This window comes from Erpetoichthys calabaricus, chromosome 14 (genome assembly GCF_900747795.2).
Source record: "Erpetoichthys calabaricus chromosome 14, fErpCal1.3, whole genome shotgun sequence".
Classification (NCBI taxonomy): Eukaryota; Metazoa; Chordata; class Cladistia; order Polypteriformes; family Polypteridae; genus Erpetoichthys; species Erpetoichthys calabaricus.
The window spans coordinates 98318712-98447249 of NC_041407.2; the positions used below are offsets into that span (position 1 = coordinate 98318712).

The window sequence follows — 128538 nt, forward strand, 5'->3', positions numbered from 1 at the left end:
CTTACTTACAAAAGTTAGGCAGGTTTCATTTCGAAATTCAAAGCGTAATGGTCATAACTGGAACATATTTTTTGTCCATACACTGTAATGGAGGAGGCGGAGTCACGTATCGCGTCATCACGCCTCCTACGTAATCACGTGAACTAAAAACAAGGAAGAGATTTACAGCACGAGTCTCACGCGGGAACGAAGGTAAATGACGTTAATTTTTGACTTGTCTTTTAATACTGTGTAAGCATACATATTAACACATGTGCAATTAAACGTGTGCATTTACGGGGTGATTTCTCAGGCTTAAAAGCTCACCTTTTATCAAACGCGGGAACAAAGGTAACTGACGTTGTTCACTGTCTTTTAATACTGTGTAACCATACATATTAACACATGTCCAATTAAACGTGTGCATTTACGGGGTGATTTCTCAGGCTTAAAAGCTCGCCTTTTACTAAAAAGGTAAATGCAAAACTATTTTCAATCAGTTTATTGAAACGCTCCCGTTAAGGATTGCAATAACATATTCGCGAGATAAAAGAACGAAGTAGGGGGAAATGGAGGAACAGCCGCAAACAGCGAAGAGCAAAAAATTAATTAAACAATTGAGAACGGAGCGAGTTAAGCATACAAGCATGTTCATAAGGGAAACAAACCACGGTGTAAAACGTAAGTTTAAATAAAGTTTATAGAAACGCTCCCGCTGCGGATTGCAATAACATATTCGCGAGATAAAAGTTTAATGAGAAGACACGAGGTATAAACGAACCACACGCCGTGGCGCAACGTTAGGGGCAACAGTTTCAACCATTCTATGATCTGCTTCTCGCAACTGAAAGACAGCACATGGCGGATGTTAGCCGACTTGCTGACCGCAACGTTAGGGGCTTCAACTATGGCGCTGACGCCACATCTCAGTGCCAACACTTTGCACACTCTACTTAAAAGACACGCCCTCCTCACTGGACAGTTAAAAACACCAATCAAACTAACGATGACATCAAGTATTACCCAATCAAAAGTAGGAAAGGAGGCATCTTCATAAAATACGTGTGGGATGATTTGCATGAGATGCTGCTTTAAAAAAAAAATGATAAAAAAAATACGGGATAAATCCCGTCCAGTATTGATTCAAAACGGGACGCGCAATTTCATTCTCAAACGCGGCACAATTCCGTATTTTAAAGGACGGGTGGCAACCCTACAGTGGCAGGTAACCACCCATACAATCACATTGTGATTCAGACTAGGAATGCAATGAATGTAATTACCCCGATCTACATACAAGGCGAAAGTCTTGCAACATTCAAAGATGATGGTTTGGGATAAGTACACCATACAACATAAAAGAGCTTATGAAGCCTTGAACCGAAAAAAGCAAGATCTCAGAGATCGTAAAAAAAAAAATAGGAGGTAATGTCGTTTTACTCGCTATAAATTTTAGTCAAACATTACCAGTTATGCCACGAGGGAGACCAGCAGAGGAACTGAACGCGTGTTTAAAATCCATGCTTCTCCCACGCTCGGTTCTATGTCGCGTGTTCTCGGGTTGGTGCACCAAAAAATGTATACATTTAAGCATGTAATGGGCAAACAAAAAATGAGGTATACCCGAAGGCACTGCAGTAGTACTTAATGTAACTTTACTTCTTAAATGTTAATGTTTTACTGTTTAATTATTTATATGCTTCTTATATGTTGTTCAAATTCTTTTATCAAAATACCACTGACAGCGCAATGCACAATAACATGGAGTGAATACACCATACGCATCCGCCCACGGCTGCCCTGCTGTGCGCAGATACGAGTTGATTCTACAATAAAATAAAATAAAGATAAAAAGAGTAAAACAATCATCACCCATAAAGCGTGTGTGTGTGTATATATGTGTATATATATATGTTGATATGTGGATGTGTATATGTATATATATATATATATATATATATATATATATATATATATATATATATATATATATATATATATATATATATATGTAGATATGTATATATATGTGTATATGTATATGTATATATATGTTTATATGTGTGTGTGTGTATTTTATATATATAAAACACAGCAACACTCATAACAATGACAACACAATTACATTGACAATCATGTTACGTTATTTTTAAAATGTTTCCTTTTTTTTTCATAACCTCTTTAACACACTACTTCTCCGCTGCGAAGCGCGGGTATTTTGCTATATAATATATGTGTTTATGTATGTATATATATATATGACAGCAACACTCATAACAATGACAACACAATTACATTGACAATCATGTTACGTTATTTTTAAAATGTTTCCTTTACTTTTTCATAACCTCTTTAACACACTACTTCTCCGCTGCGAAGCGCGGGTATTTTACTAGTATATATATATATATATATATATATACACATATACATATAGATGGAGGTGAATGTCTGTGATACGATTTGCATATTTGTAGCAAATGAATCTCAAATCTTAAAATAGATTTTTATTCCTAAGCTTTCGATTCCTACCAGGAATCATCATTAGAGAAAAATGATTAGACATACAGGAACCCAAGGCAAAATATAGCAAATAAGGAGTGGAGGATAGGTGAATGTAGGGGTTGGAGGGGCTGGTGTTGATTAGGTGTACAGTAGTTTGGATTGTGTTGGTCAAATATAAAATATACTATAATGTAATATACTATATGCCCTACAACGCACCAGCACCCTGCACAGGTATTGTCCCTGTCTTGTGCCCAATGATTGCGGGAGTAAATTCCAGCTGCCCTGTGACCCTGCCCTGGGTGAGCGGGCTAGAAGATGTATGGATTGATGATAATCTACTGTACATTAAAATATATGTCTTACAGAATATTCTCACTAGCTTTCACAGTTTATTTAAAATATATTGTAATATATCTTCTAAACTGTATTTTACTGTGTATTATAACTAGTATTACAAAATATATTAAATTAATAAATATTAACTGCACTACCCATCTAACACAGGTTGAAATCAAAATAATCTATAATAATAATAATAATAATAATAATAATAATAATTCATTACATTTACATAGCACTTGTCTTACTCCTCAAAGCGCTCCCACACAGAAAGCACACAGGACGCAAACCCACGATCTCCTTACTGAGAGGCCTTGGTGTTACTGTTGCACCACCTGTGTAGACCTGTGTTAACATTTGCAGTGCACCATCTGTTGGAATGTATTTTTTAATGCATGTAGTAATAAAATGCATTGTATTTTAAAATTCAACAGATGGTGCATCACAAAACATTTGTAGTAGTAAAATTCATTACTACAAATGTTTGTGATGCACCATCTGTTAGGATGACAAATGCAATGCACATGTCTTTGTCATATGCCATTTGGCTTGGGATTCATAAAAGCAGCGTTAATTTTTGTGATGTACCATCTGTTGGAATGTAAATGGCAAAACATACGTCTGTGATGTGCCATCTGCTGGAATGACAGAGTCACAGCATCCGGACAGACACATAAATACACAGACACACAGGCACTTATCCTTTTATTAAGGTGAATATTATTACAAATATATTGCAATAAATTTACCCTTAAAGCATACTATAATTTTTTTGTTCTTTATTTCACATTATACAATTTCTTGTATTAGAAATTTGTTAGTTTTCGCATACCCCTTGGGGTCAGAGTGCAGGGTCAGCCATTGTACAGCACCCCTGGAGCAATTACAGGTTAAGGGTTTTGCTCAAGGGCCCAGCAGAGTAGGATCTCTTTTGGCAGTGACGGGAATTCAAACCGGCAACCTTCTGGATACCAGCACAGATCCTTAGCCTCAGAGCCACCACTCCGCCCCAATTGGCAGTGATAGATTAAAATATACATATATATATATCAGCAGTATTTAATTTTCAAAAGGGAACACTAATAATACAATATTTCTTTTGATCCCTGATTTCTGTGCCACCAATTTAACCATTATTTTTCATATTACCCTCTTTCTCACTATAGTTTCCTTTCCTTGGTACCTTTATAGATAGAACTTTATTTTTCCCCAGGAGGAAATTTGACTGTATGTTTGGAACTTCTTTTTCACGCATTATCATTTTTTATAATCAACTATTCATTATATTATGCACAAAAAAAAGACTCAACTGTTAAACACCCGTTGGCTCCCATCTTGCCACTGATGCCAGTAAATCAGGACCTGACCCTGAAAAAAGCACAATCAGAATATGTCTGGGTCTCTTTCTTCCTGGTGCAAGGTGGTGCAGTGGTTAGCATTACTGCTGTTCAGAGCTGGCATTTTCATTTTAAATCCCAGCTCCGGATGTAATCTGTGTGGCATCTGCACATACTCTGTGTGCCTGCATGGATTTACCACTGGATATTCTGGTTTTCCTCTGTCTGGCTGAACCACAAATGATTAAGCTTGTTTCAAACAGTTCTGACTGCTAAACATACTGAAGTTTTTCCTCTGTACCTTCCACAGACAGGCTGGTTGGTTTGCTTGGTCTAAATTGGCTTAGATATGGATGTGTGTGCCTTCAGATTGACTGGTGAATGTGGAGGGATACACACATGGTCCCAACAGCCCTGAATTGGATCATGTGGGTTTGAGAGTATCCTGTATACCTGTGTGTTTGTATCTGCTATTTATATTACACTGCATGCTTAAAGTCGTTCCTTGTTTTTGGACTTGTGTTCTCCACATCAAACTGATGCCACTCTCTAACATTTCAGCGCCTGGCTCTGGATACTTTGTGCACTGTGGCCTGAGTCTGGGGTGAGGCACTTTTCAATAACAGGCTTTGAAGGCTGTCTGAAACTGCTGCTACTGCTTTCAATGTGAATTTTATTATTGTTATTGCTGTTATTATTATTATGATCATTGAAAAGTCTGCCTTCTACAGCCTACATGCTCATTTCCAAAAGACCCCAGTGCTCAGGTGCAAATTATCACTCACAGAAAATTGCAGGTTGCCGACGTCTCTTCCACTGTATCAGATGAACAAGTCGAGTGCTCTAATGTCATGCAGCTTTGAATTGGCCTTTAATGAAGCCAGTAGGACCCTGTAGTGAGGTAAAGCACAACATCACCCATTTCATTTTCCACCATTTGACTATGAGGGAGTTACTACATCCATAAATCTAGAAATTTTATATTTAAGGAAATAATTATCACATGCAAGTATGTATTTCATTGTATTCTGTGTTGTCATTCATGTGCACCTGAGGATCCCCTTCTGTGTGTGGTACAAGTGGGGGTGCTGTCACTAACAGTCTCGACTTCCTTTTCCCTTGAGAAACTGTCCCATGAGGGCAATGGAGCCAAAGAAGCTCCACCTCTTCCGGTCTGGGAAGTATAAAGGAGAGACTCTCCTACAAAGTGGCATCTCAGATTGGTCAGTGAGGTGACAAAGGAGGTGACAGAATCTCAAAGAGATTTCAGCACTGTTCTCAAGAGTCACTGACTGTCTTGATGGAAGCAAGGAGCAAGGAGTCAACAACTGTGCCACCCCATGCTCCCATTTTGTAGTGACAGAGCCCTGATGATGCTGCCTTGGCACTCATTTCTGACGCGACACAGAAAGAACATACAAACCTGAGTGACCACACTGAGAATTTGAACACGGGTGCTTGGAGTTTTGAGGCAATGAGGCTATTCTCTGTGTGTCACCATGCTTCCAAAATCATATTTATCTGTCTGTTGTATGGCACCACAAGCCTCAGGTTCTTTATAGTAACCATCACCTGTCTGTTTACACGTATGACATGGTGCTTCATGTTCAATCCAACCAATAAAGCCAAAAAAGCAACTGCAGCCCAAAAAAATCCCACACAGACCATTTGCTGATTGAACTCGGGTTATGGGAATTATGGGACAGCAGTCATGAATAATGTGCCACTCATTAAAATGCCCATTCATTTATTCTTCATCTGGACTCTGTCATGGCAACAGCAGGTACAAAGCCAACTTTGAAGCAGAAGCCCTTCGTGTTAAGAACTAAAAGATGTCAAAATGTCCTTCCTTAGTGGGCTATTGCGGCATACACACCGTGAAGTTGACTGCACAGCCTCCCCAAGCCCACTATGTTGATGATGATCACGGTCAATGAACCGTTCATTGAAATGACCAATATGTCTCTGAGGGATTCCTGGTGTGCTGAAGTAATACGATTGTCACTGTGATCCATTCCTGTCCATTTATTGCCTGGTGGGCTTGTTGTGCAGCCCTATAGCCTTGGACATACGTGTAATAAATTTACAACTTGTTCTGCTTGCCCTGGACTGTATATCCAGTCAGCAAGCCCCTCCGATTTGGCCTTCTGATCAGTGTTAGAGTTTCTAAAGTCAGCCTTGGTCCTCCTAACATGCAGCTGCTTGGTGTGGGTCACTATACAGGTGAAGTGGCTTAGGGGATCTGAACTGTGATACATTTATTCATTAAATGATTTGGCCCAAAAGTGATTTACAAATCACATTATGGTTGCTTGAGTTTTTCCACAGTATGACCTGACACACCACAAGGAATGTCATACAGACACCTAAGGAACTTACTCGCGACACCAACTTGCCAATCTTTGCAGAACCTCTGAGCACATATTTTTGTTTTTTGTGGCAATAAATTGAATGTGGTTTTGTCCAGTTGGCATCCCAACTATTTTTGGTCTCGTCTTGAGTTATCCCTTTCTCCGCTACAGTGTCTGTTCCTACATGTAACCATTAAAAACCTTTGTATTCAACACTGAAAGAACTATATAACAATAGATTTTAATGTAGAACGCTGCTGCTTCATTCACTCAGTCTTTTTCCTTGAATGATTCACTTTGATTGTAAAAGTAAGGAAACAAATATACTTACGTGGTAAAGAGGCCTGTTGATGTATTCACCAAGGAGTGGCGCTGCATATAGTTGGACTGTAGAACACAGACTGACTATGAGTGAGTTATAGTACTCACTAGTCCTGAAACGTTATATGGTATATGGTGAAAGGGAATATTCACATATAATTAGTGAAGAGTCTCGTGATAGTATTCACTATGGAAAGGCACTAAATAATAGAATGATAAGTTTAGTGGTACAAGGCTATATTTTCAGATCCCATCACTAATTGTCTGACCACAGACGAGTCTCCTAGCACAGTAGTGCTCCAATTAGAAGACACACTGCTATGGTGTTGACCTTAGAAAAACCAATGAGATGTAACATTCTCAAACCGTCCTTCCATCCAACCATCCATCCATCCATCTTCTGAACCTGCTTTTCTAAGGCGGGGTCCCAGGGTTAGATGAAGCCTGTCCCAGCAGGTTAGAGGAACTTGCATTGCTAAATTGGCCGTAGCATGTGTGTATGGGTGTGTGTTCACCTTGCTGTGGACATTCTCATTCCGGCTTAATCCAGTGTCTGCAGTGCCTATAAAAGGCATTCACCTCCCTTGAGAGTTATCAGATTTTTTTGTTATACAACAGTTGATTTAATTTGGATTTTTGACACTAATCAAAAGAAAAAGACTCTTCACTGTCAAAGTGAAAACAGATCTTTGTAAAGAGGTCTAAATTAATTACAACTACAAAATAATCGATCTCACTGGATTGGGACCTGAGTGCAGCGGGTGACACCTCAGCACCATACTGGAGGTGATTTTTATGGTGGCTGGAGTGCCAATCCTACCACCAACCCAAGAGCGGACCTCAAATTGAAGACAAATCTGTGCTGATATACCGGATAGCAAGACCCAAAAGCTCTTCCAGCCTGGCTGCAACTGGTCCAACAGAAGTAGAATAGAGGTTAGCAAGAAGCTTCATCCATCCATCCATCCATTGTCTCCCGCTTATCCGAGGTCGGGTCGCGGGGGCAGCAGCTTGAGCAGAGATGCCCAGACTTCCCTCTCCCCGGCCACTTCTTCTAGCTCTTCCGGGAGAATCCCAAGGCGTTCCCAGGCCAGTCGAGAGACATAGTCCCTCCAGCGTGTCCTGGGTCTTCCCCGGGGCCTCCTCCCGGTTGGACGTGCCTGGAACACCTCACCAGGGAGGCGTCCAGGAGGCATCCTGATCAGATGCCCGAGCCACCTCATCTGACTCCTCTCGATGCGGAGGAGCAGCGGCTCTACTCTGAGCCCCTCCCGGATGACTGAGCTTCTCACCCTATCTTTAAGGGAAAGCCCAGACACCCTGCGGAGGAAACTCATTTCAGCCGCTTGTATTCGCGATCTCGTTCTTTCGGTCACTACCCATAGCTCATGACCATAGGTGAGGGTAGGAACATAGATCGACTGGTAAATTGAGAGCTTCGCCTTGCGGCTCAGCTCCTTTTTCACCACGACAGACCGATGCAACGCCCGCATTACTGCGGATGCCGCACCGATCCGCCTGTCGATCTCACGCTCCATTCTTCCCTCACTCGTGAACAAGACCCCGAGATACTTGAACTCCTCCACTTGGGGCAGGATCTCGCTACCAACCCTGAGAGGGCACTCCACCCTTTTCCGGTTGAGGACCATGGTCTCGGATTTGGAGGTGCTGATTCTCATCCCAGCCGCTTCACACTCGGCTGCGAACCGATCCAGAGAGAGCTGAAGATCACGGCCTGATGAAGCAAACAGGACAACATCATCTGCAAAAAGCAGTGACCCAATCCTGAGCCCACCAAACCGGACCCCCTCAACACCCTGGCTGCGCCTAGAAATTCTGTCCATAAAAGTTATGAACAGAATCGGTGACAAAGGGCAGCCCTGGTGGAGTCCAACTCTCACTGGAAACGGGTTCGACTTACTGCCGGCAATGCGGACCAAGCTCTGGCACTGATCGTACAGGGACTGAACAGCCCTTATCAGGGGGGCCGGGTACCCCATACTCTCGGAGTACCCCCCACAGGATTCCCCGAGGGACACGGTCGAATGCCTTTTCTAAGTCCACAAAACACATGTAGACTGGTTGGGCAAACTCCCATGCACCCTCCAAGACCCTGCTAAGGGTATAGAGCTGGTCCACTGTTCCGCGACCAGGACGAAAACCACACTGTTCCTCCTGAATCCGAGGCTCGACTATCCGACGGACCCTCCTCTCCAGGACCCCTGAATAGACTTTTCCAGGGAGGCTGAGGAGTGTGATCCCTCTGTAGTTGGAACACACCCTCCGATCCCCCTTCTTAAAGAGGGGGACCACCACCCCGGTCTGCCAATCCAGAGGCACTGTCCCTGATGTCCATGCGATGTTGCAGAGGCGTGTCAGCCAAGACAGTCCTACAACATCCAGAGCCTTGAGGAACTCCGGGCGTATCTCATCCACCCCCGGGGCCCTGCCACCAAGGAGTTTTTTGACCACCTCGGTGACCTCAGTCCCAGAGATGGGGGAGCCCACCTCTGAGTCCCCAGGCTCTGCTTCCTCATTGGAAGGCATGTTAATGGGATTGAGGAGGTCTTCGAAGTATTCCCCCCACCGACCCACAACGTCCCGAGTCGAGGTCAGCAGCGCACCATCCCCACCATATACAGTGTTGACACTGCACTGCTTCCCCTTCCTGAGACGCCGGATGGTGGACCAGAATCTCCTCGAAGCCGTCCGAAAGTCATTCTCCATGGCCTCCCCAAACTCCTCCCACGCCCGAGTTTTTGCCTCAGCAACCACCAAAGCCGCATTCCGCTTGGCCTGCCGGTACCTATCAGCTGCCTCCGGGGTCCCACAGGACAAAAGGGTCCTGTAGGACTCCTTCTTCAGCTTGACGGCATCCTTCACCGCCGGTGTCCACCAGCGGGTTCGGGGATTGCCGCCACGACAGGCACCGACCACCTTATGGCCACAGCTCCGGTCAGCTGCCTCAACAATAGAGGCACGGAACATGGCCCATTCGGACTCAATGTCCCCCACCTCCCTCGGGATGTGGTCGAAGTTCAGCCGGAGGTGGGAGTTGAAGCTACTTCTGACAGGGGGCTCTGCCAGACGTTCCCAGCAGACCCTCACAACAAGAAGCTTCATCAACATCCGAAAAGCCTGTTCCCAATGCGAAACCTGGAGCTACATGTTCATGCTGCCATTTTAGTGGACAAAATGCTTTAGCTGGGTGGGCTCCCTTAATTAGAATTTGTTAAGTGTGTGAAACAAAAGCCTTGTCAAGAGGAAAGTGACGGGTGAGTAAACATTTTAGAAAACAATACGTGGGAAGTGCAGTCATTGTTAACGAAAGTGGAACAGATAAGAAAGGAGGCTAAATAAAAACTCCAAGAATCAATTATGGCAGCAGGTTCAATGTCAAGCACCCCTTTACCGATTTTGATGTTAACATATTTCTGCTTAGACTGGAAATCCATCACTTCAACTGTCTTGTAAGCCGACACAAGCCCTGGCTAGGATTCCACTCCCAGCACAGGGCAAACTCAGGTACATGCCAGATCAGTTTAGAGCCACAAGTAGACCTCACCTGCGCCTCATTCGGTTGTATGAGGAAATAGGCCACAATCCATCCATCCATCCATTATCCAACCCGCTATATCCTAACTAGAGGATCACGGGGGTCTGCTGGAGCCAATCCCAGCCAACACAGGGCACAAGGCAGGAAACAAAACCCCGGGCAGGGCGCCGGCCCACCGAAGATAGGCCACAATAGCCCACCCATACATGGGGAGAAAATGCCAAGTTAACATAGGCAGTCACAGAACTAGGATTTGAACTCACATTGCAAGAGCTGTGAGGCCTTTACTTGAATTGTTATTTGGGTTGACTCTGAATCACACTTCAGCAGACCCATCACGTCAAGAGTATTTATCAAGGTTACGGTATGTCCAACATCTTGTTCTATAAATGTCGGGACTGTGGTTAGCTTCATTGTTTGGACATGTCACTCAGATCAGTATGTAGAGCAAAGTGATCACTGATATAGCAGCTTCCATGGTGCATTGATTCACAAAGAATTTTTGGAAATCAATCAAAGAGGTGTCTTGCAGTTACAGGCTTGGCCTCCACCTTAAATGTCGAAAATACATTTCAGGAGACATCAATAATGGGAAGGCCGGCAATAAATCAGTCATTTGATTGTTTCTTTCTGATGGTCAGGATGTTGCTCACTTGGCACTTTAAGGGCTTTCATGTTTTGTTATGCTTGTGACTTTTGCAGACATACAGGTGTTTGTCTGGTTGCCTTTGCCAAGCTAGCTGCATAAGTCTGTATGCAAAGCAAAGCAATCCTTGAAGGATAACAGGCGAGCAAAGGCACTCTGTGGAGACGCTGCGGTGGACGGCAGGCTCGGCCACCACAGGAGGAAATGAGTGCTTCAGCTGCCCATTGAATTGCATAGAGTGCTTAGGATACTCTAAACCTTTGAAGTGACGGGGCAGCAAGATTCTCGTTAACAGTTTCCTCTTCATTATGAGCCTGACTGCTGGGGATGGGGAGGGAGTGGCTGGGTGGGGGAGACTGCAGCCATCATTAGCAATCACTCATTAGCCATCTAAATTGTGGTGACTGACTTCCTACCTGAGTGCACTGAGGTGTCAGGAGGTCAGCTAATCTCTGTGCTATGCTGATTTCTGTTGTGTTGCCTGTTTATGGCGGGAGATTTGTAAACTGCCCTTGAGGAAGATACGTGGGGATCAGGAACAAGCAATCTAGTCATGTACTTCATGAAGAAATTGGCAGAGGAGGTGGGAGGAAAGCAATTAGATGAGAGAATAAGCTTAGTGGACTGAATATGAAATGTCTTCTGTAAACAAATAATATAATATAATATAATATAATATAATATAATATAATATAATATAATATAATATAATATAATATGGGCAGCACGGTGGCGCAGTGGGTAGCGCTGCTGCCTCGCAGTTGAGAGACCTGGGGACCCGGGTTCGCTTCCCGGGTCCTCCCTGTGTGGAGTTTGCATGTTCTCCCCGTGTCTGCGTGGGTTTCCTTCAGGCGCTCCGGTTTCCTCCCACAGTCCAAAGACATGTAGGTTAGGTGGATTGGTGATTCTAAATTGGCCCTAGTGTGTGCTTGGTGTGTGGGTGTGTTTGTGTGTGTCCTGCAGTGGGTTGGCACCCTGCCCAGGATTGGTTCCCTGCCTTGTGCCCTGTGTTGGCTGGGATTGGCTCCAGCAGACCCCCGTGACCCTGTGTTCGGATTCAGCGGGTTGGAAAATGGATGGATGGATGGATAATATAATATAATATAATATAATATAATATAATATAATATAATATAATATAATATAATATAATATAATATAATATAATATAATATAATATAATATAATATAATATACACTCTGCGAGTCTGGCACCCTGGTCTGGTGCTGTTTCTTCCTTGTATCCCATGACTGCTGGGAGAGGCTCCAGCTCACCTGTGGATAGGTAGTTTAGGAAAATTGAAAGATAATTCACAGTGAAGCAGTGTTACCTCTCCTACCTCACAACAAAAAGACAGGGGTTCACCTCCCAGGTGCTCCCTGCATGATATTTATGTGTTCTCCCCGTATCTGCCTGGGTTTTCTCTGTGTGGCCAGGTTTTCTCTTAGAGTCCAGGAGCAGTCCAAAGACATGCAGGTTAGATGGACTGGCAAAATTAAATTGCCCCCCTGATGAATGTGTGTGTGTGTTTAGACTAAAACAGGCTAGTATCCTGTCCAGGGACTGTTCCTGTCTTATGCCTTGCACCCGATGCTTGCTGGGATAGTCTTCACCTCTGGGAACCTGCTTGGATAGATGGGTTAAAAAAAGTGATAGGTCATATTACTAGTCACTGTACCTGTCAAAAAGAGGTAATAGATTCATCCATTCATTATCCATCCATTATCCAACCTGCTATATCTTAATTATATACTAACTACGGGGTCACGGGGGTCTGCTGGAGCCAATCCCAGCCAACAAAGGGCGCAGGAAACAAACGCCTGCCAGCCCACCGCGGGGCGCGCACACACACACCCACACACCAAGGACAATTTAGAATCGCCAATGCACTTAATCTGCATGTCTTTGGACAGAAACCGGAGTACCCAGAGGAAACCCATGCAGACACGGGGAGAACATGCAAACTCCATGCAAGGAGGACCTGGGAAGTGAATGCGGGTCTTCTAACTGCGAGGCAGCAGTGCTACCCACTGCGCCACCGTGCTGCCCAATGATTAAAAAATATTAGCTATCTCTTGCCCAATGTGTACCTTTAGCACCTTTCATCTGTATTCACATGTGTGAACATATCTTGCCTGGTGCTCCATCTCTTGAGCATGTAGCTGTAAAGCCTGTTTTTCTGTGTCTGTCATTATTTTTGAGATGCCTTTCTGGAATCCTGTCCACTTTTATACTTTCTGTCTTTGAAGAAGACTATCTCTGTAAGGCTCATATGCCTTTACTGCTCCTTGTGAGTCTCACACTCACATTTCCTTTTTTATGACATCACTAAAGCCAAACTACTGACCAATCACACCAAAGCCAAACTAACCCATCAGATTGCACCGTGGGACAGGACATAGACCTTATTGTTTTATTATATTTATTTATTGTATAATTATATTGTATTATATTGGCAAGTTTGGTACCATATTGGTTAGCACTGCTGCTTCATTGATCCATTTTCCTGGGTTCAAGTCTCACATCCCATCTTTGTCAGTATGAAGTTTGCAAGTTCTCCCTGTATCTGTGTTGGGTACAGCACTGTGCAAAAGTTTTAGGCAGGTGTGACAAAATTCTGTAAACAAAGAATGCTTTCAAAAATGGAAGTGTTAATTATTTATTTTCATCAATCAACAAAATGCAGTGAATGAACAAAAGAGAAATCTAAATCAAATCAATATTTGGTGTGACCACCCTTTGCCTTCAAAACAGCATCAATTCTTCTAGGTACACTTGCACACAGTTTTTGAAGGAACTCGGCTGGTAGGTTGTTCCAAATATCTTGGAGAACTAACCACAGATCTTCTGTGGATGTAGGCTTCCTCACATCCTTCTGTCTCTTCATGTAATCCCAGACACACTCGATGATGTTGAGATCAAGGCTCTGTGGGGGCCATACCATCACTTCCAGGACTTCTTGTTCTTCTTTACGCTGAAGATAGTTCTTAATGACTTTGGCTGTATGTTTGGGGTCGTTGTCCTGCTGCAGAATAAATTTGGGGCCAATCATACGCCTCCCTGATGGTATTGCATGATGGATAAGTATCTGCCTGTATTTCTCAGCATTGAGAACACCATTAATCCTGACCAAATCTCCAACTCCATTTGCAGAAATGCAGCCCCAAACTTTCAAGGAACCTCTACCATGCTTCACTGTTGCTTGCAGACACTCATTATTGTACCGCTCTCCAGCCCTTCGACGAACAAACTGCCTTCTGCTACAAACAAATATTTAAAATTTTGACTCATCAGTCCAGAGCACCTGCTGCCATTTTTCTGCACCCCAGTTCCTATGTTTTCGTTCATACTTGAGTCGCTTGGCCTTGTTTCCACGTCGGAGGTATGGCTTTTTGGCTGCAACTCTTCCATGAAGACCACTTCTGGCCAGACTTCTCCGGACAGTAGATGGGTGTACCTGGGTCCCACTGGTTTCTGCCAGTTCTGAGCTGATGGCACTGCTGGAAATCTTCCAATTTCAAAGGGTAATAAGCTTGATGTGTCTTTCATCTGCTGCACTAAGTTTCCTTGGCCGACCACTGCATCTACGATCCTCAACGTTGCCCGTTTCTTTGTGCTTCTTCAAAAGAACTTGAACAGCACATCTTGAAACCCCAGTCTGCTTTGAAATCTTTGTCTGGGAGAGACCTTGCTGATACAGTAGAACTACCTTGTGTCTTGTTGCTGTGCTCAATCTTGCCATGACATGAAACTATCTTCACAACCTCACCTTGGTAGCAGAGTTTGGCTGTTCCTCACCCAGTTTTAAGCCTCCTACACAGCTGTTTCTGTTTCAGTTAATGACTGTGTTTCAACCTACGTGTGACATTGATGATCATTAGCACCTGTTTGGTAGAATTGGTTGATCATACACCTAAATAGATAGATAGATAGATAGATAGATAGATAGATAGATAGATAGATAGATAGATAGATAGATAGATAGATAGATAGATAGATAGATAGATAGATAGATAGATAGATAGATAGATAGATAGGATACTTTATTAATCCCAAGGGAAAATTCACACTGACTATAATCCTACAAAATCCCTGACTTTGTGCAAGTGGACCTATAAGAATTGATGCTGGTTTGAAGGCAAAAGGTAGTAACACCAAATATTGATTTGATTTAGATTTTTCTTTTGTTCGCTCACTTAGCATTTTGTAAATTGATAACAATAAACAATCATTATTTATATTTCTGAAAGCATTCTTTGTTTACAGCATTTTTTCACACCTGCTTAAAACTTTTGCACAGTACTGTATATTATCCCACATCCTCAAATATATGCAAGTTGCATTTATTGCTGTTTCCAAAAACTGGTGATATTATGTTGTTGTACATGATGAATAGCTGACAGGAAGGCTCTGCAAGGGGTGTTGAAAACTGGCCAGCACATCACTGGCATCCGGCTGCCGACTATCCTGACACATATACGGTGTCTGTGACGGGCTTGCGGCATCATCAAGGATGCCTCACACCCCAACCATGGGCTCAGGAACAATTTCTTTCATAACACCATCGCAATTCTGAACTCTCAAACTTTACCACTCAATAGCTGACCTTTCTAAATATCAATAACTTCTGACTATACTCTATGTATATTTTCACCTGTTTACATATATCTAATACGTATATAAAATACTTCATATATCTATTCATACCATGTATCTGTACTGCTCATCAGTATTCAACCCAATATACTTTTCTTTTATATACTGCTACCTGCAAATTCAAATATCACAGATATATATTCTCATTTGCATGCCACCTTATTGCACCTTCCTGTCTATTACACTTTAATATACTATTTGCAGCCACTGTTGATTGCACCTTAGTCTACTATTTGAACTTTTTTTGTACAATGACAATAAATTTGAATCTAATCTAATCTAATCTAATCTAATCTAATCTAATCTAATCTAGTATGATGTATCATATTGTATCATTTTTATTGATATTTTATCTTCTTATATTATCTTTAATATTTTGTGTTGTCCGTGTATGTTGCACCAATACTATCAAGACAAATTCTTAGTACACATTAGTGTACCTGACCAATAAAGTGAATTCTGATTCTGACTCTGATTCTGATTCTGATTTCATAGATGGCTCTTCTTGGGACTTTAAGGAGTGGAGTCATGCTGTAAATCACTCAGGTAGGTTCCAGTTGTGATTTTTATTTTACTTTTTTTTTTTCTTTGTTCACTGCACCTGTGTGTCTCACCTTGGGAGAGGCCTGCAGGTATCTCAGACACATGCAAACAAGCTGCTCTTCTTCTCCTGGCTGTTTATTGGAGGAGACAGCACTAAGCGCCAGACAGGCCTCTTCAAAGGGGGCCAGGTCCCGGCGAGGTGCTGCCACAGTTCAAAGCTTGACACAAAACCCCTTTCATTAGCAAGCATTAGCACGCGTGTCATCATTAAAGGGGTATTTAGTAGGGAGGGTGGGAGCCAGGATCAAGACCAGTTCAGCTTCCGTCTGCAGCCACCTCTTTGATATCAAGCAGTTATTTCAGTTCCAAGCCAAAGTATTTCCATAAATACGCACAGGACGGACAATCCTTTGTTTGCTAGAAGCAAACACTAAGCGCCTTTTGCAATGTCAGAGGGTGGCTGTGGCTGCTGATTGGTAGACAAGGTCCCTGGACAAGTGAAGAGGAACCTGTGAATGCAGCCTGAAGCCTGAAGCCAAACTAACAAGGAGGGGTGTTGGTGGAGTTGGGTGGGGGGGGCGGGGGGGGGGGTTTGGCTAGGAGGGAGTGGGCCGTCTGCCAGGACAGCCTGGGAAGAAATGAGAGAGACCAGAGAACAACTGTCAGCTCTTAAGCCTGCTGTGCCTACTGCAGGGGCATTTATAGGCAAGAAATTTCATTTTGTGAAAGGCTTCACATTCTGCAGCTTGGCACTAAATCAGGTAGTAATGACAGCTTTAGGATTTGAAGTCGTTTTAGAGTCGGCAGGCCACAGCTACACTAAATCGACAAGGCTGTAAATTACACCCTAACAACCCATGCAAGTTATTATTTTTTCTTGCTCTTCTTTTTTCAGCCAGCTGTGTGTTTGGCACAGTGACTTCAGAAGGCTTTTTACCACCAAAGAGCTGGCCTGTGCTGAACCCAAACTGGTACAAGCAGTGCAGGCTTGTGCTTCCTGTTCGGTACTGAACTGGTGGGCTTGATACCATACGAATTAATGGAGTACAGCATGTTCAGCAGTACAGAGATAACAGCTTCCTGGCTTTCTTTCTTTCTGTCTTTCTATCTTTCTTTCTAGGTAGGCAGCCCAGTGCTGGAACCAGCCCTGACTCCATTCCAAAATATTAAGAGGGGTGTCTGAAATACTAGATGGGACATGGTATGATACAGTCCCAAAAATCCCACAAGTAACAGTAAACCTCACAGGGGTCTTTGCTCGGCTAAATGATTACCTGGAGCCAGACCTTGCTGAAACCCGAGTTCATATACTGTACATGATGTGTTGCATATTGTAACATATGCTGTGCTACTATGTAATAGGGACCGGCAAATGAACCTCTTGTTCTACAAAAGTGTACATTTTGTGAGGTAGGATACCTGGTGGAAAATGGGTCTGCATGCAGAACAGGGATAGGAAAGTAAATGAACTGAGGTTAAAATCGGGTTCCTTGCCTCATAATTATGTAATACTAGCTGTGTAAGCCTGTGCTATAAAAAGCCCAGGGTTCTAGAAACTATTGAAATCGTCAGAAAAAAAAGTGAAATATAGAGATGTCAGGTAATTGAAAGGAACTACTCTGGGCCTCTCTCTCCTAGGAGGTTTTGTTTTACCGACGTGCTCGCATCGCTTGAGTATTAGCGGCGGAAGGAAAGGTAAAAGGGATACTGTTTTGCCAATGTTAGCGGCTAAGCGACTTTGTCTTTCTTCTGAGGTTTTGTTTTGCAGATGTGCTGGCCTTGCTTGTGTTATTCGTGGCTAAGCGACTTTGTCTTTCTTCTGAGGTTTTGTTTTACAGATGTGCTGGCCTCGCTTGTGTTATTCGTGGCTAAGCGAGTTTTCTGTTTCCTCGGAGGCAGAGACCTTACCCTGACTCCACCTCTCACTTCCAAGCCGGACAAACACACACACTTCCACGTGTAGACGTTTATACACAAGATAATCTGGTAGGACGAATACTAAGGTAACCAACAAGGGTATGAAATGTTCGTCCAGGCGAGAAGAGTAGTATGTTCCACCAGGATGGCAGAAGTATGTGAAATGGAAATAGTTGACTATTGTGACAGATGTCTGGAGACACTGCCCCACCAGGACGCCGGGAGACAGGAAGGAACGGGAGAGGGACAGTATTTTCCCTGGAACGTGAGAGGGCAGCCTTCCTGGGTTGCATGGGGGCCACGGAGCCAGGACGCTCAACCCTGTGGGAGGACGTGGCCACCACCAGGGGGTGCCTGGACAGCTCCAGAACAGTGGTTGACAGCACTTCTGCCACAACAGGAAGTGCTGTCAGAAGAGGAGCTGAATCGGCATGCAGCACTTTCACCACACCCGGAACTGCTGCCGGATGCTAATCAAGAAGCACCTGGAGCACTTCCAGGTGCTGTATAAAGGAGGCCACCGGGGCTAGAGTCGGGAGGGAGAAGACAGGAGCCTGAGCTAGGAGGAGAAGGTGGCTGAAGAGTTAAGAGAAAGAGAAAGAGAGAGAAAAAGATAGGAAGAGACTGAGTTGGCCGGTTAAGGCACTGTGGTGCTGTTTGTCACATTTGAGAGAAATAAAAACGTGTGTATTCGGGACATTCGGTGTCTGCCTGTCTGTGGCCGGGTGGGTTTCTTACACTATATGTTTAAACAGGAGATTACTGCTATGGGGGATGTAGTGGAGCCTCAGTATTAAATGTTACCAATTCACAGACATAGAGGAAAGACCTGGGGGACCATTTTATGACAGAAGTCTCCTACTTAGGTGAAAAGAACACAGAATCCCTTTGTCTTAGGCTGCATCCACACTAAGGCAGTTTTTTTAAAACAGATATTAGTCTCCATTTTAATTCTTCATCCACACTAACCCAGCATGTTTAACTCCCAAAAACAAAAACTTTTGAAAATGTACTCTTCTGACAATACTGACAGCGTTGCAGTTTGAATGGGTGAAAACAGAGAGCTTTAGAAAACCCAAACTCTGATTGGTTTGTGCTTATTACCTGGCCCTTTCCTGATTTGATCCTGCTCATTACATTTTCTCACCTGCTTTGCCTGCCTTACACTTGCACTTGTCGGCCAAACACTCCTCTGCAGGGGTTCACCTCCCAACTGCCTGCCTTTGCTCCATCGAATCTGCTCTCTTTCGCTCACTCGCTTGCTCTCCTGCACCGGCTTTCCTCTACCTGCTTCCTTCTCCATTAACCTCCCGTTCTTTCCTGTTCTCCCCCTAGTCGCCTCACGCTTCTATATATCATGGGGATGCGAGTGCTGCAATTATTTATTTAAAAAGTGGCCTTTTTGACTTGAGCTGTCCAGTCGTTGTATGAGAAAAAAACCTGTGTGCGAAATCGTGGATGAAGCCTTGTGGATATGGTTTCTTCAGGAACGTCGAAGAGGTACACTACATATCAAAAGGTATGCGTTGGATTAACCAGCCAAAATGGTAACCGGGCTGGTGACTGCAGTCCCGGGGTGGCCAGTTAAGAGGGATTGTACTGTAATAGCAAAATGCAATATAAAAACAAAGTTATAAGTTTAATTTAATATTAAAGATGATAGAATTATAACTGTTAACTGCTTTCATTTTACTGAGACAAACCATACCCTGGTCTATGCTACTGACAGTTTTTGATGGTTAAATGATTGGCAGTCATCCCCACATCCCCAACTAATAACCCACAGGTCCCTGCGTCAAATCCAGTGAGTCCTGCCCACTCATCCTACACAAGCTAGGACAGCCCCCCCCCCATTAAATCACAGTGTTTTATCAAGTGCCCCAAAGCACATTGTGATGAGTTCGGCGAATTTTCAGTACTCAAACGTATATGTTTAGCAACGGGTAGTAAATTGTGAATAGGGTGTCTGCGTTGTCTATTTCTGCAGGGTTTTTTTAAGAGAATTGACACTATTTGAAGAATTAAAATAAGAAACTACAAAGTTTTAAACAGCACTGTCTAAGGAGTACACTTTATTTCACTAGGGATTCTAATATTCGTATAGCAACTGTAAACCCTTTGAACTTAAATGGAGGAATTGTGGTTTAATGAGTAAGAAGATAACAGTGTTTGACTGTGAAAATTGTGGTCTGGAAAAACATGCCTATGTTTTGAGCCACTTAGAAATTCAAAACTGCCTTGTTTATGCATTTTCTGAACACATTTTGACCATTATTAAGTCACTGTGAGCACAATTCTGCACTAGCAGCATTGAGCACACGGTAGGAATCCAGGGTGGATGGGACGTCAATTCTTTACAGGGTACCCTCATGTCCACTCACTGCATCAAAACAATCTGGAGTCTCCCACTGTCACTGCATGTCTGTCGATGAGAGAGAAGCTTGTGAAGTAAGCTGACATAGACATGAGGAGAACATGCGAATTCCACACGCACTCATACAGTACCCAAGTCATATGTCAAACTCCGTTATCTGCAGCTGTCAGGCAGTAGCGATAATGACTGTAATGCCTGTTGGAAAATATCTAATAAAAACTGTATCATAAAAAAACAGGGAAGTTGTAATACTCAGTGGTTTATTTCAGCTCAATTTTAGATTTAACAGGATACATTTCTATATATAAATATGTGTCCTTTGGTATTTACAAATAATTTCAACTAAAATCATATATTTTTTTATAAAATACTGGAAAGTCCTAATGATTTGCAATCAAAAGTATATTTGGAGCATCAGTGATACAAATAATATATATATAAAAAATTCAAGTCTTCATGGTCCAAACATATCTTCGGTTCTTCAGCTGTCAAATCCTCATGAGCTTGAAAACAAAACAAGAGAGGGACATCTGTAAGGCACAAAGTCAGGAGTGAACTGTAGGCAGAAAGCCTGGCAGCAGATTTGAGACACACACATTAAGTCTGTGTTAGACTGCCAGCAATCACCACAAATATTAACAAAACATTTGTGGGTGGACTTGAGAATTTTGGCAGATTTTCTTATGTTTTAGATTCTAACTGGTAAATTCCACATGCTAAACCAAGCTCATGATATTGGCTATCCAGAGGCATTTTACATATATGCAGGAGTATTTTTGTGGGGAAAACAATGCAAGCGTTCTTGATCAGATAGAACAGTAGAAGAATTTTGATGAGAATAGGCTAATCAGCCTTCAACCAGTTTCTTCAAAGTTACACCAGGTTGAATTCCTGAATGTCCGTAAAGTCCTGCTGTCTACCACACTACTTGGCTAGTTGTTTCACGTATCTATGATTCTACAGTATGTGTGAAGAAACAACCTTCTAACATTTGTGTGAAATTTCTCCTGGGAGTTTCCATCTGTGTACATGTTTAATGATTGATTTTAAAGTAACGGGTGGGACCCACTGTACTAACCATCGATCCATTTTCCAACCCGCTGAATCCAAACACAGGGTCACGGGGGTCTGCTGGAGCCAATCCCAGTCAACACAGGGCCACTGTACTAACATCCATCATATTTTAGGACAATTCAGTCGTGTCTCTTTCGAATTTCTGTTTGATTTAACTAAGAAGGTTCATCTCCTTCAATCATTCCTCATACTTCTCTTTGCTGGAATCAGCCTAGTCCTTCTTCTCTGGACTTGCACCAGAGCCACTTTGTCTTGTTTTGTTTCTAATTTCGAACAAAACAACTCACAGTAGTCCAGATGAAGCTTCACTAGTCAATTATAAAGCTTAACCATAACCTCTCTTGCCTAATATCCACACATTTGGCTGTAATCCCACATCCTACTAAGCCTTCTAAATCTCTTGTCAGCTTTCTTAATCACCTAATTGGTGTCATGATGATCTGGACTTGTGTAGTTTTTTATTTATATATATATATATATTTCCAACCTTTTTTGGCCTTTAAAAATAATGGAGGTAGCATTTGAGGGTTTTTGTTGCTTTGCTTGACATGCAAATACTTTCAAAGGTCTGTGACGTCTCAGCAGGTTTCTAACCTTACAATACCTTCAAGTGGTGACTCAATGTAGTGATTTTCCATCCAAAAACTATTTTATATTGATGACCATCTTGACTTGATCATTTGCTTTAAAAAGGATGACATTTCGGAGGTTTGTATGGACTGTAAAAAATAAAGTACCATAAACGCAGAATAAAATTCAGTAAAGTATATGGTGAGTCAAAACTGACCAGAATGAAACAGGAGTGTTCAAACTATGTAGCAAATGTGTGACATTTAAAAACTTATTTGCTTTTTGCAAAAGCCTTCACATTTCTAAGCTGAAAGGATGACGTTTAAGATGCTTTTGTTTTGTGAACAAAAAAGCTACCTAAAACACAATGCAATATCCATTAAAGTCAATGGAGGGCCAAAACGGACCTGAAAGTCATGATGTTGTAAAATATTTTATAAACTGTACAAATTATGGGATATTAAAATACTTGTGACTTGGGAGAAATGTAGGAAAAGCCACAAAGTTGCACCCTGAACAGATGAAATTAAGGGTGCTTGTACTGATATCAAACACAAAAGCGGGTCATATTTGACCTGAAGATGTTGTGAGGCTTAAGGAGAAAGGGAAAAGTTTATTGATCATCTGAAATTTGCTTCTAAGAGGGAAGGCTTATTAAATATATAAAATACTTGAGGAAAGCACAAGAATATCCTAAGGATTGCTTAAAGAGAGACAATCATGTTTTTCTGTCATTTCATAGAAAGAAGTATCTATTATGTGAGAGCTTTGAAAATAATCACAGCTTGAAGCAATGTAGCCATTTTCAGATAAATGACCAGAAAAGATTTGACAATTGATGGTCTTGAATTGAACTAGTGGAAGAACTCAATTTTCAAAGAATCAATCGATACACTCTTCTTTTATTCTTTTTTTTGCTAAGATTCTTTCCTTTGAACTCAACACCTCCCTCTAAATACGTAACATGGCATCTAATATATCATCGGATGATGGATACGCAATATCACAACAGTGATGGGAAAGCATCTGTAAATGCAAAACATGACAATACAGAATGACGTCGTCAATAGAGTTACAAAAAGACTGTAAACTACTGACATAATCCAAAGACCACAAAGGGTAAGGGATTTTCTTAAACAGTCACAAAATACTAGGGATCATGGTATCTGCTCATAAGTAACAGAGGAAAAAGATAGTAGAGACATTTATTAGTTATGTTACTGCCTGGGTCTGAAGATTATAAAATAAAATGATATGCCCTGCGAAGTTTGAGGCTCCTCTATTGATGGAAAAGACAATCTGCTACCTATACCCAGGACAATACCTACCATTCTCCTAATGAAACCCTTACTAGAGCAGCCTGCCGTTCATGGGCTTCCTTTGGCAGTTTTTATTTGGGAGTGTAAGGCATCATTAAAATGACATGGTGAGTGATTCTGTCTTTTTAGTGTCATAATTTATTTTAAGGTGAAGTGAAATTCTTACTTGGTTGTCAGACCAATATGCAGCATGTTTCACTCTTTGACGCCATGATACTTGGATACCTGCTAGTTTATGGTCCTCCTAGTTGAAGATCAAAGTCTTAGCGTTGCATTTAGATACTGTCATCCGCTCAACTACAATGCACTGTTGATTTCATTTTGAAATAAAGCTAGAAATGCACAAAAGAATTCAAACAAAAAGTAAGTGTTTAAAAATGGTTCAATGGTTCTAGCATCTCTGGTCATCGGCATGAAAATGCTGTCTGAAATCAATAAAGAATGACTGGACAGAAGAAGTGATCCAATCAAATAGAATTCTGCTGTGGAGAATGACAGACATCTAAATCCTCTTGTAGTTAGGTAGTAGAGACCAGTGGAGACCAACTTCAATATCACTGCAGTCAAGAGCGGCGTTTGGGGGTGGCAAAGCCCCATGCCTAAGGTCTGCATGTCCTGTTCGAGTGGATTTGTCAAGTTATATTCTCCAGTATACTGTATATATATATTTGAGATGCTTCTAAGAGGAACCCTTTTAAAATCCCTCTTCAAGGTCATATTCCGTACATGTACGTCTTAGAAAACATTCCATAGTCCACCCTCATCGCTTGAAAAGGGTTGCCCGTATAATCCCTTCCTAAAATAGCAATAGCCCATTAGTCGCTGGGTTGGCTTCTGTTTTGACTTGGGAACAACTGATGGCTTGTCATTTATGACTCATTCGTGTACGGAGAGCCTACCATCGTTTCTTAGTTGAGTCTTTGGATCAGTTTGCTACAGTAGGCCTAGTTGAAACAGTGCAGGAGGTGTTTGATAGTGGAATGTGCAGCAATGTTTTATTACTGGTTTAACCGTATCGCTGTCAACGCCATGAGTGGAAGAGATTGTGGTGCACATTTTTAATAGATTATATCATTACATTTTGATAAAGTCCGCGTGTTATCTTGCAAAAATTTAGCTGAATACTGTAATGAGAAAATCCGGTGTATGGTAGCATTATTTTTATTAAATTTGTGCACAAGTTTATACAGTCCACACATACTGGTAACAGCATTTGATGTAACCGGCCCCACGTGGGGTTGGTTAGCCCTAGACCTTGCACACTCCTAAGGCCGTCTCTGACTGTGGTCTTTCCTTAAAGACTAATTCTCTTTTTGAAATTTTCCTTTTTAAACAGCAAGACACTGTCTTTTTTCTGTCTTTTATAACTGCAGCATGTTGATGTTACATGGCATGCCAAGTGAGAGTTACATGATAGCAATTGATGCTGGTGATAAAAACAATATGGTAGCATGTATGAAAATCTGTCCACAAAATGTCAGTGCTCATGGAAAAACAAACAAAATGGCAATGTAATAAGATCACTGAAACAACGTGGCAGTAAATCAAAAGCAAAAAATATTTCAGAGGACTTGAAAATAGATTTGCCACAAATTTCTGATAAGGCCAATTTGAATGGAAAGGCCTGGCTGGGTCAGCCTAATGACTGACTTTCAGCTTTACATGATAATTGTCATTCTGGGGTAAGAACAGCCACAATGAACTTTCATATTTTGCACAGAAACCATCATGCATAGTACTTTGTTCCACAAACCAATATCTCATTCTTGGACTTTGAAATGTGAGACCAAAGAGAATGAAAGGAAGATTGTACTCACCCCAGCCTTGCATATATGGTCTACAGATGCTAGCAGGAGCACCCAGAGGAGATCAAAAGACATGGAAGATGAATCTCTAAAAACTATGTTAACATGACAGCCCAAACTACTTACCTCCCTATCTCTGCATGTGCATATCTCCGCCCAATGTCCTTCACAGGATGCATGAAACCTGGTCTTCTTAGAAGAGGCGCTGGCGAAGAGATTACAAATAGGCCTGGTGCTGAGCTGGTGGAAGGGTTCTTAAATGGGCTACTCGGCTTTGCAGTCTCTGTTGATTCCATGATCCTGTAGCCGAGGGATTGATCAGACTGAGCAGAAACCAAATTGAAAAACCTGCCACGACGTCCCACATTTGCACTGACTGTGAGAAGAATGAAAGAAGAGACAAAAGGCAGGAGTCTTGATTGCTGGAGATGATATTTTAACCTTTTTCCTTAAACTTTTTCCTGATCTGGCTCATGGCACCCCTGCAAGCTCACCCTGGGATTCCAGTGGATTGGTTTAAGCCCATACAACCTGCTCTTCAGGAGATAACTTAAATGGACAGCCACTCACCTCGAAATTAGTGCATGAGATGCTTGGATTATAAAACTGTCCAATTCATGTTCTTGTAACCTTACCCACCATTTATCCTGATTTCATTAGAGAATGCAAACAACTGTATTTCATTTGGAGAGAATCTTATGATATCTAATTCTGTCATACAGATACTGGAGAAAACCATAATGAACTCCTTTAACAAGGAAACTAATATCAACAGGCTTGAGATTTTCATCCTAGCTTATTTAAAGCAAACAACAATGAAAAGCAGTAGTTGTTATATCCGACTACAGTTTATTGCTCCTACTATGGATAACCCAAGCACTCTTTCACACCTGCTTCTGAAAAAAAAACATTTTTAATACTCTAAGGCAAGGTTTAGCCCCTAGATATACTGTCACCTGCTCTAGGAACACGCTGGCCAGTGTTTGTCCGTTTCAGCTCAGCAGTCCACAAATGAAGTGGGTCCTCGTCCATCTCCTCTGGTGCAATCTGGCTCTTCAAGGTCCCAGCAGACTCACTGTGCACTAGCAGTTTTGATGAACCCTCCAAACTGGCGAACACTGGCTCTTTGGGCAGCCCTCCTGTATAGCAGGCACGCTGCAAAACGTGGGAGCGGGCATAGTTTAGACAGAGGCCACTGTCTGGTCTTTGGTTCAGCACAGGCTTGGCTGCGGTTGTGTTGGCAGCTGAGATGACAAGTTGTTGTGGAAGGTATTCATTTGGGAATCCCAGCTTTCTGGGGAGGTCGCCCAGGGAGCCAAACTAATACAAATGATAATAACAAAAAAGAAAACATCAAGAGTTTTTTTTTTCTAAGATCTTGACAAAGTCAAGAAATTCTACAGGATAAAACCTTTTCTTCTCTTATTTAATGTGTTTTCATCCTTTCAAGTATTGCTTGCTGGAATCCTCTAGGCACCCCTTATCATATTACCCACAAGCTCAAATAACTGAGTTAGATATTTTTATTGATATTTCGAACATGAGTGGTTCAGTGTTAAGTTTTGCTACCTCACACCAACAATGCACCAGGTTCAAACTGTATTGTGGACACTGTGTATCGAGAGTCTATACATTCTTGTGTTATGTTGTGTGTGTTAGAGTCAAATTTCTCCTGTTACCCTGGCTTTTCTCATGCATCCCAAATGCTTTCACGCTAATAGCTGGCACCTCTTAAAGTGAGAAATTGTGGCCTGAGAGGGCCTAGTGCTGTGTCCAGGGTTGGTGCCTACTGGGACTGGCTCAGCAATCCTTAATTGGGTTAAGTGAATGCAAACATAGACATATAGACATGTTGATAACCTTTAATGATATTTTATAGCTGAAAAAATCGAAATCATCTTCATAGTTAGGTGTAAGATTCCCATGAACTATCAACTATCAGTTTGTTTCCAGATATTCTTATCATATTCAGGAATATGAGGAACAGCAATGGGTGTAAGGCAGAAGCTTGCAGTGGATGGAAAAGCAAATTATAACAGATATTATTTGATATGATTTGACAGTTGGTGCTCAAATGTATTATCAAAATGTAGACAGTTTATTTTCAAAGTTTGTAAGTGGGCCTAAAATAATTTTAATGTGGTCAAAGTAGATGAGAAAAAAATACTGATGATCTGTCTACTGTATGTTATGGTCATCCATATAAATATACTTACAGTACACATATTTATTTTTTAAATTAATATATATTTAACAATAATAAAAATAACATTAGGCCCACTCATTTATGAAATCCTGACACTGCTACCAATCCTTTAGAATGGCCATAAAACAAATATATACGGCAGGAAAAAAACATGTTGCTCTGCCACATTGATAATGAAAGTAGTATATATTTACATCAGTAAAGCATTTACTTAATTCTTTATTAGCCTACCTTAGTTAAATGTACAATAAGTATTATGAAACCCTGCATCTGTGGCCTTCAACCTGAATGTCAGCGCTTGTGTGACAGGAGCTTTTTGATGACTCCTCTTCAGTTGATGATGATCCAATTGAAATGTGTGACTTGGAGAGGTTCAATTCAATTCACTCCATAATCTCTGTGCACTCAAACCAAAAGCCTAAAAACCAGTGTGTTGGGCCAACAGAGATTATTTTCCATCCAATAATTACTTTGAAATGTCACATCTTTTGAAAATACAGATAAATAATTTAAAACTCCATCTGTGTGGCTTTTAGTTCACTTTGCTTGATGCTTAAGACATCTCAGATCCTGGCATGCACCATTTAAGTGAAGCCACTAGATAACCACGATCCAGTTAATGGAGACATACAACCCCTAAATAACTGCAAGACTGTCAACACTACCATGCCAACATTATCATGATTAATTTATTAACCACAGATTGCATATAGCATTTGTAAAAAGGTAATGAATTGACATTATTATTTGGCAAAATTAATTACACAGTAAAAAGATCATTATTCGCTATAAATCCATGAACTTGCTGAAATAGCCATTTACATTGTAAGATTGTAGGAAGTCATAAAGCTGTTCAGGTGGCAAAAACCAAAAGGGTGCACAACTTTTAGGCTAGTTTGCAGTCACAAGTTAAAATAATAATAATAATAATAATGATAAATTTGATGGGCAGGTGTACTTAGTCTAGGATTGGTTCCTTCCTTTTGTTCAATGCTATTGAAACAGGCTGCTCACCCCAGAAGTCAAAATTGGATCAAGCAGGTATGTTGAATGGATAAATGGATGAACAAATTTTATTATTATTATTATTATTATTGTTATTTTAAATACAAATCTGGCAAATATCCATCCATCCATTATCCAATCCACTATATCCTAACTACAGGGTCACGGGGGTCTGCTGGAGCCAATCCCAGCCAACACAGGAAACAAACCCCAGGCAGGGCGCCAGCCCACCGCAGGGTGCATGCACACACACACACACACACACACACACACACACACACACACACACACCAAGGACAATTTAGAATCGCCAATGCACCTAACCTGCATGTCTTTGGACTGTGGGAGGAAACCAGAGTACCTGCATGCAGACATGGGAAGAACATGCAACTCCACGCAGGGAGGACCCGAGAAGTGAACCCGGGTCACCTAACTGTGAGGCAGCAGCGCTACCCACTGCACCACCGTGCAGCCCAATCTGGCAAATAGTTTATTAATTATTAATTTTCACATATAATATTACTCTGCCAAATTCACAAGTACATTTTTAAGCTACTATAGATAAAAATACAAAATTTTAATTATAATGTTATTCTCAATAAAAATTACAGTTATCACTAATATTATTCTCCCAAATAAGTTAAAAATATGTGGGCAGCTTTGTAATTAATTAATTTTAATTTTTAAGTAATTCAGCTTATAAAACAGGAAAATATTAATACATTTAAATTTAAGATCCATCCATCCATCCATTATTCAACCTGCTATATCCTAACAACAGGGTCACAGGGGTCTGCTGGAGCCAATCCCAGCCAACACAGAGCGCAAGCCAGGAAACAAACCCTGGGCAGGGCGCCAGCCCACCGCAGTAAATTTAAGATGCAGAATGGAATATAAAAATATCAAAAAACATAGCTAAATTTATTAACGTAAAACAACATTATTCAATTGCCACATCTATATAAATTATACTACCTCGGCATTTTTATTTTCTATTGCCTTACCTTAAGTGGAATCCTGCCTTAGACTGTTTAATGGTGTCTCCTAATTCCATGTAAATTCTTGAAATGACAGTTCTTTTTATCAGACAACATTCACTTGCATTACATTTAATGGACATAGGTACTGTATATCGATAAACTGTTATATTTATATAGCGCTTTTCAAACCTTGCTTTAAATAGACAGTGATGAGCCACTTCAACCAGTGTGCAGCTTCAACCTGAGGGCCTCAGTTCTTGCATCAGTACACTCACCACACATTAGCTATTAAGAGGTGAGGGCTTAGAGAGATAGTTAGCCATTGAAGGGCTGGGGATAATTAAGGGGCCAGAGCAGACAAGGTCATAGTGGACAATATAGCCAGGACATCTGGGGACACTCTATTCTTTTCAAAAGATGACCAGGGATCTTTTATGACCAGAGATTCAAGACCTTAGTTTTATGTTTCGTGTGAAGGATGGTACTATTTTTACAGACCAGTGTCCAGTTATAGTTTATGATACAAATACAGTTTTTGTATCTAAGACCCATAAACTGATGCCAGGAATGATTTTGTGAATTATTCTCTACAGATTTGCTGTTTTTTTTGTGCAATATTAGATAACTACACCACAGTAATAAATGTATCACTATTAAAAGTGGGTGTAAAAATGGCACACACAAAATGGCCTCAATCTTGTGTGAACTAGTGATTTTTGCAACTCATTCTCAAGAATAATATGCAAAGTAATTAAAAAAAAGGCAGAACATACCAAAAAACTGATGAACAAAATCATCACAGTCCCCTTTCCTTCATAATTCAAGAAAATCGAGCAGTAACAGTAGTATTGTTGCATGTATAGAATAGTGAAACATTTGCAAACATGTCTGACCAGCACGCAAAATGTTACCACTCAAATGTGTACAAAATCCTACTGTTATGATATTATCTGTGCCTTTTTCCATGTATGTTTTTATTTGTGTTTATAACCTTCCTTTACTCTTACTTTTGTCTTCTAAACTTTTTATTTTGTGTTTATTTTCTACCCTGTCACTGACCACTTATGATGATATTTACTTGAAGAGGCTGGACTTGTTATTAAATTACAACTCTCAAGTGTATAATTGATCTGAGACGACTATTTAAGACACCTGCTGTCACAGCCACTTTGCCATGGCATTAGTTCACCACAGAAAATGTGTTCTTCGGCTTCCTTTTATGCTCACTTTCTGTATTAAACTTTAATAGCCTTTTCAGACTGCTTGTTTTGGAATTTCTGGGTATTGATCTAGATTTTGTCTTTATGGTTCAGAGAATAGGGACTTTGGAATTGGGACTTTCGTTTCCTTAATAATTTACTTTCAGGTTTGAATTTGTGTTCTGTTTAAATTCTGATTTTGTTGAATGATTGATTTCTTTATTTAACTTAACTACAGGTGTAAGAAAGTACATTCTATTGTCTTTTATTACAGTGTACCAAAGTACACATTTTTCAATACCATTTCATATGTTATTATGTACTTAGCTACTGTATATTGGTACGCAAGTTACACAGTAACTACATCGTAATAATGCCTGGCTACACTGTACATACTCTATTAATTTAGTATTTGTCTATTTTCCCTTGCCTTTACTCAGGTTAAACAATAACTACATGATGCTACAGTATCCACCTACATTATACTTATGCAGGTAATTACAGTGCAATTCTGATGCAAGTACAGGTGGTGGAAAATTAACAGAAACACTTAAAATATAATAATAATACATTTTATTTATATGGTGCTGAATATCCCATGCTGAATATCTTAACATCATGGGCTTAATAAGGAGTATGGCCACCCTATGCTACCAGAATTGCTTCAGTCTTTCATAAAATGCTATCATACAAGTCCTGGATTGGGTGTTCAGGGATAGTGCATCATTCCTCCAGAAGAAATACGCCCAGCTTTCACTATAGGATTCAACTGGTACTGTAAATGGCCTTAAATTTCTTGGTCATTATGCAATGATGTGGAGCAGTCATCAGATCTAATGAGTCCAATGAAAGGGTTGCCCATACCATTACAGGACCTTCATAATTAGCAACATACATTGTCATTAGAAACCTCCTCTGGCTCTACAAGCATTAAGCCATCTGGGTATATGAAATATGGCGTGAGACAGCTCATCAGACCAGAGTTCCTTCTTTCAATAGTTCATTGGGTGAAGGTTTTGTGCTCCTTACTGAGAGCTTTGTGTCTTTAAGTGTCTCTGAATGGCAGACATGACAAATTTTAACAATATGGGCCTCATGATGTCCACCTTTCCTTGAGACTGGGTCACAGAGGTACTTTTTGAGAATGTACTTTTGTGGCATTCAACAACTTTCTCATAAAGTATCTCTCTGTCCTTGTTGGTGAGCTTGAATTTGTGGCCACTGTTTCTCTATACCAGGGTTCTCAAACCTCGGTCCTGGAGGGCCGCAGAGGCTGCTGGTTTTCATCCTATCCCTTTTCTTTATTAGTAACCTGTTTTTGCTGCTAATTAACTTATTTTGTATTAATTTTAATTTACTTGTTTTTTAAGATATTCCCTAAAGTTCTTTATTGTTCCTCTGAGTTGCTTCATTTCCTTCATTAAATGGCACTCAAAGAGAAAGGAAATGTGAAGTGAGTGAGCCAACAGAAGACCAACTAAGTCAGGGCCTCAAACTCCAACCAATTTCACTCCAACCAGTTGCTTAATTAGGAGCTGATTCTTGTTGTTAATTAAACTTGTTCTTTAATTCCATGGCTTGTCGCTGCTCTCATTGCACAATAGCAGACATATCTGAAATTGTTGATTTTCTCTATTCTAAGAGCTCTGTTAGAATGTTTTGCGGACCTGAGCAGATTGGCGTTCCTGAGACCTTCATGTTTCTTTATTTTCAGATACTGTATGATGGACACAGTTTGCTGGTTATGGTTAGGCTCTTTTTGTATCTCATGATTGTTTGGCTGCTAATTAAGGAAAGAGAAACAGTTAAGGGATCTGAGTCTTCAAAAGCAAGTCAATTACAATTAATTCTGATTAAGAAAAGGGTTAGAATGAAAACCTGCAGCCACTGTGGCCCTCCAGGACCGGAGTTTGAGAACCTTTCTCTATACCAGGGGTCCTCAATCACGGTCCTGGAGAGGCCACAGTGGCTGCAGGTTTTTGCTCCAACCCAGTTGCTTAATAAGAAGCACTTACTGCTCAAGTAATACTTCTGTTTCACATTAGATGTCTCGTTTGTTTAGATTTTGAACCCTTATTGCTTATTTTAGTCTTAAACAGTTGTATTTTTGGTTTTAATGGCTCCTAATTAGCAATAACATACAAATGACAAAACAGCAGTTCTCCATTTAGCTTGTTACCATTTACACCTGTATGCATTTATCAGGCACTATTGGGTTTAATTAAATACTTGGAAGGAAAGTGAAGAGAAAAAAGTGAAGGACTGAGAATTACTCATCCATTTTAGCCATCAAATCATTTGGATGATAAACTTAGAAAGGGGAAGAAAATCTAGATTATGAGAATTACCTGACATAGTAGAGTTAAAGCACTAACAAGCCATGAAATTAAATTATTGGCAAGAATTGCTTTCTAATTAAGCGACTGGGTTAGAACAAAAACATACAGCCACTGCGGCCCTCCAGGACTGTGATTGAGGACCCCTACTCTATACTGATGTATTTTGTCCCAGTTTGGCTAATGCTGTCATTATTTCTGAGCCTGTCCTCTTGACCTGTACAGTAATTCAGTAGTTTTTGTGGCCAATGCCCCCCATCTGGGCTCGTATCAGTCGTCAGACACCTCTGGTAGCAGACACAGACTGCTGATTGGTCATTAGACTAACAGGACACACCTATGCAGCTAAATCAAGATTTCTTAGACTTCAAAATTAATTTTTAAGTGACATTTCCATTATTCTGTCCATCCTGTACATTGTAATAAGAGACACGTAATGTGAAATGTATCTTTGTTTCTGTATTTCAAGTTATACAATAACTACATGATATATATGCTTAGTTAAACTCTGTTTACCCAGATATAGGTTACTGAGTGATTACAGCATAAGTACATTGTAATAAAGTGCACTAACTATAAATGTGTTCTTTGTTAAAGTTACATTTTAATAATGTCTAGTTGTGCTGTAATTATGCATTTATGTACTAATTAACAGCAGTGTAAGTACACTGTAATAACAGACACTTAGTGTAAAGTGTTGATTAACCTTCTCTAGAATTTTAGTAGATTACGGATGTCATAACCTTGCTCAGGATAAAGCGGATTAGAAAGATGGATGGATGGATGGATCAATTAATTGGTGACGTTTCAAGAATAAGGATCAAAAGCCCCAGTTGTAGTTAATGAGGTTAAGGGGTGGAAGACTAGAAAGAAAGCAAAAAAGCATATTGTGATGCCAACACTTTGTCAAGCTCATACTGTACATGGCACAAATAATTCAAAATGCATTTTGTGACAAGGAATGACTGGTGATTACTAATGTTATTGTGTCACCTCCCTCTGAAGAATAACCACAAAAGGATAATTGTAAATTAATTTCAATCATCTGAAAAATGCTTTTTGAATTAAAAGATGTGGGCTGAACATTCATAGCAAACAAAATCTTTGGAGACGGACCTGCAAGGGGGTGCTGGTGACAGAGAGGCACACAGAACGAGGCTCAATGAGAATGAGTGCAGGGGAGAGCAGATTGGATGAGGATTTAGGTTGGGGGGGCACTCAATTCTGTATTATTTCTATTAATGAATGACAGGATGCCAGACCAGCCCATTTTAAGCATCATTGTAAGATGGCAGTACCAGCGCAAATCTGCCAGGGAGGCTTTGCAGACTCGCTCATATAGACATATCCCAAGGGGATTAAACGGAACTGGCCATCAGTGTTCTCATTGATGTCAACTGGTGTCCCCTAACAGGAAGCGGAGGCAGCAAATGCATTTTACAGACCATACTTTGCCTTCTTTTCCACACTTTGCGTTTCTTTGCATTCGATGTGTACATCACCCTGCAACGGACAGCTGACTCCTCCTGGGCTGGACCCCACCTTGCACCAGTTGCTGATGGGATTGGCCCCGGCTCCCTGAAACCCTGACCAGGAAAAGCAGGTTTAGCAAATGGATGGATGTTGCATTCATGACTCTCATAATGTCTTTCATGTTGATTTAAGCTTCCTACTTAGTCTTGTTGTAACTGTGTAAATAAATCAATGGTGAATGGAAAGCTATGTGTACCACCCACGGTAAACTATGTTTCACTCAAAACCTTTTGCCCATTTTTAATTTTTTTTTTCTAGTGCCATTCATACCAGTATATCCTTGTTGCGTTTCTGCATGAGGAGGTCTGCATGATGTCTGGTTGACTGTCCTGTCGCATTAGGGGTGCCCTGAAGCAACTGGTAGACCTTGTCAACTACACCCATGTCTTTCAGAAGTGTCTCTCTGCGGAGCAAACCATTCAGACGTTCCAACTCCTCTTCCTCTGTGAAGTCAGGAGCATCAGCAGGTGTAGATGAAATGGACGGCTGGCCAGCCGAGGTAGATGTCTGTCTCTGCAAGAACAAAATTCTTTGTATTACTTCATAAAAAAAATAGTATTTTTAGCTGGCTTTGTGTCACTGGCCCAAAAAGATGACGCTGGCAGGGTCAAGTCAACAAATCAAGGCAATGCCAAGACAAACGTAATCACAGAGCATGGAAAAAGGTGCACAAGGTGGAAAAAGTATGACTGACCAGTACTTAGTAACCTGGTAATCCCCACCAAATTGTTGATTGGTTTAAATGTTGCTTTAATAAGGTAGTCAGTCTAAAGACTATGCCACATTATGCAACTTTTCCAGTGATTAACAATTGTATCCTTTATTTATGTAGTTTAAGCAAGTCGGTGGCAGTAGGGGGTGCGCTCCCATTGAGCTGGTTGTGTAGTCTGATATACCCAGTGGCTCACACAACTAGTCCATGACTTGCCTCGACAAAATAAATTTTGTCTTTAGATGAAAGGGTGGGCTATGTGTGCATGAGAGCTGACAACCAATGAATGCCCCCCAGGAAGTGCATGAATATAATGCAGTGTCAAGGAATAAGAAAAGCAGGAGAAACAGAGGAGAAGCTCATCTGTTGTTGTGGCCAATATATAACCATATGCGCTGTCACGTGTGTGCACATAGGGCACAGTTTAAGGTCCCTGGTGATGGTAATTGTCCATCGCTCCACAGATTGACATTCACTCTACTCTTATCTTTCTCTCCCACTGTAGGCTGGAAGATTAATGGCTTTTCCATCACTGTCATCACTTCCGGTGGAAACGGTCTTAACTGGAAGAACAGCCAACTTTAGCAGTCATTATCCAGACACCCATTTGAAAAGACGCAACAGAATGCTTTAACCTGCTTTTTATTTCTCTTTTTTGAGACATCAATTATATGGGGCTTGCCTATGGGTGCCCCAAAATGTCTCACTGTCTTTCCATTTTTCATAGCACATACACAATACTGACACACATATAATAAATACTGAAACACATGCACTCCATACTGAAGCTTCTTTTCTATATACTGGCACATCACTTACTAAAATGCATGTTCTCTAGTGAAATATATAAACTGCTGCAGTAGAAGGGTCAAGTGTACAGAGTAAAGTTAAATTCTTGCTGTGTTATTGTATTCAGAAAGATTAATTTTAAAATCAGGAACCCACTGGCATCTAATAAATCTGTTACCATCTACTCATGGCTATTTTTGGCACCTGATGTGGGTCTAAATCAGTGGTCTCAAACTCCAGTCCTGGAGGGCCGCAGTGGCTGCAGGTTTTCATTCTAAACCTTTTCTTAATTAGTGACCTGTTTTTGCTGCTAATCAACTTCTTGTGAATTCATTTAAATTGACTTGCTCTTGAAGACTCAGACCCCATAATTGTTTCTTTTTCCTTAATTAGCAGCCAAACAACAATGAGACACAAAATGACCAGCAAACTGTGTCCATGATACAATATCTGAAAATAAAGGAACAATGAATGTCTCAGGAATGTTGATCTGCTCAGGTCCTCAAAACATTTGAGCGGTGCTCTTAAAAAAGAGAAAATCAACAATTTCGGAAATGTCTGCTATTGCACAATGAGAGCAGCAACAAGCCATGGAATTAAAGAACGAGTTTAATTAACAACAAGAATCAGCACCAAATTATTCAACTGTTTAGAGTGAAATTGGTTGGAGTCTGAGGCCCTGACTTAGTTGGCCTTCTGTTAGTTGACTCACTTCATATTTCATTTCTGTTTTGGTGCCATTTAAGGAAAGAAATGAAGCAATTCACAGGAATGATAAAGAAATTCAGGGGATCAAATCTTAAAAAACAAGTCCATTAAAATGAAATGAAAAGGAGTTAAGTAGCAGCAAAAACTGGACACCAATTAAGAAAAGGGTTAGAATGAAAACCTGCAGCCACTGCAGCCCTCTTGTACTGGAGTTTGAGACCACTGGTCTAAATACATAAAAGTTCTTTCTGGAACTTTCATGTGGATGGCTTTTTTGGGAACCAAAAATTGTTCCCCTATGGTATTGCATTGAAGGACCACTCTGAGACCTTTATTTTAAGAGTGTATAGTGGACGTGTTTCAGTGTACAGTGTAAGCAGCTCAACATCAAATGCACACATCTCAGTGTAAATGATTATAAAGTGTATACATTTCATCTTATCTGCAAAATACAGTACAGTGTATACATTTCAGTATAAAATGTATGCAATATGTCTGGTTTCCAGTCTGCCAAGGCTTCTGCCTTTGACCATCGCCAAGGTCACATTGCACCCCGCCCCTATTCCTCCTGTATGTGGTGGGTCCACAGGAGGACAGTCCTATGTTACATTTTTGAGCTTTGCCCAAATGGGTCCCATGGTAGGTCTGGCAGTCAGGCATGAACCAATTGAGGTGGTTCGGGCATCTGATGCAGATGCCTCCTGGACATTTCCCTGTAGAGCTTTTATGGAAGCAACCAGCTGGGAAGAGACCTCGGAGAAGATCCAGGGCTCGCTGAGAACAATGTGACTCACAGATGGCCTGGAAACACCTTGGGATCCCACAGTATGAATTGGCAAGTGTGGCTGGGGAAATGAACGTTTGGGTCTCAAAGCTAAGACTGTTGCCCTCGCGACCCAGCTTTGGATAAGCAGTGGAAAATGAATGAATGAATGAATGAAAGTATGCAATGTTAAAAATGATATATGTTCCAAATGGCAACTCAAACCAAAAAGTGCATCAAATTGATTCATTTTACAGAAATAAAGAGAAAGGGAAGAAAGCAATTATTGATGACACAGAATTACTCCACTTCCTCAGATGGCTTCAATACAGTTGTACAATAGTTGTGAATTTCCCATTGGGATTAATAAAGTATCTATCTATCTATCTATCTATCTATCTATCTATCTATCTATCTATCTATCTATCTATCTATCTATCTATCTATCTATCTATCTATCTATCTATCAATAATCTTCAGAACATAGATGCATTAGAGATGCCACATGTGCAAAGTAGCAGGATGGTATAAGCAATGACTAAAGAAAGCATCAAGAACTGGTATGGGGCAAATAATGCAGTTATGAGCCCTCTCTATTTTTGTGCAGGAGTCTCAGAGTGACAACAGTTGATCCACAAGACTTAGACTGACACTAATCCCACTATATGTTATCAGTACCTTGGGTTCTTTAACGTAATAGGAGCTGAACTACAGGGAGCTGCCATTCCAGAAGACCTACACCTGGCCATTAGATGGCAGCAGTGAACTCAATGGCTGTATCCCTTTAAAGACTGAATTCGTGATGCAGGGGACCAGGTATCACCATTGAGTACAGTGACACGGTGGCTGGAGTCTCACAGAAGTGAAGTCCCTGGTCCACAAAGTGATTATGAGCATTGGCTAGTGTGTTCTACATGCCTTCCTTGGTAGTGAACATGGAGGTGTGAAAACATGGTGCATGAGGACAACACAAGTCTGTTGTTCCCAGTCTGATTCTTCACATTTAAATGAATATGAAACATGACACAGGCGGCATGGTGGCGCAGTGGTAGCGCTGCTGCCTGGAAGTAAGGAGACCCAGATTTGCTTCCCGGGTTCTCCCCGCGTGGAGTTTGCATGTTCTCCCAGTGTCTGCGTGAGTTTCCTCCAGGTGCTCCAGTTTCCTCCCACGGTCCAAAGACATACAGGTTAGGTGTATTGGCGATTCTAAATTGTCCCTAGTGTGTGCTTGGTGTGTGGGTGTGTATGTGTGCCCTGCGGTGGGCTGGCGCCCTGTCCGGGATTTGTTTGAGTTTGAGATTGAGGGGGTATAGTATGGTGTCAGTAACACTTTAAATAAAATAATGAATTAATTCTCTGTTAAGTTCATTAGTCAGTTAGCCACCATGTCAGGGTTCTCCTCAGTGACAAGTTATTGGAAAAAAGCAATGGGCTGATAAAACTCCACTAACTCTGCCCTGCATCATCTATAGCAGCACCTCAAGTTGTCCGTGTTCTGACCCAAATTCCCCTTTGCTGCCCCTCTCTTTGGCACCCTTTGCCCACATCAATGTATCTTTTGCTCACTCACCGAAAGCTGCAGCCGAGTAGAACCTGAGGGATGGCTGTGGCTGCTCCTTGAGGACCTTTGGGACGTTTTGTGCAGTTTGACTTTCTCACCCGCCGATTCCCCCTGCAGCTCTGCCTTCTTTGTCTTCTGGATGACCTCCTTCTGCTCCTGCTTCAGGCGGAGCTCTTGCAGTTGCTGCCTGCAAAGTGTCATGCCATGTGTGATCAGAGAAGGGCAGTACAAGCTGGCTGGGTGGTGAGTTGCCACCAAATATGCATCAATATAGACTGGAACATCATTATTCTCCCCTTATGAATACATTTGTGTTTATTTAGATGACATGAAATACAGTAAATTGATACTATAAGCATATTCATATCGTGTCTTTTCTAGTAAACACCATGCTAAAGTTTTTTTTTTTCATCTATAGTGCATCACTGTCCATTTAACTATAACTGGAATACTAGCTATCACACATGTGCATCAGAGGATCATTATCTGGGTTCCTCCCTGGTATGTAATACCACTGCAGTCCGAGAAGGGGTGCTGCTGCCGTATCATTTTCATTTGCCCCCACAACACCGAAAAACCACCCAGTAAGGGCAACTGACTTTGCCCTTTCTAGCCCCCTGACCATCAAAGCCCAGCTGCCCGGAAGGAGACGTCACTTGACAAGAGAGCCGGAGAGGTGGAGTTCCTTCAAGCCATAACTAAAAGTCATACAACCGTTTGTTTTGTTAGAATGCCAGAGGGTGTTTGTAATCGTGCCATCGAACGCAGTTTTATTTTATTTTTGGAAGTAAATGGGGACAGCTGGGTTGGCTCCCCAACATTCATCTCAGTTATTGATCCGTTATTACCCTGGATGACCACATAGCACATTACATGATTTACTGCAGAAGCAGAAATGAGGAATGAATTTGCAATGTTGTGACTTCATATAGTGCCTTTCACAGTTAATACTAGCAATTTAAGGGTGAGGTACATCCATTTTCGTACTTCACAGATATAATATGTGCTAGTTAAGTAACTCAATTTGGGATCACACAATTAACTGGCCTTGCAACTTTTGATTTCATATAGTGCCTTTTATAATAAACGCCATCCAAATGCAATTTACAAGTGAAGTAAGTCCAATTTCATATTAAAACATTTGCAGCCCTGTGCCTTTAAATAAATCAAAGTTAGATTACATAATTAATTCATGGTGGATTGAACAGTCACTTTGTGATTTTTCTGTAATTCCTTTCAAAATATAAAGCCTCTCAATGTGCTTTATAGATGCGGTCTGTCTGTTTCCATATTACAACTAGCCGGAACTCTGAAATCAATTAATAAACACACTATAAGGTCATTTGTAGGACTGAATTTGTACATTTGTGATTTTATGTAGTACCTTTCATAAGAAAATCCATCTTAATGTGTTATGTAGAAATAGTGTGTCCATTTTCATATTTCCAAAACCAGAGCAAATTTGGTAGGCATTCACAGTCGATGGTGCAGCACCCTGGAGCTGTTTTAATAGTGCCATCCATCCATCCATTATCCAACCCGCTGAATCGGAACACAGGGTCACGGGGGTCTGCTGGAGCCAATCCCAGCCAACACAGGGAGCAAGGCAGGAACCAATCCCGGGCAGGGCGCCAACCCACCGCAGTTTAATAGTTCCTTTCATATGAAACAGAATCTGAATAAAACTTACAGGTAAAGTACACCTTTATGTATATAACCACAACTCAAATCCTGACATTTAGATAACCTGTTAAAGATGAGTGAGATGAAGTTAAGTGTGTGAAGTAGCAGCCTGGTGATTGTATATAATGCCTTTCATATTACAAGTAAAACAAATGGGATGTACATAAGTTAATACATTTTAGAATTACTGCAAATTGAGCTCCGGCAGTTTCAGTAAGTTGCAACGTGATTACACACCTAATCAACTGTAGAATGAAGGGACACTCTAGTGATTTTATATTGTTCTGTTTCATATTAAACACTTTGCTAAATTATTTTACAAATGTAAGGCATGCATGTCCATGTTGTTACATTTCGAGTCCTAGCAGTGTAAGTGACCTACAGTTAGAGATTGAATTGGCAACTATTGATTTCATGCAGTGCCTTTCACCATGAAGTCCACCTTATGATAAAGTACATTCATGTTCCTATTGCTCCTATTGGAGTCAAAACGTTAGTTAGACATGGGAAATGAGCTGGCAGCCAAGCTGCTCTCTATAGTGCCTTTCATATTAAAATCCATGCCAATGTAATTACCTTAGGTTACACATTCATATGTGTATTGCTTTTTGCAACCATATCTATAGAGCCTTTCAACGTGAATACTGTCACTTTGCAATCTACAAGTTAAGTACATCTGTGTCCATGTTGAATAAAATGCAATCCAGGCACTTTAACTGATATGCAATAAAGTCACACAGATGGTTAATGGTGGGGATTAAAATGACACTCTTGTGAAATTATATAGTGCCTTTCTTATTAAAGACCATCCCAATATAATTTACAGGTAAGGTACATCTCTTTCCTTAGTAGTGCATTTGTACATGACTCTCAGTGGGGTCATGCAGTGAACGGGTGGTAAGAACTGAACTTTCAAGTAGTGATTTTACGCCGTATACTGACATTCACAGAGAGAACCAGCCCATTGTGCTTTAGAGGTAAACTACATTCATTTCCATATTACTATAACTGGTGTTCGGGGGAGGGGGGTGGCGGTGGTGGGGGGTAAATAAGGAGCTAAAAATAAAGTTACAAAGAGAAGAAACAGCCGTTCAAGGCATATAAGACTTGTAATAACTCTAGTGATAACCGTAGGGCGTATGAATATGAGTGCATGAGGGCAACAGTCGAAAAGGATATTAGGAAGGCTAAAAGGCAGATGGAGAGAAATATTGCAGAAAAGGAAAAGATGACCCAAAGAGGATTCTTATATTATTATAGTAACTAAAGCACAGTCAAAGAGAAGGTGAAGAGTATTAGGAACAGTAAAGCTGTTCTAATATACAGACATAGCAGATATAGCAAAAGCTTTAAACTTGAACACATCATTAACAACATGCTGAAGCAATCAAGAAGTGCAATAAGAGGTTAGGTTATGTAGCACCCTGATGTGTGGAGTACAAGTCAAGGGAGGTCAGGCTATATAATACATTAGTGAGGCCTCACCTGGAGTGCTATGAGCAATTTTGGTCTCCATATTACAAAAAAGACATAATAGCGCTAGAGAAAGTCCAGACGAGAATGACTAGACTGATTCAGGACTATGAGGTATGAGCTGTGAGGAGAGATTGAAGGAATTGGACCTTCTCAGTTTGAGTAAACAGAGGTTAAGATGGGACATGATTGAAGTTTTTAAAATTATGAAAGGAACAAGGTGGCATCGCTCGACAAACCCCTTTTGCCTATGCGCCAGCAACTTCGCATCTCTGCCACTTGCAAACAACAAAACTTTTAATTCTCGTGGATAGGCCTCTTCATTGGGAAGAAACACTATTTTTCCCTGATAGCAAAACGAATTAAGATGATCTACAAGTCTCCGACTTAAAGTTTAAAGCCAAACAATATTTTCATACTTCTGTCATATTACCTATGTCCATATATTCAATCTCTTGTCGCTTTTATCTTTGACAATATCACATTGAATTTTGATTACGTGTTTGGAATTACATCGTGACAACGCAACGTATAACTGCCCGTGAGTGAATATCATTTCATTCTCTCTTCATGAACTGTGTCTGACAATAGCATTCACACAAATGAGAAATGATTGAACTGGGTGTATCGTTGTAAATGTTTTAGATGTGGGCAGGAGTTTTCTAAATCTCTTTGCATAAAGTCTTGTCTCGCGGGGCTTGAAATTTTCTCTCGCGGGATTTCACTTTTACCAAACAACCAATCTTTTAATTCTCATGGATATGCCTCTTCATTGGGTAGAAACACTACTTTTTCCTGATGGCAACACGAATTAGACAATCTACAAGTCTCCAACTTAAAGTTGAAATCCAAACAATATATTCGATCTCTTTTTGCTGTTCCATTATTTCACTGAGTAATAATTTCTGTTTGTTTCCGCTGATGCGATATTTACTATAATTTTTTTTGAGACATTCGAATTTTCGTACTTCCATTATCTCTAACCTTCTCTGCAAGTGTATCGTGCCAACGTTTTTGAATTCTTTACAACGTTCTACTTTGTCATCTACTCTTTGTCATTTATTTCCAGCCCCGTGTCTGGTTAAATCTCTTGGCACAAAGTCTTGTCTTGCGGGACGTGAAAGTGTCTCTCATCAAAAGATCATGTCTCTTCGCAGGATAAAAAGTCTCGTCTCCCAAGATTTTTTTATTATAAATAGAGAGATTAGTACAGTAGATTTCAGTTGTTTCTTTAAAATAATATCCACAACAATAATATGGGGACACAGTTGGAAACTTGTTAAGGCCAGATTTTGCACAAATGTTATAAAGTTTTTCTTCACACAAAGAACCTCAGACACATGGAGTAAATGACCAAGTAGTGTGATTGACAGTAGGACTTTAGGAATGTTCAGATCTTGACTTGCTCTTATATAGAATGGATGAACTTGTTGGACTGAATGGCTTGTTCTCACCACAATTTTTCCAATGCTCTAAAGTGCCCGAAGTAGCCCACTATAGGAAGTCACAATGTCACTGTCCCAGATAGAACTTACACCTCACCCATTTTATGTAGTGACCTTCATAGTAAATGTCATCTCAGCTCACTAAAGTGGCTGGGGTTGAAATTGTGACCTTGTGATTTCATACAGTATAGTGTCTTATATGATTGACATATTAGGAATGTGGGAACAATAATACTTTTCACATGTCTTGGTGTGATGTTCACTGAGAAAAGGCACTATATTAAATATAGTTGCTTTGTCTCTTTCTCTCTAATATTCTCTTCCTGACTATTGCTCATCAGTTGTAGACTCAACCCACATTCCTCACTACCCTTAACTCCAAACCCCAGGCTCACTCACAGCACAGCTCAGACGTGGGATCAAGAGGAAGTGAAGATTACTGGGATCCACACAAATGACCTGCAGATGAAGCGGAAGACCATGCATACAATGCACAGCAGATTTAGGATGTCTCTGGCGACTGGTAAGGTGTCACCTTTTCAGAGACCCTTCACCGCCACGGGCCACCAAGCCATGTATAATCTGTTCCTTTGAAGTACCTGGAGCACTCTTCTCTGGCTTTGGAAGCTGCTGTCTCCTGGAAAAGAGAGCTGCTGTGCTTGAAAAACTTGGTATACTTGTCAGAGTCATCTTGGGGGTAAATCCTGCGGAAGTCACCCAGATGCTTTGCTTCATATTTCAGCATCTGCTCCATCCAGGCAGCTTGTGAGAGCTTGAGCTCTTCATTCCTAAAAAAGAAAAAATAGATGTGGGAATTTCACATTGGTACAAGAAAAATTAATCTGATTGGCAAAGACCAGAAGGAAACATGAATTATTGACTACCACCCAGAAGCTGCTTTATTCATTTTTAGCAGGCACTGAATTATTCAGGTTTTGGCCAAAAATAGCATGACATTCTCAAATACACTTCATTATCGTCAAGATTGGGGGGGTATAGGATGGTTGGGGGTGTAGGACATGGGTGGAGTTTAAGGGGTACCTGCCCTCCTCAATAAATGTACTATGTTACTAAAATATATCTCCAAAAACGGTACTTTGCTGCTGCTTTTTTTCAGGCTACAGCTAATATAAATATTTTAACAATGAATGAGTCTGATAATTACATCAAACCTGCTGTAAGGAACTCTTTATTGCATGTCGCCTGTCCCTCAAACAAAGAAACATTCTGTACTACTTCAGTTATGGATTTGTTTACTGTTTCAAATTTAGCTTGAGAGAGTTCACTTCAAATTGCATACTTTATGTATGGTATTTTCCTCTTTTACGCGTCGAATAGCTCCTCCTGTCAGCAAACAGATCCTCAGTAGTCAGTATGAGCAACTAAAATGGCCACAATAGTCACATGCATGTGTCCACAGCTTAAGCCAAAATGTGCGACACACAGAGCAAACCTCAATCTCGCCATACACACAAATATCTAATATACAAAAAATGCCTTTTTGACAAATTAAATAAAAAATGAAAAAGACTCCAGCTATCAAAACAGTTATTTCAATGCCAGAACAAACCTGAATGATACCCCATGCCTAAATGTCAAACCCCACCTATGGTTGCTAACTGGCGACTGACTTCACAGACATCAGATTCAAAGACAAATGATATAAGACTGGCATTGATTAACATATTCTTATTACTTGTTGGATACAGGAAAATTGTAATTTGTTTCCTGGAACAAAAAAAAATTCAAAAAGATTTGTTCAATGGAAAATTCAAATGTTTGTTGTAAACTGCCAGTGACAAACAGCTGAGGTGACAGTGGCTTGCCGACTGCAAGTGCAACTCTGCAGACAGGAACTGGGGATTTGTTTGGTCATCATGAACAGCTCTCTGACATGGAAAAGATGAAGACATACAAGTTGAAATACCTCCTCTCAAGGTAAAATTAAGGTTGCACATAATGTTAATTTGTTTTAACACTGGGGTTTGAAGGGGGTTGGCACTTCCCCATTTTTCGCACCTGCATACTGGCAGTGCATAGTGCATACTGGCATGCAGTCTTACATCAATCCCTGACACACACAAACACTTTATTTGCTCCCTCCTCACCAATCAAATGTAAGTAAATAAATAGCAGTGCTAGAAACTCCAAAGGGGTTCAACCCCCCATGCCCGGCTCTATTAAGAGATGAAAACATTAGAGCAATCTAGACGAGAAAAGGCCTTTTAGCCCAACAAAGCTATTTAGTCATATCTACTAAATTCTTCTAAAATAACATCAAGTCTAGTTGAAAGTCTCTTAAGTTAGCTCATTTCATGTGCCTATGGTTCTCTGTGCGGAGAAATGTTTGTGTGAAGTTTAACCTTAACAAGTTTCCAATGAATTCATTTTAAAATAACAGTCTCCATCCACTGGACTAACTCACTTTATAATTTTAAACAACTCAGTCAGGTCTCCTCTTAATCTCCATTTGCTTAAACTGTAAAGGCTCAGCTCTTTTAATCTTTCCTCATAACTCATCCCCTGTAGTCCCTTAATCAGCCCAGTCGCTCTTCTCTGGACTTTTTCCAGTGCTGCTATGTCCTTTGTGTAGCTTGGAGACCAAAACTGCACACAGTACTCCAGATGAGACCTCACCAGTGCATTATAAAGCTTGAGCAGAACCTCCTTCAATTTTCAGACCTCCTATTGTGTATTCAAACCTAACATTTTTACTTCTAAATTGTAATCATTTACATTTATTACATTAAATTTGATCTGTCACAAATCTTCCCAAGCCTGTATGCTGTGCAAGCCCCTCTTTGATGATTCAACAGATTCTTAATTATCTGCCAATCCACTTAGTTTGATATCATCTGCAAATCAATCATTAACAGAGTGTAGTGGCACTTATGTGGCACCACTTCCAACACTGTCTAACAATGACAATTTCAGAAATTTGTCAATGGTTCTTAAAAGAGAGTTTTTGAAAGTTACCAATAATTACACCATAAGCTTGCCGGTATAAATGTGTAGAATGGGCTGTTTCCCAGTTAAGAGTTTTTCCTGCTAAACATCCAGTGCCACATAACCTTGAATTGGATTAAGTGACCTACACAATGGATGGATTAATGGGTTCTTTCTTAGTTTGAGTGACTTTCAATAAGCAGAACCTTAATACGTTAGTAGAATGCCAAGTAGGAAAGATGGTATCTAAATAAAAGATTGGTTTGTTTTCAATAGTAAAGATTAGGTAAAAACAGGTACTGGGGCATTAGCTCTCTTTGCTGGTGTGCCACTTTGTCCTTAGCCTTTTTAAATCCTTTCCATTGTGTGTTTTTTAACCTTCTTTTATTCCTCCCTCGTCTTTTATGCCTGTTTCTGTACTCCAATACACAAGGTTAATTCAGCTGATCCCCAAAAACTGCCCCTCAGCCCTTAATCCCCAAGCTCCATTTCAGGTCCCTTCATGCCCCTTTAGCTCTGTGATGCTCTACCGTGCTTCACGGGACCGGTTCTGTTGCAGCAGCCTCTCCTTCGCTTTACGCTTATCCTCTTCAATGATTTTCTTGCGGTCACAAGCCCCAAGGTTGATCAGGACCAAAGTGTCATACAAGAGATTGTCCTTCACTTCTCTGTCCAGTTTGGAATCAGTTGTAAAGCTGGGCGAATGGTTCACCTGCACATGACAAGCAGTACAGTGGTAGTCTTCACATTCACTACTCATGATTATGTCTGTAGATCAACTCTCCCCACCAAAATAATGAATCAAAGCCTCTTAATGCCAGCGACTTACCTCCTAGTTCCTCCAATGAGGTCTGCAAATAGTTCACCACACTGCTGTTCTTTAATAAGATTGAGGGCCAAGAACATCAAACATTAAGTGGGAATAGACTGATGACTCAACTGAATCAATGGAACCATGGGACTTGACGAAGGCACAAGGAATGGTCTCAGAGAGACAACAGGTCTCAGGGGTACACTAGGACATCTCATAGTCCATCTCTACTTTACTCTTAGCTCCTTGTGTTTTCAGATATTATGGCTAACACACTTCCACCAGACATGGTCCTAAGGTCAACAACAGCCAAGTTGGCATATGTTGTGGAACTGAGAGTACCATGAGAAGATGGTGTTGAGAAAGCTTATGAGAGGAGAAAGACCAGACACTTTTATTTGGCAAATTAAGCTGCATAAAATGATTAGAAGACCAAGATTTTTAATGTAGAAGTGGGATGCAGAAGATTTGTTGGTACATCTACAACCAGTCTTTTGATGAAGATGGGAGAGTGGGGTCACTCCCTGCAACAAGTAATCTAGTCTGTGTCAAATGCAGCAGAAAAAGGAAGCAATTGGATTTGGATTAAAAGAAAGATAACAAATGAGCTGCAAGATGAAGACAGGAGGGTATGGAACAGAGAGGGGTGTACCTGGGATGCCAGGTAACACTGTTGAGTCTTCTGGAGATGTCAGGGGCTTATCAAAGAAATGTCAAAGAAGGGAGGTGCCCATCTGATGGCTTCAATGATGTATACCTACCCTCACTGTAAACCACTCTAAGTTTACCATCAACATCAAGAGTGATGACTTACCATAGGGACTGAAACATCAAGTCCCATTAGTTCTTCAAGTTAAATCTTTGAGTCCTAGCTCTGCCACTGATCCCCAGTATCCTTACAAATCTATTCTTAGTTAATATAAATTGATTTAGGCTGCAGATGTAGCAGTTTGCTACACCATGGTTACCAAATCCAAGAATAAAGTGCAGGGCTACCCATAACAGTACTCACCTCTAACAGCCAAGGCTTTAGCCGCCGATCCAATAGAATGTCGAAGCCCAGGATCTCAAAGCATGCACTGCCTGTTACATGATTGGGAAAACAAGTGTTGTAATTGTGCTTAAGGATAGGGTGGGCTGAGATCAGCGTCTTGATGATTACGTCCTCGATGTCCCCCCACATCTTTCCTATGTCATAGCCTTTCTCCTCCATGTGCCTGTTAAAAGTTGACAGCTTCCTACAGGGACGACATGATAAGTGATGAATTTGTCATGTACAACAATGACCAAGATTTAGTGACTGCACCCAAGTAGAGAGTTACCAGGCTCATACAAAAATACCAATCCCAACAACAAAGAAAAATATAATTAATCAGTAGCATGTGCATCTGTGCTAAAAGCAAAGACTTGTGTCCAGAGCCTGTCTGTGTTGCGTGTTTGGGGAGCTGTAGTACCCCCTGGAGGCCTAGATAGATAGATAGATAGATAGATAGATAGATAGATAGATAGATAGATAGATAGATAGATAGATAGATAGATAGATAGATAGATAGATAGATAGATACTTTATAAAACAAGTGGGCTTCGCCTCCTGCTCGCTTCGCTTGCCAACCCTCCCGGCCTGCACTACGCGCCAGCCACTTCGTGTCTCTGCCGCTTGTGTCTGTGGATTTCACTTTCACCAAACAACAAATCTTTTAATTCTCGCGGATACGCGTCTTCATTGAGAAGAAACACTACTTTTCCCTGATGGCAAAATGAATTCGCCGACTTAAAGTTTAAATCCGAACAATATATTCAATCTTTTTTCTCTGTTCCGTTATTTCACTCAGTAATAATTTCTATTTGTTTGCACCAATGTCATATTTACGACATTTGTTTGTGACTTTTGAATTTTAATACTTTCATTATCTCTAGCTTGCTATGCACGTGTATCGCGCCAATGTTTTTGAATTCTTTACAATGTTCTACTTTGTCATCTACTCTTTGTCTTTTATTTCCAGCCATGGGAGTGTTTAAATCTCTTGGCACAAAGTCTCATCTCGTGGGACTTCGAAGTATCTCTCTGAAAAAGTCAAGTCTCGTCGCAGGCTAAAAAGTCTCGTCTCGTCCCAGGATTTTTTTATTATAATGGAGAGAAATGTCTTAACTATTGTCTGGGTATTGGGGGGTACAATACTTTTCTTCTAGGTAATATCTGGTTTGCAGTTGCATGTATAGTGCCTAGTTGATTTAGAAGACCAACAATTGTTCATGCTTGGCAGTATAAATATAAATTGTACAAGAAGTTCATTTTTTTTCATAGCCCTAAACTTACCTCTTGCTACCCGTATCATCATCACGGACAAAGTTATCACTGTGCTTATTGATGGCATAGTTGGTCAGATGCATACAAATATCATCCTGTTATGCAAGAAATGATAAGAACAAAGTAAAATGAAATAATTAGAAGTGAAGCAACTATACCATGATTGCCAAAAGTGCATCCAAGAACCAGGAGTCCCAGAACTTACTACATTGGCATTGTTTGGGTCTGAATACTTTGTGGTACAGAAACGAGCAAGGCCCTCATTGTAAACAAAGATCCTAAAGGGGTCACAAGAAGTCACCAGAACGTAGATTCGCAAGTCAAACTTGAAGCCATCCACTGTGAAGGGCTGCAGAGAGGAGAAAAAAAAACAGGAGTTTGTTTGCCAGCAAGAATATCACCTGAACACAGCGTTCAAAACAAGAATGAGTGACATCCTCCAGAATATAGTTGTTTTATCTCAATATAAGCATTTTCAGACACACTTGGTGCCACTAAATGAATGTGGAAAAAAAAGACAGCCAAATATAGTATTTGTGCCAGGCGTCATAGGGAAAGCTGGCTGTGTATACCAGCAACTGCTAAAGATATTAGAGTAAACTCAAGCTTCCAAAAAGCATATCCAGCTGTACAAGACAGTCTTTTGATGCCTCTGGTATGAATTGTGCAGTTGGGTCACTGTGAAAATATGGTGAAAATAGCAAGAATTGTTTCATTCATAATGACACACAAACCTTCACATGTGTGATGGTGGCACAGTGGTTAGAGCTACTGCCTGACGAATCCAGCCTTGTTTGTTCAAAATCAGCATCTATTCACCATCCACATAGAGTTGTACATCATCCCCAATTCTGCATGTGTTTTCCTCCCACTTCCCTACATGTATGTCATTTAGGTTGATACAAGCAAGGAACTCACTTCCCCTCTCACTCTTGTCTCCTGAGACATCAATATTATTTTAAATCAAACATGGTGCCTCTAGATCAGAAAAACGTTTGTTTGACCACCTAAAGAAGAAGTACCCCTGGCCAGGCCATGAAAGCCTCAAAAAAGACCTCAAAAGCATTAACATCCTATTACAGCTGAAAATTCTTTCAGCCTGCCCACACTGGTTAATTGGTGAATCTAAAATAACCCTTTGAGTGTGGGCCCTTTCACGAACTCACACCTTAACCAGGGTGTTTCCTGCATTATCCTCCATTCCGCAATGCGCTTCTTTAACATTATGCTAACTTTACACAGGATCATGCTGATGATAGACATTGGCAGTCTTATGTGGGAACTTGGGGTAAAGCCTGGGGAATCTTCTGGCTTCCATCATAGGGTTGTTAGTTTTGGTCCACTTTAAATTGGCAATTTTGGAATTTGGCTATACTATTTCACTGCTCCCCCCACCCACAGTCAACAGTTGTATCCAGTTTTTAGTACAGGAGTGACATTGTGTGCAGTGGGATATGCCTATGTCCTTAAGAGGTTTTGTTGTGAGGCTGAAAGTCTGTTCAAAAATGGGATTGGATGGGGCTTAATGAGAACAAGACAACCAATGATGGTGATGCCTCAAAAACAGCCTTGCTATTAAATAATAATAATAAAAATACATTTTATTTATTTGTAGGCACCTTTCTAAACACTCAAGGACACCGAACAATAGATAAAACACAGATTATAAACAAAACTAAAATACAAAAATTAAAATCAGACAGAGCAATTGTAATCAAAGAGAAAAAGCAGTCTTAAACAAATGAGTTTTAAGTTTAGATTTGAAAAGTGAAAATGATTCAATATTTCTAAGCTCAGATGGTAGTGCGTTCCAGAGCTGGGCAGCAGAGCAACTGAATGCTCTGCTCCCCATAGTGGTAAGACGGACGAAGGGGACAGTCAAGTGGATGGAGGAAGAGGATCTAAGGGTACGGGAGGGAATGGCAACATGGAGGAGGTCAGACAAATATGGAGGGGCGAGGTTGTTGATAGCCTTAAAAGTTAACAGAAGAATTTTGAATTGAATGCGGAACTTAACTGGAAGCCAATGAAGCTGCTGCAAGATGGGAGTGATATGGTGGGAATAGAGGGGATTCTAGTAATGATGCGGGCAGCTGAATTTCTGGACCAGTTGAAGCTTATAAAGAGATTTGTGAGGAAGACCAAAGAAAAGGGAATTGCAATAATCGAGACGAGAAGTGACAAGGCTGTTAACAAGGATAGCAGTGGTGTGGGGAGTCAGGGAGGAGAGAATACGATTAATGTTACGCAGGTGGAAATATGTAGACCGGGAGATGTTATTGATGTGGGACTGAAAGGATAAAGTACTGTCAAGGATGACAGCCAGACTCTTAACCTGTGGTGAAGGGGAGACAGAGGAATTATCAATAACAAATGAAAAATTATTCAGTTTTGGATAATGTTGATTTTGTACCAATGAGGAGATCCTGAGTTTTGTCACTATTTAATTTAAGAAAATTTGAAGAAAACCAGGATTTGATTTCTGCTATGCAATTAATAAGTGAGGAGGGTGGAAGGGAAGCAGTAGGTTTGCTAGTGAGATAGAGCTGGGTGTTATCAGCGTAAAAGTGGAAGCTAATGTTATGATTACGAAAGATATTACCAAGGGGAAGGAGGTAAATAATGAAAAGGAGGGGCCCCAGGACAGAGCCCACCTGAAGTAACAGTGGTGGGTGGAGATGTGAAAGTTTTAAGCTGAACAAACTGAGTGCGGCCTGAGAGGTAGGATATTAAAGAGTCTGTTGGGGAGGATATCATTGGACTGGCCACAGGTGAAAAAAAAAATGCAACATAAGTGACAAGTAAAAACAGATCTGAAAAATAAAAGCAGAAGTTAGCAATATGAGGGGCTTAGAAAGCCAAGAATTGTTAACACTAAACACCAAGAACTCAAACAAAATTACCTCCATTGATCTACTTTCAGTTTTTATTAGATGAAATTAAGGGTATTAGGGAGAAAGAAAAAAACATTCCATCAAAAGTGCACACTCATTCACACACACATACGGGACATTTTAGAGGTGTCAAATAACCCAATAAATGTACAATATGTGGAAGGAAAACAAAAGAAACCAGAGATAAATCAACACAGACATGGAGCTTGTGCATAGATGGTGCACTGGAAACATTAACACTGAGGTCTATGTCACTTAATTAAATTTCAAACCTTCTTAGAAAGGTAGCATAGCTAATCTATGTCTCTCTATTATAATAAAAAAATTTGACTTTTTCAGAGAGATACTTTCACATCCCGCAAGACGAGACTTTGTGCCAAGAGATTTAACCACGACGGAAATAAAAGACAAAGAGTAGATGACAAAGCAGAACATCGTAAAGAATTCAAAAATATTGGCGTGATGATACACACGCAGAGCAGGTTAGAGATAATGAAAGTACTAAATTTTGAAAGTCTCAAAAAAATGATAGTAAAGATCGCATTAGCGCAAGCAAACGGAAATTATTACTTGGTGAAATAACAGAAAAGTGAAAAGAGATCAAATATATTGTTTGGATTTCAACTTAATGTTGGAGACTTGTAGATTGTCTAATTCATGTTGCCATCAGGGAAAAGTAGTGTTTCTTCCCAATGAAGAGGCGTATCTGTGAGAATTAAAAGATTTGTTGTCTGGTGAAAGTGAAATCCACATATGCGAGCGGCAGAGACGTGAAGTGGCTGGCGCATAGCGCAGGCCTGGGAGGTTGGTGAGTGAAGCGAGCAGGGGGTGAAGCCCAGTAGTTTTATCCTCTTTAATAAAATCCCTGTGTGTGTCCATGTGTCCGTGTGTGTGTGTCTTCTGGTGAAGTGTGCATGCGCGGGGCACGGGGCGATGCTTCAAAGGCCGCCTGACGCGTCACACAAGACAGAGAGGGCGGGACCTATAAAATATCGCGTGGCCGATCCAATCAGATTTCAGTAAATGAGGTAAGACCTAAAACATAACGCATGAAAAATCCAATTGGGTACTGAGACGCGGAGACCAGCTTCCCCAAAGAGGTGGGATTAGTGTTTGTTGTTGTGCAAGTGTTCACTCTGAGGATGTCAGATTTGCGGTTAACAAACTTGGCCCAGTAAAGTGTAAAGTGTTTTCCTAAATATATGAATTTTCATGATATTACAATAGGATTACTTTTAAAAGTAGATTTATTTTCATGCACATAAAATCCGTTGCTGGGGAGACGCCATACATACAATAATCGGCTGCACGCCAGCACAAATTAAAATACTTGCTAGAGAGACGTATTACTGTGAGAGAAAATTAAAGGCACACAATACAGTGATGCATATTACAGCCACATACAAGCCAGTATATATAAATGTAATGAATTATTATTATTATTATTATTATTACTGTAACAGAAAACAGACGGTCCTTTGCCATTTAATATAGACTGTTCCTACTAATGTTTATGCACTACTATTCTAGCGCCCGTTATTGTAACGGGCTTAATGTCTAGTATATATATATATATATTTGTAAGTGTCATTAGGGATCGTCTGTCATCTCATCCAGAGGGAAAGAAGGTCCCTTGCCAGGAGGTGGATGCAGGAGTGGACATACAACAATTGATTGGCATCTTGACCAGGTCAAGAGCTGATCCCTTGCCAGGGAAAGAGGCCAGAAAGATGAAGGGATCTGGGGAGATGACTTTCCTCAATACACTAAAGGGCAGCATTTTCGTGTTGCTGCCCCAATATTTCAGCCCACAGACCTGCTGGGAAGTGTAGTCCTGTGGTGCAGCCCTGTTGCGTGCCATGGGTTCTGCCAGAGAAGAGCTAAAGAGAGGAACCATCCATGCATTATAGAAACTTCCACCTGATCTGGAAGTTCCCCTGTCGGTATTTGGGCGGATACCAGAAGTACTCCTAGCATCTGGTTTAAAGGGATCTTCAAGTCGGAGTCGGGAGGCAGAGGACAACACTTGTGAGAGGAAGAGGAGTAGCGAGAAGAGAGGATAAGAGAAGAGAAAAGGAAGGATTCACTGTCCCTTTATGTTCTCTATACGGTATTTGGTGGAATAAAATCTATTATAATTGAATCTGTACCTGTGTGTGTCAGTTATCTCTGGGGTTTGGGTCTCTGTAGCGCCCCCTGTCTTCCACAGTATATACACATTAAATATGCTTACTATAAGTATTGCATATACTATAAACAAACACGCAAACCTATGTATGTAAATTAATATGTGTATATTATATACAGTAGGCATTATTTATAATTTTAGCCCTTTGCATTGTGCATTAATGTTAGTTTTAATAATACACCATTTTTACACCAAATGAATTTTGTTCTGCTGAAATGTCTCAAAATGTTTTCAGGATCACCTTGGAAATGTACAGCTGACAGATCATGTCTTCGCCGGCCTTGATGTCCTTAGCTGACTTGGTGACAAAGATGCCCCTGCCCTGGCACCCAGTATCCGGCTTACAGATGTACGTCTTGTGCTTCTTTGCTCGGCTATAGGCTTGGAAATCACTGTAACTAAAGAAAATTGGTAAGCAGCTTAAATGTGTGCAGTAAATTGCCCATGTTTAGAACAGGAGAAAGTACAGAGAACCTCTACGTCTCACACACAGAGAAATATGAGATTTAAAACAATCAAGAATCACATTCTTAGGAAGGTAAAACACAGCATAAAGTAGCAGCCTCAGTCCCAACACCTGGAATCTGAAGACAAGCACAAGTGAACCCTGAACAAACACAGTGGGGGGCTCAGTTATGGACAGTGCTGGGCTTGAAGGTCTGATTGGGTTAATAAAGTCAGTGGGGCACATTTTCAGGTTTTTAACTTAACACAAACAAAAGGGAGGCAACATCTGTTTAGATGTTTCATTTCTTTATGACTCTGGCATTCAATAAACTAAGATATTGCTCTTAATTAGCAAGATAGTTAAGGCGCTACATACTAAGCATGCACTGATTGTAAAGAAGTGAAATGACTGGCTGAATGATTTAGGCTTTTTGAAGGGATACTGATAATAAAGTTACAGTACAGTTGCTCCATTCTCTGGCACATTCTATAATGAAATACCATTACAGCATTAACTAAAGGTGGGCTACTAGTTAACCTCTGTGTTAAGCAGACTCCAGATGTTTGAGCAGGTGAGGGTGAAGGGGGGACGGTAGGTGGCTTTGGTTGGTATTACTAACTCGGCTGGCAGGCACCATGTTCTGGGGAAAATATTGTATTCCTTGGGGAACAATTTCAGCATCCTATTCATGTTTCTAGCCAAGAGATCCTTTCTGCAGATTTCACTCATTCCTGGAAAGTGGTTGATTTTCTAGGAGATAAAAGGATACAGGTTAAGAGCAAACATTTACCATTAGCTTCAACTCCATGAGTCATGGAGAATTTTTGTCTTTGCCCAGCCTGAAAACTGTTCTTTATCATAATTCAATTTCCCAAAAGGTCCTTTAATCTCTCTTAATTTCATATAGCAACATTGCTAGCATGCAATACAAAGAAATATTAAAAGAAGACAAAAAGAATCTAATCTGTTTGGACTGGTGACTCCTGCCAGAAAAGACTGTGGGCATCAGATTATGTAAAAAAATGTATCATTAAAGAAAAGTTTAACTTTCAAATATCCTTGTGACAGGGCCTCTGGTTGAATACCTGGTAGCGTTTCAGTTCCATGACACGGTCCAGCGAGACAGAGCAGTCTGTCCAGTACACTGTCCATTCTTCATTGTCCCCGGCTTCCCGCAGGCCATATTTTCTGACAGCTCGCCTGACTGGATAGCAGAGCAGATGGAAAGAATATTTGAAGGCATGCTTTCAAGCGGAGCAGAACACATTTGGTGTCTTCTGCGGTTTTGAACTTCAGCCAAAAAAAGCAATGGCTTATCCAGCCGGCCACTGTATACCAAAGCCGTTTGAAAGCTGGACGCCGCACTGCATCTCCCATCACAGTGCTAAAAAACAGCTAAAACCAAGCTAATATCACTCATCTGCAATTAAATTAATTTAAGGTAACATAAGACTACAGAGCCAGATTCCCAGACTGGCTTGGCAGCAGTGCAGCGAGAGTGCGCCAAGCAACAGGAGTGGTAGGTGGCACCTCTTAATGTGACTCCCCCAATATGCCCTGGACGTGCTTGAAATGCAGTACTGGCCAATCACATTTCCTGCTCTGCTTCATTATTCTGCATTTCTCACCCCCAACCGCCATCCCAATCCCCCCATCCCTGGCCTTACCACTGTGGCATCAGCTTATTAAGGCACATCGCTTTTGACTTAAGCTCACAAACATTAGAAGCACCCATAATGCCCTAGAGCAATCATTATTAGATACAAATCAAGTCGAAAAAATTAGATTTTCGACAAATAGTCAAATATTAATTATAATTTTAAGGGCTGACAGGCATGTTTGAGGGCTACTGTAGCCTATGTTATCACTGATGGACACAAATATTATTTCACGTAATTTAAAATGTTTAAACCAAAAATTATAAAAAAAACCGCTTTCTAATACACATACATACTGTACAAGATAACACCCTGAAAAAGTATCCAGTCCCTTGAAAAATTCACTAATTTTACTGATTAACTAATTCTCACTAACATTTTGGTGTAGACTTTTTTTTTTGTTCTTTATTTCGCCTTATACAATTTCTTGTATTAGGAATTTGTTAGTTTTCGCATACCCCTTGGGGAGGGAGTGCAGGGTCAGCCATTGTACAGCGCCCCTGGGGCAATTACAGGTTAAGGGTCTTGCTCAAGGGCCCAGCAGAGTAGGATCTCTTTTGGCAGTGACGGGGATTCAAACCGGCAACATTCTGGATACCAGCGCAGATACTTAGATGCCTGCCATACAGAAATATATATATATATACAGGGTGAGTCAAAATTATGTTAACACTAATGGATTATTTTTAGGTTGATGGATAGTTCATGGTGGAGCATTGCCATGGCCTCCACACTCCCCTGATCTGACACCCTGTGATTTCTGATTATGGGGTATGGTGAAGGAGTGCGTGTGTGTATAGCAGGAAAGTTCGTGATATCAAAGATCTAAAGGAGAGAATACGGACTGCAGGATCATCTATTCCCTGTGAAATGTGTGTCTGCGCTTTAATTGGTACTGTTGCTCATTGGTTTTTGTGCGTTAAATATAATGGCGAACAGGTTGAGACATTCCTGGAAATCATCTTGCACATATGAAGTATGTTTTCTGAATAAATTGTTTCCACCATTCAAATGTTACCATAATTTTGACTCATCCTATATATACGTATATATGAGAGTGTCCCAAAATTCACGCAAGATTTGAATTTGGCGCCATTTGTGCGGTAAAGTGTTGCCAACGAAAAAAAAAAAGACAGTGTGACAGCTCACAGTTCAGGGTTATTAAAAATGGAGCGCTACACAAAAGAACAACGCGTCGTTGAGAAACAAATGCATCCACAACGTGTCACTGTTTGGTGCGGATTCTGGGCTGGAGACATCATCGGACCATTCTTCTTTGAAAATGCGGCTGGTCAGGCAATAACAGTTAATGGTGCTCGCTATCACGACATGATAATCCAGCTTTTTGTGTCTAAATTGCAAGATATGGATGTGGACGATATGTGGTTTCAACAAGACGGTGCCACATGCCATACAGCCCGAGAAACAATTCAATTACTGCATGAGTCATTTCCTGATCGTGTAATTTCCCATTTTGGTGATCAGAATTGGCTGCCCAGATCATGCGATTTAACGCTGTTGGACTTTTTTCTTTGGGGTTTTTTGAAGTCTAAGGTTTATGCCATCAAGCCCACGACCACCCACACCTTGAAGGAGGAAATTGAGTGCTGTATCAACGAAATTCAGCCACATTTATGCAAATCGGTCATGGAAAATTTCGATAAAAGAGTGCGTATGTGCCAGCAAAGCCGTGGAGGCCATTTTCCCGATATGCTATTCCATACATAACCCTTATTTACAATTTTTAATTAAAAACCTGTGTTCTCTTTCAAAATTACTTCTTGCGTGAATTTTGGGACACCCTATATATAGGCTGCCTTGTCCATGTCCTTGTCCTTGTATATACACACATACATACATACATACATATTATATATACATATACAAATACATGTTGGACAGCAGGCACAGGTTGGCAATCTGAGAGGGATGGTGCATAATTCATTACCTGGCCGGGATGCTGCCATACTGAAAGGTCGAGAAGAAAGGCTGGTTATTCCCTGCCTTTGCCTGGAGGTTAGCAGGAGGTAGCAACCTCTAAGTGAATATGCCTGTGTCCTGGCAGGGATGGAACAAAGTTCCTTACCTGTCCGGGAGGCCAGTGTAATGGAGACGATGTATTTGAACCAGTGGCATCACCCAATACATTAGATGGCAGCTTCCCTGGGACAGGATTACCACACAGACACCTGCAGGGCATGCTGGGACCTGTAGTTCTATGGGGCAGCTCTGCTGAGTTCCATAGGAGCAAAAGGAAGCCTACCCATTATTAGTGAAACATTCCTAACAATTCGCTCAGTGAGTGTATATATAAGTGTACTGTATATGCACAAACATATAAACATCCACACACAAACAGGTAAGTGACATAATAAAAGAAACACTGTTACAAATTGTCTTAGTAGGGAGGTGGGCCACCAAAAGCTGTCAGAATAGCTTCCATATGCCTTTCGGATTGAGCGAACAAGGGCCTGGAACTGAACTCACATAATGTGAGGCCATTCTTCTTTTAGAAATATCAATATTTGGAGTTTTTATGATGGTGATGCACAATACTGTATAAAGCACTGCTCCAGATCCTCACAGTTGTGAAACTGAGCTGGAATTTGATTGACCATGGTAAGAGTACCTTGGGGTTAGAACCTTTCCCGATATTTTATAACCCATTTCCCTTAGCAATCTTTATTTATATAATGGCCTTCATTGAAAACACCATCCCAAGGTGTGTAATAACGCAAGAACTGGCTAAGCTGAAAATAATAAGAAAAAATATAAATGGCTTGAAAGTCTACATGAATGCATTACATTTAGAATCCTTAAAAATAACCTAATGAGATGTAGTTTAAAGATAGCAAAAATAAAAATCAAGCTCAAATTGGCTTCAGGTACAGTTTAAAGTAAGGGTTCTCTGGGATGCCCCATTGTGTTGGTGCCCCTACTCTTACTCTACTCTACACACACACACGCATACATATATTATACAAGAGGAGCACTGCCATCTATTACACTGGAGGAGGAACAGTTCCAGATAGACAATCTCCCTCTGTGCATCCATTATGGTCTCTCAAGCAGGGTGCCTTGTCCATCCACATTGGCACCTACAATACATGTATTATATGTACATACGTATACAGGTATATACATTATATACAGGATGTCTCAAAAAAATGTGCACAAATTCTGAGAAAAGTAAATATAAAAAAATCCTAAAGTCAGAAAAGCATTTTGATTTTTTGTAGACAGACATAAAATACAGTATGCTAGCATATGTACATAAACTTGTCTACCACAGGAACTGTTGATAGTGGATGAACAGATGTTGAGAGATAGCAAAGTGCTCATTCTGGCTATGCTTTGCATTATGGGTTTGTGACTAAACAAGCGCAGCAATCAGAGTTGGTATTGAATGCACTAGACTTTGGCCAATATGGAATTTCAATAAAAGATGCTAAAGTAAAAGTGCAATGAGGCCATAATAGACAGCATAAAGATAAATATCTAATTTCTACAGACTTATCATTCAAGTGTAACTCTGAAATTGAATTAGGCAACCAACCTGAATAATCTATATAGGCTAAAAATGGATGGACTGATGGGTCTGAATATGAATAGATGAATGTACGCATAAATGAGTTTGAAGATGGATGGGTGGAAGGGATATAAAATGAGTGGATGGGTGTGAAAACAAATGGGCAAGCAAAGTTATCTTTGTACTGGCAGAGCACAGCTCACAAAATACCCTCGATACTCAGGTGTTAACTTCTCACAGAGAGTTGAAAACAATGTTCTTAGTCGGCCAAGCCAAAGCACGTCTTTCTTAGATTGAGTGACTAATCAAATTTCTGACTACAAGGGTGTCTTTTCTCCAAAGCAGTTTCATTCTTCTTCAGCTCTGCTACACAGACATGGATAGGAAAGATTGGCTTGAAAATCAATGGATGAATGGATAGATGGATTGGTTCTAAATTTTTATTGTTTTTCTTCAAAATCCTCAATGCATATACAAGTAGCCAGACCATGTAAAAGAACTTCACCAAGCTAAACATAGTCAGACCTCCTCATTTGAGTGGTGGCTCTGAGACTAGGGATCTGCACTGGCAATCGGAAGGTTGCCGGTTTGAATCTCGTAAAATGGCAAAAGGGACTCTGCTCTGTTGGGACCCTTGAGCAAGGCCCTTAACCTGCAATTGCTAAGTGTGTTGAGTAGTGAGAAAAGTGCTAAATAAATGCAAAGAATTATTATTATTATCTTCAGGATAAATGGTTTCTGCAGTCAACTCTGGCTCAAATACTACAGTGAGGAATATAGACTTTTTTTCTAGAACTTTAGAACAATCTAGACAAGAACAGGCCATTCAGCCCAACAAAGTTCGTCAGTCCCATCTACTCAATTCTTGCGAAATCACATCAAGTCAAGTTTTAAAAGTCCTTAAAGTCCTACTGTCTACCATACTACCTGGCCACTTATTCCATGAGTCTGGGGTTCTCTGTGTGAAGAATAACTTTGTAATGTTAGTGCGAAATTGACCTATTTATTCATTGTAAAGTAAAGTCTCGATTCATTGGAGTAAATCCCTTCATAATTTTATACACTTCAGTCATGTCGTCTCTTCTTCTACTTTGGCTTAAACTGAAAAGACTCCTCTCTTTTAAGCTTTCCTCATAACTCATCCCCTGTAACCCTGGAATCAGCCTGGTTGCTGTTCTCCGGAATTTTTCTAGTACTGTACTGCTTTGTCCTTTTTTGTAGACTGGAAGACCGAAACTATACACAGTACTCCAGCTGAGGACTCACCAGTGCGTTATAAAGCTTGAGCAGAACCTCCTTGGACTTGTATTCCACACATCAGGGTGCTATATAACCTGACATTCTGTTAGCATCCCTCATGGTTTCTGAACTCTGCCTGAAAGTTGATAGTGGTGAGTACACTATGATTCCTATCCTAAATCTTTCTCATAAGGAATATTTATTGATTTTTCAGACCTCCCACTGTGTATTCAGATCTAACATTTTTACCTCCTTTACATTTACTTACATTAAATTTCACCTGCCAAAAATCTGCCTAAGCCTTCATTCTGTCCAAGTTCCTTTGTAAAGATTCAACGGATTCTTAATTAGAATTTCACGGGACCTTCTAGGGTGTTGTACCGTGTTAGCCATTATGAATGTAGTGAGAAGTCAAGCAAAAATGACACTTTTTATTGGCTAACTAAAAAGATTACAATATGCAAGCTTTCGAGGCAACTCAGGCCGCTTCTTTAGGCAAGATACAATCTTGAACTCCTCTCATTTGAATCTGTTCTTTTTTACCACTTTGCATGCTTGTTCTAGTGAAGGCAGTAGTGGCATCGTACAGAGCAGGATAGACATTGTGTGCATCTCTCCCTGGGTGCTCAGCAGGTGTAATCTCTCCTGTGTATTCTTGGTTTTCACCCGGTAGGCTGTGCCAGACACACCTCTAATGAGAGATACCCAGGGGGTCATATTTCTGATGAATTAAAATAATAATGTACAATATATAATTTTAAATGGTCATTTTTCACTGTTAGTATAGTACAGGGTTCTCAAACTCTGGTCCTGGAGGGCCGCAGTAGCTGCAGGTTTTCATTTTAACCTTTTTCCTTATTAGTGACCTGTTTTTTGCTGTTAATTAACTTCTTTTGAGTTCATTTTAATTGACTTGCTCTTGAAGACTCAGACCCCTTAATTGTTTGTTTTTCCTTAATTAACAGTGAGATACAAAATGAGCCAAAATTGACCAGCAAACTGTGATCATCACACAATATCTGAAAATAAAGAAAGGTGAAGGTCTCAGGAATGTTGATCTGCTCAGGTCCACAAAACATTTTATCAGAGCTCTTAGAAAAGTGAAAATCAACAATTTCAGGAACGTCTGCTATTGCACAATGAGAGCAGCGACAAGCCATAGAATTAAAGAACAAGTTGAATTAACAACAAGAATCAGTGCCTGATTAAGCAATTGGTTGGAGTGAAATTGGTTGGAGTTTGAGGCCCTGACTTAGTTGGTCTTCTGTTGGCTCCCTCACTTCACATTTTATTTCTGTTTGGGTGCTGTTTAAGGAAAGAAATGAAGCAATTCAGAGGAACAATGAAGAAATTCAGGGAAACAAATCTAAAAAACAAGTCAATTAAAATTCATTTTAAGTTAATTAGCAGCAAAAACAGGTCATTCATTAAGAAAAGGGCAAGTATTAAAACCTGCAGCCACTGCGGCCCTCCAGGACCAGAGTTTGTGAGCCCTGGTGTAGTTGATACTGGACTCCAAACCGAGCAGATGCCAGTTCAGTCCCCATCTCCAAACTACAGTGTGACCCTGAGCAAATCACATAATATGCCTTGTCTGCAAATGTAAATAAAAAAAATATGGAAACTGTTGTACAATAGCATATTTAGTGAGTTAAAATTGTGTTTTTTATTATTTAGAAATGCTACATTAAATGATGCACTTTCTTTAGTGTATATCAATGCCTTCTATTCCTCATTTTTATGTCTTTTCTGGGCTGAGCTATCGGTGAATACAGTGGTGTTTTTTTTTGTCTGCCAAATTCTGTATGTATACACTTGTTGAGATATCCTGCACGTTAAATGCACACACACAAACATTATTGCCCTACCCATCACCAGTGCTGAGCTGGATATGAACACACATTTTACTAGGGGCTTATTCAACTTACCGCTCTCATATTTGCAGCTGGAGAGATTTATCCAGATTCATCTGGAAAAAAAGAAAACAAGAGCAGAAAGACAGAAGCACGCTACAGCAAGGGTGGCCTGAAGCATTTAAGAGGGATATAAATGGACAAAATGTGCAAAGGCTCTAGAGGACAACATGGAAGGGCCACTGCATTTGCACTAAACCCAAAGCAGGCATGGCATCTGCAGCCTTGGCTTAGCTGCTCATTCATTAAGATCAACTTGTTTTTTGCTGGCATAATTGCATTCTACAAGAAATGCTTTTTAAACAGTATACAAAAGAGAAAGTCCACCTGTAAGCAGTCTTGTTTCATTTACTTTTTGATATTTTTACTCCAGACTGAACTCAGTTTAGACATTAGACTGGCACTAGGAGTGGCACAGTGGTAAGCACTGCTGACTCATGGCTGTGGGCCACTGGGCTTAAGTCGTGTCACAGTCTGCATAGTGCTGAATTTGGAGCCAGGTCCAAGGTTGGGTACCTTCATGCACGTTACTGGGCCTGGGATAGATTCTGACCCTCAAAGACCTGTCAGTGGGATTTAACTCAAATCAGAAACAAATGTTACACTAAGTGATAGTAGAATGTGTTAAAATACATTTATTTATAACATACAATTACATTTGCATTTATTTTATGCTGCTTATTCTGAATTATTTTACACCTGCTACTGTGGAAGATGAATGTTCTCTTCGTTCCCTTGTACTAATCCTTGTCTAAGGAGTTAAGCAGAAGTAAGCTTTAAAAACATGCTTTGCTGAGCAAACAGAAGAATATTTGTCAAAAGGACTCAAGGTCTAAGCATTCCACACTGAGACTGCCTTATCACGTTTTCCCTTAGTTTACATCTGAACGCCATAACAAAAGAGCCAAGGAATCAAGTTGCACAAGGAGCATTGAAGGGGCTCAAGGATTGTGTATAATAAAGTGTTGACTGTTGCATTTTCATAATGAATATTAAATCACGCATTCTAGGGGTATAAAAACTTTGCCCCACCCAACAAACAGGGTTCAGAAGAGCCCTGACGCTGTCAAGGTCCTCACAGGTGGCGCAGTGGTAGTGCTGCTGCTTTGCAGTAAGGAGACTGTGGAAGATTGTGGGTTCACTTCCCGGTTCCTCCCTGTGTGGATAGCGCTTTGAGTACTGAGAAAAGCGCTATATAAATGTAATGAATTATTATTATTAAGTAATATTGATTGCCTGCTTTTCTGAAACCTGCTCACTGTGACGATGAGAAAATAAAGCTGCTATATGACCACACCTGCTGTCTTGTCTAAGTGATCGTCCACACTACTTTTCAATGAATTGGGATGTCAGAGCATTTAGCAAACCTTGCCATATTTATAAGATATTAAAGCCATCATATTTTATAGACTTCAAACCTCACCAGTAAATTGGATTTATTAATGCAGACAATTATTGAACCATAACAGAATATTTTCAAATGACCTTGGATAGGTGAAGCCTATTCCAACAGTACTGGGCACAAGGCAAGGGTCCAACCCTGGATGGGTTCCGAGTCCATCAAAAGGCATACAACCACACTCATATGCAACCAGTGTAGAGGTGCCAATTACCTTCCATACTCTTCTTTAAGAACACCTTAGAATGGTGTCCTTCATAAAAAAGCTGCAATTTAAAATTATAAGAACATAAGACAATTGACAAATGAGAGAAGACCATTCACTCCATTAAGCCTGTTTGTTTAGTTAATAACTTAGTTGCCCCAGTACCTCATGAAGAAACTTTTTACATTTTTTTTTATATATAGAAGATTGTTATGCATGTGCACCTTCCTGGCTCTGGTAAGGTAAAGAGTTCAACCCCGGAACGAGAGGGGGGTGCTAATGATAATAGTATAATTTCTTTCCCCAATAGCATTAAAGGGCTGCCGTAGACAGATGTGTAACTCTCTCTTGTGCCTCCGAGAAGACTCCACCCCTTTTGGCGGCAGTGCTTTTAAAAACAGGCAACAATGGAGCTGGGCATCAGACCTTAACCACTGAAAGAGGAGGACAGTGCATGCGAACCTCAAGCCTCAGGCTCCGGAATACAGAACAAGTCACTGATAGCAGGGCAGGAGACAACCTGGGAGCCGTGAGGCAACATTGCTATCTCCACTGTACCACCATTCTGTGCCAACCTTACTCAGGGTCATTATAATGAAAAATTAGCTTCTTCTTTTTTTATTATTTGGTTGCATAACTAGAAGAATTTAAAACCGACTAAACAGAAAAGAAAATTTTGTGATTAATGCTGCATCCTCACAGATCCTGGGGTCAGAGCCAATGTTTCTATATGGAATATGATTATTTACATATGTTTAAGATTTTTTTTCTCCTAGGTATTGTGTTTTTGTACACCATATTCTCAGAAAACATGTGTCTTAGCTTATCGGTGAACCTAAATTGCCCCTGTGTTAGTATGGCAATGTGAGTAAGCTGGCCTTGCAAGGGACTGGCACCCTCTCCAAGATCTGGCTTCCAATTACAGCTTGGTAAGTATACTGTATATGAAGTATTTACATGATGCATCTATTTCTGCACTGAGTGTTTTCTGGGTACTATTTTCCCCCTTCTGGCCAGTTCACAGCAGCCTTTCTTCTGCATCTTCTCTTGCTGTATATTGACGTTTTGCATTGTAATCTAACTGCATTTCAAATGTTTATGAAGATGAGCGACTTGGACGGGTTTGCAACAAGAATCCAATGCCTTGAGTCATTAGATAGGCAAGCCTATTTTACGAATATTAATTTGAAATACGATAGAAAAAAAATCAGATTTTTTTTTTCCATCTTTTGACTTTTACTTAATAAAAATAGTTTGGTTTTGCAAGAGGTTTTTAACAGGACGCATGTGGTGCTCAAACACACTTGGCGAGCCGCACTTAGAGCGCCTTTAAAAGTTGGGGGCAGGAGAGAAGCTCGTCTGCCATCTACTGGTTACGTATGATTACTGCAATTTGTTTACGTGGATTTTTTTACTATTTCTTTTCCCCACCCCCAACCCAAAGACACACGCGCACGCGCACGCGCGCGCGCACACACATTTTCATTCATCGCTCAGCATAGCAATTTATTTTTTCATCTATAAGATGTATTGTGCTTTTTTATTTCAAATGTATTTGCACTCCTAATTATTTAACGTGTATCCACCTAAATGTTTTGGGTGCTCTGATCTGTCGCTTCGGTATTGCCGTACTCTGCATTAATATTGCACCTTTGAGTTGAGGTCAGTTGCAGATGACTGGCGTCTGCCCTGTGTTCAGGATGTCGCGTTCAACTCCGCCCCTATGACAATGGCTGGTTCGGGGGGACAAATTGCAGGTGGGCTGGCGCAGTAGTACGCGCTGCTGTCTCACGTCTCCAGACACCTGGGTAACGGCAATGTATTCCAGACCAAACTCTCTTTGTACAGCTACTGCGGTTTTCTTCTCGAATCTCAAAGCGTCCCGGCCGCAGTTCACTTCTGTCACGCGAATAAGTACAAGATAAGAATTCAAATCACCACCTTTTTAAAAAGCTTTAGTAAGCGCCTCGGCCATTATAGGGGTCTTCTTCACGCTCCAGCATTCAAAGTTTAGAGTAAGAGTTGAAAGTATCTGGTTGGTAGGGAGCGATAAAACGGTTACAGTCTTAAAAATAACGGATCCGTAGTGGCGCTTTAATGGGTTGTGTAGTTCCTCGTGGAACCATTGCTTGACAATGACCCATTGGATTCCGTGAAGGCTTCTTTGCAAGTGAAACCGGATCGTTGGGCTTTGAAAAGGCGACTAATATGTGGACAAAATAGAAACCATTGGATACCAGGTAGGATAAAACAGATCAAAATCTATTTATGGAGCCTGTTAATGGATTTACACTCAATAACGTTCATTATATATTTATTATATTTGCTGGGATTACTTAACCTTTTTAGCTATACTGCCTTAAATTCGTTAGATATCACACTAACATTAGTTTATGTGGAAAGAAAGCAATTCGATTACTGTGTTTTTAAAGACGTACAATCCGTCTCAGAGACTGTTGTCATTGCTCACCTATTTTTATATTTATTTTACTCAAAATTAATACTTTTCTAATTCTGAAAACATGGCATTCCCATTTTCCCAATGCACAATTACATAAAGTGATTTAACTTAAAATAATCATGTCTGATCCCAAAGGATGAAGTCCGCGAGTAATTCCCAGTAATTGTTTTATTCGTGAATCGTCCGCAGATTGACTATGCGCTTTGTTTGATTTGGGAATCTTGTGGCTCCTGCGCATGCTCGAAGTTGTGACTGTGCACATCATCTACAAGTGCAAGAAAAAGTTGCCAGGAATCACTGTGCGAAGTGGTAACTTTAATTCTGTAAACTCAGATTCATCGTTAGGAGGCTGCATCTGTACTGTCTGCAGTAAATGTGCCAGTTAATAGATGAAGGTACAAGTCCCGTGTACCGACTTGAGATAAGTTAATTAAAGATTAACAGAATACTACTCTTTTTGTTCTTATAATGCATCTTTTCTCTGAGTTATCTGGTTTATGTGCATGACATTTGCATGGAAGTCCAGGGTTAATTACCTATTTCTTTGCCTCAAATGCCCTCAGGGATGAATAAATGAAAATGTATAGATCAGTGTTGCTAAGTACTCCAGGGAAGCTTATTCTTGCCATTCCAAAGAACATATTGCATTGTTTTGCTCAAGAAATTGTCTTAATTTGCAATTAAAACTGCATTTTTTTTACGAAGGTATTGCTTTATTTCACAAAGATACTGCTTCCTGTATCAGTAACATCAGTAACATCTTATATGCATATGCTCATTTGTCTGGTGACAGCTAGTGAGGAAGAAGTTAGGCATGTGCAGAACATGCAATCAATTGATAAGAACTGAACAAAAGGTATACTATACATTTATTCCTACATGTGATGTGTTGAGAGGCAAATTTAATTATTTGCCAATGTCAGGGCAAAGGGAGTCAGTGATTATTCCGACAGCACTGGGTACAAGGCAAGGACCAAACCCAGTGGATGGTGTACCTTTCCTTTTGCAGGGTTCAATCGCACAGCCAAACAGAAAAGACTGTGCTGTGTGTAATCCAATAACGGAAACCTATTAATAAAGAATCTGTGCTACAGATATTTTGAAACAGTGCAATCTGAAGGCGCTACAGCCAGAGTTCATACCTCAAATCTTCTAAGACTCCGGTGAAGACCCATACAGATGAAAATCCTAGCACGGTTAGGCAGGAATGACGGCTGTGCGCTACCATTTGTCCTATATATTAAAACATCTGTACTAACCTTACTAAATTTTAAAACGATTAGAAACTAAATATATACCTACTCTATATACTCTTCTTCCATTCCTTTCACATAATTGCAAGATTTGTGTGTGCTTAACGTCTCCCTTGATAGCCATCACTAGGAAACATATGGGCACGATATTACCGGCAGCATCAGGCAATATCTTTGCAAAATAATCCGATTATTTCAAGAAATCATACAATAATTATTTGAAAATAATAAATAACATTTGTGAAAGAATTAATTATTATAAAATAATATTTTGATGAAACAACACGATTCATTTGTAAAATAGCACAATACTTTTAAAGAATGACACAATAAAACTTTTTTTTGAGTGGCTGGAATAGGCTTCTGCAGTTTTGTAAAAAAAAAAAATAACAAACTGAAACAAAAACTAAAAGCTTAGTTTCTGACTTTGTGTTACTCTGTCTTACCTTTTCTTTTTCTTTTTCTTCTTCTTAGTCTCCACTTTGTCTGGAGGAGGTTCCTTATCACAGTTCTCATTTGGGCTGTCACTCTCATCTTCTTCTGTTTTTTCTTTTCTAATGCAAGGACTCTCATCCTGGGATTCTGGGTCAACTTGGAATTGTGGAGGTACTTTATTTGCAGAAGGCTCTTCAGAATCGGATTTCATTCTGTTGGTAATGGAAAAGAGACCTTGTTCAACTTAAAACTTTCCAGCCCACGATGCGGTGCCGATACTGGTGGCGTTCAGGAGTCCTGGCTCAAATATGGTCACTGCTCCTGTGGCTGTACTCGACCTCTCACAAACCACTCTAAAGAAACCTTCTACCATGTACATTTTTTGGGTAGGTGTAACTGAAACTTGTAAACTAGCAATAAAATTGTATGTGATAGGATAATAAATGTAATTTGTATGATCAGCAGCCCTAAAGTGAATGTTTGGGAAACAAAACCTTTGTTGTCCAGTTTTATTCATCTCCTTTTTCTATTATTAAACACTTTCAGTTTTAGGAAAATTTAATGGTGATTTTTGTATCAGTCAGCCCGATAGCTAAAAGGGCCTTGGAATTTTCCTTCCACCTCTTCCCTATGTATGGGTAAAGAGAGCAGCTGTCCTGGGTTCCCTAGTCAGTTTCTTCCCTGCTCTCACATTCTCTTACAGTCGATTTTTATGTTATTCATTCCTGACAAGTGGATGTCTGTTAAAGCCACCTTCCTGTCATTAAGAGTCACCCCAAAAAGAACAATGTGGCCATTGGGAGGTCCCTAATCTCATTCCAGCTACACATGCCGATAGCTTTAAAAGAACTGAATACCACTGCCTAAGTCATCATGTGACAAGTCCTGTATAAGTGGAATCAGAAAATGAATGGATGAATGGATTTGCTGATTGATCTTTCCTACATTGTAGCATAATATCATAGCCCCAGCATAACTGGAATTATGTTTCAGAAATATATGATTATTTGTAAAGATCGATTGCCTTGCAGAATTTTGCTGTTATTAAAATGTTATAGAGGTACACATGCTATTTTAAAGAGGCAAGTGTCTACCCATTTCTTAAAATCTGTTTTGAAGAAGCAGAGGTGAGGCAGGGGGAGCAATGTGGAGTTTGGATCCCAGTTTATGGTCACAAGAAGCCAGAGCCTTTCTTGGAAGCTTTGGGCACAAGACGGGCACCAGATGATAACAGGGCATATTGGTGAACATGCACACACACACCCACCCACACACACTGGTCCAGTTTAGATTACAGGGAGGAGAACATGAATGACAAAGGGAGAATGTACAAACTCCAAACAGGCAATGCCTGAAATGAGATTCCAATCCACTTTTAGATTTTTAACCTTTGTTTTTTAGCAACACGTGGAAAAAGGTGTACATTTCTCTATTTCTGTAATGGCCTGCAATTAAATTGTTGTGTCTGGGTGGACCTGGGGCAGACTGGTTCACCTCTGAAATATACACAATGTCCTCCACCCCTCTGCCCCTACACCTTCTTGTCTTATAATATGCTTGATCAGAAAGGCTCTATACAGAATAAAGACATGCTGGTCATTCTTTAGGGCACCACTTCATTTAAGACTCATCTGATTTTGTTCACAGCAATAACTAATATCTCTCTATTATAAAAAAAATCTTGGGAGGGAGACTAGGGAGACGGAACGTGATCTTCTTGGAAGATAATTTGACGTCACATGAGAGAACACTTTAACGTCACGCGAAGACAATTTGATGTCACGCGAGAGACAATTTAACATCACGCAAGACAAGGCAGTGAGACAACATTTAAAACAAGTTCATGGAAATCTAACCAAGCAGTTGGAATGCTTTTGACAAGACAGACATCATGTGCTCCCAGCTCTTAAAACAACGACAAGCGACAAGCAGAACACGCAGCAGGAGCAGCAGCAAGAAGTCAGCAGATGATCTGACTGCTTCTCCTTAGTGTGCGTTCAGCACTCATCCATGACCTTTCACAACGCAAGCAGCAGAGAGGCAAAGTGGCAAAATGGCAGCTGCTGTACAGGCTTTGAAATGATCGATGCAAAGCGCTACAAGCAGAAAACACAGCTTGCCAGCAGCAACAAGTCAGCAGATGATCTGACTGCAACTCCTTAGCGTGCATTCAGCCACCCATCCCCCAATTCACAACGTGAGCAGCAGAGACATGAAGTGGCAAGCGGACAGCTGCTGTACAGGCTTTTAAATGACAGATGTGCAGCACAACAGAAAGAACACGCCGCTCACCAGTAGCAGCAGCAGAAAGATAGCAGATGATCCAACGGCATCTCCTTAGCATGCATTCAGCCACCCCCCCCTCCTTCAAAACATATGCAGCGTTATAAGTCCTGAGAGAAAGATGTAACCACGCCCGGGGCCGGAAATAAAGGACAAGTATTGTTTTTACAAAAGTTTTAAAGTAAAAGTGAAAATAATGCATATGTAACAATTCCCATGAAAATAACAATCTCTTTAAATTGTATATCCGGTAAACCAAATCCGGGGGTGGGCGAGCAAAGCGAGCCGGGGGCAGAACCCCCTAGTATAAAATGAATAAATTAAAAAATTTGCTTCAAGGCATATCTACAATTAAGCATCTTCTGATGATTCTTTCTGTCAATCAATGTATGAATTAAAAGGTTGATTGATTGACTTCTGAAATGGTATACTGGCTAGACATTTTTACCTCACAGTTTATGAACCGGGATATACATACAGTATAATTCCCTCAATTTCCACTTTCTACATAGAGTTTGCACATTCTCCCTGAGGATTTTCTGTGTGTATTCTAGTTTCCTCCCATATCCTAACAACATACAAATTAGGATAAGTGGTAATTCTAACCTTGCCTGGCTGTGACATGTAGTACTGAAGCCCATTGCAGCCTGGTACTTGATATTACCCAAATAGACTCCTGCTCTCAGTGGTCCACACATGGAAAAAAGAGGGGTTTGGAAACAGTATAGACGGATGACTGACTATCTAAATTAAGCCATTCCTACATTTAAAGCCATGTTGATGTTGGTCAATGTTAAAAGTGCTATATAAAATAAAGATCAAAGTTCAAGTTCAGTAAGGTTCCTTGGAGCTGGCAGTGGCAAGGATTCTCCTTGACCCTGAACTGTGTAAACAGGTTATGGATGGATTAAGCTTCAGTATGAGCAAATTTAATATAGGAAATTAACTTTTACTTTTTATAGCTATTCCTAAAATTGAATGATAACATCACCTTTCACAGTATCAACTGTGAAGGCTAGCCATACAACTACTAGACACTGTGCTAGAGGGGACAGAAGAGTCACCTTAAACAGCTCGACAATCCATTTCCTCTTTGATCCAGTTCTGTCAGCAAATGCAAACTAAACCCAACACTTCAAAGCTTGTATTATTCTCATGAGAATTTACTTCCAGAATCTGGGTTTGGGTAATCTACTTTCTTTTTTAGAACATAAGAAAATACCAGTCGACCAAGCTGTTTGTTATACCTAATAGCCAAGCTGTCCCAATACAGGCAGTCCCCGGGTTACGTACGAGATAGGGACTGTAGGTTTGTACTTAAGTTGAATTTGTATGTAAGTCGGAACAGATATATTACTTTAATAAATGTTATTGTTGACCAACTGTAACGAAGTGCTCTGCCAATGAATGATGGAGTTTCACTTCTTTCTGACCTTTTTGTTATTTCTACTTTACTTTCAAAGGTGATGGTTTTTCTCTTCTTTACTGTATCACCAGCACTTGCATCAGATTTGTGTTTCAGAGACATTCTTGAAGGTTGAAGACAAAAGGTTAAGATGAGCTCTTCTGTACAGCACTGTACACGCTATCACAGCAGGAAGGCACCAGTCGTCAACATGTCTGATGTATAGGGTGGTCCAGATCTAATTATGCAATTTTCATTACGCTATAACTTATTCAGTTTATTACATAAAAAATCACCCGAAAAATCCCAGACCATCGAAAAGTGTGCGAACTGATTACATGAAGTACCGTCTTTGCGCCGAAGTGGAATCGTCCCCACATAAATCAAAGTCATCCAGACGATCTGGATCTGCAGAATTAGATCTGGACCACCCTGTACTGACAAGAGACAACTTCCTTCTATGTGTGTAACAGTACAAGCAGGCTTGATATTGAGAATGAATGGGGGCAGCGAGGGGCGGTTCATCACCAGCCCACATCATAGTCACCTCCACTACAGTATACTGTATACAGTGTCCCGCCACGCCATCACCCCCATTCAACACGCAGCCATCCGAGGCACACTACAATACTACCTCTCGCCTCCTCGTTCACCCTCAATGGCCTCCGTTCAGCCACAACAGGGTCGCCACTTGCAGTGGGGGGCGGGCAGTGAAACCGCTTGCCGCCGGAAGCCACCCAATGGACACTAAACTGCGCGAGCAGCGAAATCAACCCCCTCCAGCCTCCGTCCAGCCACCGCTTGCAGCATCCCCAGGCCGAAGATGACGGAGCGGCAGTTACTGAGGCGCATGCGTGGCAGCTGCGGCCCCGTTCGTATGTTGTATGTCGGGTGTCCGTAACCTGGGGACTACCTGTATCTCATTCGGATCCTTCTTAAAGGTTATCACGGTCTCTGCTTCAACTCCATGTCATGGAAGTTTGTTCCAGAGTCCCACAACTCTTTGCATAAAGAAGTGTTTCCTGGCTTCAGTTTTAAATGTACTTCCCCTTAATTTCCACTGACGTCTTCAAGTACGGGATTCACCCTTAAACTGATAGAATATTGCTGGATGTACTTTATCAATGCCATTGAGAATTTAAAATACCTGGATTAGGTCCCCATGCAGTCTCCTCTGCTTGAGACTAGCTCTGTAAAGAAAAGAAGGCATGTTGGAATGATAGTGGAAAAAAAAGATAAGTGTTGCAATATGATACGAAATATCAGAGAGAAGACTCCTGATACCATATTAGATTTCAACCAGTTATTTCCGTTTCATTCTTTTGAATGAGTTTTAAGGAAAATTATCCAGCAATGGAAGGTAAATTCCTATTATTCCAGGAAAAATCCATGTGGACTAAATAAATACCATTGAGTTCAATTAAGAACTATACAGGGACCTTATTTCTATGCAACATAAAATTTTAAATAAGTCTCAGTGGCTAAGGTAATTAATTACGTCATGTGGGAAGACCAGCCAGCCTGCCAAGACTCATCATGTAACATTAATTTAATCCTGTCTGGTGAAGCTATTTTGTGTCTCGTTTAAATTCAGACCTAAAGTAATGCAATCATGTAATTGTTCACTAACACTTTTAGAACTGGAAAAAAATATATTTTTAAAGGTTTTGCTTCCTGAAAATTTTGGGGGGATTCTAATAGACGGCTTCAAGACAAATACAAATATAACAGGTGATAGCAATAGAACAGTATGTGATAGGAAAATTTAGAGATGATCTTTGAAATCAGTAGGCCCTAGCTAAAAGGGCTTTGGATATTTACTCCCACCTCTTCCCCATGTAGTTGTTGCCCCAAGTAAAGACAGTAGCTGTCCTGGGTTTCCTTGACAGCTTCTCCCCAGCTCTCACATTCCTTTTCAGTCATTTTTCCCATCATTCTTTCCTGACAAAAGCTTAAAATCCATCTTTCCGTTATAGGAACTACCCTAAAAAGAACAGTGTTCCCCCCAGCTGCCTCCTTATCTCATTAACCATTTATATTCAGATACTACTTGGAAAAAATATGCCCAGCCTAATTCCAGAATATAATTGTCCCCCATGGACAAAAATTGTGCAGTTCGCAGAGGAGACAAAAACAGAAAAGATTGTAGTAAAAAAGCAGGGCTCTTCTGAACATTGTACCGGCCCTCAGTCAGTGCATTTACATTTGTCTTAATAAGCTGGTTATTCACAGAAACTTGTTTTTCTAAAATGCCATGTAAGCCCTTTTTCTGGATACAGAAAACCGGATTAACACGCTGGACCCGATTACATGGCCATGTAAACCCTTAACTGGGTTACTGTGAAGGATTTTGTAGTCTGTGCATATCAAGTGCACTCTGTTCACCTGAATAGTTTTGCACATACATTCAGCAGCCACAGGTAAAAACATCCAGAAAGATCAATTTCCTGAGGCAAATGCTCAAGTGATCACACTATTCCTTCTCCAGGTTGAAATAATCTGCTTTAATACTTCAGAAATTTAATCATCTACATTGATGAACTGATCATACAGTGCTAGGTTCAGCAGCACAACCTTAGGAGCAGTAAAGAGTTACTTAAAAGTAATGTGTGTTACGTGGTTTGATTTCTTTTTAAAGTAATGAGCAACCTAACACAATACTTATTTTAATGATGTAGAAAATACCCGTGATATCACAGTAGCACTGGGTGAAAGGCAAGAAGCACATATACATATACTGATGCTCTATGCAAGAGACTACAGAGCCGACCATACTTCCTTAGAAGACTGGCGTCCTTCAACATCTGCAATAAGATGCTGCAGATGTTCTACCAGACAGTTGTGGCGAGCGCCCTCTTCTACGCGGTGGTGTGCTGGGGAGGCAGCATTAAGAAGAAGGACGCCTCACGTCTGGACAAACTGGTGAGGAAGACAGGCTATATGGTAGGCACGGAGCTGGACAGTTTGACATCTGTGGCAGAGCGATGGGCGCTGAGCAGGCTCCTGTCAATCATGGAGAATCCACTGCATCCACTGAACAGGATCATCTCCAGACAGAGGAGCAGCTTCAGCGACAGACTGCTGTCACCATCCTGCTCCACTGACAGACTGAGGAGATCGTTCCTCCCCCACACTATGTGACTCTTCAATTCCACCCAAGGGGTAAACGTTAACATTATACAAAGTTATTGTCTGTCTGTATACCTGCATTGTTATCACTCTTTAATTTAACATTTTCTTTATCAGTAAGGTGCTGCTGGAGTATGTGAATTTCCCCTTGGGAATTATAAAGTATCTATCTATCTATCTATCTATCTATCTATCTATCTATCTATCTATCTATCTATCTATCTATCTATCTATCTATCTATCTATCTATCTATCTATCTATCTATCTATCTATCTATCTATCTATCAGTATGCCGCTACTTGCAGAGCTCAATCGCACAGCCAAACAAAAAAGAGTGTGTTGCATGCACTCTGGTAACAGTGAAATATCAGCGAATTAACCTTTTACATTTCTGCTATTAATGTGTTGAAACAGTGTGATAGTGTTACGCAGTGATCAGTGTCCATACCGAACTTCATCGGGGGCCCCGGTGGGATGGATTTTATTTACTTTACAGCACATGAAGGGCTAAACACATTTATAAAACACAAAAAAATGATCACACGCTTCATGCTGGTTTTCCAAATCACGGTGGCCGATGATGATGTTTAACTGTTTTCTGCGCAATTTAAGGACGTCGGAATGTTTTAACAACTCCAGAAAACTACTTGTGCATGTAAATGCAAATTTATAACAGAAAAAAAAACAGGCTTTTGCCTTATCCGCATTACTCACCTTTTCCTGATTATGTGTGTGCATGTAAATTGTTTAAGTGACTCTGTTAAGAATACAGTAATCAGGGCTCCTATATCTTAAAATACAGAGCATATGTTAAATTGCATTTACTGCACCAAACTGCTAGCTCTAAGCTCACTAAATGGCTTTTATTTTCCCATTTAGGGAACAGGATTACTCATTTAGCATTGTAAAAAGCCACAACATACCCATTTAAAAGGACATTGCTCTTCTGGAAGTGAACCATCCACATACACAACGGGGCAATCATCTCTCTAAGGCAGGAAAGCACACATTTGCTTTCCTTTTCTTACCCCAAGGCGCCCCCTTGTTGTGTCTTTCAGTCAGCTGTCCGTGTGTAGTTCGCACTTTTTTTTTCTTTTACTTTTTTTCACTGTGTTTTTCCCCCAAAGGACACTTCCGTTTCCTTTCCAAATCACAGACATATGTCTTAGGTTTGTTGACCACTCTATTTGTTGTCTACCATTTTTGAAGGAGTTGTATATCTGGTACTTTAAGGTTATCTGTTGAAAGTTAGCTTGTATTTATCTTTACTCCTAAAACTGTAGCTGTCATAGCACATCAGGTAACCTGATTTATGTTTTGATATATAAAATAGAGTTTCTTTATTTTAATAAACAAGGGGGCTTTGCCCCCTCCTCACTTCGCTCGCCATCCCCCACACTGCCTACTCTGGGCGCTGTTGTGAAGATTGGGGCTGAACGCACCCCAAGGAGACGTGGTCGCTCCTCCGAAACCTTCACCGAGTATATTGTATTTTTCATTGTTTGTTATTGTGATCTTTACTATCATTTTTTTTGAGACTTTTGAAGAGGGGGGCTTTTTTTTTTATACCTCCTCTTTGCTCGATCAGCTGCTGGCTTGCCACTGTTGCTGCTTGATCTTCATCTCATGCAGCGCTTCAAATGTTTAAAAGCCTGTACAGCAGCTGTCCTTTTGTCTCACTGCCTTGTCTCTCTTCTCCCCCAGACCTCCTCAAACACTATGCAATCTCTTTTCGCTGTTCTGTTATTTCACTGAGTAATGTTTTCCATTTGTTTGTACTAATGTGATCTTTACTAGCATTTTTCTGAGACTTTCAAATTTTCCTATTTCCATTATCTCTAACCTGCTTTACATGTTTATTGTGCCAACGGTTTTGAATTCTTTACAAAGTTCTACTTTGTCATCTACTCTTTGTCTTTTTCTGGCCCCAGGTGTGGTTGAGGGGGGCTGAACGCACCCCAAGGAGACGCAGTCGCTCCTCTGAAACCCCTCTTAAACGGTGATACAATGGGAAATAAATAGTTTTTTTTTAACTCCTCTTTGCTCGATCAGCTGCTGGATTGCTGCTGCTGCTGCCGTGCCACGTGATCTGCATATCGTGAGGCGCTTCGAACGTTTATAAGCCTGTACAGCAGCTGTCCTTTTGTCTAACTGCCTTGTCTCTCTTCTCCCCCAGACATCCTTAAAACACTTTTCAATGTCTTTTCGATGCTCTGTTATTTCACTGAGTAATATTTTCCATTTGTTTGCGCGAATGCGATCTTTACTATCATTTTTTTGAGACGTAAGAGCTGAGAGCACAGGCAGTGTGTCTGCCAAAAGCATACCAACAACTGAGAGGTTAGATGTTTGAAAATGGTTGTAAGTAGGGCGTGAGTTGCAAAAGTCACTGTCTCACAGGACTTGCTTCCAAAGGTTGTAAGTATGAAGTGACTTGACCGTCTCGCAGGATGTGAAAGTGTCTCTCTGTCTCTCTTCAAGAGATCTCTCTTCAAAAGATCACATCTCATCGCCAGACAAAAAGTCTCATCTCGTCCCAAGTTTTTTTTATTTATAATAGAGAGATTTGTGCTTATCGTGACTTTGGAGTGTGGTGATGTGATGCATGCTGGTTGAACATCCAAGAATTTTAGTGTACTCTGTACACTTGACAGTACTACCATTACTAAAAGACTTTCTCCAGAATTTGGCACCACCTAAAGGGTAAGTGAATCATGAACATTAATAAGTTTAGATGACACATGTAGAGAAAACAGTGAAATGTGCTAATCAATATTAAACACATTGCATCTTCTATTAATGGGAATGACTGCCATACCTGCAAAAGTCTGTTTTCCTTTTCTGAAAGATCTCAGAACACATTTGTCAATAGTAGAGTATTGTAATGGTAGGCAAACATGGACTAGCTTCCCAAACGGGATGGATGAACCCTTTGCCTGTCCAGAGGTCCTGTAGAGTAGATGGGAACTCTAAGTGGATGGACGTCCCATCGGTTATGGTTGGTGCTCCCCTTAATGGGCGAGACAGTGCAGGCAAAAGAGAGGGGTAAACTGTCTATCAAGGCTGTATCCTACTCCCCAGAGCACTAGGTGGCAGCACCCCTTTGCTGGATCACCCAAGCGCACATCCGAAAAGCAACCTGGGAATTGTACCCCCATTGGGCAGCCCTGCTGGATGTCCTGGGTGCCACCCAGAGGAAGTTTCAATAGAGTCTAACTGCAGATATACAGAACTCCACTCAACCTTGGAGGATGTCATATGATGTTATGTTATACACCTGGTTGCACTGTGGTTAAGATTAGGGTTGTGGGCGGGTTACCTGACTCAAATAATGATGACTGCCAAGTAAACCAAGTAGCAAAAATGTGTAATTCAATTGGCTGTTTAGCAGAGTCCCTGAATCGCGGAGCTGTGGAGGTCTGAAGCTGGACCCATCTTGAGACTAAATATCCCTATTTTGAGGTGCTTCTACCTCACCCAGAAGTGCTTCCACTGTGCTCTGCCATGTCACCAGAAATACTTCCAATTTCAGCATAACAGGAGCTTCCTCAGCTCCCAGGTATGGAGAAAGGACAAAGCTTGCTGGGGAGGAGTAGAGGAGAAGGAAAAGTGTGAAAGAAAAGTGAATTGTTATTGAGGAGAAAAGCCTGTTTTAAAGTATTGATGAGAATAAAGGGTTTTTTTGAACTTGGGACTTGACAGGTCTGCAGTGGTGTCAAAGATCTGATGCTCTGCTATGCCTCCTAGTGGCCACAAATACATCAGATGTAGGTGTAGTGGTTAAGACTCTGGACTTCAAACCCAGAGCTTGGGGTTCAAATCCCGTTACTGACACAATGTGACCATGAGCAAGTCACATGACCTGCGTGTGCTCTAACTGGAACACCAAAAGAAATGTAATCAGTTGAATATCAGAGGTTGTAAGTTGCCTTAGCTAAAGGTGTCAGCCAAATAAGTAAATGTATATAATGTTCTTAAATAGTATTTTACTATATCATGCAGTCAAAAATAATGCTAGAATTGTGTTTTGTGTAACTAGCATTACCTTATATGCATGGAGGATTAAATTTAATTGTTTGTATTGTTATTTTGCAGGCTTTATGTTAGTTAGGTGGGAAGACATTTGTGGTCAATGAAGGGCATCTAGTCTGTATGAGAAAATGTTACTGCTTGGTAATTGGCAGGTCATTTATGATCATGCCAGAAATAAGGAAACAGGCATCTTGTGGTGTCAAGGAAAGCTTCAAGAATTGGGAGAGGAGAAGATAGAGAGATGAATAGCAAAGAAAAAAGGGCACAACAAGGACCTGTCAGATCCACTAAAGAAAAAATAAATCCATCCATTTCTGAAGCAGCCAAATCCAGATCAGAGTCATGAGTCCAGACTCTGTCTCAGCAGACCCTGAATAGTGTGCCAGTCAATCATAAGACATGCTGACACTCAGTTTAAATACAGTATGAGGAACCACCATGAGAAGAACCCATGCAAAATATGTGGAAAATGGGGAGATGCTAAACAGACAGTGAATGGACCATGAACTGAACATTGGACAGTAGCATACAAGGAGAACAGAATTAAATCAAAACTTAAGTAAAATCCTCACTTTGGTCTTAGATAGTCTGGTAAGTGCAAATAGCTGGTGGTCTGCAGTCTGTTTCTATACTGAAGTTCTCTGTCCCCTCAGGAGTTTGCCGGCCGGCAGACCCCAAAGCAACATTCTCCACATGTCCACCATGGGAGTTAATGATACCTAAAATAAAAAAAAGGAAGCTTGTTAAAGCCAACAGTATAACCCATGGAGCGGATCAAGATTTACAGCTCATGTTAGCAAACAAGACAGTGATCGGGTTACTTTCAGCAAGAGAATGAAATTTAGTCATCTACAGCAGCAAAACCTGATACTGTGCAAAAGCTTGGAAACTCGACACAGACGGCAGCAGACAACTTTCAGACCCCATTCACTTCTCTACCGCCCTGCTTTCATTTAAAAGGAGGGTGTGTTATTTTGGCACCCATTCTCGCCTAATGCTTTGAGTCCACCAGTCTGTGTGAAAAATGCAGACAGCCCCCTTGGGTGGCACAGTTTGTGTCTTCTAAATGCAGACACACAGTTTGCTGGCACTTTGTTTTTCTAGAAGGGGATCGGGTCTTCTGTTTCACCCGGCTGCTCATCTCTCAAATGCAGTCATCCCATTACAGCCTTATAGGAAGAAGTGAACTTCATGTTACTCAGAATAGGAATAAGAAGGTTCAAAAAAATGAAGAGGCGGATGACTGAAAATTCATTATCATGAATCTGAGTTAATGTGTTTTTGTAGGCTTTTTAGACAAGTTTGATCTAATTTCTTAGTATACGGTGGCGCAGTGGTAGCGCTGCTGCCTCGCAGTTAGGAGACCCGGGTTCGCTTCCCGGGTCCTCCCTGCATGGAGTTTGCATGTTCTCCCTGTGTCTGAGTGGGTTTCCTCCGCTACTCTGGTTTCCTCCCACAGTCCAAACACATGCAGGTTAGGTGGATTGGCGATTCTAAATTGGCCCTAGTGTGTGCTTGGTGTGTGGGTGTGTTTGTGTGTGTCCATTCCGTGGGTTGGCACCCTGCCCAGGATTGGTTCCTTCCTTGTGCCCTATGTTGGCTGGAATTAGCTCCAGCAGACCGACCCCAGTGACCCTATGTTTGGATTCAGCGGGTTGGAAAATGGATGTTATGGATGGATCATCACCTGCAATGGACTGGCATCCTGTCCAGGGTTTGTTCCTACCTTGTGCCTTATGCTTACTAGGATAGGCTCCAGCAGATCCCCGTAACCCTATTCAGGACTAAGAAAGTCAGACAATGACTTGACTGACCATGTTATTTTCTTTTTCTCATTTTTGACGTGTCACTATTTTGAATTGTTCTCCATGGCTGCAACCAAATGCTTTGTGGTGGTAACACCCGTTGCTAGTAATCATCTTTTGATGCTGACACTGCTGCATGTCACATTATCAGCCAGAAAGTTAGTAGTGCGGCACAGTAAGTTAAGTGTTCAAGTTTGGAATTATTTTCATTGAAATCAATTCAGTTACTAGTCACTTAGTTATGGAAAGGGTTTTAGACAGATTTTGAATGTTTTGCTTTGTCGTTTCACTCGATTTTTCTTACTGTTTCTTTTTTTTAATTACTAACTAGTAACTATTAACTAGTTTACTTCAATTCCTTATTTTCGGATTTCCCTTTACTGTGCCTTAATGTTGTTGCTTTCAGCTATTCATTGCTAGCGGTGAACAAACTCAGCTGAATTTGCTTGTCCTCGAGTTTAGTGAAAACATGAACATATTCGGTAATTTAAGTGAAGTCAGTGAAATGTATTGAAGTCAATAGAGAAGTATTTTTGAGTGGATTATAATGATGCAATGGTTCTTTAAGTGTCCCTGTGGGCGACGGAAACATTTGCCATCTATGCTGGACCGATCATTGTGGTTGAAAATGTGACGTGACCAGAGCTGAGGTGTGAGACACCAGTGCTCACCACTGCACAACCGCACCTCCTTAATATAACATTGAATTCCATGTCTGTTCTGTCTTTCTACATCTTCCAAGCTCCGACCACTACAACTAGCTAACACCTGAAGAGCCTGTGATGTAAAATGTCACGGTGGTGTGATGTCCCTATCACTATCCAATGTGCGCTTCATAGCGAGGAGCATAGCAGTGAAATCACAACATACAATGAAACTGTGCAGAACAGCGAAGTATTTTCATAATATTCTCACTGAGATCAACTAATGCACGATTCAAATGAAAATACATGTTTTTTTCTCTTTTTTTAATATTCGAGGTGCAAATCTGGCGTAAGTACTGATCAAGAAGTGGTATTACGCACGCGCACATAAACAGAATATTCACGCAAGCGTAAAGGAGATCGGCCAGCGCCACAAAGTGCGAGGCCGAGTATGGCTACAGTACGCATGCGTGACAATTCTGCTCATGTGCTACGGAAAATCTTCCACATAACATCATGAACAGCTAAGAAAAAAGTTCACCTAAGCGGGCTGAACGATAAATTATCAGGAAAAAAAAAATGGCAAAAAAAGTCACTGGTGAACTCAGCAGATTCACTGTGATAAACTGGCAAATTTTACCGATTAACAGTACTCGTTACGTCGTTCATGCTACCATCGCAATCTTTAGTTTTATATTCATCATATCAAAACATACCTCGAAATTCAGTACTAATGAATCAAGTTAACTCTCTTGTTAAAGAGAACAGCTAAAGTAAAAAAAAGAAAATACTGCTGTCCTCAAGGGGCCTGATCTCACATTACAATCAAGTCAGCTTAACTGAGTCTGGAAACAGGAAAAACAAGAAGCCCCCCTGATGGAAGACACGATTATCCGGTAATTCCAAGGAATAAAGCCAGTAGCCACTGCGGCCCTCCACAAAGACAGACTGTATTCCCCTGTTTGTTTTGAAGAAAAGTTATACAAGTCTTTGGGATTCCTCTCTACTTTTGGCCCTCTAGACTTGAAAAACACAAATTATTAGCCCATTTTGGATTATATTTTGTGCATAAAAGTACACCCTGATCATAAAGAGGAAACTAATAGGCGTCAGCAAAAAATCATCATAAGAACCTGAAGTTGTGCATGCCACATCAACTGATCTGTGTCGTTCACTTCCTGATGGTGTAATCCAGCATTTCTCAACTTTTAAGTATTTGCGACCCGAGTTTTCATAACAGTTTTAATCGCGCCCCCCCCCCCCCCCCCCAACATTTTTTGGAAAGGAGCCCACTAATACCAATTTGTTCTTTTTTAATTAATGATATATCATAGATGCATATTTTATTATACCTACTTAACTTTTATCGACATTTATCTAACTCTATATTATTTTTTCTAGTATCAGAATGTAGTTTAAGTTAATTTGTTTTGGTTTCAATAGATGTATTTTTCATATTTTCGATTCTTGTTTTTTTTTCACATCTTCGCGTGTCCCCCCCCCCCCTTTTTGTTACTTCGCACCCCCCTAGAGGGGCCCGCCCCACATTTTGAGAACCACTGGGATAATCGGTGTCAAAGTTTGAAAAACTTTAAATATGGGGGTTGAGATGGTAATATAGGTACATTGAGTGTTGTTTAAGGGTATTTTGAAGTTGCTGATCGGAAACAAAATTATATTTTTCATTATTTGATTCTTTACCGGTGGTCTTAGCCTTCTAAAAAGCCAATGGCAGAAGGTTAAAAATGACAAATTTCAAACATCAGTATATGGGGTATCATTTTAGACTATTTCAGGTCAGTGATTAAACCCTCTATAGACCTCTCTCAAAAGGCAAAAAAATTACAAATTTCTATTACAATTGAAAATATTTTCCAAGTATTTAGACTTTAAATATTTAAACTGAAGCACACATTCTAACATTTCAAATATTTGTTGCAACTATTTTTGCTTGTTATGGATATCTACCTCAATAAGTAAATCATTACCTTTCTTATAAACACCCCAAATTAGGACAGCTTAAGCTAATTCAGACTTTTTGATTTTAAGGAACTTCATAGTACTAGGGTGTTGTACCGTGTTAGCCATTATGAATGTAGAGAAAAGCCAAGCAAAATGACACCTTTTATTGGCTAACTAGAAAGATTACAATATGCAAGCTTTCGAGGCAACTCAGGCCCCTTCTTCAGGCAAGATGTAATGAAAAATCAATCAAGTCAAGTCTTTTAAATACACTAAAGTACCACACTAATTGGTATTTTATTCCATGTGTTTATTGCTCTCAAATATTTTAGAAACTTCAGTCATGTCCCCTCTTAATCTCTGTTTGCTTAAACTGAAAAGGTTCAGCTTGTTCAGACTCTTCTCATAGCTCATTACTCTTTTTGTTCTGTATTTTACCTTATACAATTTCTTGTATTAGGAATTTGGTAGTTTTCGCATACCCCTTGGGGTCAGACAACAGGGTCAGCCATTGTACAGCGCCCCTGGAGCAATTACAGGTTAAGGGCCTTGCTCAAGAGCCCAGCAGAGCAGTGGCCTTTTTGGCAGTAACAGGGATTCGAACCGGCAACCTTTGGGATACCAGTGCAGATCCTTAACCACAGAGCCACCACTCCGCCTTTACTCTTTAACCCAAAATCAGCAGAGTCGCTCTTCTCTTTTCTTCTCTTTCTCTGTCACTGCTGTGTCATTTTTGTAAAATGGAGACCAAAACTACACACAGCATTCAAGCATAATTTCCCCTAGTTTGTACTCTACACATCCTATTAGCTTTATTAATATCTTCTGCATAATATCTGGATGTAGATACCCTGCCAGAAATCTGAGTAGTGAGAATTTTCCAATGGACGGGAAAGTGAAACACAAATCATAGCCAGAAAAAAGTTGTAACCAAAAAAGTGTCGATAAAACCAAAATACTAAACAAGAATTGTAGTACCATAAAAAACTTTCCCTTAGGAACAAAAATCTATCTATCTATCTATCTATCTATCTATCTATCTATCTATCTATCTATCTATCTATCTATCTATCTATCTATCTATCTATTATATAGTGCCTTTCACATCTATCTATCTATCTATCTATCTATCTATCTATCTATCTATCTATCTATCTATTATATAGTGCCTTTCACATCTATCTATCTATCTATCTATCTATCTATCTATCTATCTATCTATCTATCTATCTATCTATCTATCTATCTATCTATCTATTATATAGTGCCTTTCACATCTATCTATCTATCTATCTATCTATCTATCTATCTATCTATCTATCTATCTATCTATCTATCTATCTATCTATCTATCTATCTATCTATCTTATGTTGTGCCTTTTATATCTATCTAGCCAGTTATCTATTATTTACCCCAGCCTTTGATGGAAGTGGTCCCATCATGCTAGTATATAAATTGTCATATTCATGATATGATGTCACACAACACAATTTCCAGGAATGCGCCTCTTAACAACATAAAAGATGTGTCCTGGGATTCTGAAAATGGTGGCACCCATAATCAAAAGACGGCGTCATGATAATGTTAAAAAATATAATACAGAAATATATTTTTATCCAGAGGTAAGAACTGCATGAAACTCTCAAACAGAAATTATCACTGATATTCAAAACCCCTGTCACAATCCACTCACAGAAAAATTAACTCCAGCCATAATAAACTTTTGAAGTTTGAAAGTTAATAATAATAATAATTCATTACATTTATATAGCGCTTTTCTCAGTACTCAAAGCGCAAGTTCATAACATTATGAATCCACTAAAACTCCTGGGACTTTCTCATAAGTTATACTTGCAAGCTGAAAATGCCACATGTATATTCAGGTCTGACACTTTTATTTCCTACTTTTAAAATCCTACATTTATTTTTATTAAATTTCATCTGTCACATATTTATCAATGCTTGCATTCTCTTCTGTTCCTCTGTAATGATTCAACAGATTATACAGTAGATGACCTGCCATTCCACCTAGTTCTGTATCATCTGCAGACTTGTTATTTACACTCCAATCCAGATCATTGATGTATATTGTAAAAGCTCCAGCACTGAGCCCTGCGGGACTCCATTTCTACGATCACCTAATTCAGAAAAAGTTAATCTCATTGCATTACATTGTTCTTGGAAGGTTACACCATTCTTGAACCCATCTGCACAATGCACCTTGAATTCCCACTAGTTTATTGATTAATCTGTCATGTGGCACCTTATCAATAACATTTTTTTGGAATAGAAATAAATAATATTTTATACACCTCACTGCTTGTATGCTTATGCTCGTTCCTAATGGAATTTCAGCATATTAATGAAGCATGACCTCCACTACCTCAATCCATGTTGAATGTTTACCAGTGCGCTTGTTTTCTTGCAGTGTGATGCTTGATCTCTTTCTTAATAATTACTTTCATCAGTTTACAAGATGCATATTAAGCTTATTGGCCTTTAGTATCGTAGATTAGCCTGAATATTTTTTATATAATAAGTTAAAAATTATTAGCTTGTAGACTTTATGAATTTCCCCAGGTGTGCAGCAATTTTTGAAAAATGAGCATCAATGGTTTATTTATGCACTCACTAAGCATTCTACGATAAATGTTATCTGGTAATGGTGATTTGTTAGATTTCAGCCTGTTTAATCTAAGCAGCGTTTCTCCCTCTACAGTTTCCAAATCACTAAGAACCTCATCTACAGTCCCCTCTGTCATTGGGAGGTTACTCACTTCTTCACAAATGTGAACTTCAGAAAAATGCAGGTTTGGATGATTTGCTCTTTCACTGTCTGTATAATTTACTTTGGACATATTGTTTCTGATACACTTCACGCTTTAAGTCCTAAATTACTGAAAGAATGTTTTATGCCTGTGTTATGTTGTTACACTGCAATACATTATGGTGCCCAGTGCATGAAACAGAGACTGGGGAGGAGGGTACCCTTGGAGTCTGGATTGGGATCATGTTTGTATATTCCACTGGATATTGGGGACAGGGCTCCCCCTTGGAATGGACAATAAAGTAACAGTTGAGTATAGAGGTGTTCCTGAAGCTTCCTTAATGATTTGACAACAATGCAAATAGGAGTCTCAAGCTGCATCCTCACTACTACATTTACATTTAAAAACACAGAAAATAGTCTCCATCTTCTCCTTTCGTCCACACTACTCTACCATTTTTAACTCCTAAAAACAGAGACTTTTGAAAATGTTCTTCAGAGCCACATACTACTTGAAAATGAAGAATTTTGAAAATGGAAACTCTAATCATGCTCTGATTGGGTCTTGCCCTTCCCTTATTGGATTTTACTCAGCCATTTTGTTCACTCTCAATAACAATTCCACCTTATTTCCAGTCCAAACAAAACAATCATTTTTTTTTTCATATTCACCACTGCTGTTCTCCGCATTTAAACGTAAGTTGCAATGAATGTCCGGCTTGGGGGACTCTTCCTCTTCTTGTTTCTGCCTGATGCATGCATACCCAATATACAGTATGTGAACATCTACATTAGATGCATTGTTCTTTGTGTTAGTTAGTATGGACTGAGATTCTTTTGTAAATGATGTGAAAACGCAAGTAGTGGACAGAGATATTTTCAATTTTTTAAATGGAAATGTAGCAGTGTGTGCGGCATGGTGGCGCAGTGGGTAGCGCTGCTGCCTCGCAGTTAGGAGACCCGGGTTCGCTTCCCAGGTCCTCCCTGTGTGGTGTTTGCATGTTCTCCCCGTGTCTGCGTGGGTTTCCTCCGGGCGATCCGGTTTCCTCCCACAGTCCAAAGACATGCAGGTTAGGTGGATTGGTGATCCTAAATTGGTGTGTGCTTGGTGTGTGGGTGTGTCCTGCGGTGGGTTGGCACCCTGCCCAGGATTGGTTCCCTGTCTTGTGCCCTGGGATTGGCTCCAGCAGACCCCCGTGACCCTGTGTTCGGATTCAGTGGGTTGGAAAATGGATGGATGTAGCAGTGTTGACGTACCCTAAGGATGAGGATGAGCCCCCTGATATAAGCAATGGATGAGAGGAGTAAAGTAAGCATTTCCATTACTGAAGTCCAACTGCAGCTATATTTTCTATTTGGTTAACATGAGCCTGACCTCAGAATGCCTTCTGAAAATTAACCAGTGAATAACCAACTTGTTTAAACTATCAAACATTAAAAGAATCACCAGCATGGTAAAAAATGTGGTTGAAAATGAAGGTTTAATTAACTGGCCTATCAAAAAACAGTCAAGAGTATAGACCACTGTACCGTGCATCTCAGTAAAATTAATGCAGTCAATAATTTTATCACCATATTAAATAAACTGAACAGTTTCATAATGTCACATCAAACCAGCACTAGGTACATTGCTCAGATATAATGTTTAAAGTACATAACACATTTCATTTACCTGCATGAGATTAATAACGTCACTTACATATAAAAACACACCAACAATTACTTTAATCATTTGATGTAAACCAATAGTTTTGAAACACAACTCATGTTGTCAAGAAGACAACTTTGCTTTTCTGATATAGAGTGTGCTACAGTTTCGTCAGAATACTGAAAATAACTCCACTTAAATCAGCTTCCATAACCACAAAAAACATTCAGAACAAACTGAAACATTATTTTGCAATAATGTCGTTACATTTTAGTTTCTCACTGTGCATAATGGGGGTAATAAGAGATAATAAGAAACAATGCGCAACTTTGCCGCAAAGGGGACGATCTCTTATGCAAATATACTAACTTTATGCAAATATATAGAATTCGGCACCATTATGAGTTTAGGGCAATACAACAAGTATTCCCAAAATAATCTTGCATATTGAATGTATCAAGTGATATTAACAGCTAAACCACTTCTTTTTTAACTGTGAATTTATATATATTGATCTATTTAATATCATTTTTAACCGTTTATTGTATTGCCTTTTTGATGTGAAATTATACAGTTAACGTAAGTTATTTTATATGAATTTTTTACAGTATGCTTCTATTAAAAAGTGCTACCAGGGATTTAAATATGCTGTTGTAACTATATTTGCACTGACTTTATCAAATAGCTTAATGCTCTAACCCACTGGGCGTCAAAGATTTCTGATTTGTGTTAATGTCATTTAAAATGGTTTAACTTTACTTGCATAAATAATCATAACAACCTAAGTCGATCCGACAGCAATCCAGCTTGCATATATTACAATCTGAAGACACCACAAAATCTCACTGAAGCCAAAGAAGGACAGGAGCCCAAGACTCTACCTTTAATAGATACAAATCTATATTTTAGTTCTTTAATTACTACTCGCTATTGCTCTTCTGCACGGCTTAGCAGCAGCGCAAAATGCATATTTCATTCTTTTCCTGCATTCATAAGAGATCATAAATATGTCAAGATAAGCCATCTGTGCTCATCAATCCATTTGTGTTATTGCGCATAAGGTCAAGAGCTTAGCAGTGACCACCACTTTATATCAAGGCGATATTTTTTAAACGGAATGGCTTGTCAGCTACAACGTCCAGGTATAATTGCTTTGCTACCATCAGCTTGGTGAACATACTTATCCACCTCTCGTTGCATTTACGTTTTAGGTCGTTTTTCTTCTTAGTTTCACGAGACATGCCCGTCTCATCCTGACGGAATATTCATGGAGAAACATTCACTAAACACTGGTCATGATAAAACTTGGGAGTTACAGGTGCAACAAGGACGAAATTCACCTGAAGAGCTAAAAAGCTCTACCATTATCGCTGGTTAATCATTATGACAAACGCTAACCAAAGGGCACCTTGAAAATAAACATCAAGACGTTGAGAGTTGTTTGTGTTGTCTAGGTGGTGGCCGTCTCAACTTGCTATGGTAGCAACTTGGATTTTCTAGGTGCAATAAATAACAACAGTAGAGAGAACGTTTTCATTAAAATTGTGAAGAATTAGAAGAGAAGCCACTCGTTGTACTAATTGGTCTGCCGTCACAACCTCAGCTCAAACATGACGTGGATGAACAAATTAATTAAACAGTCTCTCTGTGATTAATAAGTCCTAATGATGACGGCATTTGACTTATTTGCTTTAAGGTCACGTTGACCGAAAATTCTTCTAGTTACCACTTTGAATTCAGGCTAGTCATAAGATAATAGGGAAGACAAGACTGGAACATTTAAACTTCTTGCTCTTCGTTCTCCGCGCTTCTAAACAAACGTCATACATATTGCACTCCAAATAATGTGTATAGCTATGTGTATGTGTATAAAAATAGTTTTACTACACAAGGCGAGCAACATAAGAAAATGACTAAATATTTCCTTAATTTTGAGTGAATTATTAACTTCGCAACAAAGCAGCATTTTCAGACTTCAAACCTCAACCATTGCGATATCGATGAACTTTAAAGATTCACACATATCACTTCAGACAGAAAAAAACTATTCGTTGCCATTGGTTACGAGGCGACGCGGGTAAGAATATGCACTGGATGGCAAAAACAGAGGATCCATACGCCTATAAAAGTCAATAATGACGCGAAGCAAAAAAAATAATAATAATTTTTTCTCATTACCTTCGGTGGCTGTAAAGGCTTTTTGCGTTGATTCTGTCTGTCTGGCGAAATTGGAAACTTTTGTATCCCTTGCAGTACCTGAAAACATTCCGTAACACTCTCAACCGAACTATGCCTTTGCTCAGGTCAACCTGTCCTTTTCCGAATTTCTGCTTTCTGATTGGTGAATGCGTTGACTCAGATGCTAGCAGGGTAGGTTGTCAAACACGCCCATTTCCTCTTTTTGATTTGTTGCTTTGTTGCTATGGAGTCGATACGCAGACAGACAGATGTTATGTTGTCTTGCTTTTTAAATATGCAGTCTTTTAACAGAGTTTACGGGAGCGCAGTGCAGGAACCACATTTTTTTAAAATGTTCTTTAATGGCATTTTGCTGGCCTGTGTAGTTTACCTTACGACCATTGCTTGACAAATAACCATTTCATTTTGAAGAGGCTTTTTTACATATGAAATTGGCTCTTTGAGCTTTGAAAAGATTCCATATGTGGACAAAACAGAAACCTTTAATGTCTAGTGGCCTACCTAGGAGGATACAACAAAACAAGACCACCTGAACTTAAGTGTTCATTATTTGTAGGCAGGGAGAGTCCTTTCAAATCAGAAATCCAGTGGCATTTCACAAATCGACTATTGTCTGCTTGTTTATGAGAACGGTTACAGATCTAGATAAATTACCCTTCTTTCTACAACATTCATTCAGATGGTTCTTTTAGGTGGATCCCCTAGTATAGGGGTTCCCAGGTTCAGGTCTGTGGTCCCACTGTGGCTACTATTCCATTTTTGGAAGAGTTCATTGCATATGCAGTCAGTTCTTTGTACTTCCTTATATGTGGAAATTAACTGAAATGTTTAATGTATGACAGGCTGCAGGGCACTAACAGATTTCAGAAAACCTGAATTCAGCCCATGTTACTGTATGCATTCAGGAGTCCTTTTAAAAATCAGGACCCATTGGCATTCCACAAACCTACTACCATCTATTCCTGGTTATTTACTGTGTGGAGCCTGCTATAGATCCATATAAAGCAAAATTCTTTCTGTAACCTGCAGGTGAATTTAATTTTAAGAGTGCACTTGAGTAAACATCAGTCTGGGGGAGTATGAGGTAACAAGTGTGACAGGAGAAGGTGACAGAATTGATTGTCACAAGTGAAGAGGTCAGAACAAAATGCAAACGAGTTACACTTCCATGGTTACAAAAAACCTAACAAAGCTAGTATCAGACAGAAACTCACCAAACAAGAGAGTCTTCAAACACTTCTTAAACATAGATGGGGTCGGAATTCCAAATGGAGGTGGGCAGCTCATTCTACCAGCTTGGAGCTAGCCATGAAGAGAGTCTGGACTAGGATGTTATACTGCAGACATCATTCATCAGCAGACCTGAGTAGTAGATTAGGAGCATAGGACCTCACAAATGTCCCCCTATAATATACTGTAGGTACTGACCCATTGACTGCACACTTAAACATACTGGTTCTTCAATGGCATTTTATTTTTTACTGGATTTGTGTTATTCTGTTGTTTGACAAAGCACCATTTCATTCTGAGACTGATTTTTTTGCATATTAAGCTGGTTCTTTGTGCTTTAAAAGGCTTCTTAATATGTAGAAAAACAAACAGGCATCTTTAATGCATGGTGTAAGCTATACCTAGCAGGACACTAACAGATTAGGAAAACCTGGTAAGCCTGTGTTATTGTGTGCAGTGCAAGTCATTTTAAAATCAGGACCCATTGTTATTTCACAAATCTGTTACCATCAATTAATGGTTATTTACTGTACGAAGCCTGTTACGGATCTAAATAAATATAGGTTCCTTCTGGAACCTTCAGGTCTTTTGGGAACCCAAAATGTTTCCCCTATGGTATCGCTCTGAAGAACCACCTTTATTTTTAACAGTGGACTCTGTAAGCAAGCATTAACTTAATGTACCGCTGCAGGGGGCGAGAGACCTCAAAAAAAAGGAAAATGTGCCTGTCTCGGATGAGCACCAGATATTTGGAAATGTGGAGTTTTTTTTTTCCACAGACAACTTTCTACTCCTGATTTTTCATACTCTAAAATTTTAAAACTACATTAATTAAATAATAAAACAAACCTTCTGTACTCGAACTCTTTGGCTGATTTTTTTATTTCCATGTGGGGTCTGAACGTTTTGCCGGGGTGACCGTGTGCTGTCTTTCCACATATCCACAAAAAGAAAGAAAAAGAAAAAGAAACATCGAGTGGTACGTTGAGTTCATGCACTGTTACGGAATGGTGATCTGCCCAGGACTGTCTCCTGCAGTATTCTCAATGCTATCGCGATAGACTCCGACCCCGCATAACTGTGGATTCGATCAGGCAAGCTGGGGGAAATCATATTATTTAAGATCGCGTACAAAAAAATAAGTTTACACACCAAACCTGAAGACAGACCCCTTAAACGTCGGGAAATATCTTGTGTTCGTAGACGTGTCAAATTAAAATAGACTGAAATTTCAAAGCCGACCTTGTGTATTGTTCTCAAGGAAATTGTCCGTCTTGAAATACATCATCTTGCTTCACGTTCTAAATACACACACATTTGAAGTATACTAGTGCGATGGACTGGCGTCCAACCTCGGGTCGGAATTCATTTATTTTAAATGATGTCGCATTATGTCTTGCTACCTGCTATCCGCTTTTTTTAATTGCCTGGTTACCAGGGCTGCCTATTATAACACGGGGCGGGATCCATACCTGGACTGGATCGAAAGATTTTACTCATTCTTGTTTAACATGATGAGTCAGTCAGTATATCCTTGTATTGATTAGCCATTGCCATTTAGAAATCTGATCATAAATGAAATTTACGGTTTACTAGCAGAGTTATTTCGACAAGCCTTTCCCGAGTCGTTTGCTTGTTAAACAGCAGGCGGTTCGCTCGAGCTACACGACTAATGAGATTATGTCGAATGCCGGCGTGTTGTACTTCACTTTATTAATCTCAGCATTCGCTCTCGCCTCCGTGAACCCTCTTAGCCGCTCAGGACGTGACACCGTGCGTCTGGGGAAATCGCAGCGCCATTTTTCTTCTTTGTTTTTAGCGAAGTGCACCCATTAGGATGTGCCCAATGACACAGTGCGCCCGGCGCAGTTCAAGCAGAGTTCAAATGATGTCATTCAGCGAAAATCTCATTTGCTTCTAACCTCCGAAGTGAGACCAACCTTTCCGATTTTTCAGCCCTCCGTAACCACATCGCTAACTCGGTAATGATGATGTGAAGGAAACAATTCAAGAGCACCATTTTAGATTATAATATTATTTCTCCTTAGATGATTTTTTTCACCTTGATATTTGAGAAGACAGCAATTGAATGTGTCATTAAGCATAAACAAAGTCGACAATGTTCTTGCTAACATCAAAAATTACAATCCTCGGGTTTTTGTCCTCATCTGAAAGGATATGAGTCTTTAATTTCAATTCTGTATAAGATCAAGCGAAGAGGACAAGAAAGACTCGCGGGACATTGTAGTGATTTATTGTCTGTTCTGATTTTTGATGATAATAATAATAATAATAACAATAATAATAATAATAATGTGATGTGTCATTTAGCTGTATGAAACGACAGTCCATCACAACATCATTTGAAGCCAGTGTTTTTGCCATTCAAGATCAGGTTTTGAACTAAGAGTTACATTAAACAGATCCTCATACAACCAGCAGAAGATCATTTGTGTCGCCTGCGTAAAAATGTGACGATCCTTTGTCATGTCAGTGCTTGTGAAACACTGGCCAGTATTTTCTATTTATAACATCACAATAACATGGTAAAATACATTCAATGGACCCTACACTCTCCAAAATAACGGTTCTGCACTCTTTAAATAAAGGTACTGGTTCTTCAGAGCAATACTAATTTTGGTTCATAAACACCCATCCACACGAAGGCTTCGGAAATAAGCTCTGTTTATTTGGATCTGTAGCAGGCTCCATACAGTAAATAACCATGAATAAACAGTAACAGATCTGTGAAATACCAATGGGCTGCTGATTTTTAAAAGGGCTCTTGCTGCCCAGTGACACAGGCTAAGTCCTGGTTTTCTTAATTTATTAGTGTATTAGTGTCCTGCTTGTTCGCCTACCATACATTACATTTAATTTTTATTGTAAAAATTATTTTTAAAGCACAAAGAACCAACTTCCTAAACAGAGAATGCTTCCCAGAACGGAATGGGGCTTTGTGAATAGTTCTATGAGGAATCACACATTCCACTAAAATGCTATTAAAGACCAAGAACTTGTAGCAGTGTGTAATGACACTGTACTTAGTTGTGTGGTTCCTTGTAGAACCATTACTTCATAAAGAACTGTTCAGTTCCTGTAAGGGTTCTTTGCTTATGAAGTTGGTTCTTTGTACTTCGAAAAAGTTCCTGATATGTGGACAAAACAGAAATCTTTAGCGTATTGTCACCTATGGAACAGAATATCAAAACCTCAACTTATAGTGTTATTATGTTTTTAAAATCTAAAACCCATTGCTATTTCACTAATCTTTTATCATCAATTAATGGTTTCCTTTGAAGCCTGTTATGGATGAAAATACATAAAGGTTCTTTCTGGAACCTTCATGTAGATAGTTCAATGTAGAACCAAAAATGGTCCCACTATGTCATTGCATTGAAGAAACACTCTGGCACCTTTACTTTTGAGATCGGAAAGGTGAATGGTTGAAAAACATTTTCAGGTGTCATGGCAACAATGGAGATGAAGCTTGGAGGAGCATAAAATTCTGGAAAATGCTTTATCCAAGATACTCTGGATATTCTGTGCAAACTGATGTCACGGTTAAAGCAAACCAATCAGACATCATCTATAAGAACCAATCCACCAACCAATCATCTATAAGAACCAACCATACTTATCAGTGCCATCAGACTATAAGATTGGTGCAAACAACAACATCAATTAGAGCGCTCCCATCAGCTCCACAACGACAATAACAGATTCCAGAAAATAGATAATGAAGTCATCCCTATCATTTGGTGTTACCAGCATCATTTCTTAATCCATCAAGTGGTATACCTAGGAGATCTCGCTTAATATTAAGATCTCTGTTCTTAGAAAAGAAGCAGAAATTTCCATGGCATCTGTTGATAGCAGACTTCTAGCATACCAGACATTTTCCATTCAGCTGGAATTGACCAGCCAATTGATGTAAATCCTGAAATGTATTTCTACACTCTTAAAAATGAAGGTGCCATAGTGGTTCTTCTTTTAGTTTCCAAAAGACCCATCCATATGAAGGTTCCAGAAACAAACTTAATTTATTTGTATCAGTAACAAGCTTCATACCGTAAATAAGCATGAATAGATGGTAACAAATTTGAGAAATACCAATGGCTCATGATTTTAAAAGGACTCTTGCTTCATACAATAACACAAGCAGGTTTTCTTTATCTGTTAAGTGTCCTGCTAGATAGACTACCAAATATTAAAGATTTCAGTTTTTTCTACATATTACGAAATTTTTGAAAGCACAAAGAACCAAATTGATATGCAAAGAGTCCTTCCTAGAATGAAATGGTGCTGGTTAAGCCATAGCTCTATGAGGAACCACACAACCCAGTAAAGAATCATAAAATCCTATTGAAGAACCAGGATTTTTAAGAGTGTACCGAAGACCTTCAGCTATGGGGTCTCTTAAGAAATTTCCTGAGCAGTCATAGTTTTAATAGAAGCTGAAAAGCTGTAAAATTCATAGATCTGGAACAAAAATAATAATAATGAAAGAGTAAGCGCTTTATTTAAAACGCTGTCTCTTTTCTCCAATGTACTTATTTCAGAAATAACATATCACACTTAAAAATAATGGTTCTCTAATGGCATTTTATTGTCCTTTATTCGGTTGTGTGGTTCCTCATAGAACCTTTTTGCTTGACCAAGCACTATTGCATTCTGGGAAGGGTTCTTCACATGATGTTTGATCGTTGTGCTTTGAAAAATGTCCTAATATGTAGAAAAAAAATGGAATTTTTAATAATAGGTAGGCTACCTGGCAGGAGATAACAGTTTAAGAAAACAAGAACTTAGTCTTTGTTATTGTAGGAAGGGAGAGTCCTTTAAAAACCAGGAGCCATTGGTATTTCACAAATCTGCTAACATCACTTCATGGTTATTTACTGTATAGAGCCTGTTACAGATCTACATAAATAAAGAGTCTTTCTGGAACCTTCACATGGATTGGTTTTTTGGAATCTTAAAATGGTTCCCATCTATGGCATCGCTCTAAAGAACCACTTTTGCCTTTAAGAGTGTACTCTCAAAGAAATACTAGTTCTTTAATTGTCTAACTCCTTGTAGAACCATTGCATGAAGGGTTCTGTGCATATAAAATTGGTACTTTAGGCTTTAAAACGTTACTAAAATGCAAACAAAACTGAAAACTTTAACGTCTTGCAGGTTATCTAGCAGGATACTAACGCATCAGGAAGCCAGTTACAGATCTAAATAAATAAAGACTCTTTATGGAACCTTGAGGTGGATGGTTTGAATAGAGAACACATATATAGTTCCCCTGTGACGTCACTTTGCAGAACCATTTTTGCACTTTTATTTTTAAAAGTGATGCACTGAATATTTTGTATGCAGTACTTTAAGATAAAAGCCAAACATTATCTGATAAATACTCATAGGGCATTAAATAAAAACTGATGGAGAATGATTGTGCAGCTTATATGGTTCCAACTGTGTTTGTTGGGCTGTAGTTTAACATTTAAAGACAAAGGTGCTATATAAATAAAATATATTATCATTATAATATAAACAGTAGTGGAATCAACCCTTGATTTAAGCTGTGTGTCAGGGTGTCTCCTGCTTCTTGATTTTCTTCCAGCATTCAGCACTGACTAGTCCAAAATTCAAGCCCAGGGTCCTGGAGCCAGATTAATGAGACTGTGGCCTGTGATTTCCTGGCATCTTTATCGGGACAGGTACTAAAATGATACTTGACTAAGGTTTGTAGTTCCTCTTAGCACCATTGCTTGATTAAGAACCACTCCATTACTGTGAAGGGTTCTTTGCTTGTGAAATATTTTTTTGTTGGGCTTTGAGAAGGTTCCTAATAGATAGACACAACAGAAATCTGTAATGTGTAGTAGATGACCTAGCAGGATAGAACACATAAGGAAATCCTGAACTTAGCCTCTGTGATTGTATGCAGTGTTAGTTCTTTGAAAATCAGAAACTCATTGGCATTTCACAAATCTGCATTCATCTACTCATGGATCATTTATGGATCCTGCTATGGATCTAACTAAACGAATGTACTTTCTGGAACCTACTTGTGGAAGTTTCTGTTGGGAACCAAATACAGTTATCCTATGGCAGTGGTGAACAAGCTGTGTCCTGGATAGCTGCAGTGGCCACACATTTTTGTTCCAGTCCAGTTGATCATTAGAAACCAATCCCTGACAATAACAGGTCTGATTTAAATTACATGGCCTGTTAGTGCTTTAATCTTGCAATATTAAATCACGCCTGGACAAACTGGTGAGGAAGGCAGGCTCTATTGTTGGCATAGAGCTGGACAGTTTGACATCTGTGGCAGAGCGACGAGCGCTCAGCAGATTCCTATCAATTATGGAAAATCCACTGCATCCACTAAACAGTGTCATCTCCAGACAGAAGAGCAGCTTCAGCGACAGACTGCTGTCACTGTCCTGCTCCACTGATAGACTGAGAAGATCGTTCCTCCCCCAAACTATGCGACTCTTCAATTCCACCCGGGTTGGTAAACATTAACATTATACAAAGACATTGTCTGTTTTTTTACCTGCATTATTATCAATCTTTAATTTAATATATTTTTTGTATCAGTAAGGTGCTGCTGGAGTATGTGAATTTCCCCTTGGGATTAATAAAGTTATCTATCTATCTATCTATCTATCTATCTATCTATCTATCTATCTATCTATCTATCTATCTATCTATCTATCTATCTATCTATCTATCTATCTATCTGTCAGGTCATTAGGTTCTTCTTCTACTGTAATTTTTTTCCTTTCCAAGAATATCATCTAAATGATATGAAGCAAAGGCAGCCTTAGGGGTGTGCGGGGCCTAGGGCTGACCAACCCCATGCAGTGCCAGTTACATATGTATGGACTGTATAAACTTGCGAGCAAATTTAATAAAAATAATGTTAACATACGCTGGATTTTCTCATTAGTTTTCAACTAATTTTTTGCAAGATAACACATGGACTTTATCAAAATATAACAAAATAATCTATTAAAAAAAGTGCAATTCATAGTTCATGACAATACCATGACAGTGTGAAATGTGATGCAGATGTCATGTGGAAATTAGCAGGGCCTCTTCTAGAAAAGGACCCAAAATGAAAGGATACTCTGAGTCTCGATATACAAGATGTCACAGTCATAACTCACGTCGATGTCATGTCAGCCAGTTATCATTAGCAATACATGTTTTTGTGCCTTAATATTCGGATTATGGAACATTTTCAAAGACATACGTGTATGGAATTTGATCTTGAAGAGGGATTTTAAAAGGGTTCCTCTTAGAAGCATCTCAAATTTACAGTATATATATACTGGAGAATATACTTGACAAATCCGCTCTAACGGGACACACACACCTCAAAAGTGGGGCCCCTTAGGTGCAGGGCCTGGGGTGGTCTCCCCACTTGTTACCCCCAAATGCTGCTGTTGATATGAAGCCTAAAACAGGTTAGTAATTCTCAGTCGTTCACTTTTTTGTTTGCAGTATTTCATTAAGCCAGATAGATCATGATGAATACACCCAGGTGTAAATGGAGACAAGTTACTGCTGGTTCCTTTGTCATTTGCATCTGACTGCTAATAAGGAGCAATTAAAACAGTAAATGTAGCTGCGAAAGACTGAAATAAGTAATTAAAGGTGGGGAATTTTAACAAGTGAGACAACTGAAATCTAAACTGTTGCTTAACAATATGTACTTCATCAGCAATACTTGATTACTTTGTAAGAAATTGGGTGGGAACAAAAACCTGCAGCAACTGCAACCCCCCAACACCGCTGTCCTGTGGCATCATTCCGAAGAACCACTATGGCACCCTGAGCCTGATACCCTCTATTATGTTATGTTGGAATCAATGAGGTTGACTGAACGTACTCTATATTAGTAGGTTTAGAAACTAGATAGAGAAATGAATGATGACATGGTAACCCTTTTGTAGAGTTTATGATGCAAGTTATTACTCCAGGTGTAATGATTCATTTATGAAAGGGAGTACAGCAAAGATAAAATCATTTTGATATGTTTCCTTTGGTATAGTGCTTTGCAGATTATGTAAAGTAATTGAATTAAAATGAATGAGAAAGGTGGGAGAAAAACATTGAACTTCAGTTCCATCTATTTTTAAAAGTTGTGTTTACGGTATGGGTACAAAGAAGAGAAAGAACATGGACTCACTCAGTAGGACCATTCTGGGTCGATTGAAAAAGAACGCCACCTCACATCACCTCAAGCACAAGCTTAGGAGGCAATGTCTGGAGCCACCATTACAGGGGCAAGAACTCACATCCACTAAAAAGAGCATCAACATGACACATCACTGCAAAATGTCTAGAGATTCTAAACACAATTGTGTTGCTACAGGACGTACACCATTCATTACTCAAATATGCAATATTAACCATTAAAACCAGGATCTTAAGAAGAAGGAAGGAATGGTCGTCGGACTGAAATAAAACTGAAATTTTAATTTTAGTCTGTAATAATTAAGTAAATAAACATAATAACAAATAACATATTTTCAGACAAACATTATAAGAATTGTCTCTCATTTTAGTTTTGTAATTACATAAATAAACAAGACCTTTTTAATATACTTTAGAAACACTGGCAGCTCACCAACTGTGCAGCACATGTTACAAAAGAAGAATTAAGCAACTCACTCTCACTAAACCCGAACATTCATACTAACTTAAATTACTGTACTTTCTTTTTATTTACAAGCCAGCCAGGGGCACAGAAAGCAGTCTGTACAACTCCTCGGGGCTGAACCCTGACATGTGTAAAGTCTTCAAATGTCTATGGGAATTTTTTCCCATGTTCCTATTTTGCGGCATATGTACAAAATACATCCACCATAAACGCTTCCACTGACAACACATACAGCATAATTCGTGTAAAAACGTTCTATTTCTTTACCAACTCAAACACATATCTGAAATTTAAAGAGTTACCCATAAGCCCATGCAAATTATGCAAATTATCTTCTGCAAATGCCAGAGTGGAAGGACAGGTATCCTGGCCAGGATAAGGGAAGGAATTAAGCCCAGCCAGGAGGTCATAAAGGAAGGAGCTGGTGAACGGAGCAGTTCATTCCTCCACGTGACAGGTGGCAGTGTTCCTCAGGGCTGGACCAGTTTATGAGATCTACAGAGTGGCATGGGAGTTGATGTCCAGAAACACAGCTCTGTTGGGGTTTTTGGGGACCGCCAGAGGGCACTGCCAGGGGAGGACTCCCCCGGTTTTCATATGGCCTGGAAGTGCTCCAAATGACATGGACAGGAGACCAGACGAAGTTCCCTTGTCTAGTTTAAAAGGAAGCCCTCTGCCTCACTTAAATCGAGTCAGAGTCAGGAGGCAGTGGGCAACGCTCTTTTGGAGGAGGAATCGTGAATGGTTTATTTTGCTGGTAATTGTATGTGGAAGCAATTTTGTCGAGTAAAAATCATTTATTTGAAAAGAAAATTGTGCTTTGGTATTGCTGTGTCTATGGTCTATGTAGTGGTGCCCCCTAGTGGTTACACTTTGATAAAGTATACATAATCAATATTTCACAGTGGGGCAACACGTTGATGTGTTAGTAAGTTAGCACAGCTGCCTCACAGCTTCAAAATCCTGGGTTTAAATTTTAGCCTAAGTGAAGTCTGAATGTTCACTCGGTTTCTTCATGGATGGTTTACTCCAGGAAGTTCCATTTTACTCCTGCATAACACAGATGTTCAAGCAGCATTAACAGGCGAGTCTAAACTGGCCTGAGAATGTATGGGTGAACGCTCAGTCCAGATTCCTGCCCTTTCTCCTAGCTTAAACATGTTCAGTAATGGAAGTATGGATTTACAGATGGCTGGATGGATTAACTGAATGAACTTTGTAAAACAGGTACTGTCTTCTGTGTAAGCTAGAGAAATTCTTACTTGTATTTGCTAATTAACACACCATGCTTCTCTCTGATACCATGATTAGCGAGTATAACTACCTCAAAACCTCTGTGTTTCTTACATGTAAACACATTTCTCATAACCTAGCAGCATGTCAGAAAGCTGACAAAAATTTCATACACTTTGTCTTTCCATCAAGCACAGGCCAATATCAATCTCTGTCTTTGTCAGTATTTTTACTCTGTGGTATACCGGGGCTGTACAGCTCCCCAAACCTGGACACAGACAGGCACAAGTGTAAAACAACACACAGTTTATTTCTTCACAGGGTACACAGTTACCCACAGCAATACTGCTCAGACCCCATTGTCTCTCTCTTTCGTTTTCTCTGCTGCCTCCACTCCTTTTCCAGCAAGCTTTATTTTCCTGCTCCCAACTCTGGCTACCCGAACAGACTGAGGTGGCCTCTTTTATAATGTATCCAGAAGTGCTTCAGGTGCACCCGGATCCTCTTCTGGCAGCACTTCAGAGTGTGGCGGAAGAATAGACTAGATGCCGCATGACCAGCAGCATCGTACGTCAACATCGCCGCCATATTGCGAGTGGCACTGCTGTGGAGTGAAGTAATGGATAAAGATGCCTCACGTATGTGCTGCTTGGGATTGTACAAACCTGTACGCTCCAAACCAGATCCCAGGGCATTACATTTCATAGGTAAGGCTGAACAATTGTTTTGGTTATATTTGACCATTAGAAAATCTAATCTAATCTAATCGCTAGCAAAGCAATGCATTTATGTGTTCAAGTGAGCCTCCAAGCAACGTTTTGGCTAAACGTATTTGGTCACTAACTATATAGATTGTTGTTAGCTGTTAACATTTCTCAAACTCTGAAGGTTTCCCAAAGAAATGCTCCTCAGGAAGCAGTGCAAGGTAGCCCTTAGACGGGATTTTGAGAAAGCTGTCCTGTGATGTGTGCCGTGCTAGTTTGGTAACAGATGCTGTGCTGGAATTACTACTTGCTCACATTAAAAAAACAAAGGAGGTTTGATGATTCCTTCTGAGAGTACAGTCAAGGTGGTCAAAGTAGCTGAGCGTGTTATCCGACAGTCGACATTAGGACAAGCTGTCAGTGGATCTTTGATCAATCAGTTTGTTCGGGCTGAGATTGGTTTAGATGATGTGTTTTTTCTCAAGGAGCACATTGAGAAAACACAGTTTGAAATTGACAACCATCATTTCATGCTTATGTCTTTAGTTGTGTGTGTCTTCCACAAACTAAGGCTGCACCATATTGCCAGACTGAATACTCTCAAATTACAGGATCTGAGTGAGCGACCGGGAGTGTAAGTCTGGAGGAGATCAGTGAGGTAGTGGGGAGCAAGACTGTGGAGAGCTTTAAATGCTAAGAGCAGTATTTTGTATTGTATTCAGTAGTGAACAGGGAGCCAGTGAAGTTGAGAAAGAATAGGTGTAATATGTTCAGTGGATTTAGAACAGCAGGTTATTATCCTGGCAGCAGAATTTTGAAGACGTTGTAAGCAATGGATAAGTTTTTGAGGGATGCCAGATAGAATAGCATTACAATAATCTATACGTGAGGTGACTCAGGCATTAACCAATACTTCAGTACTGTGTTGCATAAGAACAGGACTAGTCTAGAAATGTTTCGGAGATGAAAGAAGGCAGTCTGAGAAATGTTACTGATATGGGAGGAATTATTTAATAATAATAATTATTATTATTTAATAATTGCCATTATTAGTGTATAAATGGATATAAATAATTGCATTTAAACGGTTCGCCAAAGTCTGTTGTATGTAAACGATACTGTTTTAAACGTTATTGTTTTTTCATCAGAAAACCCAGTTTTAGTTTAAATGGCACTTTTGCCACTCACAATATGGTGGACGCGCTGACGTATCGTGTCGACTGGGCAACACAATGAATGTGGCGTCTATCTATATATGTCTATGAGCGGAAGTGCTGCAGTCCAGGCGCCCCCTAGTGGTGGCCACAGGCCTTAGCAGTGTTAAGCATCTAAGTTCCAAACTCATGGCCTAAGTGTAAGCCAGGGGTGTTGCCCTCTCCTGTTCTGAGGGAGGTATTGTACTGAATTTGTCCTCTCCCCAGGTCCTTCCATCACAGGGGCATCCCGGCCGGGTCCGCCACAACTCATTTTAGGTTTTTGTTATTTTCAGTACTATTTTCACTGTAAATGTGTTTGCTATTAAAAGCATTCTTTGAATGTCATGTCATTTTCTAACCAGCTTAATCCAGACTTGGTTTTACTGGTGGGTGGTAGCCGACTGGTAGCTGGGACCATGGTAGCTGTCCCTGCTAGCATAAGGTGAAAGGCAGTGAACAAACCCTGGACAGGGTGCCAGTCCATCACAGGGCAAATATATACACACCAAACACACACACACACAGGCCAATTTAGTGTCACCAGTTCATCTAACCTGCACATCTTTGGACTGTGGGAGGAAACTAACACAGTCATGGAGAGAACATGACAATTCCTTGCAGGGAGGACCTGGGACCTGAACCCTGGTCTCCTTACTGTGAAGCAGCAGCTCCACTATTGTGCCACAGTACCACCCAGCTCGAAATATTACTATTTAGAGTAAAGATTAATTAGCTACTTAAAGAAAATAGACCTTAAAAAGTAGCTTCTCCAAAAGAGCATAAAGAACTTCTCAGTTATCAGAATATTAAGAATTTAGAGCTTGTCCTGGATGGGTAAAATCATAATTCTGGAACTATAGGCAGTATAATAAAAAGCAAGCTTCTATATTCCTCAATTTACATGTTATTAACTCAGATGGACATGCAATTAATTATTACGTAATTATTTAGGACTATTTATAATAATAATAATAAATTTTACTTATATTGCACTTTACATTTTAGCAATCCCAAAGTGCTACAGAGTAAAAATAGAATAATAAAAAACAGAAGAATCTATAGAATACTTTAACAAAATGTCTTTCTAAAAAGATGAGTTTTTGTCTGTATGTATTTATGTCTGTATTTTACATACAAATGAGTGCAGTTTTATATCTATACATTCTTTCTTGTTTATCTACGTGTACCATCTTGGTACAGAATGCCAGGCACTTTACGATCTATAAATAAAAGAAACCACAGAAAACTCATGAAAACACCAATTTAAAACATTTTAAAACTGACCTCTGCAATGCAGATGGAAGATGAAAGCAGGTTTGTAAATTTACAAAGGACAGGGGACTGAGTTATTCCTAAAAAGGAACTGCACTGGTCAAAGGGTATGAAATCTGGTCTCAAGCCTACATCAAGAAGCATGGTAATAATTGGAACTGATATAGAAGTATGGAGTCTCTCCATCAATCCATCATTCAGAGACCAGGAAAGAGAGATGTCAGAGACCACACATCAGTTTGAGTGCTTGATTTAAACAAGCTTCTCAGGGCAACAACATACAGTATTTTGACACTGTTGCTATATTGCGTATTTTTATATATCGCCACACATGTGTGTCAAAGGGTCATCAATCAGGGTCCCAGGTATGTAATACAACCGAGAGGGGGGTTGTCTTATTTTGTCTCCACAGTACCGAGGAACCTGCCCAGTGAGGGCAACTACCTCCTGTTCTCCTGACTATAAAAGCCCAGCCGCCCTGAAGGAGACATCACTTGTTGACGACAGAGCCCGAGGACCTTAGTGTCTTTGCGCCGTAATCACAAGCCGTACTAAAAGCCTTGATAGACAGCAGTTTTTTGTTAGAACGCCAGAGGGCAACCTTTCTGTTATACTGCATATGCAGCCTTTGCTACACATTTACATTTTCTATTATATTATTTTCTACTAATTTTATTTTAATATACACTACTTTGTTTTAAAAAATGTTATACATTGTCTTTATTGATCGTGTGATTGAAGTCATAAAGTACGTACAGGGCACCTGGTGTGGAGGAGCTATTGCCACTTTCTTTTCCTTTCAGGATTAGCGGGTCGAGGGGGATGCCTCATTAGGGTGCATTTCACAGTGAAAGTAAAGTATTGTTGCTTGGTAAATGCTTTTAACCAAGGTATATTCGCCTCCATGTGTCTTCTAGATTATTCTCCGTAATCAAGGTGTGTCAGGGGCAAGGGGTTCCTGTTTCAGGTGGTGCAACAAAGCGGGAGGCTGTGTCGCGATTGAGGTGCGTTGTCCGACTTAATCGTCGGTGTCTTGTTGTGTCCCATCATTTTTAGGTCAGTTATTAATGAGTAATCTTGTTCTATGACTTAAAAAGAATCAAGCATTCAATTTTCACCTGCGAATGAGCCGTAAAAAAGCTCGTTTCCGCGGCTTCCTTGCTGCGGGTGGAGAGATCCTAAAGGCAAATAACTTTAGTTAAGAGAATGGAATTTGGACCTTGCAATGATCTGTAGAGAAGGGCGAGGTCTAGTGCTGATTTCTGTGCAAGCCCTGATCGTGAAAAGTCACTGATTGCGATATTTGATTGACATTTTTGCCGGAGGTGAGAGACAAAGGGTCTGAAATGGAAGCAGCACGTGCTGCGTACATTCAGCCCCTCTCCCCTGCTGGAGGTCCTGGCAGTCGCAATTTTGCGGCACGTCTGTTTTTGAACTGCAGTGCAAGTGTTGTGTGCAAAGCTCGTCTATTGTGTTCCATCGCTTTGAGGCGTGCTGGCACCCATTACTTCACAGGAGTCTCCAGTCCCGCAAACCATTTGATCGCTGATCATATGTTATTTCCTCATGGTGCTTGATGCTTCATGGGATATTACAACCCCCGGATCGTCAATCGATTGTCTAAGCTTCACGGGGGACACTTTTACAAGATTACAGTGAATTATAAAGTTAAATTTCTCAATTTATATTTAAATATTATGCAGTTTATTTTTGTAGTTTAATTTGTTCACCAACCTGCGGTGGGTTGGCACCCTGCCCGGGATTGGTTCCTGCCTTGTGCCCTGTGTTGGCTGGGATTGGCTCCAGCAGACCCCCGAGACCCTGTGTTTGGATTCAGCGGGTTGGAAAATGGATGGATGAATTTGTTCACCCACAGTGCTATATGTACTGTAGTTCAATCTGTGATTCAAAAATTAGAAATTTGACTACTTCATCTTCAAATGTAATGTACTCCCTACTTTTGCGTATATAGGGTACAAACGTAAATCAAACATTTTCAAGGAGTGTGGTGTATAGAAAGCGCATTGGGGTTCCTGCTTATGTCTAGATGATATCCAGGAACATTTATTGTATGTGCCTAGATCAGTGGTTCCCAAACTCGGTCCTGCTGACCCACTGTGGCTGCAGGTTTTTATTCCAACCAACTTCTGTTTTTCATTGGACTCTTAGCCTAATTAAGTGAGTCTTTATTTCCCAGTTTCTGTGTTTTGGAGTCAATATAGAATTTACAAACTAAGTTTGGTGGATTTGTATTCAAATATAATAAGCAGTTAAATGGGGAATATGTAGTTTTTTTAAGTCTTTAACCATATTTTAAACCTAATTTTCATTCTGCTTTTCCATGTGTTCTAGTTATTTAATTGATTTACTAATTAGCGGGTCTGACACTGAAGTCGTTGCTGCTTCCATTATTCTGGGTGTCTGCTCTGCTAGTTGTTAATTGTCACTATTAGGGTTAAATGAAGGAAGCAAACTACACAGGAAAAGGGGAAAATAATAGGAAAACAACAAAAGAGAGTTAAGCATTTACAGCTTTAGAAAAAAATAGAAATATTTCTAAATGTCTTATAAATGTAAAATGTAAACATACTGTTGTGTTTTTCTGAATGCAGAATAAGAGAAGAGTAAAACAGACAAGCTAATTAAATGAGATCAGTTGTTATCAGTTATTATCACCAATTGTGAATCTGGTTGTAACAAAAACCTGCAGCCACAGTGGGTCCCTATAGGAACAAGTTTGGGACCCACTGGCCTAGATTATTCTAAGGGGGCGAAGGTACAGACTTAGATCCAAGCTATACCTGGTGGCACCCTTGTGTTGTTCATGCCAAAGCTAATGAGTTCCTACGTGGAGTACTGAGGAGTGATTGGGGTGCTGACATCACTCATAATCAGAGCTTGTATGGATAGGATGCGTGTGTGGGTGGCTTTCTGTATGTGTGAAGTTTAGGGTACAATAGAGCAATTCAGTAATGAACTTCGCGAGTTCCTTTAATGCCACGAGCTGTATTGTAGATGTACTGTACGTCATTTGTCCAAATGCAATACCCAGATTTTCGTGTAGGTACACATAGAACAGACCAGGTCGTTTTTAACTAGTATAAAATAAATTTGCATTTGGGTGTAAAATGTGTACAACTGTCTGTAATCAGTATACTGGAAATAAATAGATAGGATTGAATGGCACTATATAATAGGTAGTTTTTGACCAGCAGATAGGTCGATTGATCATTAATGTTATCCCTAATCATTATATCCACATAGAGAACATGTAGAAAAGTCGATGCGCTATAAAACGGCCATGATCGTCTATTTCTTAGCTGAGAAAAGAGGACGCGCGGTTTCTTTAGTGGTGTCTGCCAGCTTTACGGAAGTTCGAATGCCAGCCTGGCCTTATTTCCAGTCCCGGCTGGTATTTCAATATCAGCATAAAAAGTCAGGAAATATACGAGGAAAAGCGCAAGCCTGAATTACGGAATCCATTGATATACATGTATGTATTTGGCCGACGCCTTTATATAAAGCGACTTACAACATTTTGAGATAGTTCTGCTTACATTTCTTTTCCCGTTGGAGCACAGGCAGGTGAAGTGACATGCTCAGAGTCACATAGTAGCAGGAATTGAGCCCACAACCTCAGGTTTTGAATTCCAAAGCGTTATGAAGGTGTCTGTTGATTGTTTTTAATGAAAGATGCCAAAACACCCGAACTTATGTGCGGAACGACTGAATTACCGGCGAGTTTCGGTTTACTTTGTCCATGTTTTTTTCCTATAAGTGTTACAGAATTGTAGCATTTTTACAGTTTATTTCAGAATAATATAATGTTTTGCAGCTGCCTTTCTGAAAGACAGATTACGCTGATGCATGGCGCCATTTTCAGTTTTGCTTCCACTCTTGAGCCCAATGCTGCCGGGTTGAGCTTCACCCCATCGCGACCCTGAACCTGAATCAAGTTTGTTTGAATTATTTGTTTGCGCAGATGGTGGCACAATATGACAGAAGCAAATCCTTACACAAATGCCGAGTATGCGAGCACTGGTCCTTTATTTAGCTGTATTTTTAACACCGGTTTTGATCTGCCCTTTCCCTGCCTCCCGTTAGCTCACCGACTATACGATGCCCCGCTTATACATTAAACGGCGCCATACCTGGATAACACGATTCTAATTTCGTCAATGTTTCTTCCCTCCAGAGGCGCACATTGAACATCGGGTTATGTCCTGTACAATTAGTTTTATGGATATTTTTTCATTAGTTTTCACGCCAGCCACAAAAATCAATGTCCCGTGGTTCAAAGTTGATCATGATAATCCATCACGCGTTCAGAACACGATCTCAAGGTGGCTGATAGCACAGGCTATAAATTTTAAAACAAATGTAGAATTCGTTCATAAAAAAAAAAAGAACAGTGATCGACATTGAATGTTTCTCCTAATTCTTATTAAGAAGAATGATTTTTTTTTCTCCCCAGTTTGGTGAGTGTAAAGGACAGTGGTGCGAATTCAACTGCCAAGATACAAGAAACCTGGGAACTGCTTGATTAGAGAGGTGGTGGAGTCGGGGCTTGGGGGGGTCTGGTAAGGTTTTTTTTTATTTTCCAAGGGCGCATGTTTAATTAGTTTACTGCATCTCTTTAACAGACATACAAAGGGGTTGTAGCTGCCGTCTGCTGTATCATTCTGCATTTCTTAACGGCATTCTCTTTGTTTTGCTCACCGTAGTACTCCAGCAAATTAGACCGGTGTCAAGTCCCCTGGCAGAGATTAAACGTTAGAGCTTCTTTGTTCCAGATTGATGAGGTGTTGGCAACAAGTACAGCACCAAGTGTGTTGCTTTTAAGCATGATCCATGGCAGCAGATAATTAAAATCCTGACAGACTAAACTGCCTCTACTACACAGAGAAAGAGAATCAAATGAGAGCCTGACACGTTTTCCTCATACAATTCTTTTCCTAGTGAATAAGCCCACACTCTTTTAGTGCCATTTTAGGTGCACACCAGGGGCCTCGTGTATAACGCCGTGCGCAGAACTCACACCATAACATGGCGTAAGCACAAAAGCGGGAATGTGCGTACGCACCGTTTATACATGAGCCCCCAGGTGACTTGGATTGGCAGATTTGTCATTTTTAGAAATAATCATGAAGATATTTTATTGTCACGTTTTCTTATTTTTCTTAAATTAGCATTAAAAAAAAAAATCCTAAAATAAACATTTCATATCAAATTCAGGTTTCATCTATGCCACTCACATGTGTTCTCTCAGATTCCTAAAAGCAGTTGTGCAATTAAGCTGTCCCTGGTATCTGTCTTGAATGTTGTTGTGAAATGAAGTCTCAGACATGGCCAGATGGGGAGGTGAGGCCTGCAAAAGACTATAAAGTCGGCCAGGAAGGGTCTCATCCCAAAGTAGCAAGTCTCAAGAGTTATAATTTGGATCTGGGAGGCCTCTAATTTAGACCTGTAAAGTTATAGCCAGGACCTTCACCTTCACCATAACCCCACCAACATACTTTAAAGTCCCAAACACTGTGACAAAAAAAAAAATCCCACAAGAGGAAGTGTCCATGAACATTCAGCTTGTGCAACAAAAAGGGACAAAAGAGGAATCTTTATAAAATAAAAGTGATTTCATAATAGGGTGGCGCAGTGGGTAGCAGTGCTGCCTTGCAGTTAAGAGACCTGGGTTTGCTTCCTGGGTCCTCCATGCGCAGAGTTTGCATGTTCTTCCCGTGTCTGCGTGGGTTTCCTCCGGGTGCTCCAGTTTCCTCCCACAGTCCAAAGACATGCAGGTTAGGTGCATTGGCGATTCTAAATTGTCCATAGTGTGTGTGTGTGTGTGTGTGCATGGCCGGCAGTGGGCTGGCGCCCTGCCCGGGGTTTGTTTCCTGCCTTGTGCCCTGTGTTGGCTGGGATTGGCTCCAGCGGACCCCCGTGACCCTGTAGTTAGCATATAGCGGGTTGGATAATGGATGGATGGATTTCACAATATGCTCTTCAACAAAAGACTCTCAGAGGAGCACAACAACAACATTTATTTCTATAGCACATTTGCATATACAGAATGTAGCTTAAAGTGCTTTACAAGATGTCAAATAAAAATTTACAAAGGAAGAAAAACAATTTAAATTAGGCAAGAGTAATAATGAATGCATAATAAAAAAAGATGAATCAATATGAAGTTACATAACATAGTTAATAGGCAAGTAGAGTTTAATACTGTCAGAAAAACGACCAAAAGACATCGAGAATGTTTGGGGCAGCCACCAATTTAATCAATTACGGCTGCAAAAAGTATTGAAAAACATAGACATGTTCATTCAACCAAGTCCAAAACAGAACTGATCTCCAGGTAGCAAGATGGCAGCTTTAAAGGCCAGTAGTGGAAGTGATGTTATCCCGACCGGAACCAGAAGTGACGTCAGTCAGTGACTGCCCCAGAGCCGGGTGGGATTTCCCTAGAATGGTCTGCAAAAGATCGAGAGGGAAAATTAGTGCACTCCGCCCCCCCTTGGTCTGGCATGGAACTACCTGTATTTAAGCCCTTTAGCTGTCTCCTAAACACACGTGTGTGACAATACGAAACATTGTATTCTAAGTCTCGAAAGATGAGTGTGATGATAAGGTCAAATGGCAAAGAGGACAAAAAAAAAACTCCAGAGAAGCTGGAGACAAAAACAAAACTTGAGGGGTTCCAAGGCCAAAAGACCACCCAGCCCCCACTGGACATTCTACCTAACATAGAGGTCCTTAAGTTGTTCCTCATTGTTTCCAGGCTTTGTTCTAGAGTGGGTCACAGGGACAGCAGGAACATCCGCCCCTCATTCGAGCATCACAGGTGTCTGCACAGGGCTTTGATCAGCTGGTGGTGGACAGAGAAACTGGAAAAGAAAGCAGAGAAAAGTAGAGATTAGTAAAGACTGCAAATCCCTGAAGAATATAACAGTTCTATGCAAGTCTTATTCCATTAGGAGTACAGTAGCTATGAAAAAGTCAAATAAAAAAAAAAAAGGTCTTTACGAGTTTTTTTAATTCCACTGTGCTAATCTGGTGTATCTCTACTGGTAAAGAATTCCAGGTTTGTGGTGCATAACTACAACAGGCTGCCTCACTACGTTTGTATGTTTAGCTCTTGAAGACACAAAAGGAGTTGCCTTCAAAATTAGGCAATCCAGTGGCAAACAAGTTCCCAGTACACGATTCCAAAGAGAGGTCCAAAAACAGAATAAGTAGGTCAAATCCATTAAACAACAAAAAACACAGCAATAATCCAAAGAGTCCTCACCAACATCCAGGGCATACAACGCACCTCAAAGAAGTGTGTGTCCCCTGCCCCTTCCGCTACCAAAGCTATAAAAACTTCGACCAGACAGGAAGATCTTCTCCATTGTGGAACCGACTTCTGAAGAAACCTTCTACAGCTTAAGGATGTTTCAAGATTGAAAACTGATTTTTTTTCTCTTTCCTTCATTTAACCATCTGAACATTAAATTGAGTATCCACTGGACACTAAAACGTTTTCCTTGTTTGTTCTCTTCAATTTACAATACATATTTATATAAAATCTCCAAATGTCTCTGACTCATATTCAGTGTTTGTAGCAAGAATAAGAGAGAGCTTATTTTTTCTTTAACTAACTCTAACCTGCTCATAGACAGACAGACAGACAGACAGACAAAGAGACATCTCTAATATGTAAGGTAATATAATATTCTCCAAACCAAGTAAATCCAGTTCAAGGTCACAGGGAGCCAGAGCCTATCCCAGCAGTCTCAGATACCAGTCTATCACACAGCCCATCCAAATAATTAGAGTTTTGTTCTAGATGTTATTAACCTGTTCATTGACATTTCTTTCAGATGTACAGTATATATATATATATATATATATATACCTGGTAGGTAACCACCCATATAATCAGATTGTGACACAGACTACGAATGCCATGAATGTAATTACCCCAATCTACATGCTGTCAAATAAACGAACCACACGCCGTGGCGCAACGTTAGGGGCATCGCTTCTGGCGCTGACATCCAAGGTTCGATTCTCGAGAGGGAGTGCAGTAGAGTGTGTATGCCTGATGAGCCCAGAATGAGGGCGAAACACGTGTCACGTACTCTTTGCATTATTTGACAGTAAACTATTTCAACCATTCTATGATCTGCTTCTCACAACTGAGGGCACCGTGGCGGATGTTAGCAGACTTGCTGGCCAACCACAAGCGTTACCTGGTAGGTAACGCTTGTGGTTGGCCAGCAAGTCAGCTAATATATAATCAGATTGTGACACAGACTACGAATGCCGTGAATATATATATATATACAGTATATATATATATACTTGCTGTGTAAGCCTGTGCTGTTAAAACCACATGGTCCTACAAACTATTGAAATCGTCACAAAAAAATTGAACTACTACTGAAAGGAACTACTCTGGGCTTCTCTCTCCTAGGAGGGTTCGTTTTGCTGATGTGCTCGCCTCACTTCTGTATTAGTGGCTAAGCAACTTTGTCTTTCTTTGGAGGTTTCGTTTTGCCAATATGCTCACCTTGCTTGTGTATTAGCGGCGGGAGGAAAAGCAAAAGGGATAACGTTTTGCCAATATGCTCACCTCGGTTCTGTATTAGTGGCTGAGCAAGTGACTCTTTGTTCAGAGGTTTCATTTTACTGACGTGCTGGCCTTGCTTGTGCATCCTCTGAGGTAGAGACCTTACCCCAACTCCACCTCTCACTTCCAGGCCGGATAGACAGACACACACACTTCCACGCTTAGATGTTTATATATGATATATGTACAGTTAGGTCCATAAATATTTGGACAGAGACAACTTCTTTCTAATTTTGGTTCTGTACATTACCACAATGAATTTTAAATGAAACAATTCAGATGCAGTTAAAGTGCAGACTTTTAGCTTTAATTCAGTGGGGTGAACAAAACGATTGCATAAAATTGTGAGGCAACTAAAGCATTTCTTTAACACAATCCCTTCATTTCAGGGGCTCAAAAGTAATTGGACAATTGACTCAAAGGCTATTTCATGGGCAGTTGTGGGCAAGTCCGTCGTTATGTCCTTATCAATTAAGCAGATAAAAGGCCTGGAGTTGATTTGAGGTGTGGTGCTTGCATGTGTAAGATTTTGCTGTGAACAGACAACATGCGGTCAAAGGAGCTCTCCATGCAGGTGAAAGAAGCCATCCTTAAGCTGCGAAAACAGAAAAAACCCATCCGAGAAATTGCTACAATATTACGAGTGGCAAAATCTACAGTTTGGTACATCCTGAAAAAGAAAGCAAGCACTGGTGAACTCAGCAACGCAAAAAGACCTGGACGTCCATGGAAGACAACAGTGGTGGATGATTGCAGAATCATTTCCATGGTGAAGAGAAACCCCTTCACAACAGCCAACCAAGTGAACAACACTCTCCAGGTGGTAGGCGTATCGATATCCAAGTCTACCATAAAGAGAAGACTGCATGAAAGTAAATACAGAGGGTGAACTGCAAGGTGCAAGCCACTCATAAGCCTCAAGAATAGAAAGGCTAGATTGGACTTTGCTAAAGAACATCTAAAAAATCCAGCACAGTTCTGGAAAAACACTCTTTGGACAGATGAAACCAAGATCAACCTCTACCAGAATGATGGCAAGAAAAAAGTATGGAGAAGGCGTAGAACAGCTCATTATCCAAAGCATACCACATCATCTGTAAAACACGGTGGAGGCAGTGTGATGGCTTGGGCGTGCGTGGCTGCCAGTGGCACTGGGACACTAGTGTTTATTGATGATGTGACACAGGACAGAAGCAGCCGAATGAATTCTGAGGTGTTCAGAGACATACTGTCTGCTCAAATCCAACTAAATGCAGTCAAATTGATTGGACGGCGTTTCATGATACAGATGGACAATGACCCAAAACATACAGTCAAAGCAACCCAGGAGTTTATTAAAGCAAAGAAGTGGAAAATTCTTGAATGGCCAAGTCAGTTGCCTGATCTTAACCCAATTGAGCAGGCATTTCACTTGTTGAAGACTAAGCTTCAGACAGAAAGGCCCACAAACAAACAGCAACTGGAAGCCACTGCAGTAAAGGCCTGGCAGAACATTAAAAAGGAGGAAACCCAGCAACTGGTGATGTCCATGAGGTCAAGACTTCAGGCTGTCATTGCCAGCAAAGGGTTTTCAACCAAGTATTAGAAATGAACATTTTATTTCCATTTATTTAAATTGTCCAATTACTTTTGAGCTCCTGAAATGAAGGGATTGTGTTAAAGAAATGCTTTAGTTGCCTCACATTTTTATGCAATCGTTTTGTTCACACCACTGAATTAAAGCTGAAAGTCTGCACTTCAACTGCATCTGAGTTGTTTCATTTAAAATTCATTGTGGTCATGTACAGAACCAAAATTAGAAAAAAGTGGTCTCTGTCCAAATATTTATGGACCTAACTGTATATACTGTATATATATATAGAGAGAGAGAGAGACTGAGAGATGGAGTTAATTGTTTCCTGTAGTTGACCCCAACAAGTTCGATTGATAGATGTCTGCAATATTTTTACAGATGTTCAAACAGTTTTTTTAGATGTTTTTAACCTGCTTACATATTAAAAAAAAACTTCCTTTACTTGTTTGTGATCTTCTTACAAACCAATAAATAAATATCAATTGTGATGGATGGCAGGGACACACTGGCATTCCGGCTGAGTTGAACCCCATCCCCTTACCATGCAGGTAAGCTGGAATAACGGATAGATCCCCCTAAGATTGCAAATTCCAACAACATGCTGGGTGGTGGCAGTCCTATGGGGTTTCTGTGGGTGCCAACTTGGTGAGCTGCAAGGGAGGGTTACACCCTAATTTCGAGGCTCCCCTCTGAGCCAGGAGTACTTCTTGCTTGAAGTGTTCTGACCCTGGAAGTGCTCCATGATCTGGCATAAAAGGTGACACCGCCATTCACTTAGGGATTCTGAGGAAGGAGACAACACTCGCCTGGAGGAGTAGAAGAAGGAGTAAAAAAGGAAGGAAGGAAGGATTGTATTGTTGTGACTGGGGAAACAAAACCTGTGGAAAGGTACTTTGGTTAATACAAACTAAACCCAGACTGGCTGTATGAAGTTGTGTCTGGGGATTTGGGGCTCAGTGACGCCCTCTAGAGGCCACACTGTAATATGCAGAGGCAATTTTAGGGATGTTGGCGGCCCTAGGGAAAAAACTCAATTGGACCCACCAACTCACAATATAGTAAAATTATAAAGTCTAAACTCATAAGGTTAACAGGGCAAATTTAATAAATGCAACTCCTTTATTTAAATTTTTTGAAAAACATATAAATTAAACAGCACAATAAATGCAACATTTTTACAGAAAAAATAAAAACAACAATAATAAAATGAAATAACGTCAGACAGTCAGTCAGTCTAACCTGCTTAGTCCTGAACAGGGGTGCAGGGGGGTGCTGCAGCCTATCTCAGCTAGCGTGGACAGGATGCCAGTCCATCAAACACACACACACACACACACACACAAACTAGGGACATTTTAAAATGTCAAAATAACTAAAAAGTGCTGAGTATCTCTTCTGGTCTGAACTGATGACCTGGGTGCTTAGGGACTAAATTTTAACTCTTTACAATACAATCTAATGATTTTTGTATAGAACAAAAATCACACAAGGAGTACCTCAATGGGCTTTAACAGGCCTTATGTTGGAAGGAAGGAGACAACACTCGCCCCCTAAGACCCCCATCTCACTGTTGCCCACGTGCCTTGTAGATGAATTAGTGCCGCTGATACTGGCTGTGCACCGACTACAGTGGTGCCTGGTTAGTCGCACCCCAAATCATAAATGCTCAGATTGTTTAGCTCAAAACAATTTTTGGTTTGTCTAATTGCTCTCAGGTTCCTAATGTGGTCCTCCAAAGTGCGTATGTTCCAGACCAACTCTGTTAACTTGGGTGTACTTAATTGACTCAACATTGCAGATTGCTCACTACTTACCACAGTCCTGCTTCTTTTCTTCTTCCTGTTCATCTTTTTCACTTTTAACTTCCTAGCATAGAAATCCTCTCATGAGTTATTGAAAAATGGCACTGATTACATTTAATGTTATTAAAAAATGTAACTGTTCATCACAAACACGTTTGCAATGGAGATTGGGGGGTGTTTAGAATGTGCCGTTGTAGTGTGTCCACAGAGGTGGTATCCACAGGATTGTCGTTACAATGGTTGTCTTCCCAATTCATGGTCTGTCTTGCCTGTCCTGTCACTAAGCCTCTGGTAATATGTTTATTTGTAGATAAATCTCTCATGTCGATGGGGGTATCCCTCTTATATTCTGTATTTATACTTTTTGCCTCTGTCTGAAGACATTGTTCCTTTGGATGCTGTGATCCTCCATAGCACCATACATGCTGGACTGGAGAGACACTCTCAGGTGTCTGGATGGGAGACTCCTAAATGACCTCCCTTGTGTGAGATGACAACAGAGAAAGAAGAGACAAACAACTCAGAGAGCAGCATAACATCCAACAGCAAGTCTTCCCAAGCACTAACGTCAGGTGTGTGGAGTTTCTTTTTATATCTAACTTCAATGTCAGATATTTCTCAGGACTACTCACTACTCCCAACTCCCAACATATGCTAAAAGGTGACTAGGATGGGCAGGATATCATTGGAGAAGAAGCTACTTACAAAGAGGTCTCTAGTCCAAAAATAATGATTTCCACTATTCAACTTTAACACGCTGCCATGCTTATATTGTGAGGTGCCATTGGTCTCTACTCTGTAGATCACACAAGGAAACCCACAAGCAGTTCTGGGTAACAGCTCCTGTTGGTAGAAACAAAGGACTGCAATATTTCTAGGGGCCCCTAGAGGGCACTGCTTCCTGATAACTCATTATCTGTCTGGTTCATGAGATGCAGTTGAGTTAAACCTCACAGGGGTTATAAATCGTTCTTTCCTCCTGCCTTTGTGCCGTGAGCTGTGAGCTGACTGGCAGAAGACAATGGGTTACTGTCAGGGAAAAAAAGAAGGAAGGAAGGAAGGCTGGGAACTAAAAGGATGTGTGGACATCAGAAAACAATTGGGGATTTATTGCAGGCAGTTAGGTTAACTCAGAGGCATGGTGGCACAGTTGTTAGTTAGCCAGCATCCTGAGTCTGAATGTAGGGTGTGGATGTTGTCTGTATGAAGTCTGCACATTCTCCCCATGTCATTCTGGATTTCCATGACAAGTGGGTCTGAGAGCGTTATATTAACTTCTATTTTAAAACAGATTTTTCTTTTTTATCTGCTGAAAAAAATATATCATGCTGTATCAATAAAGAATATTGGTACAACATTATAAATGGTAAGTATAATAACACCAAGACCAGTCAGTGAACAAATGGTGAATGTGCAGACTACTCGCTGATTGAGACTAGTTGTGGAATTCAGATCTATTCTCTGACTCTTAACCTGCCATCATAACACGAAAAGTGAAGGAACACATCCGACCTGCATTGTTACACAACTTGGAGTTTCAAAATTCATTCTTAAATCCTTCTTGTGGAACGTTGAACAAATCTGTCTGACTGGTTGATATACAATTGGACTTGAATAGTCATTAAGATCTGAAACCTCTGCTCACCCCTACTTGGAAACGGACTAAAAACGTAGACGGCCTAATGTGTGTTTCTCCCCATACTGGTTTAAATATCACATCTTTGCCAAATTAAATAACAAAATCCTACACCACCTAGAAAACATCTACCCAACTCGAGACAAAGTTTGAGACGCTCAAACTGGCCTCATCAGACATCTTTGGACTCTCTGTGGAAGGAAGTCATTAATGTCTGTGAGGGCTAGCTAATGGTGAAGGTGATGAAGAAGATGATGATTCATATTCATAGGGAAATAGTTGTTCGTTACAGCTCAAGATGGAACACTACACAGAAATAGGTTTTCATTTTTAAATTGCTTCCCCAAGCAAGCATTAAGAAAAATGATAATAAATTGTGACATTATTTCTTGAGTTCTGCCACTAACCTTAATTTGTCAGGGTGTTCCTTGTCACCCACACATCTTCTACTGGGTGGACTCACTAAGCTTTTTAAGAAAAGGAGGTCCGGTGTCGCGCACACTTAATACACTTTGCCAGCACATAAAGCTCCTACAACTCTTTACATTTCCCTGACTCTTTCATATTTCAAACTATTTAATAGTCATTTTTCCTTCTATTGCTAAATGGATATATAAATCTGGCCTCCTCGCCTCCCATTAATCCTAATGATTCCTACAGAAAATTCAATAGACAAATCAATTTACCTGCAGCTCTCTTTGGGCCCCGATTCTGCATTGAACTTTCCAATGGCCAAGCTGCCCCATCCGTCTTGTAAAAAAACGTTATTAATTGCCAAAATCACAAGCCATTCATCTTAATGGTTTCATGTTGTGCTCTATGTAGTACATTTTAGTTTAAACATCTGTCACCCCTAAATCCTTTTAAATAGTAAATTTGTCTCATCGGTGCCCAACATTACGTGCTTTAGTTAGCTGTCAGATTATTTACCATTAATAAAAGGACAAGTGATGTTCTTGAAAGACTGAATCTAATTTGTAGACCCAAGTAGATCTAGACAGATAGCGAAATATATCAATGTGGAAACAGCTGCTGTGATATGTAGCAGAGCTTAAGCCATAAATCCTGTCTTCACTTCATGTGCTCATTGCGCTCGTTTAGCTAAGCCACTTCAGAAGAGTCCTTTCAGTGACTGCATTTAACTTCTTACTCCTTAATATTTTAAACAACCTTTTAATAACATGCTGCCGGAAATACCAATCGGATTTTTGCTTTACTTTTCCACTTGTGATAACGCTGAGATAGATAGATAGATAGATAGATAGATAGATAGATAGATAGATAGATAGATAGATAGATAGATAGATAGATAGATAGATAGATAGATAGATAGATAGATAGATAGATAGATAGATAGATAGCATCACAAAATATAATCCCAATACAGTCCAAAACCTTCTCGTCCCAGTCAGACTTAATTAAAAGATAAACCCATGCTTTGAGAAAGCCTCTATTCCTGTGCAAGGAGACGTTGTTATATAAAAATTAACATACATAAGATACTTAGACACTCCTGCTCAAGCTAATGAACAACAGCTAAGGGCATTTCACCAGTACTGTCTGACCATTCTTTAGTCAAGCCCACTTTAACTTTCAATCATGTCTTCTTTCCATGTTTTCCATTTTTCTCCCATCTTTGGCATCGGCTTTCAGGATGTCATTTTATATTGGCGGAGTAGTTACATGTAAGACTCATCATCTAAGTACCTTTATGTGTTTTAACTATCTAAGGCTCAGTGCAATTCAGTGCTTAACAGTTCTTAAACTATATTGGTGGTGAGATTGCAGCGAACCACATAGTAAAACAAGTGCTTGATTAAAATGAGTGCTTAATTATATAGTAAGTTCTAATTTCTGTTCTTAATTATCCAGTAAGTGATTATATTAAAATATCCAGTAAATGATCTTATAGAGGTATTTCCATAATAGATAGATAGATAGATAGATAGATAGATAGATAGATAGATAGATAGATAGATAGATAGATAGATAGATAGATAGATAGATAGATAGATAGATAGATAGATAGATAGATAGATAGATAGATAGATATGAAAGGCACTATATGATAGATAGATAGATAGATAGATAGATAGATAGATAGATAGATAGATAGATAGATAGATAGATAGATAGATAGATAGATAGATAGATATATGAAAGGCACTATATGATAGATAGATAGATAGATAGATAGATAGATAGATAGATAGATAGATAGATAGATAGATAGATAGATAGATATGAAAGGCACTATATGATAGATAGATAGATAGATAGATAGATAGATAGATAGATAGATAGATAGATAGATAGATATGAAAGGCACTATATGATAGATAGATAGATAGATAGATAGATAGATAGATAGATAGATAGATAGATAGATAGATAGATAGATAGATAGATAGATAGATAGATAGATAGATAGATAGATAGATAGATAGATAGCATTGTTTGTAATCAAGGAATTGTGTTGGATTAAGTAGGTTTGAAAATGAATTATTTGGTTGATTACACAACCTAGCAAGGCTGTATTTATTGGTGTTTACTGTCTACTTTCTAGTTAAGAGTTTCTCCTTCACCCTTCACCCCTCAGCCTGCATAAGTCAGTTTAAACTTGCAACACAAGCCTAAAGATACTGCCAGGGCAGCTCCGCTAAAATCAAACTCACATTATTGGAACATCTAGTCAGAGGGTATGTCAAACTTTCTGACTGCTCTTGCTGGTCTCATCAACCAACCTGTGCCAATTTATGTGACATTGCCCTATGAATGACTGGAAATCACTTGGTACGTTGATTTTTGTAACTTTGTGATGACTTTCCAGCACAACTAATTACTGACAGCCACTAAAGTGCTCCCCTGACGGACAGGTACAGTGAGTTCAGCTGCAGTTTCAACCCCTTTTTCTTTTTTCCGTGATGTTGTGGTATGTAAAACACGAGATGTCAGATAGAAAGCCTTCTCCTCTATTTGTGAGGTCCAAGACACCAGTGTTTTTTATTACTCTTCACTGCATTCTATGTCAGTTCTCATTTACACCGATCCACCTCAATGATTAAAGAGAAAATCAAACATTTGTCGGGGTAAGTCATCAACCCGCTGGAGTGAGTCGCAGGGTATGCCACAGTTGGTGATTGCATTTACAGGAGTGCCTCCGAGTTGCTAAGATGTGAATGAACAATACGAATCAAAAATCACAAGAAAAGTTGGCAAATGTGATACGGCTATAATGCAACCCTGGAATTAGCCATTAAGCAAAATCAGCGTGTGCTTACGGCCCCAAGGATAAGGGGACACTGCAGAGTTTTTCCCCCCTAGCTGTCGCACTCTTTCATTGCCACATATGACTTCAATTAAATTTTTTGTAATTGGCCTTTTTCTGCCATGTTCAAATATAATATGAATGAAAAAAAAAGCAATACTGGTTTCTCTATGGCATCTCTCTGAAGAACCACTTTAGCACCATTATGTTTAAGAGTGCAGCTACAGTACACCACACACAAAGTCAATTAGCAATAGTAAAAATACCGGCACATGTGCAGAGTTTATTAAATTCATACCTCCATGACCAACCAACATGCAACACGTTTTTAACTCTCTGGCACCATTATATACAAGAATGGATAAACTCCATTGTAATTAATAGAAGATGCAAATCAGAAAGCTAACGTATGTGAATATGGGGGGAATACCTAAACTTCTAAGAGAAGGAACATTAAGTGGGAAAAGAAGAAGGCTCCAAGCATGCATTGGGAAAAACGGAGAATTATTATGTGGAATTTACTTACATTGCATTTGGACTACGTTTAAACCTTTGTTGTGCGGGAGAGTCAATAAATGTAATTGACCATCATATATAATAAGAACATAAGTATAAAATAAAAACATAAGAAATTTGACAAACAACAGGAGACCATTCAGTTTATCAAGTCTGTTTGTTTAGTTAATGGGATAAAATGGTATATAAATACATTTTCTGATAGAAAGCAATCACAAATCAAACAGTCCTCCAGTTAAATACTATACATTTTTTATAACAAACTTTATTTTCAAAAGCTGTTAGCTCAATCAGTCAGTTCAGTAAGAAAGGCAGTAAACAGAAAGAGTTATCACCTTATTAACTGAGTAACATTAAGCCCCCCAAGGTAATCTTGGAGAAGATAATTCGAGAATGGAGTCATTCTGTTATTCCCTTAGATTAGCTAAATCTCTTTTTCCGAGTGCGGCATCGTGGGCGCTTTGCACAAGGCACTACAATCCCCTTTAACTCCACACCCACCCCCTCCTCAGTGTCCATATGTTTTCTCCAAGCAGCTGACAAGCCCGGCAGTAGCTTGCTGTGCAGTCAGCCCTCACACACTTCCCAAATGCTTTGAAATGCACCAGGGGGCTGTAAACAGCAAAAGGACGATGCATCAAAAGACACCAGCCCCGACCCGTGGCATTGTACTGTTTTTTTTTTTGTTTTTTTTTTTCTTATGGAAATCTGGATTGCCAACACATGTTACCGTCTACAGATTTTCCTCATGAGCAAATGGCTAGCTAACACAGGGGGCCATAATGCCGACTGTTAAAGCTATGTTTTATAATGGATTTGAGCTGTCATTTGCGTTACTCAAACCAGGGTGGTGTGTCAGTGATTGCACATGTAGTGGCTGTAGTCCTTATATTCATAACATCACATTTTTCAGGCTGCTTAATCTAAGTCAGAATCTGCAATATTGGCATCCTTTCCAGAGCTCATTCCTGCATCCTGTCTATGGCAAGCCATCCTAAACCATCAGAGAGAAAAATATGCATATAAACCAGCATCTGAAAAACAACATCCCCGAAGCTGGAACACAAAGCTCACAAAGCTTGCCAGTCCTATTAACTTTCCTCTGATGTTAATTCCTCCGAAATAACATCAAGTCGAGTTTTGAAAGTTCCAAAAGTCCTACTTGGTCACTTATTCCACGTGTCTATGGTCCTCTGTGTGAGGAAAAACTTCCTAATGTTTGTGTGAAGTTTACCCTTAACAAGTTTCCAACTGTATCCCCATGTTCTTGATGAACTCTTTTTAAATTCACAGTCTTGATCCACTGGACTAATTTCTTCATTATTTTAAACACTTCAATCATGTCTCCTCTTTATCTCTTTTTTGCTTAAACTGTAAAGGCTCAGCTCGTTTAATCTTTCTTCAGAGTTTATTCCCTGTAGTCCTGGAATCAGCCTAGTCGCTCTTCTCTGGACTTTTTCTAGCACCACTATGACCTTTTTGTAGGCTAGAGACCTAAATTGCACACAGTACCCCAGATGAGGCCTTTCCAGTGTGTTATAAAGCTACAGTATAACCTCTTTGGACTTATTTTCCACACATCAGTACACTATATAACCGCGTTAGCCTTCTTAATGCCTTTTAAACGCTTTCTTTCAGTTGATAGTGTCTAGTCCACTGTGACTCCTAAATCCTTATGATAAGGTGAACCTTAAATTTTCAGACCTCAAATAGTGTATTCATACCTAACATTTCTACTTCTGCATGTAATCCTTTATTACTTACAATGCGCAGTGGTAGTGCTGCTGCTTTGCAGTAAGGAGACTGTGGAAGATTGTGGGTTCGCTTCCCGGTTCCTCCCTGTGTGGATAGCGCTTTGAGTACTGAGAAAAGCGCTATATAAATGTAATGAATTATTATTATTATTACAATATATTTAATCTACCACAAATCTGCCCAAGACTGAACGCTATTCAAGATTTAATACATGAATTTCTATTAACCATTCTGACCTGTAGGGGGCACCACTGAACCCCTAAGCCCCAAATGCAAGGGCACCACCACAAATCCCGGGTTCAATATCTTCACACAGGTTATTTTTAAGCATTCACACAAGTGCAATTCCTTTAATGTTTTAATCTTTCCTCTCCTTCTACTCTTCCAGGTGAGCTTTGTCCTCCATCTCCCAACTCTGACTCTTTGAATGGATGTGAGGTGACTCCTTTCATACAAGACCATGAAGTACTTCCAGTACCAGGGCATAGCCCATGGGACACACTTCTGGGTCAGGTAGAAGCTCTGCAAAGTAGGGAGAGCTTCTTTCGGCAGCACCCCCTGGAGGCACCCACAGACATTGACAGGGTTGCCCTTCAAGACTACAGGTCTCTGCTGGTGTCCAAATTAGGAGCCAACCAGAGAAGCACTGCCACCTCTTGTACTGGGGGATAAACTGTTCCAATCCACCCACTACACCTCAATTACACCAACTAAGATAGGAATCATTGTCCATCCCGATCAGGTTGCTTCTTCCATTACATTGTCCATCCATTATGGCCTCCTGGCTGGGTGAGATAGTATTCTCCAACCCAGTTGGGGCACTGGTCCTTTGTTGTTGCTATTCATACCATCCTTGCATTAGATAGATAGATAGATAGATAGATAGATAGATAGATAGATAGATAGATAGATAGATAGATAGATAGATAGATAGATAGATAGATAGATAGATAGATAGATAGATAGATAGATAGATAGATAGATAGATAGATAGATAGATAGATAGAAAAGGCACTATATAATAGACAAAACCCTTCTCAAATACACATCACAATCACTAAAAATTCAATAAAACTAAAATAAATTCTGACTTGGCTAAATATATAAAGAGCAGTGAGGTATAATGTGGGCTTATTATTATTAGTATAAACAAGCCCCTGTACCATTACTCGACACACTTCTATTGAGTAATTCATTGGCTGAAATTCCTCATAGTTATTATAGCAGAGAGAGGACGTGCAGCATTGTTCATAATAGCACTCAGTTTTGTCTTTATTCTGTCCTTAGCTACTACCTCCACTGGGCCGTAAGTGTGTCCCATAACCAAACCTGACCTCTTAATCATCTTGTTGATTCGGTGGGCCCCTCTTGAAGTGACGTTACTGGCCCAGCACACCATAGCATACAAAATCCAAGTGGCCACCACAGAGTCGTAAAAAAATTTAAAGGATGTCACTACCCACATTAAAGGAGTGCAGCCTTATAAAACAATGAGTCTGATCTGATCTTTCTTCTATAGACCCTCTGTGTTACGAGAACAATGCAACTTTCCCTTGATGTGGACCCCCAAGTACCTGTAACAGTTCACAACCTCCACATTCCCTCCCTGAACAGTGACCTGGCATAGAGGATCTTTAGTGTGGTGAAAGCCATTAACCAGGTCTTTGGTTTTGCTGATGTTAACGTTGTAGATGATTCTTTCTGCACCAACAAACAAAGTTCTTCACCTGATTCTTCTTTATCAATAACTCCCATAAGTGCAGTATCATCTGAGAATTTCTGCAAGTGACATGACCTGGTGTTGTATTTATAGTCTGAGGTGTATGAGACAGGACTGTTCCTTGTGATGCTCCAATATGGCCCACACAACCCTTGAGCCTCCATATCCAGGGTAAATGATTTTTTTCCTTTTTGTTTAACTATGAGAAATCCAAATGTAAAATAATTTTTTTTAAGTAACCAACACATTTCAAACAAGATGTCAATTGTTAAAAATTAGATATTAAAATAGCAACATAAAAATAATAGCAGTTTAAAAAGTTAAATAACATTAAGAAGCACGTGTATATGTTAACATGAGCTAATAGCTTGCATTAAATTAGCTTACATTTCTTAATATGACAACTTTTGTTGCCCTAAACTGGGTTCTCCACAGTTTTTCGCCAACCCCATTTCCAAAAAACACAGTCTAGCTACAGTGAGGCCATAAAATCCAATACAAGGAAACAGGTTAAAATGTCATATTTTAATTTCTGTATCACTGCATAACTTCACATCAGAACCTCACGTAATGTTTTTCATACAACATCTTCATAGCACATCTCTATTTGAGTAATTTTGTAATTTTGATTTAATCACATCCATTGAACAGAAAACAACAGCCTTATGACGTTGGACTGAATTTTAAGCCGCGTGGCTTCAGATTCAGTCCTCACCTTTGATTCAATATGGTCCAGTAATGAAATAAAATGCAAACAATTTTAGGGGTGATGTTCTGTTTTCTGGGCGGCACGGTGGCGCAGTGGGTAGCGCTGCTGCCTCGCAGTTGGGAGATCTGGGGACCTGGGTTCGCTTCCCGGGTCCTCCCTGCGTGGAGTTTGCATGTTCTCCCCGTGTCTGCGTGGGTTTCCTCCGGGCGCTCCGGTTTCCTCCCACAGTCCAAAGACATGCAGGTTAGGTGGATTGGCGATTCTAAATTGGCCCTAGTGTGTGCTTGGTGTGTGGGTGTGTTTGTGTGTGTCCTGCGGTGGGTTGGCACCCTGCCCAGGATTGTTTCCTGCCTTGTGCCCTGTGTTGGCTGGGATTGGCTCCAGCAGACCCCCGTGACCCTGTGTTCGGATTCAGCGGGTTGGAAAATGGATGGATGGATGTTCTGTTTTCAAAGGTTTTACTAAGAAGCTTTATTGACTGAGCACAGACAATACCTGGCAAACAAAAGTAAGTTTAATGTTACCCAGCACTGTAATGTGTCAATTTATTCAGAAATCTCTCCTTATATAAGCTGGAAACAGACCTGCAAACTTATTTATATGGCAAATTCATCCCGAGCTAGACGTATCTTTAACAGAGGTCACCTTCCCACACCCACCCTACTAACACTAGGGAAACTAAAGTTTCATTAGTCCAACCAGATAAGCTCCTTGGCTTTCATCCAGGGTCCAGAGGCAATCTGAGTACTTTAGAGTTGGCTACATTTGAGACAGGAGTGGGAGCAACCTATACTTGTGGCTTTGAGTGATGGCCGTTTAAGAGTAAAGTGTGCAAATGTGGGCATTATTCTGATACAACTAATGGTATATGAAGCTTTAAATAATCGAGTTCATTCATATATACTGGAGTTCCTGTCACACCTACATTCCAAGTTGTAACCTTAGATCTTCTAATGGTGGTCTGCTTATCATTCCAAGGGCCAAGCATGAAAGAAGTGGTGAGGCGGCCTTTTGCTGTTATGCACCAAAAATCTGGAATACTTTGCCAACTGAGATACGACAGGCTAACACTGTGAACCGTTTTTTAAAAAAAACTTCTAAAAACGGACTTTTTTAATTTAGGTTTTTCATAGCCACTTTTCAGTTCTACTCTTAATAAACTATAAATGCATAGAATTAGCATATTCTTGAATGAGTCTGCAATCTGTGTCATTCTTTTCTCTGTTTTCTTTTCTGTTTTTTTCTGTGATGGTGTATTGCACCACCACCACCTGATCAAAGTCCTCAGAAGGTGGCTGTGATGTTTGAATGAAAGTGAATATCCCAACTTCCCACTGTAAGACAAAGCCAAAAAAAAAAAAAAAACAAATCTGAAAATGTCAATAAAAATTGA

General features: G+C 40.1%; 1 protein-coding gene across 2 annotated transcripts; it reads right to left on the minus strand.

Annotated features, from left to right (window-relative positions):
* Nucleotides 1-20771: 20771 nt before the first annotated feature.
* Nucleotides 20772-91367, minus strand: ttll6 (tubulin tyrosine ligase-like family, member 6). 2 transcript variants are annotated; one of them, XM_051918834.1, is made up of 17 exons: nt 91232-91367; nt 80799-80945; nt 69388-69588; nt 63639-63676; nt 56370-56488; nt 55904-56034; nt 55078-55234; nt 49960-50103; nt 49764-49849; nt 48459-48684; nt 47166-47347; nt 44289-44477; nt 39098-39275; nt 34826-35068; nt 26253-26616; nt 25423-25672; nt 20772-21031 (listed from the first exon to the last, which is right to left on the minus strand). In XM_051918834.1, exons 3-17 carry the CDS (start codon nt 69585-69587, stop codon nt 21025-21027), a joined length of 2514 nt encoding a protein of 837 aa, XP_051774794.1. In that variant the 5' UTR covers nt 69588; nt 80799-80945; nt 91232-91367; the 3' UTR covers nt 20772-21024. The 2 variants fall into 2 exon arrangements, with proteins under 2 accessions (XP_051774794.1, XP_028675465.1); XM_028819632.2 differs by lacking the exons at nt 80799-80945; nt 91232-91367 and having other exon boundaries at nt 63639-63679; nt 69388-69471.
* Nucleotides 91368-128538: the final 37171 nt, after the last annotated feature.

What these genes read in the sequence shown, in the direction of transcription:
- ttll6 (XM_051918834.1), bottom strand. Translation starts at nt 69,587, where the DNA reads ATGAAATCCGATTCTGAAGAGCCTTCTGCAAATAAAGTACCTCCACAA. An exon ending in AACCGGTCCCGTGAAGCACG is followed by an intron (nt 44,478 to 47,165) that starts GTAGAGCATCAC and finishes TTTCTTTTTTAG; the next exon opens with GAATGAAGAGCTCAAGCTCT. An exon ending in GCCAGAGAAGAGTGCTCCAG is followed by an intron (nt 39,276 to 44,288) that starts GTACTTCAAAGG and finishes GACACTTTGCAG; the next exon opens with GCAGCAACTGCAAGAGCTCC.